General features: G+C 40.0%; 7 protein-coding genes across 7 annotated transcripts; 6 read left to right on the forward strand and 1 right to left on the reverse strand.

Moving 5' to 3' along the window:
* Positions 1-12961: 12961 nt before the first annotated feature.
* On the forward strand, positions 12962-17746 carry LOC119775630. The gene is made up of 6 exons (XM_038273682.1): positions 12962-12988; positions 13776-14321; positions 14398-14553; positions 14630-14844; positions 17056-17381; positions 17489-17746. The coding sequence occupies exons 2-6, from the start codon at positions 13807-13809 to the stop codon at positions 17705-17707; spliced, it is 1431 nt and encodes a 476-aa protein (XP_038129610.1). The 5' UTR covers positions 12962-12988; positions 13776-13806; the 3' UTR covers positions 17708-17746.
* Positions 17747-20441: 2695 nt separating this feature from the next.
* ei24 (EI24 autophagy associated transmembrane protein) lies at positions 20442-37527 on the forward strand. The gene is made up of 11 exons (XM_038273681.1): positions 20442-20577; positions 22418-22554; positions 26389-26534; positions 29681-29741; positions 29835-29901; positions 29977-30101; positions 30217-30336; positions 30582-30693; positions 32988-33099; positions 33292-33366; positions 36368-37527. The coding sequence occupies exons 2-11, from the start codon at positions 22513-22515 to the stop codon at positions 36528-36530; spliced, it is 1023 nt and encodes a 340-aa protein (XP_038129609.1). The 5' UTR covers positions 20442-20577; positions 22418-22512; the 3' UTR covers positions 36531-37527.
* Positions 37528-40088: 2561 nt separating this feature from the next.
* On the forward strand, positions 40089-62231 carry stt3a (STT3 oligosaccharyltransferase complex catalytic subunit A). The gene is made up of 18 exons (XM_038273676.1): positions 40089-40240; positions 42220-42340; positions 42428-42488; positions 42569-42690; positions 43242-43387; positions 44352-44442; positions 46055-46161; positions 46244-46408; positions 46493-46673; positions 49402-49557; positions 49645-49736; positions 53747-53902; positions 57601-57789; positions 57898-58014; positions 59381-59483; positions 59651-59839; positions 60180-60295; positions 61867-62231. The coding sequence occupies exons 2-18, from the start codon at positions 42253-42255 to the stop codon at positions 61903-61905; spliced, it is 2118 nt and encodes a 705-aa protein (XP_038129604.1). The 5' UTR covers positions 40089-40240; positions 42220-42252; the 3' UTR covers positions 61906-62231.
* Positions 61658-65773, reverse strand: si:ch211-266i6.3 (cytoskeleton-associated protein 2). Its single transcript, XM_038273677.1, has 7 exons — positions 65668-65773; positions 64428-64480; positions 63659-64329; positions 63264-63579; positions 63129-63189; positions 62851-63049; positions 61658-62763 (listed from the first exon to the last, which is right to left on the reverse strand). The coding sequence occupies exons 2-7, from the start codon at positions 64470-64472 to the stop codon at positions 62511-62513; spliced, it is 1545 nt and encodes a 514-aa protein (XP_038129605.1). The 5' UTR covers positions 64473-64480; positions 65668-65773; the 3' UTR covers positions 61658-62510.
* Positions 65774-69126: 3353 nt separating this feature from the next.
* LOC119775627 (52 kDa repressor of the inhibitor of the protein kinase-like) lies at positions 69127-79932 on the forward strand. The gene is made up of 5 exons (XM_038273679.1): positions 69127-69335; positions 69621-69738; positions 73008-73091; positions 77775-77811; positions 77893-79932. Exons 1-5 carry the CDS (start codon positions 69250-69252, stop codon positions 79704-79706), a joined length of 2139 nt encoding a protein of 712 aa, XP_038129607.1. The 5' UTR covers positions 69127-69249; the 3' UTR covers positions 79707-79932.
* A 5580-nt stretch (positions 79933-85512) lies between these two features.
* On the forward strand, positions 85513-111342 carry si:dkey-250d21.1. Its single transcript, XM_038273678.1, has 11 exons — positions 85513-85860; positions 88288-88408; positions 90362-90463; positions 90560-90596; positions 90687-92461; positions 96501-96531; positions 100057-101819; positions 101914-101962; positions 105106-106904; positions 109071-109107; positions 109205-111342. Exons 1-11 carry the CDS (start codon positions 85766-85768, stop codon positions 110737-110739), a joined length of 7344 nt encoding a protein of 2447 aa, XP_038129606.1. The 5' UTR covers positions 85513-85765; the 3' UTR covers positions 110740-111342.
* A 12366-nt stretch (positions 111343-123708) lies between these two features.
* Positions 123709-142854, forward strand: wnt11 (wingless-type MMTV integration site family, member 11). The gene is made up of 6 exons (XM_038273680.1): positions 123709-123961; positions 125776-125952; positions 128812-129056; positions 132702-132979; positions 133061-133353; positions 141865-142854. Exons 2-6 carry the CDS (start codon positions 125867-125869, stop codon positions 142037-142039), a joined length of 1077 nt encoding a protein of 358 aa, XP_038129608.1. The 5' UTR covers positions 123709-123961; positions 125776-125866; the 3' UTR covers positions 142040-142854.
* The last annotated feature ends 1325 nt before the right edge of the window (positions 142855-144179 follow it).

The raw sequence follows: 144179 nt of genomic DNA on the forward strand, positions 1-144179 counted from the left end.
TAGATGCTGCATATGTCTATAATGCATATGTCTATGTTGCATATGTAGATGCTGCATATGTCTATAATGCATATGTCTATGTTGCATATGTAGATGCTGCATATGTCTATAATGCATATGTCTATGTTGCATATGTAGATGCTGCATCGGTTAATGTCTTTGTTCTCAGCCGTTGGTCCATGTCGTTGGTCCTTGTCGTTGGTCTTTGATGCCTGTTCCCCTTTGCCATTACAAAAAATGGAAGTAGATTTTTTTTGTGTTTATTAGAAATTACTGAAAGGCTGTCCTTTCATTATCAATAGCTCCAAAATGTTTAGATTTCGGTGAATCTATTTTAATCTTATTTACTTCAGGCATTAATTTGGAAGGCAAAGGAGGAGGAGGGGTGGGGGGGGCGCAAGTTCAAAGAGCGACGGGATAATAATGGTGGGGGGAGGAGATAGGTAAATGTATAGGCTTAAAACTTTAAAATAACTCCAAGGGACCCTGCATCTATCCTGCGAATAAATGTGTGCTCACACTGGCAGAAGTCAAAGTGCTTTAGATGGTATCTAGTGTCTGGATCACCGGGGTTTTCAATCGCGGCTCATCCAACCGAACATTTTTTCCGACACTAGGGGGCGTAATAGGCCAATGGACGCTGATAATACATATCCTTTGAGGACATTTAAAATTATCAAAACGCCACCAGTAATTCATAAAAAGGTTAACTCAAATAATAGGCCTTCATAGTAATGCATTTTGATGTTTAAAGTGATCAAAATGCCATCCTTTTTTATTCAGAGGCCCTGGGGTATGGAGGACCAGTCCACTCAGCAGCCTTCCACTTCACTTTGATAGCTGATATTTTGATTGCTTGATAAAAATGTACTTTTAAATTTTAAGTTTTAAAAACAAGATAATAGGCAATTTCACTAAAGTTAACACGCAAATGTACTTCAATAAGTAAAATTATTTCAAAAAGAGAGGTTAGCTACTGCATATTATTCACATTTCCAACTCTCTACCTTTGTAATTTCAGGCTTGGCCAAACTAACTTGTTCACTAATGACACCCTGAACTTAAACATCTTGTGGAAACGGAATGCCTAAGATTGGGGGAGAACATGCGACTATTTTCTGTTGCTTTCTGCTTCGATGGTTTTATAGGAATTCCCACTTTGATCTTTTAGAAAACTGTGATACTATTGACCTAGAATACTCTGAAGCGACAATAACATAGGAACAATAATGTCAATGTAATATTGTTAGAATTTACCTTTCATGCCACTGTAGAAAAACTCAGAGCCTTATTTTCTGAACAAATATTTTAACTTTACTTGGGAACAAACAATGTATGTGGAAAACGATTGAGAAACAATTCAAAACTTCTTGTGTAATGATTGAAGCACAGAAACCAAGAGAAAACCAACACCCCCCCCCCCCACACACACACACACACACACATACACACACACTCACATTACACAAAACCAAAAGTTGGAGACTGCAGAATGCCTGACTCCATATATTCCACAAAGTTCTCGAATGTTGCATGAATCGGAAGCCTCAAAATAATACTGCATGTGTTGGCTTCAGGATAGCGCCGCCAGGTACTATCTTCCAGTGGGGTGTGCAGAAACTGTATTTGAGGCCTCTGGGGGAAGCCAAGTGGAGGGATTTGTTCCACTCCAGAAACAAAGATCAGTATCTTTTCAAGAGTGACTGCTCTCGAACCATCTAAAAAGTGGAGAAACAATGTTTGATTAGTTTTAAATTTGTATATAACCAAATAATTTTGTGCATCCCAACATACCGCCAACTTCAATAAGCCAGTCCCTCCAAAAGCTTATGGTCAAGTTTTCACTTCTCCGGGCATTGCTTCCAGGTGGAGAGAAGATGATCTCAAACAGGGTCATCATGTCCTGAACTGTCAACTTGGTATCTCCATAAACAAAGATGGGTCGAAGGATGTCAGGATGGGCCCTCATTGCCTCAGCCACCTTGAGGCAATCCAACCCCTCAATGAGCCTGTCAGGAAAGCACATTTTGACATAAAAGCTCTTAATATTTTGGCTTGCACAACCATGTATCTGTAAAGGCTTGCCCAAAACAAATTTTCACACCCCTGATAGATTTGGACATAAAAATTAACAATACTTCACTTTCCATTAAAAGACCCATGAAGTTAAGTACCAGGCATTGTTTTCTTAGGTTGAATCAAAGTCTCGGGCTTTTAAGCTTGATGCATGACAATTAACTGGGGGCCATTTATGTAAAGCAGCCCAATGACGTATAGGGAAGTTGTGAGGAAACATTTATTATCACTCCAGTCAGAAAAGGTCAAGAAAGCAAAGGTCAAAAAGACAAAGATGGACTGAGACCTGAATCAGTGTCCTGCTACTCATCCAGACATTAGAGAAAAAGAATGGAGAACTTTTACTTACACATCCTTAGCCCCTTTTACACTAGTCCTACCATATTCCTATCTGTTGGCACCATTCTGTTCGCCTCGTCTGTTCCTATTTGGCTGTGACACCATCCTGGGCAGAAATCTCAGCTGTGCTGCTGCCATGAACCCCTTTGTTTATATGATGTTGGAGATTGCTGTTTTTCCAGTGTGGTCCTGTTTCTCTGACTGTGACTGGCTGGATGTGCTCTCTTCATCCTCTGACATGGGACTTGGCTTAGAGCTCGTCTGCCTGGCTGTGTGTTTCCTGGACGGGGCCGCCTTTTGCAGCTGCTTTTTGTATCTCTGCTTCTGTCTCCTTAAACCCCAGTCGGCTTCAGCAAATGGCCGCTCACACTGAGCCTGTTTCTGCTGGACGTTGCTAACTGTTAAAACTGAGTTTTTCCTCTCCACTGTCGCTAAAAGCATGCTTATTGTGAGGGAAGGGTCAATAAGGTGATGCCTTCAACTGGTTTTCCTTAGAGAGAAAACTTTGAATCAATTTTGCCATATGATCTGGTGAACTGTAAACTGCCTTAAGATGACATTTGTTGTGAATTGGTGCTATATAAATAAACTGAAATGTAACTGAATTGAATTCTATTCTTCTGCTGTTGGTATAAATACATTAAAATAAAGCATCTTTGTAAAAGCAGGGACTCCAGTGGTGCGGCAGAGGCTGGGGCAAAGCCAACAGGCTAATCTTTATCCAAAGTTTTCCTCACAGAGCTGTATAGGTTTTTGGATCGCCCATGGCAAGACTGATCAGGGTTACTTTTTTTTCAGAGCAATAATACAGAATTTGCTGCCAGATGTTACTTTTATAGAATATACACACAGCACAGAATTTGCTTTCTCTACTCCTCCTGCTGCAGAAGCACAGCCAGCCTAGTTCTGATCTGATTTGTTCTATTAAATACTTTACAGGTGCTGGTCATAAAATTAGAATATCATGAAAAAGTAGATTGATTTCAGTAATTCCATTTAAAAAGTGAAACTTGTATATTATATTCATACATTACATACAAACTCATATATTTCAGATGTTTATTTTGTTTAATTTTGATGATTACAAATGACAACAAATGAAAATCTCAAATTCATCATATCAGAAAATTAGAATATTGTGAAAAGGTTCAAAATTGATGGCCCCTGGTGCAACCCTCTAATCAGCTAATTAACTCAAACCACCTGCAAAAGCCTTTAAATGGTCTTTCAGTCTAGTTCTATAGGCTACACAATCATGGGGAAGACTGCTGACTTGACGGTTGTCCAAAAGACGACCATCGACACCTTGCACAAGGAGGGCAAGACACAAAAGGTCATCGCTAAAGAGGCTGGCTGTTCACAGAGCTCAGTGTCCAAGCACATTAATAGAGAGGCGAAGGGAAGGAAAAGATGTGGTCGAAAAAAGTGTACAAGCAAGAGAGATAACCGCACCCTGGAGAGGATTGTGAAACAAAACCCATTCAAAAATGTGGGGGAGATTCACAAAGAGTGGACTGCAGCTGGAGTGAGTGCTTCAAGAACCACCACACACAGACGTATGAAAGACATGGGTTTCTGCTGTCGCATTCCTTGTGTCAAGCCACTCTTGAACCACAGACAGCGTCAGAAGCGTCTTGCCTGGGCTAAAGAGAAACAGGACTGGACTGCTGGTGAGTGGTCCAAAGTCATGTTCTCTGATGAAAGTAAATTTTGCATTTCCTTTGGAAATCAAGGTCCCAGAGTCTGGAGGAAAAGAAGAGAGGCACTTCATCCACGTTGCTTGAAGTCCAGTGTAAAGTTTCCACAGTCAGTGATGGTTTGGGGTGCCATGTCATCTGCTGGTGTTGGTCCATTGTGTTTTCTGAGGTCCAGGGTCAACGCAGCCACATACCAGGAAGTTTTAGAGCACTTCATGCTTCCTGCAGCTGACCAACTTTTTGGAGATGCAGATTTCATTTTCCAACAGGACTTGGCACCTGCACACAGTGCCAAAGCTACCAGTACCTGGTTGAAGGACCATGGTATCCCTGTTCTTAATTGGCCAGCAAACTCTCCTGACCTTAACCCCATAGAAAATCTATGGGGTATTGTGAAGAAGAAGATGCAATACACCAGACCCAACAATTCAGAAGAGCTAAAAGCCACTATTAGAGCAACCTGGGCTATCATAACACCTGAGCAGTGCCACAGACTGATCGACTCCATGCCACGCCGCATTGCTGCAGTAATACAGGCCAAAGGAGGCCCAACTAAATACTGAGTGCTGTACATGCTCATACTTTTCATGTTCATACTTTTCAGTTGGCCAACATTTCTATAAATCCTTTGTTTTTATTGGTCTTCAGTAATATTCTAATTTTCTGATATGATGAATTTGAGATTTTCATTTGTTGTCATTTGTAATCATCAAAATTAAACAAAATAAACATCTGAAATATATGAGTTTGTATGTAATGTATGAATATAATATACAAGTTTCACTTTTTAAATGGAATTACTGAAATCAATCTACTTTTTCATGATATTCTAATTTTATGACCAGCACCTGTATGCATATTGAAGACGCAATTTAACGGTGTAAGTCTAGAAAGCTGAAGCACCCTCCCCCCAGACATGGTTCACGGTTTGTAAATAACAGTTCATAGTCCACCAACTTAGGTTTAAATTAAGTCAATCTTCAGTAAATTTTCTTTGCACAAGGAAAGTGAAAAGTCAGTTTAATCTTTAGTGCCAACATATCAGCCAAATTACAGAACTGGCAAAATGAAGAGTGTAAGCTCTAGTTCCATGTAAAGCACGCGTAAATGCTACCATTAGTAAGTTCAATGTATTGTGTCCCTACCCAAACATTAAAAGACATTTGTATTACACAGTAGTTGTCTGTTGACAACCCAGTCTGTATGTCGCACTACTGTATAATGACTGTTAGATAAAAAATTCAAAACCCAAAAACAAACACAAGCCAATATTTTGTTAACAGTGAATTTCTGTTGACACCTAATATTCAGTACATGGGATTCTACTTACTGGTCCAGTGCAGGTTTAACGCGCCCCTCGACATGGGCCCTTGCTGCCTCCTCAATGAGAGCCTGACGGCTCTCCATGTTTTGGAGGGTCCTTGCACAGCCAAGGGTACATAGTGCCGGAAAAGCTTCACCAACAGCCAGCTGGGCTTCCTCCAGAGTTTCTGCAGTCTTTATCTGTAAATGAAAACACACACACATACTTATATATATATATATATATATATATATATATATATATATATATATATATATATATATATATATATATATATACACTATATTGCCAAAAGTATTTGCTCACCTGCCTTGACTCACATATGAGCTTAAGTGACATCCCGTTCCTAATCCATAGGGTTCAATATGACGTCGGTCCACCCTTTGCAGCTAGAACAGCTTCAACTCTTCTGGGAAGGCTGTCCACAAGGTTTAGGAGTGTGTTTATGGGAATTTTTGACCATTCTTCCAGAAGCGCATTTGTGAGGTCGCACACTGATGTTGGACGAGAAGGCCTGGCTCTCAGTCTCCGCTCTAATTCATCCCAAAGGTGTTCTATCGGGTTGAGGTCAGGACTCTGTGCAGGCCAGTCAAGTTCATCCACACCAGACTCTGTCATCCATGTCTTTATGGACCTTGCTTTGTGCACTGGTGCACAGTCATGTTGGAAGAGGAAGGGGCCAGCTCCAAACTGTTCCCACAAAGTTGGGAGCATGGAATTGTCCAAAATGTCTTGGTATGCTGAAGCATTCAGAGTTCCTTTCACTGGAACTAAGGGGCCAAGCCCAGCTCCTGAAAAACAACCCCACACCATAATCCCCCCTCCACCAAACTTTACACTTGGCACAATGCAGTCAGACAAGTACCGTTCTCCTGGCAACCGCCAAACCCAGACCCGTCCATCAGATTGCCAGATGGAGAAGCGCGATTCGTCACTCCAGAGAACGCGTCTCCACTGCTCTAGAGTCCAGTGGCGGCGTGCTTTACACCACCGCATCCGACGCTTTGCATTGCACTTGGTGATGTATGGCTTGGATGCAGCTGCTCGACCATGGAAACCCATTCCATGAAGCTCTCTGCGCACTGTTCTTGAGCTAATCTGAAGGCCACATGAAGTTTGGAGGTCTGTAGTGATTGACTCTGCAGAAAGTTGGCGACCTCTTCGCACTATGCGCTTCAGCATCCGCTGACCCCGCTCCGTCAGTTTACGTGGCCTACCACTTCGTGGCTGAGTTGCTGTCGTTCCCAAACACTTCCGTTTTCTTATAATACAGCTGACAGTTGACTGTGGAATATTTAGGAGCGAGGAAATTTCACGACTGGATTTGTTGCACAGGTGGCATCCTATCACAGTTCCACGCTGGAATTCACTGAGCTCCTGAGAGCGACCCATTCTTTCACAAATGTTTGTAAAAACAGTCTGCATGCCTAGGTGCTTGAATTTATACACCTGTGGCCATGGAAGTGATTGGAACACCTGATTCCAATAATTTGGATGGGTGAGCAAATACTTTTGGCAATATAGTGTATATATACGTATGTATACACACACATAAATATACATAAAGATATATGAAATTGTGCAACCCACTTTATCAAGGTGCTGGCGCAGTTCCCAATCGCCAACCTCCTCTACTGGTACTGGGCCTGTTTGTTGCTGACACAACAGGGTATACAGCCTTTCTGATAAAAAAGAGGGCCGTACTCCTCCTTGGAGAAGGGCCAGGGACAGCATTTGGCCAATGACTTTGTAGTCACCAAACTCTAGACCTGCAAAATAGACCGAAACCTCAGAATAAATTAAAAACTGAATGGCTCCTACAGCATAAGAACGTCATGTCTAAACAGGTATTATTGCTACCTACCCCGAGGTACCAGTGACAGATTTTTGCTGCCCTCTGGCCCCTCAAAGTAGCGGCTGTCTTTTAGTGATGCAACCAGGAGTCGCAGGAATTCGCGGCTGGGACCCCCGTCATCCACAGCCCCCTCAGTCTGTCCCTCACTATCCACAAACATTACACTTAAACGATGGAGGGGACTGAAGTGTGCTCTTCTAAAAGCTCTAAAAGAGCCTTCTAGCAGGAACTCGCGGCACACATTTATGCAGTTGTGGATGGGTGCTGACCCTCCCTGAACTCCTTGTTTTAAAGCTTCAAGAACAGTCTTTAAGTCGGGAGAGCTGTTGAAAAAAAGGGAAAACAAAGAAAAAGCAGTTTTCTTTTTATGTGTAAAGAATATACAATACAATGGTTGTCTTAGCAAAGGCATCTGATAAAAACTAAGGAGATGGTCAAGTCAATCAAAGAACATCTATTAATATTTGAAACTAATTCAAGTGTGCATAAAACTTACTCGCTTGTTCCTTCATTTATGGTGACAAGTTCTAAGGTTTCCACTGTTTCCTGCTCCAGGATGTGCTGCTGAGCACTACAATACCAAATATTTAAGCTTTAAGGATTTCAACATAATAATCGGATCATATTTGTGTCAAATTTCATACCTTGTAACACCCTGACGTGACGCAACAGCTTCAACCTCTAATACAAGGTGTTGCTCTTGGAACACACTGTGAGTACCAGAAAACACAATCTTATGAGGAACAGCTGGGGAGGAGCCATAACAGGGACGGAGACCAACATCTCTAGAACTGAGCAGAAATACTGACCTACGGGCTTACCAGAATGACTCAATGTATAGAGAACAAGAATAAAATGGAAAGTTAAATCCAAAGAAATGCACAAACAACACATCACATATTTGCACACTAAGAATGAAATAATAATAAAAAGGAAATATAGAAAGACTTAATCATAAACTTATAATTCAATTCAACACAAATTTAAAAGTACTTTTTTTATCCCAAAGGTAAATGAAATAATAACCAAGACACTTACTTCATCAAACCTGTGGCCAAAGTGGAAGCTGCTTCAACCTCATCAGCTGTAACAGTTATTGATTGCCTGCCAAACAAAAATAAAAAAAATTACATTTAAAAAAAGTATTTTTTCTTTGTGTCTGTTATTAAGGTGAACACGATATACACTTACTGTTGCACAGGTGACATTTCCTGTTGAAAAGGTAGGGGGGAAAAAATCATATAAGTATAATAGAAAAGTTTTGTTTACCAGAACAGTATTTACTTATTTAAATCTTTGTTTAAGAAACATTTACAGACCTGCAAAGACTGCTCAATAGCCATGGCTAGCTCCTCATCCATGTTCTCTCTGTGAACCCCCCAACAGCAAAACAGCATTCGTCACTATGAAAAATGTTTCACATGTATTTCTTGAAGATATTGATATGAGTATGGGCCGTACGTATCATTGCTTGCTTCGTCTTGTGTACTGTAAAAAGAAGAAAACCGAAGAGAGATGGAACCAGTCAGTTAAATTTTGTTACTCTAATAAACAGTTAATCATTTGCAAATACACAATTTGCACAGTAACCAGTTGTCTTCTATTTTCTAATATAATGCTCTATGTTTTTAAAAGATTAACAGTCATTTTTACCACTCCTGGATATGAGCAGCCAAGTCACAAAGGGGGATTAAGGATTGGCAGGTGAGACACCTTTCCATCACTTTCGGGGCCTATGCACATTGTACAAAAAAATAAAAATAAGTTGAACGTCCAGACAATATAAAGTACACACATGTTTCGGTAAAGATTGAAACCTACATCATCAACTGGCGGAGGCGTCAGAGTAAGGCTTTGTTGGAGGGGAATTATGTACAAGGGAGTCCTTGATGAAGCTGATCGTATATAGCTCAGGCTGTATCCCAATGGTGGTATGGGAAGCTCTTCTAAGTTCTTTCCCCTGCAGCCACGAGCCAAGACAAACCCACCAGCATCTCTAAGTTGGGGGAACGCAGAGAAGAGATGCTCGCTGAAGAATGAATGGTCTCCTTCATTGTGGGGGAAAAACACATTTTTTTTCCCCAATCCACAAGCTGCATAGAAGCAAGACTCCTCAGTTGTTGGAATAACACATGATTGTGTCTCAGGTAAACAAATAAAAATATGTGACCAAGGGGTCTCCCGCTTCCTCTTCCTAACCCCACTGGTTACTCCACCTTGATGAGGCCGAAACAGCCTTGACAAGTGGGCCTGAACATTGTCAGTACGGGGCTGATAGACAGTGTGCCGAGGTGGAAGAGCTTGGAAGGGAGAAGCTGGAGCAGGTGGGATATGGCAAGATGGACCAGGCATCGTGTGGCTTGATTCAGTAGGTGGGGTGTTACAGGATGATGCAGGCTGTAGCCGTGACAAAGGTGGCATTCGGGAGGATACTCTAGGGAAACAAGTGGGAGGATGCTGGACTGGTGTAGCTGGCAAACTGGGTTGTGGTGGAGCAGATGGAGCTTGTTCCACTCTGTCCAGCAGCAGAGCTGTAGTGCGCTGCATTTGCTGGAGCAATGCACGCATTTCTTCAGGACTGTTAAAAGGGCGGATATAGATTAAGTTAATTGATCTGTAGTAGATGTTGGAAGTCTGTCAACAATATGAAAACTGTATATTTGTTACATACAATGGTCTTTGACTTCCTCTGTCCATTTTGGGAATCTGTGACAAAAAATGAAACCAGAATTAGCAGAGATTTCACCAGTGCAACATAGTTATTAACATAATGGACAACCTTACCAAACCATTGGTCCTAGTCAAGGTAAAAAAATGATTTTACATGGGGTCTAATTTGTCACTTTTTAAAAAATGCTATTAACCAGGTTTGGTTGCAATAACAATGTTGGGTTGTGCACGTGCTTTTAGATATATTCCAACATCTGTAGCAATAAGCATTAATGGTCTACATTACAGGAAATAAATTGAAATATTTGAAGGTCTGTGCATATACAGATGTCCGTGTGACGATTTATGACTTCAAACGTCCCAGGTTACACAATGCGAAGCACTTATTTTTTTGCTAAAGTTCCCAATTGTATATAAATGATATATTGCCAAATTGAATAATGCTCTAGTGCAAAGCCAATGTTCTAACACTGTAATCTACTCAAAGCTTGCGAAACCACTGCATTATAAATTCATTTTTCAATTTAGCAATAAAAATTTAACATTACTTAACTTACTTTTTTTTTCTGAGTAATTTTTTTCATATATATATATATATATATATATATATATATATATATATATATATATATATATATATATATGCTACTATATGCTATACATATGTGAAGTTATAACATTATCTGCAAAACCAAATTACTGATATGACATGCTATTACAATGTTAAAATAACAGTAATATCAATTAAGATAAATACGACTATAAAAAATATTTTTTGTGTAACATTTTTAACTTATGAAATGTTCACTCTTACCTTTCTAGACAACGTCCCGCAAATAATGATTTTTTTTTTTTTGCGCCAATTTTGGTGTTGTTGAGGTACTTCCGTCCATTTACCCGCCACATTGAGTACTTCCGGTAGACCTTTGCTGATGTTCGTAGCAACAACAGTGGAAACGTTCGCCATCGATCAAAAGAAGAAGAAGTAAAACAGTGGTCGCAGTGAAAATGTCCACACGGTAAGTATATTCCAAATATTTTATATTAGTCGTGTCCTGGCATACCAAAAGTAGACTACTAAGGTCGCTGAATGCCGTGAACGCTACAATGGATGCATCGCGCTCAAAACCAGGGAATCACTTTTTTACGGGCGTGAACATATCCGTATCCTAAAGTGCTTTTATTTTCAAAACAGTATTTCTTTGACATTTACAGAGGACACAGGGCTGTTTCGCGATGCTAGATTTGTTTGTTCAGGTTTATTCAGCTGAGCAGTGTGCCAAGAGGAAGTTAACGTCTTGTTGAAATACTAAGCTGTAATGAAATTAAACTTATTGTGGAAAAATTAAACAACTCTCCAACGTTTCGCCGGAGTTATTTATTTATGTGTTTTTTTTTGTTTTTTTTTTTGATAAGTGAAAATTGTTTTCCAAACGTGCATTATCATTACCTGTCTCATTTGTTCATTTACTACTAGGAAGCTATCACAAAACATCTGTGCTCTGTTCGAAAACCTAGGAGGCGTCCTTAGAAGGCCAGATTCGAAGGCCGATTACGTCAGGTCTGGTCGGATTCCAAGAGTCCTCGTTATGCGGCCTTAAAATGCGTCCTTCTTTTTGCCTGACTTAAAGGACGGGTCCGACGTACCCTCGGTATCTTTGGATATCACAGGATTCATTGCGAGACCCAGCAAGCCGTGATCAGAGGAAAGGTTACTTGGCGCCGAACAGTGGTGAAAATTGGAAGTTCAGTTTAATATAATACAAGTCAGTGAACAATTCCGTCTGAAATGAATGAAAATAGTTGTTTTAATGGTTATTGAGTCAGATATGTGGCGGTAATGTTTGATTTATCTAAGGTTTTAATCTGTTACTGTGTAAATGGGTTTGGCTGTAATTTGAGGACAGATTCTAATATATCTGCAGTGTGGGGACTATAAATCTGATAGGATTTTTATCTTTTATTGCTGTTTTGCACAATATGCTTAACTCAGTATTTTTTGTTGTTGAATATAAGAGATTTTGCAGATATATTTTTTATACATACATTAGTTAGATTTACTTATATCTTTCTACTCCTTTTATAGAATAGAATAGAAAATCCCTTTATTGTTCCACAATGGGCAGATTTACAGCAGCAGAAAGATTATTGAAAATGGTCACACAAATGTGGACCTTAGAAAAATGTATAAGAATAACATAATAGGGAAGAGTTAAAATATAAACAATAACATACTGTAAAGCGTTTTAACAATATAAAACTGGGGAATAAATAACCAATATGCAGCTATGGACATTTTTACAGTGATGGATATTTGAAAATAGCAGCAACATCAGAGATGTGCAGAATGACAGCAGCAGGTTATTTAACTGACTAAGGTTTCTATCATTACATTTGATTTGATTTGTTCCTGATCCCGGTGGTTGGAACATTTATTCCACTCTGGATTCTTGTTAATGTAGTCTTTGTTCATTTTACAATAAAAAAGAAATACATAAACAAATAGTTTTGGAAAACTTCGGTTTTCATTCTTTTCCTGCTTTGTGTGTCAACTTTCACGGTTGCTAAGCAACAGAGCATACAGCGGTAAAACCCGCCGAAGGGTAGACCTGTTCGAATCCACAGCCAAAACTCTTCCGGTCTCCTCATTTTCAAGGACTTCCAAGGATCCAGTCTAGGTAGACCGCGTCCTTGGAGGATGCAGCCCAGGTTTTCGAACAGAGCCATGCACACATCACAACCTGGTCATGTATGATTTTCTTTTGAAAGGGAAAACCACAACAAGGACCTTAAACCAGACAGGAGCTTAATTCTTCTACATACTTCATCATTTAAATCAATTTTTTGTTAATGAACTTTTTAAAAACATTAAACTACGGTGTTCCCAAAAAGAGCCTCGTTAAAATTTTTGGACACTTTTCAGATTATTGTTCAGTTAATTGATAATTTATTTATATAATACAAAATTTAAAAAAATCGTGTCAGAGCATTAGGAAAAAAAAGTAAATTAGATTTAAGATGCTGAAGGTAGGGTAAAATTTATTGTAATCGGCCTTTATTCATTTCTGCAATTGGAAGCTAGAATCGGTATGTATGTATATATATATATATATATATATATATATATATATATATATATATATATATATATATATATATATGAAAAATCGTGATTAATCATTGATTAAAGTAGTCTTCAATTAATTTGATAATCAACCTAGAGCACTGGTAAGAACTCCAGAATATCCCTTTTGCTATAGAAAATCTAAGCAATAATGTAGTTACAGCCGTAATTAAGAGAAAACTGGAAATGTTTATTGCCATTCACAATTCAATTAAAATGTGCAGTGAATTTTTTTTGCTAAATTGCAAATGTTTGTTTATTGATAATTTCTTCACTGAAACGGAGTCTTTTTAGATTAATGGAAGAAATTATTGATACATTCATTGATTATTAAAAGGAGAGAAAACAATATATATATAAATTGATGTAACGCTTGACAAATGCAATTAGACTTATACAACTTTTATTGTAATTTTCTATACATACTGTACACAAATGAGATGTCGTTTTGTACAGCTTTCAAGAAATTTTTGCAGCAGTTATCAAATTTAAACTGGGAGAGAAAACATGGGGCAAAAAAAAAAAGAAATGTAAAATAATAAAGATGCACAACAATGACAATGTTACCAAGAAAAAAGTGGAAACTTACATTATTTTAACATAGAATTTGATAAGTTTTCACTATGAATCTTAGATTTTATTTTGCATGTGCTTCTTTCAACATTAACAATACCTGTATTTTCTTTATAGTTCTGAAGACGACCAGCGCAGCCATCAACTGATGCAGTACCTCTACGCTCAATGTCGACGGTTATCTGAAAATTTTGAGGCTAATGCATCACAATTTGATTTCGATTTCCTTCAGCAACGCTATGAGGACATCTATAACATCTTATTACGAGCTCAACAAACGGAAATATTCACTGATATCGATGACATCTTGGACAGCGTAAAGATAGTACTTTGCTTCCTAGAGGAAAAAAATAACCACACTGGTGGATTTAGACCTGCAATGATCACATCTGGTGGCCGAGGACGGCCATCGTGGGACATTTCAGAAGATCAACTAAAGTACTTGTTAGAGTACAATTTCACAGTCCGTGAAATTGGGGAACTGTTAGGTGTTAGCTACAGCACTGTACGAAGAAGGATGGCTGACAGCAATCTCTCTGTCAGAATGAATTACAGCAACATCAGCGATGAGGATCTCCAAAGATTGGTGTGCAGTTTTATCCAGGAGTGTCCTGATTCTGGAATCAAAACCGTCCTAGGATATCTTAATAGTGTTGGACTAAGGTAGGTGTTACATTAAATGTGTGAATGATTACGTTACAAAAGTGTATTAAATCCACATTTAATTAATGTTTTCTAGAGTGCAGAGATCCAGAGTAATGGAAACAATGAGGGTGGTGGATCCAGTGGGCACCATCTGTCGTGGCATTGGCATTAATATCATACAGAGAAGAGTTTACTCTGTACCATCACCCCTGGCACTGTGGCACATTGATGGCAATCACAAATTGATACGGTAAGCTATTTCTGGAAAATGCAAATGGATATGTCACAACAGTTTAATTTAAAAAATTTTTTTTTCCTTTTTGAAGGTGGAGAATTGTGATTCACGGTGGCATAGACGGATACAGTCGTAAGATAATGTTCCTCACTGCCAGCAGTAACAACCGATCTAGCACAGTTCTTCAAGCCTTCCTGGGAGCTGTGCAGAAGTTTGGCTTGCCCATCAGAGTCCGAAGTGACAAAGGAGGAGAAAATGTTGAAGTAGCTCGATATAGTATGTTAGAACATCCTGAACGAGGGGGAGGTACGTCCTTTAGCATCATGTCAGAGTTTTATTTAAGTACTGTGAGTACAGAAAGTATTCAGACCCCCTAAAATGTTTCACTCTTTGTTTCATTGCAGCCATTTGCAAAAATGAGTAAAGTTCATTTTATTTCTCATTAATGTACACTCAGCACCCCTTCTTTACAGAAACTTTATTTGAAACTTTTGCAAATTAAAACTGAAAAACAATATAACATCATAAGTATTTAGATACTTTGCTTAGTATTGAGTAGAAGCACCCTTTTGAGCTTGTACAGCCATGTGTCTTCTTGGGAATGATGCTACAATTTTTCCCCTCCTGGATTGGGGGTAGGGCTGGGTACCGAACTTCGGTTCTTTTATGGTGCCGACCGAAATGCTTCGGTTCTACAGAGTATCGAAACATGCCTCGTCTTTCGGTACCAAGTTTCGGTGATTGGCTGTAACACTTAACGTGATTGCGTCATCCAGGAAAAATACAAAGGTGGTCACGCCTACAGCAAGGGTTCATGTGTATCTGTTGTGAACTGGTTGCAGCGTCGTGGAACCCCTTTAAAATGCCCTCCAGGTCAAAAGTGTGGCTTCACTTTATTAAGACTGATGCCAATAGTGCGCAATGCAATACATCGTGCATAGAAACAATTTAAGAGCAGAAAGTTGCTCGGTGTTTGACTGCAAGAAGAGCGGACCGCAGCCAGCGCGACCATCCTCCTCTCAGCAGCCCGTGGGCGGAGCAAAGCCAGAGCGGAGGGAATCATGCTGCTTTCAAACTGGACGCAGCAGGAGCAGCAAAAGCACGTCTGCTGCTTCATTTTTCCTGCTTGTACCAGCTTCTGACGTGCAGCTGAAGCAGCTTTGCTGCTCTGGCTGCGCGGTCGAAAAGTGTGTCTGATGCGCGTTGGGCGGAGCTACTCTATCCTTTCTCTGCCTTGCAGCTATATTTGCTGTGATCAGTGGGAATAAAGTAGTTTTATTAAGTTTTTAAGTGGGAAAATCCACCTGAAAACTTAATCAGTGCAGTCAGTTCATCCTGCATTCCAATATTTCTGTCGGAGCCGCTCAGACCCCCACATAACAGCGGTGCGGTGTCAGTAGGATCCCATTCAACGGGCTTGTTTGTCAGACATGGTCATTTTTCTAAAGGAAAACTGCTAAGTAAAAAGGTCCTCATAATGTAACAGTGAATATTAGACTCAGAATTTTTTTTTTTTTTATGTAAGAGGAAAAATGTAAATGAAAAAATCAGAGCTTAAAATAAAACTCAAGATTTGTACTTTTTTATGTTGTGTAATTTTCTTTTTCTTCGAATTGATATTATAAAACTGGTATCGAAAAAAGTATAGTTCAGGAACCGGTATCGAAGTGAAGGTATCGGTATTGGTACCGGAACCGAAAATTTTTTAACGATACCCAGCCCTAATTGGGGGATCCTTTGCCATTATTCCTTGCTGATCCTCTCCAGTTCTGTCAGGTTGCATGCTGAGCATTGGTGGACGGCCATTTTCAGGTATCTCCGTAGATGCTCAATTGGGTTTAGGTCAGGGCTCTGGCTGCGCCTGTCAAGACTGATCACAGAGTTTTTCCCAAGCCACTCCCTTGTTATTTTAGCTGTGTGCTTAAGGTCATTGTCTTATTGGATGGTGAACCATTTGGCCCAGTCTAAGATCCTGAGCACTCTGGAAGAGGTTTTCTTCAGGATATCTCTGTACTTGACCACATTTTACCTTCAGTTGCAACCAGCCGTCCTTTCCTTGCAGCTGAAAAACACCCTTATAGCATGATGCTGCCACCACTATGTTTCACTGTATGGATTGTATTGGGCAGGTGATGAGTAGTGCCTGGTTTTCTCCACACATACTGCTGGGAATGAACACCAAAAAGTTAAATCTTTGTCTCATTTTGACCACATGATTCTCATTTGCTCTGACTGAACTGTGAGCTGTAAGGTCTTATATAGACAGGTATGTGCTTTTTCTAATCAAGTCCAATCAGTTTAATTAAACACAGCTGGAGGATGGAGCAGAACCGTCTGACGGAGGATCCGATGGGGTGCTGAGTGTACACTAATGAGAAACAAAATAAACTTTATTGATTTTAGCAAATGTCTGCAATAAACAAAGAGTGAAAACTATTAAAGGGGTCTGAATACTTCCCGTATATGAAAGAATATCATGTGGTTGTAGAAAATTACACCTTGCATTGCTCTTTACAGAAAGAAGAAGTTTTATAACGGGACGCAGTGTCCATAACCAAAGAATTGAGAGGCTGTGGAGAGACGTTTGGTGTGTTGTCACCGTGAACTACCGCTATGCCCTGGAGTATCTGGCTGACACTGCAGCTTTGAATCCTGATAGTGAACTGGATTTAGCATGTATTCATTTCATAATGCTGCCCAGACTAAATCGGCATTTAGAACTGTTTTCTGTGGCTTGGGACAGACATTCCCTATCCACGGAGCAAGGCAGATCACCTCAACAGTTGTGGATTAGGGGTCAGTTACTGGCAAACACCTCCATAACTGACCCTTCCAGCGAGCAGGTTTGGATTCTTAATTATACCATAACAAGTAAAAATGTTTACTATCTATTTGCTACTATTTTTCTACTTTTTTATTTATTTCATTTAAATGCTATTGTGTTTTGTAGATTGACGAAGATCGCTATGGGGTTGACTGGGAAGGACCAACCCCATTGGATACAGACGATTGTGTGATCATTCCAGACACACCAGAAATTATCAGAAGACAGGTTTCCATGCTCCTTCAGGAAAGAATTGACCCTCTGAGGGACAGCCACTGTTTTGGAATGGACATCTGTTTGGAAGCCTTGCAGTTGGCAAGGCAGACATTTCTACATTTTTCATAACTACATTTGGTTTTGTGTAGTGTGAGTGTGTGTGTGTGTGTGTGTGTGTGGGGGGGGTTGGTTTTCTCTTGGTTTCTGTGCTTCAATCATTACACAAGAAGTTTTGAATTGTTTCTCAATCGTTTTCCACATACATTGTTTGTTCCCAAGTAAAGTTAAAATATTTGTTCAGAAAATAAGGCTCTGAGTTTTTCTACAGTGGCATGAAAGGTAAATTCTAACAATATTACATTGACATTATTGTTCCTATGTTATTGTCGCTTCAGAGTATTCTAGGTCAATAGTATCACAGTTTTCTAAAAGATCAAAGTGGGAATTCCTATAAAACCATCGAAGCAGAAAGCAACAGAAAATAGTCGCATGTTCTCCCCCAATCTTAGGCATTCCGTTTCCACAAGATGTTTAAGTTCAGGGTGTCATTAGTGAACAAGTTAGTTTGGCCAAGCCTGAAATTACAAAGGTAGAGAGTTGGAAATGTGAATAATATGCAGTAGCTAACCTCTCTTTTTGAAATAATTTTACTTATTGAAGTACATTTGCGTGTTAACTTTAGTGAAATTGCCTATTATCTTGTTTTTAAAACTTAAAATTTAAAAGTACATTTTTATCAAGCAATCAAAATATCAGCTATCAAAGTGAAGTGGAAGGCTGCTGAGTGGACTGGTCCTCCATACCCCAGGGCCTCTGAATAAAAAAGGATGGCATTTTGATCACTTTAAACATCAAAATGCATTACTATGAAGGCCTATTATTTGAGTTAACCTTTTTATGAATTACTGGTGGCGTTTTGATAATTTTAAATGTCCTCAAAGGATATGTATTATCAGCGTCCATTGGCCTATTACGCCCCCTAGTGTCGGAAAAAATGTTCGGTTGGATGAGCCGCGATTGAAAACCCCGGTGATCCAGACACTAGATACCATCTAAAGCACTTTGACTTCTGCCAGTGTGAGCACACATTTATTCGCAGGATAGATGCAGGGTCCCTTGGAGTTATTTTAAAGTTTTAAGCCTATACATTTACCTATCTCCTCCCCCCACCATTATTATCCCGTCGCTCTTTGAACTTGCGCCCCCCCCACCCCTCCTCCTCCTTTGCCTTCCAAATTAATGCCTGAAGTAAATAAGATTAAAATAGATTCACCGAAATCTAAACATTTTGGAGCTATTGATAATGAAAGGACAGCCTTTCAGTAATTTCTAATAAACACAAAAAAAATCTACTTCCATTTTTTGTAATGGCAAAGGGGAACAGGCATCAAAGACCAACGACAAGGACCAACGACATGGACCAACGGCTGAGAACAAAGACATTAACCGATGCAGCATCTACATATGCAACATAGACATATGCATTATAGACATATGCAGCATCTACATATGCAACATAGACATATGCATTATAGACATATGCAGCATCTACATATGCAACATAGACATATGCATTATAGACATATGCAGCATCTACATATGCAACATAGACATATGCATTATAGACATATGCAGCATCTACATATGCAACATAGACATATGCATTATAGACATATGCAGCATCTACATATGCAACATAGACATATGCATTATAGACATATGCAGCATCTACATATGCAACATAGACATATGCATTATAGACATATGCAGCATCTACATATGCAACATAGACATATGCATTATAGACATATGCAGCATCTACATATGCAACATAGACATATGCATTATAGACATATGCAGCATCTACATATGCAACATAGACATATGCATTATAGACATATGCAGCATCTACATATGCAACATAGACATATGCATTATAGACATATGCAGCATCTACATATGCAACATAGACATATGCATTATAGACATATGCAGCATCTACATATGCAACATAGACATATGCATTATAGACATATGCAGCATCTACATATGCAACATAGACATATGCATTATAGACATATGCAGCATCTACATATGCAACATAGACATATGCAGCATCTACATATGCAACATAGACATATGCATTATAGACATATGCAGCATCTACATATGCATTATAGACATATGCAGCATCTACATATGCAACATAGACATATGCATTATAGACATATGCAGCATCTACATATGCAACATAGACATATGCATTATAGACATATGCAGCATCTACATATGCAGCATCTACATTTGCAGTGAACGCATGTGCAACATACACATATGCAACATCTACATATACATGCAACATAGACCAACGACATAGACCAACGACACATAGCAACGACACATCTGCACATATGACTTCTACTTATTTTTGACACAAATGGAACCCCATAGCATCTGGCTGTTTTTCTTAAAGGTTACTTTATACTTTTATACTTTAAGTAGTTTTTGGAGCACATACTTTTTCACTTTTACTTGAGAAAAGAGGTCAAGTTGATACTTTACCAGAGTGTTTTTAAACTGCAGCATCTATACTACTACTTAAGTAACAAATGTGTGTATTTTTGACACACCTTTAATGCTTGTATGGTTTTTTTAGTCTGTGTAATGGTGTTATGTTGTTTTACTGTACAGCACTTTGGTCCTTTTAGAAATTTCATTTTTTTAGTGCTTTAAAATAAATATGTATTGGATTGGACTTTATCTACAACTCTATAGTATTTTAGCCTTAACGGAAAGTGGGAAAGAGCACGAGCCAACGCGCCTCCAACTTTATGGAATGAGTACTACATTTCCCAGGATTCCTAGCGATCGGAGTTTGCGCAATGTGTTTTGCACGGCCCTGGGTCCTGGCAGTGTATGTTTGGTGTTTGTTGTTGTCAAATCAGGAGTGGTAAAGAGAAAACTCTACCTAGGCCATAACTGTGACCATATCGCATGAGGTAATGTTTTTAACAGCGCAGTTTGTGTACTCTGTGTTTGTCTCCGCTCTCCTCCTCAGATGTTGTCTTTAATAAAAGCCTTCACAGCGAGCTAACCAAGGAGACAAGCTAGCAGCTGCACTCAAACAACCCAGCGAAAGTCTAATATAAAGAGTTAGAGGGTTTCGGTTTAACAGTTTGCTCCAGGAAGTTGATTTCTGAACAGATTAAAGATGTTTTGGAAGGTGAGCAGGATCCACCGCTGACTGATAGTCCCCATTTAATCAAGCTAACTACCTGTGGTCAGCTGGCTAATAACCATAACTGGATTGGAAAGCTGTTGTTACTCGATATTTTGCTTGTTTAAGAAAAAATAAAGTGTCATTTTGGTTTTTAAAAGCTCCAAGAGAATAAATGTTTTATTTCTCTATTAAACAAGACAGAATGGGCAGGAAGGGATGAATCAAAGCTTTGTTTTCCTGAGTTCACAAACAGAAGTTCAGTCAGCTGAGAACAAAGGATCCACTCACTCTGACCTCCTTAGCTTCTTTCTACTTTATGTTTGCCTGCTCGTGGTTAACTATTGACCTTTGACAATCTTTAAACATGTCATCATTTATGTGACTCTATCTTAGAAACTCATAGAAATTTCAGTCAGATTTTGAAAGGGTTTTGTTTTTCATAAACATGTTACACCATTAGTGATTCAGCAAAAGATGGCTGCACGACATAATAGTCTCTAAGCTCTCTATTCTCATTTATTATTATTATTATAACATAAATCTGAAGAGAAATTTTTCAAACCTGTTTTCTTTTAAGCAAATTACAAACAAGTACAGAGAGTTGGTGTAAAATACAAATTGAGTCCCTCTGTGTTATTTTTATGTATTTAATTGCAGTTTTTTTTTTCTTTTTTTTAGTGCTGTAAAAACTCAAAAAGAAAAAAAAGAAACTGCAATTAAATACTATATTTTGGGGGAAAATGGCCACTCCTGGGCTCAGTGATCGAGACGAAAAAATCTTGTCCTTGTTTTTTTTACTGATTAAAGCTAAATTCATAAAATCATTGTGAACGTATTAGTTTCAGGTATAAATAATGTAGCCATTGATTATTCTTTGCTGACCGGACTTTTCTTTTAAAAGCCTCATGGTTTCAGTTTTAAACTACTGCCATAAAGGCTGCATATAACAAAACTTAACTAAGTATTTTGATCTTGCCTTGTTGAGAAAAACCTCCAATCAGTTTAACAAAGTCCCATTTGAAATGCTGCTGTTAAATACTGCAATTAAATACTATATTAAATACTATATTATTTAAACCTAAAACTAATATGTTCACAATGATTTAATGAATTTAGCTTTAATCAGTAAAAAAAACAAGGACAACATTTTTTCGTCTCGATCACTGAGCCCAGGAGTGGCCATTTTTTCCCAAAATATAGTATTTAATTGCTGTTTTTTTTTTTTTCTTTTTGAGTTTTTACAGCACTAGTGGCAAATTTTTCTTGAGCTTGAAGCTTTTTCTCTGAAACAGGTTGTTGCATGATGAATTAATTCTCAAAATATTACAACTTTATTCTCGTAATATTAATTTATTCTCATAAATATTACAATTTTATTCTCGAAATAAAAAAAAAATTAACAAATCTCTAGCCTGGCCCTAATCCTACGTCGTAGCTATGAGAGAAGGGGAGAGATATGCGGCAAAGGACCACAGCTCAGATTCGAACCCCGGTCGGCCGTGTCAAGGACTAAGTCCTCCGTACATGGGTCTTGCACGCTAACCACAGTGCCAACTGCACGCCCATTTAATTGCAATTAATGGCCAATCTGCTTTCTTTTGTTTGTTGGATTGTGGCAGGTTGCTACATGAGCCCCACCCTGCCATGAGAGCAGACCACCAGGTCAGCAGCCCCCCCTCCTTCTGCAGTTGATGGATCTGCAGCTGGTGCAGAGATGACAGACAGCGTCAGGGCCTTCCTCCAGAATGTTGCTACGGTAAGCCTGCATACACACAAATGATGAGTCAGGACACATCCGGACAGTCATCATGATGGGCTCCTCTGCTGTATTATTGAAACCGCAGCATTTCAAATGGGACTTTGTTGATCTGAGTGGAGGTTTGTCTCAACAAGACAAGATCAAAATACTTAGTTAAGTTTAGTTATATGCAGCCTTTATGGCAGTAGCTTAAAACTGAAACCATTAAGCTTTTAAAGGAAAAGTCCGGTCAGCAAGGAATAATCAATGGCTATATTATTTATACCTAAAACTAATACGTTCACAATGATTTAATGAATTTAGCTTTAATCAGTAAAAAAAACAAGGACAACATTTTTTCGTCTCGATCACTGAGCCCAGGAGCGGCCATTTTTGCCCAAAATATACAGTAGTAACATCTCACACCTGCCATCTATGTTCCCTTTTCCAAATCCTTGCTGCTTACAAATTTCTCTGTGAATTTCTTAATTATTTTTTTCTTGGATCAAGAGCTAAACACATGTATATGTGAGCTATGCAGAATTTAAATAACCATTTTTTTTATTTAACCTTTATTTATCCAGGAAGAAAAATCCCATTGAGATTAAAAACCTCTTTTTCAAGAGAGTCCTGACCAAGTATGGAAGCAAATCGTTACCATATTTCAAATAAAAAAGCATTTTCAGAAATGCTTTTTCATTTTAAGAATGTGGCTTCATTACTTGACTCATAAATAACTTTAGTAATCAATCATCCTATTTGCATTTTAATTTTCTTCTTCAACACTGCTCATCCTTTTACTTAATTAAAATGAAAAAGAAAGAGACATTTGAGATTTATTTTTCAAAAACATACCAAAATTCAATTTGAAATATAAAATTTGAAAATAAAAAAGCATTTCCAGAAATGCATTTTAAGAATTTTAAGAATAAATGAAATTAGTAATCAATCATCTGATTTGCATTTGCATTTTCTTCTTTAAGACTGCACATTTTATGCCATAAAGAGAAAAAACAGCTGACATTGCTTTTCGTTTTCATGGTCTGCCAGCAAAGTACTGTCCATAACTCCAAAACAAAAAGGCATTCTGAGCGGCGGGCGCAGCAAAATGAAGTCAGCAGGCGCTCTTCCTCAGGTCCTTGCTGACCGGGCTACCAATCTTTTTCGGTAGGGGGCGCTGTGCACGTCTGCCTTTCATTACACTGCAATGCATGCTAAAGCACACAGCCATGATCTGTGTGCTTTAGCATCACAGGTCACGGCACTCTTTCAAATTGTACAAACATTTTTAGAATTAGCTGAGCAAGTAGAATCCAATTCAACCAGTTTCCCGCACGCACAATTGCAATGTAATGCAATGCAATGCAGACGTGCACATGTGCACTATGGTAATGATTTGCTTCTGTAACGGGTACCGTAGCAACGGCACCTTGGCTGACAGATGTACTCCTGACAAACAGGAGAGAGATGAGGAGACGGCTTGTCAGTTTAGAATATCAAGCAGTAATTTATTCAAGTTTCATTTTTAAATACACTCATGTGTTAAATTTCTTTGTTTATGTTCAATGTCCTCTAAACATTCTCACTGAATTTCAGTATTCATCTCAACACATAACAAAATACATCTCTTCCAAAAATACATATTCACTTACTTTTCAGTTTAGTATTTTAACCTATTTACCACAAATGAAATACATAGACAATGGTATAATAACCAGCTTAATGTTAACGTTAATTTTTAACTCCTCATATATCTATTTTACTTAGTTTTGAATCAAGACATTACTGCATTTTAACCTAATAAACCTTCAGTGCTTAATATAAACAAATCTCATTTTAAACAGTCACCTTTTTCCCTTCATGAACTCATTTAACAAAACTAATGGTTGGGACCTTACAGCCGGCAAAATAAACAATAGACATGGACGTTGTGAGTTTCTTTAACATCACCGAGGCGCACATTACCCCAAGCTGGTCTCTACCAACGGGCAGGTCGCGCGCGCAACCGCCGCACCGCGGCCGCTGTACCGCCCAACGGCCAGACCCATCCTCGACACTCTAAACCCACTTCAAACCAAATCACACAAACTCCCCGTCTAAAACCACAACATAGACTGGTCAACCAGCATCCCTGACACATTTCAGCATGGGTCATCCCTAACTTCAAATCATATATGTACATTTACCCACCTGACAAACAGGAGAGAGATGAGGAGACGGCTTGTCAGTTTAGAATATCAAGCAGTAATGCAGGAAACCGCGATGCGAGACACTATAACGGGAACCTGCCCTCGCCCCCCCCTGCTGGCAGGGAGTAAACATTGCAACACACACATTGAATGTGAAATCAAATCACCATGTAAAGAAATGCAAACCAAAATAAAACATAACAGTTTGTATTCAAAATAAAATACAATTTTCTCTTTCTTTTTCAAAAACACAAAATGTGACACTTTTGTGGTTGTCACACTTCCATAGACCAAGAGGCACCAAAGTGAATTCCTTTGGCCACTAGGGGGCTGGAAAGAGCGTTCATCTTTTTATTTTTATTTTATTTTTATCAAGAATGAGCTTTCTCTTATACACACTGGGGTTGTCTCTTGAACAAATGTTTGTTTAGATATACTGAAAAGAAAAATATTTGAAATGGATGCAAAATACAAGACAAATACTGGTTAAAACTGTACAGAGAATCATCATTTCTTGATGGTTTCTTTAACAATAATATTTGGTTGTTGGCAGTTTAATCACTGCAGTTATCAAATAACAATTAGCCCCTTTTAAAAGCTTAAATCCTGACTTGACTGCCTTATCAAACATTCCTTAAACTGATGAAGTTCAAATAAGTCCAGCAAATTAAATTGCACTAAAAGCCTCATTGAACCGAGTCCAGCCAGTGGAAGGATCAACAATAAACTCTAGAGATTAACCTCTAGTGATCAGTAACTACTTTGGATGCACTGATGTATACAAATTTGGGACAAAATATGTTTTTTTTTTTTTTTTTTATTGCTATCATTGCCATTAATTAACAATATAATTTATTACAGCTTTCACTTCCTCCCTGCTTTATCTGAGCACCCACCTATCTGCATTGGATTGCAACCACATGACCAGTGGCTTCCAAAAACACAAACTCAAATAGAGAAATTATAGAAATTAGAGCTGAAACTAAGGATTATTTTGCAAATCAATTCATCTGTTGATTTCTTTTATTTATTTATCGATTAATAACCGGATAGCCAAAGGTTTTTTAAAGAATGTTTTTTAGCAAATTAAACCAGGAGAAACTAAAACCTTTCCACTTGGGGAATTCTGGAGAGAGCATATTAACAAAAAAGTTTTTTTTATTTTCTTAAATGCAAAATGTTTACGTATTTTTTTCAGTCTCGGTATAATTACTGCTCAAGTGGGTCGCTCTGTCAACTAAAGGCATGTTTAAGAGAAAAAATCAGATTATAGAGCGTTATTTTATTTTTTTTTTCAAAGTCAGATGTAGAGGGAAATGTTTGATTCATTTGACTGTAATTTGCAAACAGAAAGTAACTCAGACTGAATGATTAATAGGACATTTTACTATGAGAATGACATTAAAGCGCTCTTAACACTTTCTCTGTGAGCTTTAATCATCAGTATTATGATTAACACCCAAGATAAGAGCCTCAGGTTGTTCTTCCAGTTACTGTATTGATGCCTCATCTGGTTGAAATCTTCTTCTCTTCTAGCTTCTATCTGAGGCGTTAGTTCAGCAGCTGGGTGAACAAGTTGAATTATCTTCCACCAACTCTGAGAAAACTTTTGGGGGGGATTTAAATCTATGATTGTTTTTTGTGTTTTTTTTGGGTGTGGTAGGGGATTAAGGACTCCATATTGGGGATTGGAACCATCTCCAAGCTGGATGCCCGCATCCAGCAGAAGAGGGAAGAGCATCGGAGAAGGAGGGCGGCTGGAGCCCTCGCACAGAGACGGGCGCAGAGTGAGGAACGCAAACCGGACAAGTATGGACTGCTGTTGACTTTTGGTTTGCCTGCTTTTTCACATCTGCTTCTGTTATTAGAATAATAACACCACTGTTGATATTCAGGTTACATGCGTTTATCAGCCTGTCACCAGATGCAAACTCTCCTCTTTCATGGTTTTATTTACTGTTTTGGATTATATGTTTTAAACAGTGTTGGTTCTGATGTTTAAAACAAGTTTAGCATCCAGGTATTGACTATAAAGGCAAAACTTTTAACCTTTTTTATTGGTTTGGATGAAACTGTGGTTGTGAGGTTAGCCACCTTTGTCACATAGAGTTCCTTTCATCTTTAAGAGTCAACTTTCCTGCTTGTCTCTTGAACTCATTTCATCCAGCAGCCTCTGAAAGTTTGACCGTTTATAAGATTAACTCATTTAGCACAGTGTGCGCTAAAACAATGTCTATGTTGTGTTTTTATTTACTGTTATGTCAACAGTGAAGTTCATGCCCTGCCTGCTCTCTGAGCGGTCAGCTGATAATACGTCTTTATATTTTTCTTCCTGGTATTTAAACACTGAAACGTTCTGTGGAGTTAGCAAGCTGAGACAGAGACATTTCTTGCAAGAAAAAAAGGTTCAAATTATTTTAACACCCTCAGGCAGAGAGATAGAGCTCTGGCTGAGGCAAAGCTCAGTGCATACATTTATATCTTACCAAATCCCGAAACACACTTCCCCCGGGGGAACCAACCCATCCCCTGCATTAGGGGTGTGCAAAATAATCGTCATGATGATGCATCGTGATTCTAATTTTCGTGATCTACTGCATCGATTCTTGACGCCAAGTATCGATTATTAATAAAAAAAAATGAATAAATAAAATTGCATGAATGGTTGGCGAACATCAGCCAAAAACAAGTGTAATACAACTTCCAGTTCAGTAGATGTCGCTGCAAATGTGTCGACGCACGCTGCCTTGTGTCACAAGTATTTCCGGCCGTGGGATACTGTGCAGAGTCATTCAAAAACAAAACATGGAGGAGAAAATATTGCAATGCATCGCAATAATTCAAGTATCGTGATGCATCGTGATAGAATCGCATCGTGGCCTGTGAATCGGGATTCGAATCGAATCGTGACTTCTTTGGCAATACCCACCCCTACCCTGCATAAAGAACTTTCTCACACTTGAATATTTAGAGGAAAAACAACTTAAGTTCATCAAGGCCGTTCCCTGTTAGATTAATATTTCTTCCACTGGCCAGATGCATCTCCTCTAAACAATGTCCTCCCCTTCATGCCATGAAGGAGGCTGTGTGACTCATTCTTATCTCTCATGACCTTCGTTTGGAGCCTCTCAATATTTTTTACTCCACAGTTGCTTTTATCTTAACCTGCATTTCAACCTGGTGCAGATTTACTTAGATGAATGCATTGTTGCAACCATGCTGGTAGAAGGGTTATCGCAGTTTGGAATAATACTGAATTATGACTGAAGTGTTTTTAATGTTTTGGAAAGTATCAGAGCTTCACGGTATTTATTGAACTGCAGCTTTCTGGGCTGGATGTCAAATGGAAAAAACTAATTGATTACAACATTTTTTAGAATTTCATGTTTAATGCATTTAATTTATTTAAAATATTATGGCCTGTTTAATAGGCTTCCTCTGGCTTGATGAACGCATAGGTTGTTATTTAATGGCTCTGATGCTAAAGCTCACAAATTAGGGTGAAAATAAGGAAAGGGGGAAGAAAATGTGGTTCAATTGTAAGTTTATCATCAGCACAATATTCAGTTTTGCATTGACATGTGTTCTTTCCAGGCAGTTCTGATAAATATGGAAACAAACAACACTTTTTAATATGTATATATGTATTTCTGTTGTCAGGCTTTTTAATTCTACTTTTATAATATGAGAACAGCACAGTTTTAATTCCAGGTTTCCTGAAACAGAGAACAACGTTATTATTGCTGATCACAGACCTTATTACACTATAGTTCATGTTTAATTAAGCAAAGAAAAGCTTAAAGCGCAGCTTTCCTTTATTAAAGATTTGAAATATAGATTAATTTCTGAACCATGAATGATAATTTAACAGATCAGAAAATGGTACATTTTGCTGATTTTAAAGAATCCTATTAGGAGTTTTAAGAAAATCTACAGGAACCATGAGAGCTGAGCAGGAGAAAAAAATGCTGCTATTTTGTTGAGTTTTAGATTGAAACTCTCTGTCATAATTGATTTATTAGCTCCTTTCAAAAAACATTTTGATCCGAAACCAATGAAAAGCAGAGGGAGCACTGGTTTTTGTTCTGCACGTAAAAGCTGAATTGTAACGGCAAAACTGATATAGCTCTCAGACGAGCTATATCATTGTAATGAAACCTCACTTATTAGGGTTTAAAAACACCCAGAGCAGAATTTTAACTTAAAGGTATAGTGGAGGATTTTCAGTAATTTTTTTGAAAAGACCCGCCCTCTCCCCCCCTCAAAAAAAGGCACATTAAATGCGTACGAGAGCATGCACCAGCCCATTTCTCCTCTAGGATGTATCTTAAAAAAACGAGGATGAGGGACCAAGTGCAGGTTCTGATCCTGAGACCTCAGCCTCCGAGATATGACATAACAAGTCTCTAATATCGGAGGGAGCCTGACCGTGGAAGGCTGTGAAGGTCAGCACCAGGATTTTAAACTCGAACCAAAAAGAGACTGGGAGCCAATGAAGAGCTTTTAGAATCTGCGTAATATGAGTTATTCTGTTTGTTCTGTTTGTACAATAACCTCGCCACAGAGTTCTGAACCTGATGAAGACTCCTTTTTGTTTAGACATGAGGATAGACGGTTACAGTAGTCTAAACGGGAAGACACAAAGGTGTGGACAATCATCTCTGGACTCAATTGTTCCAAGTTTAGAGCTTTTTGTCAGTTGGTAAAAACAGTTCCTTTTCAGCAGTTTTGAGCGGTGCTCTGAGGACAACGTTTTGTCAAAGATGACGCCTAGGTTTCTAAGGCTAGGCGTTATCTTTGGATGTATCCTCTGGTGGTTGAAGCTTAGAGGCGACTTTATCTGAGCAGACACACCGTTCTACTTTTGTCCAACTAAGACACAAAAACATTCACTTTAGAGATATAGGCCTTTTTAAAGAACAACACATTCTGACGGTTGTTTTTGTCTCTTTCAGTGAGCCTAAAGTAGCCAGCAGGATATTCCAGTGTTGTGCCTGGAATGGAGGAGTGTTCTGGGTACGCCGCTCCTCAAGTTCAGATCTCAGCTCAGTTGTTTTTGCTCTCTCAACAAAACAGGATCCTTACAGATCTTTTATTCTTTCTCCTCAGCTCAGTCTGTTTCTCTTCTACCGGGTCTTTATCCCCCTGCTGCAGACCCTCACAGCAAAGATCATCGGTATGCATGGCTGCTAGTTAATGTCTAGTTTGTCGTGTAACAAGCAGACCACGATTAACTGCGTTTCTGCTGCAGGTGACCCCTCCCTCCATGGCAGCGTGTGGTCCTGGTTAGAATTCATTGTGACATCCGTCTTCAGCGCCCTCTGGGTTCTCCCCTTGTTCGTCCTGAGCAAGATAGTCAACGCCATCTGGTTCCAGGTTCGGGCTGCCTTCCTGCTTAAACTGCAGACTTAAATAAAACATTCATATCTGATTGAATCGGTGAAGTCATCCCTGTTGGTCCAGAAGTCTTAGAAGTGTTCTTTGTTTGCAGGATATAGCTGACCTTGCGTTTGAAGTGTCTGGCTGCAAAGCTCAGCCCTTCCCCAGCGTCAGTAAGATCATCGCAGACATGCTGTTTAACCTGCTGCTCCAGGCGCTCTTCCTCATCCAGGTGAAAACTTTCCCTAGATGCTTTCTTCGCTTTTAGAAACCTTTTCTAACGTTGTAAGGATCTAATCTTTCACCAGAAGTCAGTCAAGCAGGCTAATCATGCTGGTTAATCTTTGGAAAATACTTTTATAATGAAAACATAGTAGAAGTGAAGTTGTAATTTGAAAAAGTCAGATTTGGTATGTTTTTTATGCAGAATATTGTTTGAAAGGAATGTTTCTAACACTGTTATGTGTTTTACTTTAGGGTATGATTGTTAGCCTTTTCCCCATCGATGCGATCGGTCAGATGGTCAGCCTCCTCCACATGTCTCTGCTCTACTCCCTGTATTGCTTCGAGTATCGTTGGTTCAACCACGGTGAGATTGTCCTTCATTTTCAACTCCTGTAGTGAATCATGGGGACTTAACAATGGCACTCCCAAGGCAGTCATTTTGACGGTTCTGAGATTTTCAGCTGAAATGATTTTTTTTTACATTAATCTTATGTTTGTTGGTTTAACTGACTGTTCCTGTTTATACTTCTTCTTTATTTTCACATTGTTTTTTTTAGATGAAATAAAAACCCCAAAAAATAAATATGGTTAACTTAAGCTCGATCTCCCACATCCATCATTTTGACGGCTCTATTAGTTGCATTGTAATTTCTTCCTGCGGTCGATTGATGTTCTGTACAGTTGCCTAGCAACCAACATTCTACCTTGAAAACTCTGAAACTCTTTGTCCATTTTTTAAATTCACAAGAACGTGAGTTCAGACTGCTCTTGAGAAGAACACCGGAAAGTTTGGACTCAGGGAGAACGTGAGCACGCAGCATAAATATGGGTCAATTGGAACAGAAGCGTACTCGTGACGCCACCACATGCCCGGCTCGTCTGGAGCTGCATTTCACCTCCTGTTATTACTATTCTGTATATAATAATAAATTCTGACTGTTTTCATTTATTGGTGTAATAATAATGAACACAGTCAGATAAACACAAATCAAATGAACATTTTGCCAAATAAAACAAAAAAATCGCCATCAGAGCCAGCGGTACTTCACACACGGCTATGCAGAGAGAGGGCTGCTGCAGAGGGGCTGGCATTAGACCTGGCTGCCGTTACCCTCGGAGGTCCACTGGTTCCTGCGGTCCTCTTTAGAATTTTTTTTTTTATTACACATTAAAGAACGTTTAACTCAATACACTGAGCTCTGTGAGCGCTACATCAGGAGCTGCTGCTGCTGCAGTGCATGCTGGGACAGCCGTCAATCTCAAGAACGGACAAGTCTGCTCTGATGCATGCTGGGTAAATAGGGAGGGGCGAGAACAACATCCGGGGACTTTGTCCGTTCTCGGTCTGCTGTTCTTGTGAATTGGAACAGTACTAGGGCTGAGGATGATGAAGTTTCACGAGCACATGAGAACGCACAAGTACACATATTGAGAACGGCCTCGGCTTTCAGAAGAAATCTAAACGCGAAACAGGCTTTTGAAATGCTTCAAAATATGATAGCAATTCAGGTGGAAAGGCAGAGGCTGATGATGGCGACTGGTTGGTAAAAAGTGGCTGTCTTTTACAATGTTGAACATGGTAGCTATAAACGCGTTGGTTTTGTTCAGGGGCTGTTTAAACGTCACCGTTTAACGCAGAGATTTTATCCTTGAACCGGTAAAATAGTCACATGCCGAACTCATGCGCTCCAGAGAACCACAAGTTACCAACCACTCCCTCGCAGTAGAACCAGATTCGGCGAGGCAAAGAAAACAGCGCTAGGTGCGTCAGCGGGGCACAAAAAAACTCTCATATGTTTGTCATAAATGTAAAAAGGTGGTATGCGGGAAATGTTTACGGGGAATCAATCAATTTCTTTAAATAAAATTGTGGAGTAAAACAGTCTAATTTATCTAACTTTTTTTTTTCTTTTTTTACTTCCCTTTTTTTTTAACAACGGAGTATTAGGGCTAGGCTAGAGATTTTTTTCCCCGTCTATTTCGAGATTAAAGTCGTAACATTACGACAAAAAAGTCATAAAATTATAAGAATAATGTCGTAAAATTACGCAAATAAGGTCGCGAAATTATGAGAATAAATTTGTAAAATTACGTTAATAAAGTCGGAATTTACGAGAAACAACTTGTATTCTATGACAACTCTTACAAGAAGCACTTTCCTCAGTAAAATGAGGAATGTGGAGCATCATGTGAAGTTATCCTGCCTCTGGTTTGACAAATAAGGAAATCTTTTAGCACCAGCATCAAATTAGGCAGAATGTCAAAGTGGACTCAGGTTGCTGTTAAATGGAGCTGGCCGGCCGTCATCTGCTGGTCGGAGCTTAAGGCTTTCATTGTGAAATGTGTTGTTGTATGATGACTTAATTCTCGTAATATTACACCTTTATTCTCGTAATGTTATGACTTTATTCTCAAAATAAAGAATAAAAAAAAAATCTCTAACCTGACCCTTATATTCTGTCGTAATCTTTAATACAGACTTAAAATACAAATAATAACAGCATACAATATAGCCTTTAAAAACTATTGCAGTCGATGACATCATCACTACTCATGCGTTCCACTAGAGAAAATGCCACCAGACCCGTCAGTGGGAGTTCTAGTAGGATTTGAATTCTGGGAGTCTTGGTGTTAAAGGTTTATTTCTTGTTACTGAAGGCATCGAGATGCACCAGCGACTGTCCAACATCGAGAGGAACTGGCCCTACTACTTTGGCTTCGGTTTACCCATGGCTCTGCTGACTGCCATGCCCTCCTCATACATCATCAGGTCCGCGGCAAATGTTTAATGAATTTACAGGAAAAAGATGTTTATATTATATTTTGAAGCTTGATTCTTACAACAAGAGTTGTTATTTCCAGTGTCTACCTTTAGGATATTACTGCAGCAAGCAGGAAAGTGTTAATTCATTAAAATGGATTACCTGGTTCTGATTTTATCTGCTTTTCTTTTCCTTTCCAGTGGCTGCTTGTTCTCCATCCTCTTCCCTCTGTTCATCATCAGCGCTAATGAGGCAAAGACGCCAACAAAACTATAGTGAGTCTGTCGGTTTTTGGCTCCGTTGAAATAGATGTAGCCATGATGGAAAGTCACACTGATGTGTTTTGCTGCCAAAGAACCAGATGTCTCTATATAGAGCCTCTTTTCACGTTAAAAAAATCCCTCAGATGGAGAAAGATGAAGAGAAGTTTAAAGTAAGGCTGAGCCATTGTCCCAAAAATGAAAATTGCGATTATTTTAAACCAATAGTGTGATTTTATTAAATTTTTCCCTTGGACTAACCCCAACCATGTTAATGTTTTTACTCAAGGTTTTAGAGTTTTTTATGACCTTGCAAGCTTGCTTGTCCAAAATCAAATTTTACAGGACTTGGTGCATCTCTCGCTTCTCTTCTGTGTGGTTCAAACCTGCTTTAAAGCCCTTGTCACACCTTGACTATTTAGACCAGCATATGCCTGACGTACAAAAAAATCTGGCGAAAACGACGGCAGACGTTTGATCCATTATGGGTACAATGCAATATTTTTCAGACCATAAGTGGCCACTTTTTTTTTCATGGTTTGGCTGGCCATGCGACTTATCTTTGGTGCGACATATATACATTTTTTTCACCACGAGAGAGCGCTGTGTAGCTCTTCATGCAACACGTATTCTATTACCGGTAATACGACTGAAAGAAAAAAACGTCACAACTTAAATACCTAATATTATTGTTGCGCCGATGCCATTTTTTGGCCCCAATACCTGGCTGTGGAGTATCGGCCGATACCATACCAATACCCTCTGTTTGAAATTGATGTGTGTGTGTATATATGAAGAACTGCATACTACTTGGGTATAAAATAATTGCCATCATGTCTTTGTCAAGCTGCTGCCTTCCTTTGTGAAGCAGGAAAAAGACTAATACAAACCGAATCCAGTAGAACTTTTTATTGCCTACCTGGAATGGGTGACAATAGTTGAATAAACTTTTGGCTCTCTAAATGGTATCAGTGCCCTATTTGTTGGTACTCACCGATGCAGATACCACCATTTTACTGCTGGATCGGGCCCCTGCCCGATACTGGTATCCGTATCGGTGCAACACTACTTAATATTAACTATATTATATGATTAAATAAATTCGAACAAAAATAAAGAATGACACTCCTCGATGGCGACTGCAGTTTTGTTGACAAAGAGCCGCGGGGCAATAAACCTGACCAGTAAAATGTTCTAAAAGCAAACTGATTAAAAGTGTAAATTAGGCAATAAAATAGGCCTGTGGACTAGGCCTTTTACATTAACTCCTATAACGGTACGGATAGTATTAATGACAGTAGTGGTGATATTTAAAACAACCAGAGTAGGCAACAGGGCAACTGGTGCGTTATCACTGCTTCTCAGATGCTCGTTCATGAAATAAATCCAGTTATCAGAACATGGATTCCATGGATAGAATAACTTTTCTAAAGGGTTCAAGTTTTAGTCCAGTGTGATGTATTTATGTTTTTCCGTTTTCATACTGCATTTTTTGGCCTATGCGACTTAAACTCAGGAGCGAAAAATCCAGTAACTTATGAGCACGCTGAAGTACGCTGAAACACGTCAACATACGGCAAGTACGTCTGTTTACATATACCAGTGTATGCTCATAAGTGGGCCATAAGTTATCTCATAGTTGAAATACGTTAAGTGTAAGTTACTCATAAGTCGTGCGTCTAAGCAATGGGGTATGCGTAACTTATAAGGAACTTATCTCAAATCCAATTATATAAACTTATCTGCAGTGTTTTCTAACTTACAGCTACTGTATAATGGCGTATTGGCAGCGTTTTGGTATAAAAGGGGTTCACAGGAGGAAGCCGTCAGTTCTCCTCCAGACTTCTTCACCATCTTAGGGTGAGCGAGAAGGTGAGAGCGATGGATCCTCCGTGTGTTCACTCCCACAGCCAACAAACTTCCTGGCAGACATGACGCTGAATCTGCTGCGACTGCAAACCTTCTTTTTATCTTTTCTGTTTGGCAGTCGGTAAACAGCTGCTAGGTTAATACATTGATCAAAGACACCTTTTTATGCAGGCTGGGTGCCTCCTAGCGCATCGCTGCCTCCCTCAGGACTCGTGACATTTTCGTGACATGCTTGTGCCATTTCATGGGCATTATGCTGCCGTGCTTTATGCATAAGCTAGGCTGTTGTCGGCCATAAGTTCTGGACTCGTTATGAATGCTTTTTATTAGAAACCCTATGGTTTAAAAAAAAGGTTGCTTTTTATAATAAAAAAAAGAATTACAGATGCACAACTTTTAAATTTTTACTATCGTAAAAAAACAACTTACCAGATTTTAGGTTTTTTGAGATTTTAAATCAATTCAGTTTATTTCTATAGCGCCAATTCACAACACACGTCATCTCAAGGCACTTTACAGTTCACCAGATTGTCCAGTCAGATTGATTCAAAGTTTTCTATCCAAGAAAAACCAGTTTATGCATTGACTCATTGACTCTTCAGCAATCCCTCACGCTAAGCATGCTTGTAGCGACAGTGGAGAGGAAAAACTCCCTTTTAACAGGAAGAAACCTCCATCAGAACCAAGATCAGTGTGAGCGGCCATCTGCTGAGGCTGACTGGGGTTCAAGGAGACAGAAGCAGAGATACAAAAAGGAGCTGTAAAAGGCGGCCCCGTCCAGGAAACACACAGCCAGGCAGACGAGCTCCAAGGCAGCTCCCTTTTCAGAGGATGAAGAGAGCACATCCAGCCAGTCATTTTTAAAACTTTATTTTTATCATCCCCCTTAAACATCATAATTTAACCCTTCTTTTGGTCTAGTAAGTGAAAACCTTATGAATAACTGGTTAGAAAATGGCAAAAAGGTTGATTAACAAATATGATCGTATTCTTTTAGTTTATCTTTAGCAGCTTCTGCACTCCTTGTCGACCTGTTTAGTCGCATCTTTGCTGCGTAACTTAGAGCTCTGACTCTTTGTGGTTAAAAAGCAAATAAAACTTTCCTTCTTGATGAATCTGTGTCACTGATCACACGTCTCCCTCCCAGTCACTTCCAGCTGCGGCTCTTCTCCTTGGTCGTGCTGATCAGCAACAAGTTTTTCCACAAGACTGTCCACCTGCAGTCCTCTCTGACGCCGTCCGCCTCATCGGAGAAGCTGTCCTCGCCCCAAACCTCCCCGAACCGCCACAGACTGCTGCACAGCCAGTGATGGATCCACACCATGATGCCAAACAAAATTTGGCGTCAGACAGCGTGGTGGGGGGGGGGGAGAAAAGTGACTCTTCCCTGAAGATGATGATGATGATACGCAATGTAAAATGAAGGGTTTATGTAGAATATTGTATCTAAGTCCAAACCAGGCACATTTTGACTCACCCCACAGTCTGAACACCTTATAGAAACATTTTAACAGCTGCAACTTTGTTTGTTTGGTCTTCTCTTTCAGTTGAATTGTTTTATTTGTATAATGTGCCATTTAAATGACTCAATTTCAGATTACAGCACAAGAAACCGTTTTATCTTGAGCAGATGTACCCAAGTAGACCTTTTTTCTTTCTTTCTCTCTGTAAAGGACCTTAGAAGGAGCAGCAGTAGGTTTTACCTGCAGGATTTTCAAACACAAATGTGTGAATTCTTTCCCTGCTACCTTTCAGTCTCACATGAGGTCAGGCAGGTTTATGTTGCTGTTTATAAGCGGTAAGAAAGCCGCTCCTGTTTGGTGTCTCATCCAACCAGCAGGGGAGAGTTTACCGTATCCCCTGCTGGTTATTGGCTGCTCACAGTGCCGACGCTGCCAAACCACTGCAGTTTTTCTTTTGTTTTTTCCCACTTCACCTACAAACATGCAAAGCTCTGTGATGAAAAGGGGAGTCAAACACTTTCTTTTTATAAATTAGGTGATCCGCCTCTTTTAGCGAAACCTGTGCCGTCCCCAGAGAGCTGTCCTTATATCTAACTCTCAAAGACCATTTGTTTTCTTCTGTGCTGTATCTCATACCTCTTAAACCTTCCTCCAGACACCTCGGCCCTCTCGCTAATGTTTCCTCCTTCACTGACCGAGCTCATGGCTGTGCATAGAGGGCAGTGATTCTCAAAATGTGTGCAATTCTAAAAGGAGCATAGTGTTAGTGGTTTTATTGTTTTTCTTTTTGTAAAAGTAATTCACCTAATTTGAATAAAATTTGGTCAGTATTCAATATTTGAAATGTGTATGGAGATTATTTCAGCTTTTTATTTGATTTGAAGAGGAAAAAGTCTAATCTGCTGTTTTCGCTCTGGTGTCATTTAAATGTGTTAACATGAAATCAGACTGTATAACCAATCAGGTAAAGATGTGTCCTCCATGAAAACGTCACGAGATATATATATATATATATATATATATATATATATATATATATATATATATATATATATACTGCCTGACCAAAAAAAAGTCACCACCTGGATTCAACTAAGCAAATGGGTACGAGCCTCGAGCCTCCTAGTGGATAATTACTGCATGGGCGATTATCTTTCAGCTGGCAACAAGTTATTTAACTCCAACTGGTGCAATGACTTGCATCTTATTTCCTAAACAGCCATGTGGAAAGACACATTCCGTGGTCGTGGAAAAAATGTTTGACAACTTTCACTTTTATTTCACTACACTTATGAACTTAATTGCATACTTTTACTCCGATACATTTTCAATGTTTAGTTTAGTTACTAAGAAAAAAAACCACAAAAAAAACGAGCGAGAGCGAGAGAAACGCAGGTGTTTTGACCTCACCTACTGACTACAAAGTCGGGTCTTGCCTGGGCTTGTTCATCAACACCAATAGGATACGCCTGTTTCGCAAAGTCACTCTAAATTTATCCTACACTTGGTTGTGTATATTTTAAGTGAATTTAACCTTCAAAGTTTACCAAAATGTAAAAAAAGGGCATGCAAACCACACTTACTTTTCACTACATTACTTGAGTACGTCTATTTTTACAGTAATTCTTATAGTAAGTACAAGTGCTTATTAAGTACAAGCCATTTCAGTTACTTTAAGAGTTTTACTCAAGTAACATTTCAGTCAGTGACTTGGACTTTTACCAAAGTCATGTTTTGGAGAGGTACTTATACTTTTACTTGACTCAGAGATTTCAGTACTTTATACAACACTGGATATGTTGATAAAAGGAGAAGATGATTCACTTTGAAAAAAGATTTTCAAAAATTTAAAAAAGTTGGACCGGAAACTTTAATGGATTGATAGGTAAAGCATTAGAACTAAAAGCTGCTTCTCTATGTTTGGTTCTGGTTCTGCAGAATAAATCCTATCCGGTCGACCTGAGAGGTCTGGGTGTTTGATCCGCTGAGTCTGTAATTACAAGTCAGTAAATACCTTGGAGCAAATTGATTCAGACTGACTGAAGTATTTAAAATCTATTATCTGAGCTACGGAGAGCCAATGGAAGGACTTTAGAACTGGGCGAATGTGCTCTATTAGTTCTAGTGAGGACGCAGTCAGCACCATTCTGATCTGCTTTTCAGGCAGACCTGTGAAGACACTGCTGCAGTAATCAATGCTACTAAAGATGAATGAGGTCAAGTCTGCTGAGACATTAGTCCCTTTGAAAGCAATCATGTCCTTTCCAGGAAAATTATTGCTTCACACTATATGATCTGGCTGATAAGCTGTAATAATTAGAATTGCTCAATGTGCTGCATCACCTGCTACTTCTGCTAACAATGTTTTTTTAGTTTGAGCGTTCTGATGAATCCAGTTTATCCAGGCATGCATCCATCTGCAGCGCAGCTTTTGGCCTGCCTTCATTTCATTTAACACCAGAGAATAAAGAAGAAAAAACTATCATAGAGCAGGTAGAAAAACGATTATTCAGAAAAGCTGCAAAGCCGCACGTACAAATTTCAAAGAACATATGAAAAGACACCAATCAACAGCTATATAAACACATAGTTTAATAGTTAAAGTTCTCAAAACATAATTTGTTTCAGCTTTGCCTTAGAGGGTCATTTCTATCAGACCAACTTTAACACTTTAGTTGTTTTTTTTTAATTACTTCATTACAAATGTAAATACTTACTTCAACTATCTATTTTCTGCTGCAATATCTCAAATTTATATCTACCAGCCTTTTAAGCCCAGTGGGAGGGGTTTATCTGTTAAAGTGAAGATTAATATCAACTATATTAATCTAAGATGGACTTAATGGGAAAATAAATGTTGCACTTTAATGTGATTACATTTTAAATTCATGATGCACTGCAAAAAAAGGAACCATAATCTACTTAATTCTGAAATATTTATAAATGAAATAAACATATATTGATTTTATATTTGAATGCATTTCTTTTTTTTAAATGATTTTCGGTAGAATACAATTCAGCTTTATTTTATTCTATTCCATCATAAAAAGATCAATCAATGTTATATTTGAATTAATTTCTGTTTTTCATGATAGAATAGATTTCAACTTTATTCTATCTTTTCTTTAATAAAATAATTTCTTGTATGTAATTTCATGTATAAATATGTGTAAATATAGTCATATAAGAAATTATTGACACATTCATTATTTATATATGTATGCCCTTTTATTATATGTAACTGTTTCGTGTTTATCTTTATACATTTAATACCTTTTTGACTCCATGATGATTAATTGTAGTTTAGGTAATATAATTTTCCAACAGCAGGGGGAGACACGTTTCCACATCAACTCAAAGGACACGTCACTACACCGCAGCGTCAACGTAGACAGTAACAACTGATTGACAACCAAAGAACCAATCACATTCATGTTGGCTAATATTTACCCGACAGTTAACCAATAAACGTGCACGTCAATGTAAAAGGAGGCGGGATTACGTTGGAGTAAAGGTTGTGTGTGAAAAGTGTATGAGTAGCAGGAGCGGCGGAGCGGGTAAGTGTCTGCTTTTAATCATTTAATATTTACATGCTATTCTGATCAGAATCTGATACTTTCTCTCCCAAATTTGCAATATATGTATCATTTAAAAGAAATGTTAAAAAAAGAGTATCGTGGGTTTTTTCTTTACTAAAAGGGAGCTAATATGTTAGCTTGTGAGGCTTCGCCTCTACATTTACATGAACCAAAAACTGCATCAGAGCTAATTTAGGAGATGCTGAAAAGCTTTCATTGTTTAATTTTCATGTATTCCTTCACCCAGTCATGCATGCACACTGTCTAAATGCAGCGAGTATTTCAGTGTTTAAACACATTTGCCGTGGAGGCTGGTTAATGTCTGTCATTTTAAGGCTAGTTTGACTGATTTCTCTGCTAACTGGACAGATAGCCTTTCAAACAGAAGCTCTCTGTGATTTCAGCTCCAGGTTTAAATCAGATGTTTGAGCGCAGACCTCTGCATGGGGTGAAGAGTGGCTGCTTCCTGGTTTCTGACGCCATACCTATTGCGTGTCCTTAGCTGGTTGGGCTGAAAATGGAAGCTCAGATCCTGACTCTGGCTGCCATTCTATGGGGTTTTCAATTCTATTCAGTTTATTTCTATAGCGCCAATTCACATCACATGCCATCACAGGGCACTTTATAGTTCACCAGATCATCCAGTTCAAAGTTTTCTATCCAAGAAAAAAACAGTTGCTTGCATTGACTCAATTCAAATGAAATCCCTCACACTAAGCATGCTTGTAGCGACAGTGGAGAGGAAAAACTCCCTTTTAACAGGAAGAAACCTCCAGCAAAACCAGGCTCAGTGTGAGTAACCATCTGCTGAGGCTGCTGGGGTTCAAGGAGACAGAAGCAGACATACAGAAAGAAGCAGAGATACGAAAAGCAGCTATAAAACGCGGCCCCATCCAGGAAACACACAGCCAGGCAGACGAGCTCCGAGCCAGCTCCCATGCCAGAGGATGAAGAGAGCACATCCAGTTGGTCACAGTCAGAGAAACAGGGCTACACTGGAAAAACAGGCAGGTCTCCAACATCTAGAAACAAAGGTGTTGATGTCAGCAGCACAGCTGATATTTCTCTCCAGGATGGAGTCACAGCCAAACAGGAACAGACGAGGAAAAGCTACTCTGAGGAAAAGCAGAGAGAGGATAATGTTAGAGATTGAACTAACAGATTCTGCAGAATGGGAGAATAGAGATATAATGAAGCAGAATGATGAAATAGGGGTCCCTATGTCCTCCAGCAGCCTAAGCCTATAGCAGCATAACTATAGAGATAGCTCAGGATAACCTGAGCCACTCTAACTATAAGCGTTATCAAAAAGGAAAGTTTTAAGTCTAGCCTTAAAAGTAGACAGGGTGTCTGCCTCACAGACTAAAACTGGTAGTTGGTTCCACAGGAGAGGAGCCTGAGAACTAAAAGATCTGCCTCCCATTCTACTTTTAGAAATTCTAGGAACCACTAGTAAACCTGCAGATTGAGAGCGAAGTGCTCTGTTAGGAACATAAGGAACAATCAGATCTCTGATATCAGATGGAGCTTGGCCATTTAAGGCTTTATATGTGAGAAGGAGGATTTTAAATTCTATTCTGGATTTAACAGGAAGCCAATGAAGAGAAGCCAGGATAGGCGAGATATGATCTCTCTTTTTCATTTTCATCAGGACTCTGGCTGCAGCATTTTGGATCAGCGTTTTTTTTTTTTTTACTACAGTTTGTGGACTTCCTGATAGTAAAAAATTACAATAGTCCAGCCTTGAAGTAACAAATGCATGGACTAGTTTCTCAGCATCACCCCTGGACAGGAGATTTCTAATTTTTGCAATGTTCCTCAGATGAAAGAAGGAAATTCTAGAAACCTGTTTGATGTGGGACACCAAAAATTTCATTTTATTATTTGAAATCAGTTAAATAAATTTTCATTTGCTGGATCTGATCATTGTGTGTCACTGCTTTTTATTCCCTGAGCAGGTAGTACGGTGAGCTGTCCCTAATCTCGCCACAATGACCAAACTGGGCTTCCTGCGTTTGTCCTATGAGAAGCAGGACACACTGCTGAAGCTGCTCATCCTGTCTATGGCCGCTGTCCTCTGTGAGCCCTCAGCATCCTTTAACTCGACATTATTGCTGAATGAATGAAAGCAGAGCAGGCTAGATCTTTGTTTCTTGTCCTCCCCAGCATTCTCCACCAGGCTCTTTTCTGTGTTGAGGTTTGAAAGCGTCATCCATGAGTTTGATCCGTAAGTGTTGTTTGATGATTCTCAGTGAAATGCTGTCCTTATGGTGGCTTGTCTCATCTTAACTTAGTTCTCCTCATCAGTTACTTCAACTACCGTACCACCCGCTTCCTGGCAGAAGAAGGATTTTATAAGTTTCACAACTGGTTTGATGACAGAGCCTGGTATCCCCTGGGAAGGATCATCGGGGGAACCATTTATCCAGGTGGAGATTTTTTTTAGCTTACATTGATTATTCTTTTCTTCTGTAGCTCACAGACAAGAACAGTTGATTCTGCAATAATATGCAAACTAGGATATTCGTAAAGATGATCAAAAAGCTGTAGATTATACCCATCTTTTGCTGCAGTTGAAGGGTCGCAAACTGAAAACAAATAGGGAAACTTAAGCATTTAATTCCATGTGACAAAATTCTATGTCAAGATTTAGTTTTTGAACAAATTTTACACAAGTTTACACATTTGCGTTCACTGCGACACACACAGACCTCCTGGTTTCTGAGTATAAACCAGCCTTTAACAAATGCCAGTTATATCGATCTCAGTCCATTATAATGGTTCTGGTTCTAAAAGAAATGGACCTATTTTCATATCATAGTTTGCCTCTGAGGAAACGCGAATGGATCAGATGTAAAATGTTCCTAGAAACGTTCATCATTTTAAAGAAATTAGTTTGTGTCCATAAATTCACCAGGAAGCCAGTGGATGATGGCAGCGCTGCTTGACTAAATGGTCTTCCTCTCATTTCTTTCTTCAGGGCTCATGGTGACGTCCGCCGTCCTCTACCACGTTCTCCACTTTTTCCACATCACCATCGACATCCGGAACGTCTGCGTCTTTCTCGCTCCCCTCTTCTCCTCCTTCACCGCTATCGTCACCTACCACCTCACCAAGGAGCTGAAGGTAAAAACCTGAACCTGTTCTCAGGGAAGAAACCAGGCCACACTTTCCTTTTAGATTCAAAAAGACTCATAATCTCTGGGTTTTATGCAGGAAAAGTAATAAAATGACTCAGTTTTTTTGTTGCACTTTTTAGAAAACGATCTGTTACATACTGTAATTCTTTTGATGAATTGATTCTAGGGGAGATTCTGAATTGCCTGCTGACCTTTTCAGGCTTTCCCTTCTTGTTAAAGATGTAATTAATTTTTTTGGACAAAGAATGGAGCAAATTTTGTTCCATCATGTTGCGAGCAAATAATATGTTTTGTAAATAGACATTTGATAAAACATATTTTGTAGATGATTTTTAAAAAAGCCCAGAAATGAAACTTTAAAATTTTAAAAACATGAATGAATGAATGACTTTTCTGTTTTATCAGATTTCTTTTCCCCATAATTAGTTTTCTTACATTTTAGTTTAAAAAAAAACAAACTACGTTTTGTGTTCTTTGATGTTATACTTTCAGTTTTTATTTAATTGTTTTTCAGAAATCTTTTTCCCAATTGAATTATTTTCAAATTTGCATTTGCTGGACATTAAAAACAGCAGTTTTATCGATTAATTTGCGCATCAAGACTCAGAATTTGTGTTTGGCTTGAATTAAAGGATGTAATTTGTTAAACTCAATCTGAAAAAGATGAATAAAAAATATAAATCTGTTAAAAACGGACAGAAATAAGAGCTGAAAAATATAAGAAATATAAAATTTGAAATAAAATCTTAGAAAATGACAAAGTTACTCTCAAAGTAACACCAACAGCAGAGAGTGAGGCTAAATATTTTCTGTAAAGTGTGTGGAGTCTAACTTTTTTTTTATTTTGTTGTTGTTGACACATTGAAGTAATCTCTGGGATTAAAGTTATATAAAGGCTCCTTTGTTAACCTGTAACGGTGTTTGTTTCTCCTGCGTCTGTTTGATTGTAGGATGCAGGTGCTGGGCTCCTGGCGGCGGCCATGATTGCAGTGGTTCCGGGTTACATCTCCCGTTCAGTTGCTGGCTCTTATGATAATGAAGGTACATGATCATATCTGGGTCTCAGTTCACAGGTTGTCACTGGAACATTTTCAGATTCTTTCAAATCGAATCTTTATTCTGAGCAGAGCATGTGAGCGTAACGAAGCGTGTAGCGAAATATGGAGGACCAGAGCGAGGATTTCGCTTCGCTCCGATGCTCTCATGTCAATTAAAAATGTTAGATTAAAACATTTGTAAGTCTATGTTTCAACTTTACCACAAAATCGCTAAGATGATGATTGCATATTATGTGATTAAAAAGTGGAATAAAATATCATAAAAACATACGCTAACTATACTTAACAATAGAGAGTGGGTTTACTGTTACTGAAAATGGAACGCATACATGCATTATACGCTATTATCTCATTTGCAATGGGATGTGAAGTGACCTTTTTTAATGTAGTCTGGTAAAATAAATGAATAATTAATTGGGAAATGCAGGGCAACATGAACGGAGTGAGGTGTTATGTTCACAGCTGGGAAACAGTGTGGTAATTTAACAGCCAGTTAAATAAGACAATACACACGCGTATCGGTCACATCATTAAATCAAACGCCGTGTGTCCCAGGGCCCTGGCAGAATTGGGAAGGAAAAATGTCAGAAAGTTATCCTAGTAAACTAGCCCCACCCGCCAGCGAACAAAATAATTTTTCCCTGCGAGTGGTCTAGCCTCGATCAATGCCCAGGCCCTAGAACTGGCGGGCCAATCAGAACGCAGAGATGTGTTTCTGGATGCAAAGCGGGCAGGGTTTTGCGGGCGTGACGACAAAGCTGCGTGACGCTGGAGAAAGCACAACAAGGAAGGTAACAACTATTGAACAGTTTGACTCAGCTTTGGAATCAGTTTTGGAAGGATTAGACTTGGGGTTTTCGTTGAAACATCAGCAGGAAGAGGCTCTACGCTCATTCATTTTTAAGAATGACTGTTCGCCGTTTTACCGACAGGCTGTTTGTTTACACTCCCCCACCAGCTTTCTGTCGCGCTTACTACGTCACTGTCAGTTGTTCTCATTGGTCAGAGCGTTGGCCAATAAGCGCAGACATGGTTTGAAAAACAGCGGGTTGTTCTCATCAACCATCTTCCGATGTCTCATTCATCGGGGCCAGACTAAATTACACATTTAATCTCACATTTAGTCTGGCTAATCTGGCTATCAGAAAATGTCTTCTAATGAAAATTTGAGCGAGCGTGGAGCGACTTCGCCGGAACGGCAGCAAAAATGAAGCTGAGCTCTGGGCAAATTTTAAGCGGAGTGTCCTGGAGCAACTTTGAGCGGTGGATCGAATAAGCGAACATCCTCCTGAGCGGGAATTACGCTCCGCTCTGTTCACATGCTCTGATTCTGAGAGGGTTTTTTGTGGAACTCATCTCCTTATTTTAATCTGCCTAAAATATTTTTCCTACATGCATAATTACTGTTATTTATATATTGTATTTTCCCTTTCTGTTAAAAGTATTTATGCTGCTGTTTTGGTTATTTTTCTCCATGTAAAATTGTGAGGCAATCTAGTGATTGTTGCTGTTGTAATGTGACAGAATGTGGGTAAGTTTGCAGTAGGGCTGTTAAATGGAGCAAAGCTGAAGTCTTGATCCTCTCTCCCCTTCAGGCATCGCCATCTTCTGCATGCTGCTCACCTACTACATGTGGATCAAAGCTGTAAAGACGGGCTCCGTTTATTGGTCGTCCATGTGTGCTCTGGCCTACTTCTACATGGTGAGCCGGCTCAGGCGTTTGCATCACATGTGTTGTAGCTTCAGAGCGAGCAGCGGTGCATGTGAGCTGTTTGTGTGTTTAGGTGTCGTCGTGGGGAGGCTACGTGTTCCTGATCAACCTCATCCCCCTCCATGTGTTGGTGCTGATGCTCACAGGAAGGTTCTCTCACCGTATTTACGTGGCTTACTGCACGGTGTACTGCCTGGGCACCATCCTCTCCATGCAGATCTCTTTTGTCGGCTTTCAGGTACGCAGCAGTTTTTCTAGTAAGAGAAGAAAGTTTGCATATTTGTGACTATCTTCCCTTTGCCTGTGTTTCCTCTTCCTGCAGCCAGTGCAGTCATCGGAACACATGGCCGCCTTCGGAGTGTTTGGCCTGTGCCAGATTCATGCCTTTGTGGATTATCTGCGCAGCAAACTCAATGCACAGCAATTTGAGATCCTGTTCAAGAGCGTGATTTCACTGGTGGGCTTCATCCTGCTGTCTGTGGGAGCTGTTCTCATGCTCACAGGTACGGTTGTTAGATTAATGCTTAATGCTGGGTTTTTTTTTTTAAATGTAGACTGACTGAAGTAGCCGAATATTTTTGGCTGCTTCTGATGACCATCTGGTCAGAAACTAAACTAGTGAGCACAACATTTTAACCTGCCTGGGTTTACCTGGTATTTGGGATTATTTGCATTCTAGGCATAATGTGTCCAAATTCTTATACAGCTTTTTTATTTTTTATTTTAATGTATGTACTCGGAGGGAAAGTGAAAAGAAATATGAAGAGTCCTTGCAGAAAAAAAAAAAAACTAAAATCAAACTAGAGCTCTATCAATTATCAAGACCCAATGTTGGTAAAGAAAATTGTCACAATAAGCAAGTGTTGGAATTCGGTTATAAAGATTCAAAGGATTTTTTTTTATCTTAATATTTTTTATAACTTTTTTTTCCTTCATTTTTTGCACTGTTTTTTGCTGAACTTTTATTTGTCCATTCTGCTAACCCCGTCTTTTCGTCAGTTTGTAAGGAGAGCTGTTTCATTTAATTCAGTTTATTTATATAGCGCCAATTCACAGCACATGTCATCTTAAGGCACTTTACAGTTCAACCAGATCATACAGTCAAATTCATTGAAAGTTTTCAACCAAGGAAAACGCGACTCGAAGGCTATCCCTCACATTAAGCATGCTTGTAGCGACAGTGGAGAGAAAAAACTCCCTTTTAACAGGAACAAACCTCCAGCAGAACCAGGCTCAGTGTGAGCGGCCATCTGCCGAGGCTGACTGGGGTTCAAGGAGACAGAAGCAGGCTAACAAAAACAGGCTAATCTCCAACATGTATAAACAAAAGTGTTGATGGCAGCAGCACAGCTGATATTTCTCTCCAGGATTGGTGTCACTAACCTGACAACAGCCAGATGCATGTCTCGCTCCGCCCAGCTCTACTCACATACATCTGGGAACCCGCTCATTGAAAGGGATTTCCCCAACCGAATTTATGGTCTGTCCAATCAGGACGCAGGGCGGGTGTGTCCTGGAGTGGAGAAGCGACCGTGAGATTCCAACAACAATGGCGGCTCGCATTGAGGAAGCAAGCGTTAGCATTGATGCTGCTATTTCTTCTGTGTTGTCCAATCTATCTGATATTGTTTCATTAAAAGAACATCAGAGAACGGCTTTGAAGGCTTTTGTTGGTGGAAACGATGTTTTGGCCCTTCTCCCGACCGGATTTGGCAAGAGCTTGATCTACCAAATGGCTCCTCCTCTCACAGCGTCACGGGTTAGCTTCGGTGTGAGTGGTTGAAATAGCACGTCAATAAAGATGACAGACAAGTGGCTTATCCAATCATATGCAAGGAGTTTTGATAAGGCCCAGCCTTCAGTAAAGGCAATTCCTATGGCGGGTTCCCAGATGTATGTGAGTGGAGCTAGGCGGAGTGAGACATGCATCTGGCTGTTGTCAGGTTATGGTGTCACAGCATTCATTCAAAATTATTAAATATTATATTATTAAATAAATGCATCCCTATAATGCGTCCTGAGGTTTTATTCTTCGAATGTGCAAATAATCTCAGAAATCTAAAGTTACCAGAATCTAAACTTTTTATCACTAATCTTTGGCATCGCTTAATTGGTTTTATATCCAGATTCAGTTTGATTATCAGTACTTTGAAAAGTATTCATACTTCAAACATCAGTATTTTGACTCATAACCATCTGAATAAAACTATTATTCAGGACTCAAAGGTCAGAAACTTTGCATTTGACAAAGGAAGATGCAAGGAAGATGGTTTGGTTCAATTCATCTTCCTCATTCAGACTCTTGTTGTAAAGAGCACATCTAACGTCCTAACGTCGGTAGGAAGGCGAGAAAAAGAAAAGTTTCAATTTTTAAATGGAAATTTAAATTGATAGCATTTTTGACAGGCAAAATTCAACTTAAAATAAATCTTTGATCTGAAATTCCTACAGCATTCTCTCAGTTCATCTATGCATCCTTGTATTATGAAATTTAGGCAGGATCGGGATGAGTCGGCAATAAAGATGAACACACAAACTGTTTCTGCTAGAATTAAAATGTGTCGTTTTATTCTGCCACAGAAAACAGCAAAGCAAGCATATCAATCAAGGCACGGTGCTGAATACAAATTATATTGTCTCAATACAATTTATATTGTCCCCCTACCGTGACTCAAGGATCGGAGGGCCGGTCGATCCCGGCAGGGTAGCAACCTGCGCAGCTAGGCGTCCGTACGCAACCCTAGCAGACCCCACCGGTGTCAACAAGCCCCTGCCATTTATGCCACACTTCAAAGTAAAATCTTTCACCCAATCAGGAAAAGTAACCGCTCCCTCTCACGCCTGGAGCGCATGATTATAGAAACCAAAATATGGAACCGGCATCCCCCAAACCCACCCAGGGCTCGTGGACAGCCGAAACCAAAAACAAAATTACATAATGATCAGATACAAAAACAAGTTACATCATGCCCAGTACCTGGTACCAATCACTGCTTCATCTGTGTTACATCCCCAGAGCTACTGACCCTCCCCAGAGCTCATTATGCCCAGTATCTGTTCCCCAGAGCTCATGGACACAGTGTAAAAAAACATGTTCCTGCTTCGATACAAACTTGTATAAAAAAAGTACTTCATTTGTGATACAAAACTTGTATGATTGTCGAAAAACATAAAATATAAAACCCATATGTATCAATCCTTTAATTACCTGCCTCATTATTTTCCTTTTAGGTAAAATCTCTCCATGGACCGGCCGGTTCTACTCTCTGCTGGACCCCTCCTACGCTAAAAACAACATCCCCATCATCGCCTCGGTCTCAGAGCACCAGCCCACCACCTGGTCCTCGTATTACTTTGACCTCCAGCTGCTGGTCTTCATGTTTCCAGGCAAGTCAGCAGAATCCCTGGACCGCGTCTTTGGGACATGATCTCTGTGGGTTTACCTGCAGGTTACCTTTCCTTCCTTTCTTCCAGTTGGTCTGTACTACTGCTTTAACAACCTGTCAGATGCCAGGATCTTCATCATCATGTATGGAGTGACCAGCATGTACTTCTCGGCTGTCATGGTACGTCTGTTTTTAACAAACTGGGTTCTAAAATGCCAAGATGCTCCATGTGCTTTCAGGAAGGTTGAAGAAATAAAAGCTTTTTAAGGATTTGTGTGAGAGAGAGATGCTGATTTCTGAATACGGTTTAAATCTGCTCCCTCAGCAACTTTCCAACCAGATACTAACCAATCAGATGCACAGAATGATTCAAAGTTGGAGGTCTGGATAAGGTCTGGTTGTAGTTTTGGGGAAAAAAAGGTTGTTTAAGCCAGGCATACTCTGTATGATTATTATTATTTTTTTTTCTTTTAAATCATTGCACGCAGCTACAGCTTAAGCTGCACGACAAAACCGCAGGGTTTAAAAGTTCACAGCTCACGATGGATGTTCTCACACTGTGCGACCCGACGCTCTGATGCGATCTACCTGCTCACACTGTACGTCTAGAAACCACGTCGAACTCTGCTCCGCAGTGAGATGGAGCTGCTCTGAAGCGTCTATCCGGAAGCCAATAGAATAGAATAGAAGGGGAATATGAAGCTCACTAGAGTGATAATTTGTGCTGAAAGCCCTAAAAAGAAAAGGTGACAACATATTTGGACAAAGACATAGCTGACCAAATGTGGCTACTACTGTCTGTCAATTTTACAGGAAAAACTCCATTTCCCTGCACCCCTGCCATGCTTCTTTGTTTTCATCTGACAGGAAGAAGAAGAAGAAGAATCCTTGTTTGCGCACTGAGTGATTTGCCCACAACGGCTGAATTTCAAAAATCAAACGTTTGATTTTCTCCTGACCTTACGATTCCTGATCGGGAGGGGGTAGTGAGAGGCTGATTGCCCCCTCGTTACCTTCCGTAAACTACACATTGTACAATCAGGCTGAAAGTCGGCCCGAAAAGGGGAAAAAAACCTACATTGTATGGCCGGCTTTAACTATCCGGTTTTAGAAGATCCAATTTTCTAAATGTCTCATCGTTCTGTCCTTAAACTGGTCTTCAGTTGATTGTTAATTGTCTCCCTTCCAATCTGTATGATTTTTAGGGATGAATCTTTCTTAAAGGTACACTATGCAACCAGTGTTGATTTTCCAGCGAGGCTCCCCACAGAGGGCGAAAGTAAAAGTGCAATGTCGTAAATATGCACAGCTGTTCTCCTGGTTTCTCCGTCAAGCCAGGCGCGGTTGTTTTGAGCTTAGCAGACAGGCGAACGCAACGAATGACTAATGCTGCGTTCACACCGCAGCTGGCGCGACAGAAGCAGCGAGTTTACATGCAAAGTCAATGGTTGACGCGCGTCAAGGCGCAGCAAAAGGTCCCGCGGCGCGTTTTGAGCAGCAGGCCCAGTGCGTTTTGAGCAGCTGAAAGGCGCGTTTAATCATCTGACGCAGGGAGAGAGACACAGCGCTGATGATCAGAGGCTATGATCTCTCCTCTTAAACAGTTTATTGACGCCTAAATTAACTTAAAATGCAGAAATCTGCCGGCAGAATATGCAGTTTGGATTATTTAGATGAAAAACACCTACCAGCTGCCGTGGTGAACCGCGAGGAGGTGACCCGGCCAGAGGCTGCTGATGAAGGGATCCCTTCTGTCGGCGCACCGCTGGTATGTGGGGGTCTGAGCGGCTCCGACAGAAAAAATATTGAAGGCAGGATAATAATCTGAATGAACTGACTGCACTGATTACGTTTTCAGGTGTATTTTCTCATTTAAACACATATTAAAACTACTTTATTCCAAATGATCACAGCAAATATAGCTGCAAGGCAGAGAAAGGATAGTGAAGCTCCGCCCAAGGCGCGTCAGACACACTTTTGCACCGTGCAGCCAGAGCAGCAAAGCTGCTTCAGCCTCACGTCAGAACTAACTGGTACAAGCAGCAAAAATGAAGCAGCAGACGCGATTTTGCTGCTTTTGCTGCGTGAACGTAGCATAACTGCACAAGGATCGCCACTGTGCTAGCAACGAGCATGCTTTTCACTGGGGGCGTGTAGCAGTTCTCGCCGTAAAGCAAGACTGACTCTCACAAGACTTCTGAGCCTGTGGGTGCGGGTCGGTGCTCCTGCAGTTGCAAGTGCAGTATTTCCCCCACAGACCACCAGGGCGGCCGAGAAAACCTTTGTTCAACCTGAAATGACTCATTTAATCATCCATAACGTTATGGAACACATTAATTAACTGAAAAATGTTGCATAGTGTGCCTTTAAAGCCTCAGCTTTCTCTTTAATCAAGAGCATATTTCTATAATATGAAGGGCTAAATAATTGTTTACAATATGCTAAGTTAAAAAAGTAGAAACTCATTATGTACTCACAATTTCTGGTGTCATCTGTATGAAGTGCTAAATGAATAAACAAAATAAATTATTTTCTTACGCATTAATGCCCTTATTTATAAGACTTATCGAGCCAGAAAGCTTTAAGGTTGATCAATAAATAGCTATGATAGACTAGCTTGATAAACTAGACTAAATGTGTAATTTAGTCAAACCATGTCTGCGCCTATTGGCCAACGCTCTGACCAATGAGAGCAACTGACTCTGACGTAGTAAGCGCGACAGAAAGCTGGTGGGGGAGTGTAAACATACAGCCTGTCGGTAAAACGGCGAATATGTCCGTCTTAAAAATGAATGAGCGTAGAGCCTCTTCCTTTCAACGAAAACCCCAATTATAATCCTTCCTAAACTGATTCCAAAGCTGAGTCAAACGAGAACTGTTCAGTAGTTGTTGCCATCTTCCTTGTTCTTTCTCGTTATGCAGCTTTGTCGTCACGCCCTATAAACCCCGCCCGCTTTGCATCCAGAAATTCAAAACATCCCTGCATTCTGATTTGCCCGCCAGTTCTAGGGCCTGGGGCATTGATTGAGGCTAGACCACTATGATTTTGTCCGCTGTCGGGTGGGGCTAGTTTACTAGGCTAGTACAAGACTTAGATGAGAAGCGGCAGGGTATGTCGCTCTCATATGCTGTCAGACTTTGGTCCTTGGCTTCAATAAGGTGGGCGCTAACGGTCGAGTTGTGTTTGTAGGTACGATCCCTATAGAAAATGAGCCGCCTGTCAAAACGCTGCAGCTTTTCCCTTATTCGGGTTGGCTCTTGGGGGGCGTGTATGGAACAAACTGTAAGCTTATAGCACCACACTACACGAGGAAGTAAAGAACACTGCCGTTCACAACTATTTACTGCCATCGAAGGCTGACAGTCATTTCTCTCCAAGAATGTTTCATGATCTGTTAAAAGTGGTGAGGTTTATGCACTAAATAACAGGATTTCTCTAGACATTTGTGAAGACTCGCCGGTAGGAGCTGCTGCCCGCTCTCCTAGAGGAGCTGTCTGCGTTACTACAAATCTTGCTAGGTGCATGATGTGAAATTTCTTTGTGCAAGGAACAGCGTGGCGGCAAAAAACGATGTAGCTAGGCTGCGCAGACCTTGCAGATGCGTTGCGTATAAATCGAGCTGAACTGTCATAGCTCTCTGTTATTAGTGTAATCCAGCAATCAGGGTTGGGAGAGACTTTGTTGTGTTAGCAATGTTTATAGATTGGGGGGATCTGGTTGAACTCAGTAGTTAAAATTTGTCTCTTTCCAGTGAATTATTTCCCAAAAGGCTAGTTCATTGCTAACATGACCTTTTCTATCCAATACTTTGCAGTTTAAAATAGAGAATTGATCAGAAAAGCAGAGAAACTATGCTCTTCTGTAATGCAGTACAACTAAATGGGAACGATTTAGGTAAAATCTTAAACGAGAGTTTATATTTACAAACAGAACCACATCAAGTTCATTCTGCATCATTGAGGCCTTTAAACGGTGTAAATAATCTGGACCGGACTCTGGATCCATTCAAGTTTCTGCTTTAGCATGTTTCCAGTATGGATTTACTTCTCTGAACTAGTGGGACTTAAGAACAAACAGCAGTGCCCTCTAGTGGGAAACAATGAAAGCGTCTCAATTATTGGAAGGAACAAATTTTAATGTCTTAAAATTTAAACCGACAAATGACTCCCTCTGTTTTTCCTCTCCTCAGGTGCGTCTGATGTTGGTTCTGGCTCCAGTCATGTGCATTCTGTCGGGTATCGGTGTGTCCCAGGTGTTAACCACCTACATGAAAAATCTGGATGTCAGCCGGCCGGATAAGAAGGCCAAGAAGCAGCAGGACTCCACCTACCCCATCAAAAATGAGGTACTTAAAAATGTACTTAAAAATTAAGCCTGGCTTTGTATGTGGGGAATGGCTCCGTACATCCGAGTTGAAGTTTAAACGTTTGTTGCTGTTATATAATCATCTGTATAGAAACTGCAAGGTTTTTCCAAACTATTTTACCACACGGTTACATTTATGTGTTGGCCAGGTGTCTTCATCCTGCTGCTCTCTAGATCTTCAAAGGTTCATAAAAACTTTACCTGTAATTCAACATTTTGTTGTTTTTGTTTTTAATTTCATATAGAAACAAGTTCAGGTTGAAGCTGGAGTATTTATTGTGTGTTTGAACTTAGTTACAGTTTCAAACATTTTGTTTTTACCCCAGTTTCCCATGAATACCAATCCCATCCTAACAGGGATGATGGTTCCTTACAAAGGATAAAAAATGTCTAGGGCTGCAACAACTAATCAATAAAATCGATAAAAATCGACTTTTAAAAGCTTTGGCAACGAATTTCATCATCAATTAGTTGTGTTGCGCGATTAATGCGTCATCCGCCGCCGCCGTCATCACTGCCACTTGACTGAAACGGGGGAAGAAAAAAAAAAATACGAGTCAGCGCCGCAGGTGCAGTGTTGCCAACTCAGCGACTTTTCAGACCCCTCCAGCGACTATTTTTCAAAAAAAGCGACTAGCGACAAATCTGGCGACTTTTTACAGTGTCACTGGCGGCTTTTGGAGACTCTTGCGTGAAAGCATGCATCGTTCCTACTCTGCCGTGGGGCGCCTCCCCCATCCCAACCCCGTTCTCCCGCATGAGTCCCTCTCAGTGCTGCTGTCAGAGCCGCAGGATGTTTACACTCAGCGTCCAGACTGCAAATGAAGCGCGCATGCACCGGGATTGGCGGCGCAAATTGATCACAATATTTAAAATAGCCTGCGCTTTGTAAAGTGAAAAAAGTCGTAACGTGCAACTTTTGTCAAAACAAATTAACATGGCACCGAACCACCATGTTTGTTTTGTTTTAAAGTGGGGAAACGTAACGTTAGTTTCTCAGGTAGCTCATCTGATGCTTTCCTTACCGTGTTAGTAGGTTACAGACAGTGATAAGGTTGGCTACTTATTTTACTTTTAATTTCATTTGAATTAGCTTAAGCAGCGTTTATATTTTCTTTATAAATAAATTAACTTGCAAATTATGAGGGCAAGGCTTTTAAAATTTAAATCTTCTGGCAAAGATAAAGTAAAGAAGATCCTGCAATTTATGGAAGTAAAGCAGAATAAAATCCAGCAAGATCAGTAATATGTCAATTAATGATATGCCACATTCCCATGTAAATATCTATCTTTGGAGGATGTGTTTTTTAGCACCCCTAGTTCTCTCATTTTTATTCCAAATACAATTTATAATTTGAATCACAGGGCTATTTTTATCTCTATGGTTCAGTTTTTTCTCAAGCAGCAACTTTAACTGCTATACTTTCCTGTCTTAAAAGGCAGAACTCTTCTAGTCTAAAAAAAACTCATTTGTTGAAATGGGTGGCCTATTGTTTGAACCCCTTAGGGGCTTTAAAAACAAAAATGTCTTTTTTTGCGCTTTATGAAACAAAGTACCCTATATTTTGTGGATGTACAGCTACATTTCTCATGTAAGTTTGCGTAGTTTTAACACAAACATTTATTTTTCATATTGCACCAGTGCAGTTAATGAGCAACCTGTACTTGTGTGCTTGTTTGTTCTGTCTAAAATGTTTATTTTGGAATAAAGAGGTTAATATAAAAAATATTTTTTGTCCGATTCATCGATTAATCGAAAAAATAATCGTCCGATTCATCGATTTTTAAGATAATCGTTAGTTGCAGCCCTAAAAATGTCCCTTTTTCCCAAAACGTCTTTTTTTTTTTTTTTTTTCGGGTGCAGCTTTGGGAAGAAAAACCTCAGTCTGACGACTTTAGCTGCCTCATAGGTTTTCTCCCATGATTGTATCATATTTATCTTAATCCAGCTTCATCTTTGTCCAACTAAGCCAGATCGAAGAGTAGATTAGATGTCTTATGGTTTACCATCGTAACAGATTTCCCCCCTAATCGGGGATCTTAACAGCTCCAAGCGGCATGAGCCTCTTGGCTGCTTCTGATTCCTTTCCTTTTCCAGCCTGGATGACCTTTTAGATGGATGCTCATGTCTTGGTAGCTTTGAAGTGGATCCATATTGGCTCCATGTCCACATTAGGGGTCCACTTTTTTTTATTTTTTTTATGACATCTAGCCAGTGCCCACACTGCAAAAACTAGAAATCTCAATAAGTTATTTTTTCTTAAAATAAGTGCGTTTTTCCTTGATTTGAGGAGGTAAGTAAGACACTTTGCCAATGGAACAAGACAATTTCCTTTTAAAATAAGAAAAAACAATTTTATTGTCTTATTTCAAGTAAATATTATCTAACTATCTTATTTTAAGAGTGAAAATACTCATTCCATTGGCAAATCATCTTATTTACCTGCTCAAATTAAGGCTAAATATACTTAATTTAAGCCATTTTTTACTTATTTCTGGACTGTTTTTGCAGTGCAATATGTGCTCCTAATGTTTTTAATTGCTTTCTTTTCCTCTGTTTAAATAAAAAAGCAACAGAATGATGATTGTTTTCAGTTTAAACACAAACATTTCCAAACAAAACAAAACACTAACAGTTGATGTCAGATGGAGGGAGCGGCGATATATTTGCTTCATGTGACCTAGAGGCGCGGCTGCTGAATGAACTAATTAATCCATAAACACTTGCTTGTTTTTCAGCTGATATACGTACAAGAAAACTGATCAGCCTGCTGATGCATCAGTCTACTGTGCTGCTGAAACTCAAGACTTTAGGGCAAAATGGTCTAAATAGTAATTCTAACCAACTTTTGATGTTTATATTAGGGATGGAACGGTTTATGAAAACCGTCCGAACTGTTTGGTTCGACTGTCTCTGTTCGGTTCGCGTGTGTTGCGTCCGGTTCATGCGCTGCTCCTTTTTCTCATAGGGGAAGCGATTACACTCCAGAGCAGAAGGTGGCGGTACTGTGACCAAAGCCAACCACCAGTAGTAAACAAGAAGAAGAAGCGAAGCAGCTTAGCCGGGTGTAGCAGGGGAAAATATCAGTTGTTTTGGAGAATTGTGTGGGTATGGCGAGTGGGAAAGAACAGGAGTTGGAAGACGCGCCAGCAGCACTTTATAGGTCTGCTGTATGGGAGCACTTTGCATTTAGAGTGACCTACGATGACGACAGAAAGAAAGTTGTGGATAAAAGTGCAACAGTGCAAGCATTGTGCAACACGTTTTGTTTATGCTAACAGCAACACGACCAACGTCAGGCTAACAATCAACATATACCGAACCCAACCGAAAACCATGACCACGAAACCGTGAACCGAACCGTGGATTTTGTGAACCGTTCCACCCCTAGTTTATATATCCATTAAAACAGATTTAACACTTAACTTCCTCTCAAATTATGCAATTTTTTGGTATAATAATTTAACTCAGAGAGTTGCCACGGTAACTGACCTTATTAAATGCTGTGATTTTTATATGCTTCTTTTTTGTATCTGTTTTAAGATGAATTATAAATGATTAATTCAATGAGCCTCATGTGGTTCTAGGAAGCGTAGCTCCTGGACTTCCTGATTTCTGTCAGTCTCATCGGGTAACTGATTCCTCTTGGTTCCATCATGTGTTGCTGCACCCTACAGGTAGCCAGTGGGATGATTCTGGTCATGGCTTTCTTCCTCATCACCTACACCTTCCATTCCACCTGGGTGACCAGCGAAGCCTACTCGTCTCCCTCCATCGTTCTGTCGGCCCGCGGAGGTGACGGCAGCCGCATCATCTTCGACGACTTCAGAGAGGCCTACTACTGGCTGCGACACAACACCCCCGAGGTCTGACGCCCCAAAGGAAATTTAGGGAGGGAGCAGAAGCAGCTTCAGTGCTGGAATCGTTTTGAGACGTTCTGCCATTTTTATAAAAGCAACTTTGATCTCTTTCAGGATGCCAAGGTCATGTCGTGGTGGGATTACGGCTATCAGATCACCGCCATGGCTAATCGGACCATTCTAGTGGACAACAACACCTGGAACAACACGCACATCTCCAGGGTTGGACAGGTGAGTTTTTCTGCATTTTAAAAAAAGTCTTATTTAAATGTCAAATCATTCTGGCTTAAACATGTATATAAATGTACACTTTATTAGACAGAAAATTTGTATTTTCAAAAACATCCTGTCTTAAAATCTGTTACCTTATGCAGGCCAGTTAGTTATACGTCAGCCCAAACACACAAATTCAGCCAATCGTATATCAAGGGTCATCTGTCAATCAATTTTTTTCTGGTCATAGCATCTTGATTCATATGTCATAGCAAATATACGCAGTGGTTGAAATAAGAATCTTTGCAGAGTAGTGGTGACCTTTACAGGTGTATAGTTAGAGAGCGAATTGTTGGCTGTTCGGACTCGTGTCCTCGCCGAGTATGTTCTTGAGAAGAACACAGGAAAGTGTGGACTCTGGGAGAATGGGAGCAGCAGCATAAATATGGGTCCATTGGAACACGACGTCACCACCCGCTCGTCTCGTCTGGAGCTGCATTTTCCCCTCCTGTTTAATAGTCTCTAGATAATAATAAATTCTTACTTTTTTCATGTATTGAGGTAATAAAAGTTAACAGTCAGATAAACGCAAATCAAATAATTATTTTTGCCAAATAAAACAAAAATATCGCCATTAGAGCCAGCGGTCCTTCACACACGGCTATGCAGAGAGAGGGCTGCTGCAGACGGGCTAATGTTAGCCCTGGCTGCCGTTAGCCTCGGAGGTCTGGCTGGTTGCCGCCGTCCTCTCAACATCGGAAATTTTTTTTTTTTAATTATGCATTAAATCGGTAATTGGGCCATATAGTGACACTTAGAAGTATAATGTTCTCGCCTCCATTGACATACGTCAGCCCGAACACTTTGAAAAGTACATTTTGTTTAAAATGTACTTTTATTGAACAAAAGCGACAGAAAAGAGAACTTTTAACTTAATACTCTGAGCTCTGTGGGTGCTCCATTGAAAGGAGACGGAGGACATTCATCAACGACCTCCGACACTAAACTCTCCTCCTCTTGCATGTTTCCTGTCCATAGCGTTCCTTGACAGTGTTGTTTCTAAGTCACCAATTTAGTTCTACTTGGTCCCAATTCAATTTCCCATTGGGAACCTACTAGCACTAAGTTGCTAACTGGTTAGCAAGATGCTTCAAAGAAAGCGGCCACAACCAAACTTGCTTGCAAACCTTCCACCACAACAATCCCGCCCCCTTGATAAACAACCATTCGCGTTCACTTTATTCACTCGTGTAAAGTCGGGCACCATTCGGGAGAATTCAGAACGTCAACTGTTGGAACAGCCGTTTCTCTACGACTTTAACTTCAGGTTGTTCCTGTTTGAAAAGCTTTCAGTGCCGAATACAGGAGTCTCTGTTTTCTGCAGGCCATGGCGTCCACCGAGGAGAAAGCCTATGAGATCATGAGGGAGCTGGACGTAAGCTACGTCTTGGTCATCTTCGGAGGACTGACGGGTTATTCCTCAGACGGTACGCTTCCATAAGTGCTGCTCTTTAACACCATGCACCTTAAATCCAGTCTTATACTGCACTGAAATGAATTTACCTGCTAGGAAATGTTGCTCCGCTAAATAAACAGTTTTTCTTTCTTCTTTTTTTTTTGAGTCTTTGTATAATTGTTGTTCTCTGCAATACAGACATCAATAAGTTCCTGTGGATGGTTCGCATCGGAGGGAGCACAGAGACTGGCAAACACATCAAGGAGCACGACTACTACACTCCCACCGGAGAGTTCAGAGTGGACCGCGAGGGCTCCCCCGTCCTGCTCAACTGCCTCATGTACAAGATGTGCTACTACCGCTTCGGACAGGTCTACACAGAGGGCAGTAAGTGAGGGCAGCAGCATACTGGGTCGACGTTTGACAGGATGAATCGCTCCGCCTTAGATAATGATGGAAAATGACCCCATCGCCATCATTAGATCAATTAGGATAAACCTTGTAGAGGGGTAATGATAACAGAGCTGATGAGTTATTGGCCACGCCCCTTTATTTTGCAAATGCAGACTAGCTGTAATCAGGCCTGACTAAAAAAACAAGGCCGCTCATTGTTCTGTTTTAGGGCCTAAAATGGACCCGTTTATTTAAAGTACTTTGTCTGAACAGCTAAATGTGGATAGGAGCGTGTGCATCAATGGTTTTCCACTCAGACTGATGTTCTCTGCAGAGAGGCCTCCTGGTTACGACAGAGTGAGAAATGCTGAAATTGGGAACAAGGACTTTGAACTGGACGTACTGGAGGAGGCCTACACAACAGAACACTGGCTGGTCAGGATATACAAGGTAAGCCAGTAGGCTGCTGCAGAGGTGTTAACTAAAATAAATAAAATTAATATCTTATTTCTTTTAATTAAGGCCTTAATTGGCATTAAAATTTATTAAATGTGGTCATTGTGGCATTTAAAATGCTTTATTAAAAAAAAGGGTTGAGGTGGAGAAAAGGCTAGAGAACGGGCAGCGCTCAATGTTAACCATTGCCCGATCGCCCGGGGCAAGTAGTTTTTATTGTCGGGAGAGTACAAATTTCATTGCATTTGCCCGCCGGGCAAGTGCAATGATCGCAAAAAAAATTATCACTTAAAATTACTTTAAAATCACCGACATTCGTTGAAAACGACCCACAAGCGTTGCCGGCGCCATTTTTGTTGTTTTGTACACATTCTCGCGTGATTTGAAAAAGCTGCATGATTTTCCACTAGATGGCGTGATTCAGCTCTTGGGGAGAGAGTTCTGCAGAGCAGCAGCTGGATGATGAATTTAATCTATACTATAATACACGCTAGATTAAAAATGATCAGTCAGGGATAAGGAAAATAATAATAATGCGAAGTATGCGATCAGTGTAAATATTTCTATCATATGGCAGTCTTCTGTACAGTGGTCATACATTAAAAAATGTTCATTAAATTTTATTCTCTTAGACATTGGAGTGGTGCATTTAAATGTTATAGAGCTAAACATGTTAAATTGGTGAGTAGTAGTAGTGTAAGTTTTTAACCTGTGAAGTTTTTTTTTTTAGATTTTTAACATTACAATTTATCTTTTTCCAAGCACACAACAGTTTAAAGCAAAGTTTAGTTTGAAAAGAATGTGCAGGAAGGATTGAAAAGCATGTTAACACGGTAATGTAGGCTTGAGTTCATTATCTGATGCATGCAGATACACACCAGGAACCTGGAAACTTACTGAATTACAAAAAAACATTTAAAAAACAAACATGTTTCATTGATATATATATGTACAAAAATGAATTTTAGGAACTATATTTATCAAACATTATACTGGGCAAGTAAAAATTGTTTCTGGGCAAATGAAATGTGAAGGTCACTTGTCCTTCGGGCAAGTGGTAAAAATCCTTAACATCAACCCCGATGGGAGAATTAAAATACAAACAAAAGTGGCTTGAAAACGAGGAATTTGGGACATGGCTGCAGCCTGTCGACGGTGAAGATGACAAAGGATTTTGCCATGTTTTATTTATATAAAGATATAAATAATGGTTGGAACAGTTTCCCTCTGACTTTAAGTAAGATCTCTATTTTGTGAATTTCCATCTACAAAACATTTTGTCAGGAATAATTATGGTAGGACAGACAGAACTCCACAATGATTTTTTTCTTCTTTAAAAAAAGAAACAAATCAAGGTGCAATGGGAAAATGCATTTATTTAAAACTTCAACATACTGGTGCAATAGCAGCTTAGAATTCTTTCAGGTTCTCATGCAAAGAACATGTTGCATTAGAGCGACTCCTTCGATAATCGTATTACAGCTCTGATGGTTTTACTTCTGAAATCGACTCTTTGTGGGACTTATCCTAAACAAACACTCAGGACCTTCTTATTTCTGTTTTAGGTGAAAGATCTGGACAACCGGGGCCTTTCCAGGACATAAAGTCTCCAGACGCCAACGTTACCCATGAGCCTACAGCACTGAACACCTTCCCATGTGGTCAGAGTCCTGACTGCAAACAGTACTTTTTATACTTTAGGGGAGGAAACTGCAGTAAAGTGATTTGGGTTTTTTTTCCGTTTGTTTTGGGGGTTAATTTGTTTCTAAATGTCCATCTTCAGAGGAAGCTGGTGTCACAACATCCAGGCTGATACCAGGAAGTCTAATTTTCCAGTGGGTTTGTAACTGAAAGCAGTGTTCAATAAAGAGTGCTTTGGATTTTTTTTTACTGTGTAATCAATTAAACTGGGATTGATTGAACTGTTTAACTGATGCTGGTTTTTATTTCAGAGTCTGAGCAGGACCCACCCCCTGACAGGTTTAGCTTAGTGTGCATTAAAGTCATCTTAGAGTCTTCCTAAAACATTTAATCATGAACACAGGAGTTGTGTTTTACATTTAAAGATTGCATCATGCTTAAACTCAAAGTCCCATAACAATAAAATAAAGTTTCTTATTGAAACTTGAGGTTAGTAAAATAACGTCCATGTTTAGTGTGCAAAAGCGGAAGTCCTTTACATTTAGGTTGGAAATCCGGTACATTTGATTTAATCCTGGTCTGGCAGCTCCTGCAGCAGAGCCGGGTTCTTCCTGTAGATGTAGGCGTTGGGATCTTCGTCCAGCTTCACCAGCTCGGCCAGAGACGACACGCAGGGGTCGTGGTCTGTGAGCATGGAGGGCAGGTGGGAGGAGATTCGCTGGATGCGGTTGGAGCGGCGCACGGGTGTCAGAAACTTCAGGTCTTTGATGTTGCCCTTTCTCCGCGACGTGCTGGCCTCGCCTTCAATGGTTTTTTTAACACTAAAAATGTTAAAGAGTGGGGCGGTTAAAAAACAAAAAGATTTAAGTTAGTAAAAAAGCTAAAAACATTAAAGTTCAGAGATTCACCTTTGCAGATATGGAGTCGTTTTCACGCTGTATTTGATGATTGAAGCATCAGCTGGTGGCGTGGTCTCCATCACATCCTCATCACTTTCCTCATCTTCCTGCTTCACTCTCAGGTCTCCGATTTCCGCCTCTTCGACCGGCTCAGCCTTAATCTCTTCACTTCCAGGTCCCTCTGTTTGGTCGCTCTTTAGCTCAGCATCTGAAGATGGGATGAGATCGGTTTAAAGCGGTTCAGCATGTAATGAGTTGAAAACCTCAGTAGTAAGCCAATATTTTACCATCGCTGCTTCTGGATGGAGTCACCATGGCCTCCAGGGCGTCACAGAGGTTCAGAACAATCTGTGAACGTGAAAATGTGTTATTTTCCCTTTAGGTTAACATGTTTTTGTCTGCTGGGGTGGAAATCTGCTCACATCATCTACTCTGCCCTGAGACTCTGTCTGATCCGAGTCGTCCAGCAGATCCAGCGTGGTGTTCATGATCCCTGGAGACGCTGCTCTGATAACTTCCTCAGAGGGAGCTTCGATGTCAGGCGCCCGATCCTGCGTCTTCAGGCTTGGATCAGGTTCAGCTTTACACGGTGCGGCGAGCTGCAGCTCAACGCCGCCCAGAACCTTTGGACCCACTGTAGCTTTGGTGGAAAGCTTGGTTCTTGGAGGAACTACGGTTGTCATGGCAGGTCTTTTTAGGGTCTTGCCCTTGGAAGCCAGCCACTTGGCCAGCTTTGCTCTGCAGAAACAGGAAGTTTTATTTTACTAACAGTTAATCAAAGAAGTGTTTATTTTTCTTAGCATTATTAATACTTTACCTTTTTTCCTCGGCCGTCTCCATGGTGGCTCTGTACTGACTCAGCGTGCTGGAGACTGCAGGTTTGAAGGCTTTCTTCTCAGTCGCCGGAACCTTTGGCTTCGTGTTCTGATTCCCTCCCGGTTTGGTGGAAGCCACAGCAGGGATGGTTCTAGTAGGAAGCCGTGTGGAGCAGAATCCAGCAGGACGGAGGGCGCCGACAGCAGGCCTGCTCACCTGATGGGGTTTATCAGTAACAGACTTGGACCTCATTGGCACCTGCCTGTTGGGGACTTGCCTTGGAGCCTCAGCTACAGATCTAGAGCGGTTCTTTTTGGCTGTGTCTCTGACCTTTTCGCTTTCTGGTTTGGGTGCAGCTGCTGCATTCAGAGTATCACTGGACTTCCAAATGGATCCGATTTTTGACTGAACGATCCTGCCTTTGTACATCCCTGGAGCAGGTTTTGATGGCGGCTTCGGAGCTTCAGTGGGTCTGAGTGTTTGTGCTTTAGTTGGAACCACTGCAGACGCTGCCTTCCTATCCATCGGTTTACTCTTTCCTTTGAGAAGATCATTCTGATTCAATGCATCCTCTTTCTTGTTGCCTCTGGGCTGGAATGGCACAACTGATGATTTGCCCGTTTTAATGAATGACTTGGCTCCAGTTGGAGGCTCAGTGTTCTCCTTGTTTCCCTGATAAATAAAAATAGTTCAAACCAAAGTGAAATGACAGTTGGGAACTCGGTGTAGCTTCTTTTAACGTTTTAAGTAATGATTTAATCCAAACTTACTTTCTTACTGGATTGGTTTCGCCGTGAAATCGTAACAGGTTCCATTATGTGGCCTAAAAAACACAATCACAGAAGAATTAAACAATAACCTTAATAAGGATAAAGGTAAAATCATATCGGTATAGATGGATTCACAGTAATGATGGGTTAATGAGGCGTCTTGAAGCCAAACTGTATTGATACTGCATGGATTCTGTCAGAATACTGACACCTGCTGGACATTTAAAGACACTACAGGCAGCTTATTGGACAGAATAAACTGAACTGATATCATTTAAGTTATATTGTATTATTTAATATCTATATTTGAATTGAAAATATCTTTGATATTTCTAGATGCAGCCAATAATTAATATAAACCACAGGCATAACATTCTGAAGGACTGGTGTGGACATGTCCCCACTGATAATTTTCACATTTTCCCCCCCTTTTTGCTCATTTACTTTAGCCAAAGATAACAGAGGGTGCAGAGTCGCTATGTGGTTGGAGGAGAGACGCACAGCAGCACAAAGTGAATATTACCCAGCAGTTATTTTGATGTTTAAGTAAAAGTTAGGAGACGGGTTGGTTAAAAAAATTAGAGATGCCACCAAAAAATAAAATAAAATCAGTTACACATACGGAGCATTTACAGCTAAAAATGGCAACAGATTTTAAGTTTATGCAAGTTAGTAATATAATGCAAGAAGCTTGAGAAAACATAGTTTGTTCTTCTTTACTAGTTGGACTCCATAAACTTTCATCACAAAGTTACACCCTTGATAGTTCATATTTCATAAGGTGAAAATTTAGAGGATAATGTGAATTAAGACGCATGTGGACTAGGATTTTAAATCATATTTTTATAAGAATAAGTACAGTAAAAACTGTAAGTAAACTAAAAGTCCATTTGATATTAACTTTAATACAGATAATTTTAATAAAAACGTTGAAACGTTCCACTTCCTTTTAGGCTGCTCCAAAATTCTTCATAATTTTAATAATAAACCGCAGAAGATGTGACTTTTTTAATTTTTTTTTTTTTTTAGCAGATGCATCATGCTGACAGTTTTTAAACACAGTTTAGTGATTCAGTCAGTTAGAAACAACCATAACTAATTTACAGCTGGGATAAAAATAAACGGTAATTTAACAGTCGGCTCATTCGCCCTCATTAACTCTAAAAAAAAAAAAAATGTGATTATTATAACTCATTGTTTTTTAGATAAATTGGAAAGCGGCAGATAAAACTTCGCTTACCTTCCAGTGGTTGTTTAGCGCAGCTGTTCACCACCAGGATCTGAGCAAAACACGCCGCTCTTCCTCCTCAGGAGAAAGTATTTGATTTGAGTTGGCGCTTACTGCTGCATGATTGGTTGGGTAATATCGCGAGAACATAGCGCTAACCAATCATTTGTCCCCAAACGATAAAAAACGCGACAGCTGACAGTTACTTTAAGAGCTGCTTTCATAGATCAGTTTGAATGTTTGAACCCAAATAGAATTCCTGAGGTACCGGTCGGAACACACCCAGTCCCAGTGTGACCCGGTTCTGGTAGAATCAAGTGGAAGAGGAGCCTAATGGCGGACTGGTTTATACAGATTCACAAGAACCGCTAAATGCTGCACATTTCTTACAACGTTCACAATCAGTTATCTTCATAACTCTATAAACTCGGCATTATTACTGTCACTGACTGTCAGAGAAATATGGTTGGATTTTATGTATTTGTTTATTTTTCACACAACTCCGGTAGGAAGTTGAGGTCAGCTTCGGAACATGCCGAGACATGTTTCTGCTGTGTGGGAAAGAGGCAAACCAGAAACGGCTCTGAGGAAAACAAATCTCGCGCTAAATTTAACGTCACATAATCTTACTTTTTTTTAATGTCCAAGACAATCGGAAGTCAATTGGCCTTCAAAATAAAACGATAATTGCCCCCCCCCCCCCCCCCCCCCATTCATTATACGGAAACTGATAAGGGCCACACAAAAAAAAGTTAACAGATTAGAAGTCAGAATTCTGATTTTTCTCAGAATTCTGACTGGATTCTGACAGTTTACAAACATGTTAGCATCAAGCTGTTGTCTAGAGACTAAACTAGCTCTCTTGTTTTAATGACCTTCTGCTCTTACATTAATGAAATAACATCACCAGGGACCCCTCGGGCACGTAAGAAGTCGCCTAATTCTGTCATTTTCCACCAATGTGTTACTGGCCTTCCTTCACATGTTTGACAGCGGGCCAGTGGATCCAAGATTTTGAGATTAAAGTCAGAATTCTGAGAAAAAAGTCAGAATTCTGACCTTTTTCCCTTATTATACTGAAATAAAATAAAAAAAAATCTGTTAACTTTTTTATTTTCTAGTGCCCCTGATCCTCATCTGTCTCATTACACTGTCACAAGTACAGAGAAACGAAATTAACTCTCTGCATTTAAACTCATCCCCATGGGAAGCAGTGGGCTGCCATTGTGCGGCGCCCGGGGAGCAGTGCGGGGTTAAGGTTCTTTGCTCAGGGACCCAGAGAGGCAGTCTGTGGAAGTGGGGCTCAAACTCAGAACCTCAGGATTCCAAGCACAATGAATTCAATACACTGTAGTAAACAGATAAATGGAGGCAGAAGATGTCTTTCAGTCATCAATGCACACATTCAGCGACACACAGGAGCTCTTTCAAGCTGGGCACCGTTTCACTCACAACACCTGTCCCATCAACCAGGAATCAGAAATACTTAATAATCCCAGTGAGAAATTACTTTCATTACATGACTCTAAAAGTAATAGAGTGATTATAGGAACAGTTTGACATATCACAGTTTCATACAATATATATAATTAGGGGGTCGCCACTCCATCTCACTATCAGTTTGGGGGTCCTTGGCCTGGAAAAACGTTGAAGACACCTGACCACTAGGCCGCCAATTCTGTTTGCAGGATGGATGACTTACCACTTGAGCTAACCAGCCCTTTGGGATTTATACAGTATTTTTGAGTTGAATGAAAGCGAGCAAGTGAAGGATAAAAAAAAACTATTTTAAAGAAAGCTTGGGCGTGCAGGTTGTGCAGTGGTTAGCTGGGTTCAAATCCAGCTTTTGGTCCTTTGCTGCATGCCTCTCCCTGTCTCTCATACTCCCCTTTCCTGTCAGCCTACTGTGAAAAAAAACAAGCCACTAGTACTGTAAAAACTTAAAAAAAGAAAAAAAAAAAAAAGAAAGCTAGGTGAGAAAAAGAATAGTAAGAAAGGGCTCTGAAATTAAGATTATATGTGCATGTCAGTCATTTAGAATTATCATTTAAACCTTGATTTAACTTAATACTTGATAAAGACATAGATTAAGACATGCAGACTGACATTTGATTCTCATACTTTAAAAGGAATTTCCCAATTTATAAAATGCATAAACTGTTCATCTAAGAATCAACTAACAGGAAACTCCTGACGTGTGAAAATTTGAGTCACAGTCAGCAATGAGCATATAATTAATTATACCATTTCAATATGATTACCTGGGACAGATTTTCACAATATTAATGAAAAAAACAAAAGAAATTAAACATTGCAACCGACCCCATTTGCAAAAAAATCCATTGAGTTTGACATATTCCTCATTTCTACTTAATGAGTGTTATTATTTCGTAGGAATTATTATTCTTTACGAAACTTAACTAAACTGCAACTTGTGGCTCATGAAGAATATACATCAACAGACATCGTAAATTAAAATGAAACCAAGACATTTTGAAATTTTTTAATGCAGTTATTAAACATCCAAAATTAACACAGCAACTAAATTTTGCATAATTATAACATCCCAAAAGCCAGTTTTATACTAAAAAAAAGTTTGTCCTGCACATTGTAGTTAAGACAAAGAATGTTTCAACATCTAGCATTAGCATACATTAAGTTAGCTTTCTAGGCGCAAAAACTTAAAATTATTACATCCCTAATTTACTAGAAATATATTTGCTCAAAATTTATTGAATTCAACTAGAATACTGTATTTCTAAAAGCAACTACATTGAACTACATTGGATTCAAAAAATGCGTTTTTCAGGGGCTCTTATTTCGAAGCTGAAAATCGGAAGTGCAGTTCTAGCTCCACCCACTGATTTGTATTGGATATCCGATAGACCGAAAAAACTGAAGCCACTTGCCGCCATCTTTGTACTCTCTTACGGAGTCGCGCCATAAACATGCCAACGAGTGTGTATCATATATATATATATATATATATATATATATATATATATATATATATATATATATATGTATCTTCCAATTATATGTAATATATAATTGCCATAACAATGGAATAAACATTTGTATATTACATGCACAGAATGTATCACTTTTCTCGCATCATTAGATAGTGTGTGTGTGTGTAATACTGTTAATATCTAAGTACAACATTCTTATGCTGCATTAACAAACTAATGTTATTGTGATAGATTGTTAAAATATGTTATATTACATGATTTATAGACTTCATACTTAACATAAAATGTGATGTGCCTATTTTTTCCCCCATTAAATTACAGTAATCTACTGATGCTATGAAATAGAAAGTGTGTGACAAAGTTATCTTTATTTTAAAAGTCTTAAGCCCCCCTGAAAATGAGATGCTGTAGCGCACATAGTTCACATTCAGACCGGTCTGACTAGGGAGTACCAATATGGCGGCCGGTGGCTTCACAGCACCGTCTACTACCAGCAGCCAATCAGCAATCCATTGAATAAAGAGATCAGTGGGCCGCCTAGCTTAGCAGCTAACGTTAGCATCTGTTCCTTTCTTCCGAAGCGCTGCTCAGAAAAACGCATTTTTATTCCCTCAGAGTCGTGATGCAGCATGGTTGCGTGGTGCAGGGCTGCCCCAGCGGCACCTCCGACTTTCAGGCGCTCTTCCGGTTTCCACGAGATCCAAACAGGTAAGTAATGGTGAAGCAAACGTGTAGCTTCCTGTAGATGCAGTGTTTGCTGCACCTTCATTACATCATTAATACATATGAGCTGAACACTAACCTGTTAGACCATCATGATGACCCAGGGTCCTGTCAGCTCCAGGTACATCTGAAGGTTGCTACAGATTTCTGTCATAAACTTATAATGATTTGTTGTTTATGCAGTTTAAACTGTAAAATGAGGAAGTTACTTGTTGTGTTTTGTAAAGCATCCCTATAGGAAGGTGATTGTAAAGATGTTTTCCTTCACAGATCCCAGAAGTGGGTGGAACAGTGCCAGAGGACCGACCTGAAGGACAAACCAGCCCAGCAGCTCTTCAGATACTACAGACTTTGTGGGAAACACTTTGAAGCATCTGCCTTTAATACTGTGAGTCTGGATGATGAACATGCTGGTTTGATCCTCAGTGATTCTGTCCACCGTTTTGTTATTGATTAATTGACTTTAATATAGAGAAACAGGTATTGCACAGGGTGTTTACACGGGTATTTATATGGATGGATATTTATATTTATATACAGTTATTACACTGCGTGTCAAATATAGAGAAGCAGGTTATTGCATAGGGTATAAAATTGTGAATTGCACATTATACATTGCACGTTATTGCTGTTTTAGTGTCGCATTGTAGAGTCTGGTTGCAGCAGGGATGAATGACCTGCTGTGGCGCTCCTTTTTATAAACAGGGTGTAAAAGTCTTTAACTAAAGGAGCTGATCAGCTCCTCTACAGTCTGGTGCAGAGGGTGGAAGCTGTTATCCAGGATGGATGGAAGCTTGGACACCACCCTCCTCTCAGCCACTTCCTGTCCGCGGTGCAGCCTAGGACAGAGACGGTGTTCTGTCAGATGAGCATACCCATAGTCAATACCTGTTTTTCCCTTTAGTGCAGGGTAACCAATTAAAATCAGCGGGGTCTGAATAAAGAAAATCATCAACCAGTAAAGGTTCAAAAACATTTTTGATTATAATCTGTTACGTTAAACAGACTTTAACACTGCAATAAAATTTGGTGTTTATGCATCCATGTTATACATTGAATTTTTGAACAAAAAAAGATAAAAAAAAAAACAAATTTCCATTTTAAAATCTAAAGTGTTTTTTGAAGTAGAGAACAAAAATCTTTCAGTGTGGCATGCAGACAATTACCTGATTCACATATTTTGTAAAACACCTCAAGTGAGCATTAGTCTTTGTTTTCTTTTTCTATTTTTTCTGTCTTAATGTTCGCAGTGGGCTTTATGCTGCCCTGCAAGGCTTTAAACCTGGGTTTAATGGAGACTAAGCCATTCTAAAGCACATATGAAGAAGCTCATTTTGAACCTGGATTCATACACTATATTGCCAAAAGTATTTGCTCACCCATCCAAATTATTGGAATCAGGTGTTCCAATCACTTCCATGGCCACAGGTGTATAAATTCAAGCACCTAGGCATGCAGACTGTTTTTACAAACATTTGTGAAAGAATGGGTCGCTCTCAGGAGCTCAGTGAATTCCAGCGTGGAACTGTGATAGGATGCCACCTGTGCAACAAATCCAGTCGTGAAATTTCCTCGCTCCTAAATATTCCACAGTCAACTGTCAGCTGTATTATAAGAAAATGGAAGTGTTTGGGAACGACAGCAACTCAGCCACGAAGAGGTAGGCCACGTAAACTGACGGAGCGGGGTCAGCGGATGCTGACGCGCATAGTGCGAAGAGGTCGCCAACTTTCTGCAGAGTCAATCACTACAGACCTCCAAACTTCATGTGGCCTTCAGATTAGCTCAAGAACAGTGCGCAGAGAGCTTCATGGAATGGGTTTCCATGGTCGAGCAGCTGCATCCAAGCCATACATCACCAAGTGCAATGCAAAGCGTCGGATGCGGTGGTGTAAAGCACGCCGCCACTGGACTCTAGAGCAGTGGAGACGCGTTCTCTGGAGTGACGAATCGCGCTTCTCCATCTGGCAATCTGATGGACGGGTCTGGGTTTGGCGGTTGCCAGGAGAACGGTACTTGTCTGACTGCATTGTGCCAAGTGTAAAGTTTGGTGGAGGGGGGATTATGGTGTGAGGTTGTTTTTCAGGAGCTGGGCTTGGCCCCTTAGTTCCAGTGAAAGGAACTCTGAATGCTTCAGCATACCAAGACATTTTGGACAATTCCATGCTCCCAACTTTGTGGGAACAGTTTGGAGCTGGCCCCTTCCTCTTCCAACATGACTGTGCACCAGTGCACAAAGCAAGGTCCATAAAGACATGGATGACAGAGTCTGGTGTGGATGAACTTGACTGGCCTGCACAGAGTCCTGACCTCAACCCGATAGAACACCTTTGGGATGAATTAGAGCGGAGACTGAGAGCCAGGCCTTCTCGTCCAACATCAGTGTGCGACCTCACAAATGCGCTTCTGGAAGAATGGTCAAAAATTCCCATAAACACACTCCTAAACCTTGTGGACAGCCTTCCCAGAAGAGTTGAAGCTGTTCTAGCTGCAAAGGGTGGACCGACGTCATATTGAACCCTATGGATTAGGAACGGGATGTCACTTAAGCTCATATGTGAGTCAAGGCAGGTGAGCAAATACTTTTGGCAATATAGTGTATTTATTTTTGATTCTGTTCATGGTGGAGAATCCTGCTTCACAGCAGCAGGTTGAGCCAAACATCCTCTAAATGTGCAGGGTCATCTTTGAGCACGCCATTTCACTTTTCTTTCACCAGTTCACCACAGTTCTTCCAGCAGTCCACACTTTCTCTGCTCTCTTTTTCTCATCATCTTCTCCTTCTTTCCCATCGCCCGGCTTGCCACAGGTTTGCCTGCTGTGTCTAAAAGTAGCAAGCAGCAGCAACCCAGACTGACAGCAGCTCATTGGCTCATTGGGATCACATGCAGCCTGGTCCCGGACGCTCAAGGGGGCTTTACCGTATTAACAGGAGAAGTTAGACACTGCTGTCGGACAAGATGCGGTAATTTATAAATGTTTTAAATCAGGTTGGGTCCAGATCCATACCGCGGTCTGATAATCTGTGACCTCTGATTTAGTTTTTCCCTTTAGTTTTGCACGGAAAATAAACTATAAACTTTAGTCATGTGCAAAAAAACAATGTAATGATTTACTTTTTGGTGTTTTTTGAAGCATATGGCGATCTGACCCTAAATTGTTATCTTTTTTATTTTATTTTTTTATGTCTAAAGGGATTCGTGTCCATTGAGGTAGTTTAAAGTACAAAACTAAAGGAATAAATGCAAATCTGACGTCTTGCGCATAGGTTTGACTATGGGTATGCTGGTCTGATGAGGTATGCTCATCTGACAGAACAGCGGCCTTTCTCCCTCAGTTTGTTCAGTCTCTTTCTGTCCCTTTAAACATATCGCACTGTTCCTCATCCTCTACAACATTAACTTTCTCTCCATATTAGTCGTTCAGTGTTGTCAGTGTAATTAGTTGTTTTATTTAGAATCTTTTTACTTTATTTGATCATTTAGTGATTAAATGTCTAACCTTCTGTTTTTTAACTTTTTGTCCACACCTGCCTGTAGGATAATGGATCTTTGACGTAATTCAAAGATGGCTGAATCATGTAGAGCTTTGTTAATCTGTATGATGTTAAAGTCCCAAAGAAAAGCTCAGAATGCCATCTGTCTGCCTTTGTTTCAGGACGCTCCTGGTTCTGTGTTGAAACCTGATGCCATCCCATCGGTTTTTGACGTTCCAGCCCAGCCTCAGACTGGCAAAGCGGCGGTAAGCAGGCCGCATCCTGTTTAATGTGATCAGTGTCCCGCCTCCTGAAGATTATCAGACTCCTTCTAACCAGACTTTATGTGACTGGACTAGATTTCAGGGAAACATCCTTTAACTCTGTGCCTGTTGATCTCCCTCTTTAACCATTTTCAGAAAGGATTGGTATAAAAGGAAATATCTGATGGTGCAGAGAAGTAAAGACAGAATTTAATGAATCCATAGTGATTTATTTAAAACATTGTTTTAATAATAAAGACCTAGATGTGACAGAGTGCAGGTCCTTTCATTCTACTTTAACCATTCGGAACATCTCCACTAGCATTAAGGCTGGTTTATGCTCAGAAACCAGGTCGTCTGCATGTGTCGCAGTTAACGCAGATATTCAATCAATTCAGTTTATTTCTATAGCGCCAAATTCACAACACATGTCATCTCAAGGCACTTTCCAGTTCACCAGATCATCCAGTCAGATTGATTCAAAGTTTTCTATCTAAGGAAAACCAGTTGATTGCATCGACTCATTGATTCGAATGCAATCCCTCACACTGAGCACGCTTGTAGCGACAGTGGAGAGGAAAAACTCCCTATTAACAGGAAGAAACCTCCAGCAGAACCAGGCTCAGTGTGAGCGGCCATCTGCTGAGGCCGACTGGGGTTCAAGGAGACAATATATAATAAGCCAAGAGGGCGCCATGAATCAGAAAGCCACACTGGAAAAAATCTAAATCTAGATAATCATTTTTTTTTTAAATATGTGCATTTGTTCTTGGATTGAGGAGATAAAAGAGACATTGTGCCAATGGAACAAGGCAATTTAGATTTAAAGTAAGGAAACACAATTGAATTGTCTTATTTCAAGTGCATATTATCGGATTATCTTATTTGAAGAGTTAAAAATACTCATTCCATTGGCAAACTCATTTACCTACTCAAATTAAGGATAAATACACTTAAATTAAGAATCTTTTAATTATTTCTAGATCATTTTCCACCCAGATCGTTTGCACCCAGCAGGGCAGTATCACCGGGCACTGTGTTGGGTTTCTAAAGTTACTAGCCACAGTTTTATCGTTGGGAAATAATGTTTGATTTGGTTTAAGCCGACTATGATGAAATAGATCTAAATGAAACTTTAGATCTACAACTTTTCAAAAGGTCAATGTTTAAAGGTACACAATGCAACCGGTGTTGATTTTCCAGCGAGGCTCCCCCCAGAGGACGAAAGTAAAAGTGCACTGTCGTAAATATGCACAGCTGTTCTCCTGGTTTCTCCGTCAAGCCAGGCGCGGTTGTTTTGAGGTTAGCAGACAGGCGAACGCAACGAATGACATGACTAAGCATCTGACGCGCCGCAAACGCGCTGCTGCTCGAGATGGAAAAATTGAATTTTTGCTGCTCGACGCGCCGCGTCAACCAATCAGAGAAGCTGATCTGGGAGCTGGCAGGGAGAGAGACACAGCACTGATGATCAGAGCACTATAATCACTCCTCTTAAACAGTTTATTGACGCCTAAATTAACTTAAAATGCAGAAATCTGTTGGCTTTTATTATACTGCTGCCTGCAGTTTGGATTATTTAGATGAAAAACACCTACCAGCTGCCGCGGTGAACCGCGAGGAGGCGACCAGGCCAGATGATGAAGGGATTCCTTCTGTCGGCGCACCGCTGGTATGTGGGGGTCTGAGCGGCTCCGACAGAAAAAATATTGTAAGGCAGGATAATAATCTGAATGAACTGACTGCACTGATTACGTTTTCAGGTGTATTTTCTCACTTAAAAACATATTAAAACTACTTTATTCCCACTGATCACAGCAAATATAGCTGCAAGGCAGAGAAAGGATAGTGAAGCTCCGCCCAACGCGCCTCAGACACACTTTTGCACCGCGCAGCCAGAGCAGCAAAGCTGCTTCAGCCGCGCGTCAGAACTAACTGGTACAGCAGCAAAAATGAAGCAGCAGACGCGATTTTGCTGCTTTTGCTGCGTCCGATGTGAAAGCAGCACTGCACAAAGATCGCCACTGTGCTAGCAACCAGCATGCTTTTAACTGGGGGCGTGTAGCAGTTCTCGCAGTAAAGCAAGACCGACTCTCGCGAGACTTCTGAGCCTGTGGGTGCGGGTCGGTGCTCCTGCAATTGCAAGTGCAGTATTTCCCCCACAGACCACCAGAGAATACCTTTGTTCAACCTGAAATGACTCATTTAATCATCCATAACATTATGGAACACATTAATTAACTGAAAAATGTTGCATGGTGTGCCTTTAACAGTTCAGGTCATTATTAAGTGTTCAGCCCAGATAAGGTTCTGTGTAAAGCTCTTTTTATATGTAGCCGAAATATGTAGTTTAAGAAGTAATAAATAGTGTGGTTTCTTATTGCCTTTTTAAAGTGGTGCAGGGAGGAAGAAGATTAATTTAAAAGAGGGAAAATAGCAGATTTGTTGGGTAATTCCAGCAGATCTATGGAGTGGATGTGATTCCATTATAGATGCAAATTATAAAGCATATCTGCAAATTAAATTCGGGGAAAAATGCATTTCGTAAATTGAAGTTGGACAAAAATACTAGGGATGCACGATATAATCGGCCCCCTATCGGTATCGGCAGTGTTGTGCCTGAACGCGTTCATTGAACGAAAGTTCATGAACTCGTTCATATTTTGGGCGAACGTGAACTGAACGTACTGCATTACTGCCTGATGAACGTTATTGTGAACTCGTTCATTCTGGTGTCTGTGAACGGCACGCTCTCTCAGTTCAGCTCCGTTTAATAGGTTGCCAGATTTCTATAGAGTCCTCCAGGCGAAACCCCGGCTAAATCACACCGTAAACAGGCCTTAATATGTAGCGGGAAAAACACCCAATCTGGCAACAGCAGCTACCAGCGTCGTAGCCTACAGCCGCGTGCGTCATCAAAACAAAATGCAGTGTTGAAGCTGCAGCAGCATGGAGGCTACCGTGGAGGCGACAAAGCAGCAGTATGATCACTTAAAACAGTTTTATGACCAGGTGGTCGGTGAGGATGATGGCAACAAGTTTGCCCGCCGGCTTTCAGTAAAAAAATCCGCACTTCAGTAACCTTAAATTCCTACCTCAGCCTGGTCCCTCAGTTTGTGTTAGTAAAATCTTCTTGAGCGGTCTTCAACAGGGGATCCGCGACCCCTAGGGGGTCTACGGAGGTACTGCATGAGGGTCTGCATGGTTAGTTGATATTTTTATATTCCCCCCCTGCAATTTTTCCCCCCACTAATTGAAATGTCTTTAAATAATCATTAACATGAAATCAACACACTGTAGTAAACAGATAAATGGAGGCAGAAGATGTCTTTCAGTCATCAATGCTCACATTCAGAGACACACAGGAGCTCTTTCAAGCTGGGCACCGTTTCCTTCACAACACCTGTCCCATCAACCAGGAATCAGAATCAGAAAAACTTTAATAATCCCAGGGAGAAATTCATTTCTTTACATTACTCCACCTGTAATAGAGTGACTATAGGACACAATTTCATACAATATATATAGTTAGGGGGTCCCCGCTCCATCTCGCCATCAGTTTGGGGGTCCTTGGTCTGGAAAACATAGAAGACCCCTGTTCTTGAGGGTTTTACTATCCATGTAACTTGTTTGTTAAACCTGCCTGGTATCATTTTCCAGGATTCCTTTTTAGTATGTATTGAAATGGAATTTCAAATGAAAAAAATTATTAAAATAATAAAAAAAAACATTTGCACCTTAAAAACTACTTTCCTATTTTTCTTTTAATAATTACTCATAAAAAAGACCATTCAAGCAGCACATTTTTCCTGATGTTTTTGAGAATATACTGTAGGGGTGAAAGCTGCAGCTGCTACTAGTGTGAAGTGAATGGACAGCAACAAAGCATTAAAGCAACAATGGGGAAATGCTGTCCCCTCAATGCTAATGTAAACCCTGGTTGGATAAGGATTCAAAACTGGATATGAAGATGAAATCTGACGCACAGTTTCAGTGTTACAACTGATAAAATAATTGCTGTCTGGTTCTACAGTAGGCTATGGTGTAATTGAGCAATATATGAAAAAAAAAAAAAAAGAACTATGAACTAGTTCATTTTTTGGAATTGTGAACTATGAACTGAACTAGTTCATTTTAAAATGTGTGAACTGAACTTTGAACTAGTTCACGTAGAAAGAGAACTTTCCCAACACTGGGTATCGGCCTGTATCGGCCTTAAAACTGAATTTCGGACATCGGCCACCCCACCGATATTTAACCCAATATTTGATCAGCTTCTGAGTTTCTAAAGTCTAAAAAAAAAAAAAATACTACTTCTTCTTCTTCCTCAAAAACTTCTTTTTTACAGACTTAAAAACTTCTAAAGACGAGGGAAAAAATATTGATACATTAAAATATCTTCATATGCTGATATATTGCCATTTAAAACACCATATCAATCTCTTTTACTAATGAAATAATGCTATATGTATTGTTATTTGAATGTAAATTGTCTTGTTCTATTGGCAAAGTGTCTCATTTAAATCATTTCAAGAAGAAATTCACTTATTTTAAGAAAATTGATGAAAAAGAAAATATGTCTATTTTCCAGTGTAGAATGCTTTGTCATTATTTAATGTAACTGGAAATAATGTGGACCTATCCGGCTTTCAACTCATCCAACTTTTAATTTGATTATTTCTGCAGACGAACGATGATGAAACGGAAAGAAGGGGAAGAAAAAGTAAGTAGAAGTTAAACGTTTTTTTTTTCTATTTCTTCTTTTTTTTTATATTTCCTCCATCTAACCTGATTTCTTTGTCAGGATTTAAAAAAGCCCCAGCAGAGCCGGTTACCGAGACCGCCCCTGCTGTGCCGGAGGAAGATGACGAGAAAACGTACCTCAAAACTTTATTCGAGGTCCTTGTTCTGCTCGGAGAGCAAAGCATTCCTCCCTCTGCGCCCTCGAATGGGAACAATGACGACTCCAAGATGTGCAACTTCCAGGCGTTGCTGGAATACCGCCTGAGATGGGGAGACGAAGTCCTGAAGAAGAAGATAGATCCTGCGAAGCAGAACAGCCTTTTACAGAAGATGGATGCGCTGTTTGCGGTCTGTGAGCAGTATGTCCGCTCTAAGGTGATCGAGGAGGTCAAACAAAACGGCTTTTTCTCGCTGATCACAGACGAGCCGCTGAAGATCTCTGGAGAATGGTGCCTCCCGGTGTTTCTGCGTTACGTGGATCAGTCTAAAAACCGCCAGGAGAGGTTTGTGGGGTTCTTGCCCTTCGAAGGAAACGCGGATGATCTTCCTGAGAAGCTGCTGGAGGAAATGACCGAGCAGTGGGGTCTAGATATGAGCCAGTGCAGAGCACAAGCCCACTCCTGCTCTGGCACACATTCTAGAAAAATCAAAGCTTTTGCTTCCAAGTTGGTTGAGAAATACCCAAAGGCCGTTCTCACGTTTCGGTCTGCTCACCCCTTAAACCTGTCACTGGCCAACAGCATGAGCGTTTCTGGCGTTCAGCTCGTCCTGTCCACCTTTAAGAAGATCGAAGCGTTCTTCTCTCAGTCGCCTCTGCTGCAGGTGGAATTTGAGCACGCCATTTCCATCTTCTACCCAGACAGAGAGGACAAAGCGGAGGAGCTGAAGAAGATCTGCCAGACCCGCTGGACCCAAAGGAATGACGGCTTTGAGGTGGCGCTGGAGGTCATAGAAGCCCTGCTGCTCTGTGTGGACAGCGTCCACGACAACGAAGAGATGAGGTGGAATGACCAGGTCACTCACAGCGCCTTGGAAATCTCCAAAGCAATAACTGATTTTGAGTTCATCATAGCGTTAATCGTGCTGAAGAACATCATGGCCCTCATCCAGGCGTTTGGGAAAAACCTCCAAGGGAAAGCGGCAGACATCCACGCCGCGGCGGCCAGTCTGAACGCCGTGCTGCTGTCCCTGAAGGAAGTCCAGGACAACATTGACGTGTATTGCGACTTTTTCTACGACGATGCCGTAAACCTAGCCACAGCCATGGAGATCCCCGTCAAGGTTCCACGGTCGTTCTTACGGAAATGTCGGGAAGAAGCTGGAACCGTTCAAACAGACGTTTACTACAAGGAGCGCCTGTGCGTTCCCGCGGTCCATCACGTGGTCGGCGAAATGAATGACCTCTTCTGTCAGAACCACCGCAGGGCTTTAGGGTGTCTGTCTCTGATCCCAGACATCATAGAGGCGAACAAGTCTGGTCAGCCGGACGAGGAGAACCTCCAGCTGTTCAACGACGACATCCCAAACGCAGGCAGCCTCTCCGCCGAGCTGAAATGCTGGTGGGTGAAATGGGGCAAAAAAGCCAAAGGCGAGACGTTTCCCTCCAGCCTCCACGATACGCTGCAGCTGGCCGACGTCAAGTTCTTCCCCAACGTCTTTACGGCCCTCAGGCTGATCGGCATCCTGCCCACGTTGGCTATGGAGGATGGCGCCGACGTGGCGTTCAAGCGTTTCCAGATGTACACGGAGAATATGGCCGACAGTGCCGCATCTAAAAGCCTGGCGCTTCTAAACGTAAACTACAATGTTGGGTTCGATCTGGATTCATTGGTGGAGATCTACCAGAAGATGTACCCTGAAAGGACGGAGGTCTGATGAGCTTCCAGACTCATTCAGTGCTTCGTCTTCTGTCCTTAAGATAAAATGAAACGTTTCTATTCTGTTTTTATGATGAATTGTAGAAGTTAAACCTTTTTTTGACATACTCACTCAGAGCCTTTGGAAATGTCGGCTTTCAGAATCACTCAGATCCGAACCGCTCCAGTCTGCAGGAGCTATAATGCCCAGGATTGAATTTGCAATAAAAAAAAATCTGAATTCATTGTTTATTGTTGTCATTTTACTTTTATTTCAGGTTTCCCTCAACTTAAAAAGGATCATTTCTGGATAGGACTGTAAAATCCTAGAGTTGATACAAATAATTTTCCTGAGAACAGATTTTTATATCATAATTAAACATGCTGCATCGGCTACTTTGGTTTTCCTCTTTCGACGGTTTAAAGTTAAAGGGAAGCGGCTGCTCTAATGCTTGCATTTCTGAATTCTCCCGACTGGTGCACAACTTTACACAAGTGAATAAAGTGAATGTGATTGGTCGATTATCAAGGCGGCGGATTGTTGTGGCAGAAGGTTCGCAAACAGTTTGGTTAAGGCCGCTTTTTTGGAAGCATCTTGCTAAGCCGTTAGCAACTTAGTGCTAGTAGGTTCCCAATGGGAAATTCCATTGGGACCAAGTAGCACTAAATTGGTGACTTAGAAACGACGCTGTCAAGGAACGCTATGGACAGAGGAAACATGCAAGAGGAGAGTTTTGTGTCGGAGGTCGTGGATGAGTCTCCTCCGTCATAAACTTTTTATTCAGAGGAGGAAAGCGGTGATGAAGATGTTGTGGAAGAGGACGCCAGGGCGGCAGAAGCTTGGTTTGGTGTAGAAGGCTTCCAGCCGTACATGTTTGAGCCCTTGCCTCGCAACGCTGCCAGTTCTGTTAGCTCTACACCTGCCGAAGACACAGACGTCCATCCCCGTGAACACTGGGACGCAACTCAATGGGAAAGGAAATTATTCTGATTTCAACCGTTGTGTATATTAGCTGCGACATATGAATCAAGATGGTATGACCGAAAAAATTTAATTGACAGATGACCGTTGATATATGATTGGCCAAATTTAGATAAGATAATAAAAAAAAAAAAAAACAGATTTTAAAGACAGGATTTTTTTTTAAATAGATATTTTTTTAACCTTCGGGACAATATAATCTGATAAAGAGTACATTTATATACATGTTTAAGCCAGAATGATTTGACATCTAAATATGATTTCCCTACGACTTTAAAAATGGTTCACAATACTTGACATTTTTCACATTTTATCAAATAAACAACTGTTTCATTAGCAATATAGGCAATGGGCTAATCTAAAGCACAATGATTGGGGAAACAAATGTGCAAATGATCACATTACCTGTAAATAGAAATCTAGAAAATGTGGCGTGTGTTTCTAACAAATCCCCATTGCTTTATAGTTCTTAGAGCATGAATGATAATAATTGAACATTATTGATCTCACATTGGAGAAAATTACCTCTGCATTTAACCCATCCCCTTGGGGAGCAGTGGGTTGCCATTGTGCGGCGCCTTGGGAGCAGCGTGGGGTTAAGGGTCTTGCTCAGGGACCCAGGGTCCAGGCTGTGGGGATCGAACCGGGTATTTTCAACCTTCTCAGAGCACAAGTGCACTGCTCTCACCAGGCCAACACTCCCCCAATCTGTCAGTTTCCACACATAGGGACTAAAATCTTAGACAGTTCTGGTTTGGTGAATTTTGCTGGAAAAGCCTAAGAGTTTTCATAACTCCAGATCAAAAAAGATATGAGGGAAATGGTGACACCTGCTGGAGGTGTTGCAGTGATGGTGCCAATCACTTCCATATTTTTACTGAGCTGTCAAACCATCCAGCAATATCGATCTCAAACTCATGAACATTTACAGAACATTTTTGCTTTTAATTTTCCTTTAACCTTTGAATGCATATTTCTGTGTAACATACCGGTCGAAAAACTGAACTATAAGGATCAGAAACTGCTGCACATTTTGCTGGCAGGGAGCAAAAAGCCCCTCACAGGAAAATGGTTTAAACTGGAACCTCCAACAATTGAGGACTGGATTAACGTAGTGAAAGAGATATAGGTATTAGAGAGACTGTCTTTTTCTGATCTTAACTGAATGTTTGCAAAGGGTGTGATTTTTAATGATTCCAAATATGCAGCGTTAAATTGGACGCACAAAGAAATGATTTGTACCTGCAAAATTATTGCCCTCCAAGGGGCCATAATGTGCACTAAAGTGTGAAAAACCAGCTATATATTCAATAAATTTTGTTCCTTATGGTTTAGTTGAGTAAAGACTTTGTGTCAGTCTGCTGCTTTAATTTGTACTGGCTTGTTCAAACATTTTTTTCTCCACTAGTAGTTATTTATTCTAATATTTTTATTCTTTACAGTCAAAATATGTTTAAAAAAAAAAACTGCAGAGGGACACTTTCTACAAGATATGGTCAAAGTGGACAGAATATGTCAAACCTGTTATGAGTGATTATTTTTGTAAATCTTGCTTTTATTCAGTTTGGTTGTTGATACTCAGGCTTCCCCGACAATTTTTGTGTTTTTTTGTTTGTTTGTTTTTTTGTTTGTTTGTGTTTCTGTTAAGGAAAAAAGTGTAAAAACAGAGTGTAAAATTACATTGAAATTGATACAATTATATCATTGTATGTAATGTGTTTTCTCAATGAAAATATTAATATAAAAAATTTTCTTTGAAAGTTCTATACAAAGTATGCTGGTGGGGATTAATCTGATGTCCGGATCACGCTCAATGCAAATGAATTTGAATTTGTACTGTAGCAACCATCAAATTGCGCTTAATTTTGGTCGCTTCTTGGTGCAGAAAATCCAGATCCTAATGAGCTCAAAAGGCAATGACCAGACTGGGAGATAAGTTTGGGAAACGCTCCCATTTATTATGCACATACTGAATGCTGGCTGTCTGAGCAACACCCTTAACCCCCGATGGCGCCCCACCATGGCAGCCCACTGCTCTCCAAGGGGATGGGTTAAAGGCAGAAAATAAATTTCTCCAATGTGAGATCAATAAAGTTGTGAGATCAATTTTTATTATTAATATTGATCAATATGTAGATATAATGAAGCAAACCAGTATATAACAGAGTGGTAAAAAAAAAACAAAAACATGACCTTCCCACACTGCCCTTACCTTGACACTTCTATAGATTCCTCCCACAGTGACACCAGTGTAAGAGCAAAATAAAGATCAGAGAGACAATTCACATCCAAACCAAATACCACAACCAAACCATCCATTTTCAAACACGCTTAATTCCAAGTGGGGTCATGAGGGGTGCCGGTGCCTATCTCCAGCTGTCAATGGGCAAGAGGCAGTGTGTTTTAGAGAAGCCAATTAACCTAAAAGTCATGTTTTTGGACTGTGGGAGGAAGCCGGAGTACCTGGAGAGAACCAATGCATGTTCAGGGAGAACGTGCAAACTCCATGCAAAAAAAGACCCTGGGCTGGGAGTCGAACCCGCAACCTTCTTGCTGCAGTCCAACGATGCTACCAAATGGCTCCTATAAGAAAAACTAGACTTAAGTATTTATAGTTTAAGAGCTCTAAAATATGATTTAAAAAACTTTCACAATTTTAATCTAGAGAAGAAGAAATTCCATTTAGGCTGTGAAAAACCCTGAAAACTAAACCTGCATGCAGATTACAGCCCACTTATAATCATTATTACAATCATTTGTGCTGTTTTTGGCCTGGATTTCTCCGATTATTTTTGGTTAAATGCATGTAGGCGTGAATTAAGGGTGATATTATTATAGTTGTGCTGAAAAGTCTCTGTAGCCTCAAACAAAAAAAGAAATCAGCTGCCAGTGAAATAAGTTGAAATTGAAAAAAGTACTAAATAAAAATGATCAAAAATGGAAATCATGACATGATTTTGGATATATATAGATCTATATTTTACATTACATTTGTTTTTATTTATTATAACTTATTTTTCAGTTGTGTGTTTTGTGAATTAGTACACTGGAAAAATGATCTAGAAATAAGTAAAAATGTTTTAAATGAAGTGTATTTACCCTTAATTTGAGTAGGTAAATGAGATAGTTTGCCAATGGAATGAGTATTTTTACTCTTAAAACAAGAAAATAAGATAAAATGCACTTGAAATAAGACAATGCAATTGTGTTTTTTTATTTTAAATGTAAGTTGTCTTGTTCCATTGGCAAAATGTATCCTTTACCTCCTCAATCCAAGAACAAATGCACTTATTTTAAGAAAAAAACGACTTACATAGATTTTGATTTTTCCAGTGTAGTGTAAAAGTGGGAGAGGGTGTGTAAACTTTCAAGCACAACCATGTAAAGAAATCCTAGTATTTGACTTTCCAGGAGAGATTGAATTTAGGCCACAGGTGGAACTTCCAAAACTTTAGTCAGAGTTTAAATTATTACTCAGGACAAAAAAAAAAAAGGTTTGTAATATCAGTCAGTGTGTGCAGAAAATGGGCTTATTAAAAAGCTTCATTGGTTAAATGGGAATAATCTAGATTTTTTTTTTTTATTAATAAAAAAAATCAGTAGACAATCTTTTGCTTTTTATTTTCCAACAACAACAAATGCAATTTGCACAGCTGGTAGGGATGGAGTCAGGGTCATTACCCTTTATAGGGCAACTTACCGTTTCTGATCTCTTGCATACCCCGAATAAATAGAGTCTCCCGTCCCTCAGTGAGGTCTAGAAGCACAAGATCTATATCCATCCATTCAGCAAAGATACTGCTAAATGGCTCTACATCTTATTTTGGCATTTGACAATTAGATGAGACCTTTAATAATATATTACCTGCTGTAAATTTAGCTGTAAAATAAGCTATTAAGTGAAGCAAAAAGGTAAAGCAGTGGAGCAGTGGGTAGCACTATTGCCTTGCAGCAAGAAGGTTTAGGTTTGATTCCCGGCCTTTGTTCTCCCTGTGCATGGGTGTGTTCTCTCCGGGTACTCCGACTTCCTCCCACAGTCCAAAAATATGACTGTTTGGTTAAATTAAGTTGAAAAATAAGGTAACAGTTAAGAAAAAAGGTAAAAAACTAATTGAAAAGTTAATAAACCTAGTTAACAATTATATTTAGGTTTATAAACTAAAAAAAATTAAGAAACAGTATCAGCATTAATGCCTCTAAGGTTATGTTATACCAAAAAAATGTGTTTCTTTCATGAATTTCTTATAGAAGCACTTTTGTTTTTTTTTCTTAATATATTTGGGCAAGTTGATCTTCTTATTACATTGACATTATTTTTTGCCATCAAAATATCCATATTTTTTTTATGTTACAAAGGTAATAAGGTCTTGTCCTGGATTCCAATAACACTATTGGCTTGAAATATTGATTTTCAAAATATTTCACCGAGTTTCCTCTAAAAGGGATAAGAAAGTGAGCAGATTTTGTGTAGTATTAAAAGCAAATATTTAGTTTTTGTTGATGAACAATTTGATTTTTTTAAATATAAAATAAGGTTTTGTTATATATCTACCTAATCACTAATCAAAAAGCAGTTGGTGAGCCAATGAAAAAAATAATAATATTAGAACCGTAAATATACAGTCATATGTTTATATAACTAATTTTTTTCTGTATTTATTGCTGTTTTCAAGGCTGAATTTAAAAAAATTAAATTGTCTGGAGCTGTTTTAAACGAAATGTCATTTTGTTTACACTCGTACAAAAAGACAAAATAAATCTAAGTCTAAGAAAACCAAACCAAGCAGATTTTCTTTGCTTTTGCGCCCTCTGCTGGTGTACCTGTGCTACTGCATAGACTAGTTCCTGGTTAGTAGGACAACACGCTTTCGGCCGCTGTTAGCTCAGCTCGCAGCTTCAACTTCGGAAAGCATGGAACTAGTCGGATCTTAGTTTGCCAAAGAGATACTAAAAGACAATATATGACAAAACTGTGACATATTGGTTTGTAGTTTGTGTCCAGGTTATGATTGTAGACAGAGTTTGGTTTTAGTGAGCTCAGCAGCTTGCAGCCGCCAGCTAAGCTAGCTTAGTAGCTAGCCACACTACAGTCCAAAATGACTGACTGCTGCGCTGCAGCAAACTGTGATTACCGGCAGCAAGAGTCAGAAAACAGCACTCCACTGTTCAGCTTCCCTCTGGACCCACATCGGTAAGAATCTCCCTCGTTTTGTGCAAAAGTTGGTGAGAAGAAGCCTTTTGCACAGCTCGCGAAATGAATGTGTTAGCCGCGGACTGTTAGCATTGGCGGTTAGCTTAGCATTGGTGGTTAGCTTAGCATCATGTTAGCTAACTGTGACACAAGTCGGTGGAAAATGGCGCAGACTCACGTTACTCTTCAAAGAAAAGCCCATGAGAAACAGTCAGAGATCCCATCATCTGTCACACATCGGAACTAGTCTGACTTTGAATAGTTTATAAACAATAAAAATAGTAAATTTAAAGGAGACTTTTTCCTCCACATATGTAGATAGCCACCAGATCAACAGTCCTCAGCCATCAGGGGCAGTTTGGTAACAACATTTATTCCTTTGCACTGCCCTGGTTGTGAAGGTTTAATCATATTTTAAGTTTCTTAAAATAATTTTTTTACTTTTCAAAGTCAGATGTTTTCAATTTAAGTTGTGCAGTTAAGATCAAAGGTCATTAATAACTATAATAACTAATGATTATTTGTTCTGCAACAGAAGTGCTTAAATAATCGTTAATTGTAGTGTTTTTCTATTTGTTTTCATTATACTTTCAGGTATTTCTTTCCAGATCACAGAACAAATCTATAATCAATGATTAGATATTTAGGTCTGTGATTTTCTGATAATGGGTCTGTTGTGTGTCTAAAGTAGAGCTGTAATTAATAATCGTTTTATATCGATGCATCGATCAAACAGACGGCGATTCGATGCATCGACACGTTCGCAAGAGTATCGATTCATGGTTTCATCTTTTTATCTATTTGCTCCTGGAACAACTTTGCTACTTCTGTTGTTTGCTGTTTTATCTCAAATGAAATGCAAAACAATATTAAAGCTTTCATTGATGTATTTAAAAATTTGAAACATTGTCTAGCCTGTAAGGTAAAAAAAAAACAATCAAACTGTATCGTGATTTATTCCTGAGTATCGAAAATAATCGAATCGTTGGGTCAGGAAATTGATACTGAATCGAATCACCATGATGGAAGTGATTTACAGCCCTGGTCTAAAGTACAGAATTCATCTTTTTTACTCTAAATTTACAAAAACTCTCTGCTGAGGAATCTGTTCTGTGTTCAGTTCAGGTTGGACCAGATTTAAGTCATTCAGGATTTAAATCGGGTTGATCAAATGCTGCAGATTGTGTGTAAATTAAACCTGGTTCATTTGGAAACGTTTTCCTGCTCTGTCAGAATCATTTGATGTCAAAGAAGATCCTTGTTAGGAGGTTAAACTTGTTTTTATTTTCACCACACACCCAGTCATGGTCTCCTGCTGCACGTATATCAGGATGACATGACCTGGATGAAGTCATCCCCGCATCGGCACAGAAACAAAAATCATGTTCTTGTTTCTGTTTTTAAATGACAGTTCTGCTAATTAGTTTTTTTTTGCATCTACAGGCTGTTTGAGGAGAAAGAAGACATTGTAAAGCAAACAGATTTCACTTTTATAATATCTATCTTATATAATATCTACTACATACCACAGAGTATTATGGCCAGGAGATTTATTTTTCCTATATTTCGATAATAAAGTCTTAACATTATGAGAAGAAAGTCGCAAAATTACAAAAATAAAATAGTAAAATTCCGAGAATAAAGTTGCAACGAAAAGAGTCATAAAATTACGAGAATAAAGCCGCAATGAAATTAGTCATACAATTCCGAAAATAAATTCGTAAAATTACGAGAATTAAGTTGTAAAATTACGAAGATAAAGCCGCAATGAAATTAGTCATACAATTACGAAAATAAATGCGTTAAATTAAGATAATAAAGTTACATCGGGAATAAAGTCGTAATATTAAGAGAATAAAGTCTTAAAATTACGAGAAACAAGTTGCACCAGCATCAAATTGGGCAGGAGTCGAACGTTTCTTTCTGAAACGGTTTGTTGCATGATGACTTTATTATTGTAATATTACAACTTTATTCTCGTAATGTTACAACTTTTTTCTCATAATGTTATGACTTTATTCTCAAAATAAAAAAAAATCTCTAACCTGGCCCTAATACAAGTTGTAATTTTAAAAGTCGTCTGCCTGGAGTCTAAACCGTTTTTAGGTCATTCATACGTCTTTAAACTCAGTGGGTTCAGTTGGTCCGTTTGTCCAGTCAGATGCATTTTATCTTTAATTAAAAGCAGACAGCTTATTTAAATAGTTTCATAACAAAGACCACGTTGGTGCAGCTATAATGGCTGCATCAAGTTCCTGTTGTTTCACACAATGAAATCAACTACAGGTCGTTCGCTTGGAGATTTTTTATTTAACTTCTCATTAATCAGTTGTGCATATTTGAATATGGTGTCATTGTTCATATTTTCATTGAGTCTTTATATACCAGTTTATCTCAAGTAAATGTTTACCTTTTTTTATTCTTCAGTTGCCAGCAATGGTTAAACAACTGCCGTCGCCAGGATTTGGTCTCCCAGCCTCCAGAGCAGCTGCACAAGCTGTACAAAGTTTGTGCAAAACACTTTGAGCCGTCTATGATTGATCAGCAGGTAAGAACCAAACCTGAGCCCAAAGGAAAACATTTAAATAGATAATGGGAAGCAGAAGTAGCTGAACACCCACCTAAGTTAGCCACCAGGGGGCAGCACAGCACCAGAAATTGAACTAGAGGAGAGAATTAGGGAGAAGCTTGTTTTGTTTTTGGTTTGTAGATAGTTATCTGGATAGATGAGATTTATGTACAGCAAAACCTGGAGCTTTGCCCCCTAATGAACCAGATTTAAATGTTTTTTTTTTCTTCATATTTTTAGGTTATTTTTTTTATAGGTATGTAGCATTTACATTGATCATCTTGCTGATAAATGTAAACAAACTGGAGGGACAGATGTTTAACAGGGATCCTTTAGTGGATCTCTGAGCAGTAAAGTGGAAGTGGAGGCTTCTTCTATAGCAGCAGGATGTGTGACAAATACTCACATGAGGATGTTTGTTCATGCTAGTTAAGGTTTTTAAAAATAAGCTTTTTTCACCATTTTTTTCAACAATAAGAAAGAACTTGTTTGCCGTCCCATCAGTTATTTGTTTTTTTTTTTTATAGGTGAATGAAAATAATTACAAGCCCACCGTCCATCTTACAGTAGGTGTAACTTTGGGAGAAAATGTGTTTTTGTTTTTGCTCATCTTTGTCCTTTAGATGTGAGTTCATGTGATCCAGTCCTGCTTCATGTGGATAAAAGCAGTTTATTAAAGATCATTGAAGTTCTAATAGCTTTGGGTTCTGATGTAATTAAAGAGTTGGTTATCCTCCCGCAGCAGTGAGTCGCAGTGAGCTTGTCGCAGATATTTCTTATTTATGCCCAATATTGAAGCGTGGTCTGCGCTGTTATTCCAAAAAGTGTTTGCCCCCTTCCTCATTTCCTGTTTTTTTGCATGTTTGTCACACTTAAGTGTTTCGGAACATCAAACCAATTAAAACAATAGTCAAGGACAAACAAAGTAAACACAAAATGCAATTTGTAAATGAAGGTGTTTATTAGTAAAGGAGAAATAAAATCCAAACCATCACGGCCCTGTGTGAAAATGTGCTTTCTGCGCTCACTGCTACACACGCAGATGACCTGGTTTCTGAGCATAAATCAGCCTGAACAGCATTTAAACAGCATATATAGGCAGAATACTTCAGACTGGTTTATCTTGAAATGCAACAGGATAGATGGGAATAAATAAATGTGATTCTCAGCTTTTAGGCTTCCTGATGTGAAGCAGTCAGTGGGAATACTGGTCGTTCTGGAGACACATCTTGGTTGGTTCATTTTTTATATTCTCAGGGACATTTTGTGCAACTGGAGGATAAAATGGGGCGGTCCTCTATGTCAGCCCATTAAGGCCCGAGGCACTGAGAACAGAAATACCTACATGTTGGTTAAAGGGATTTTTGCAGGATTTTTGCAAATTAAAAAAAAAAGACTCTCTCCACTTTTAAAAAAAAAACAAAAAAAAAAAACGCATGTGTGAGAGAATGCACAATCCCATTCCTTGTGCACGCTCTGTTTAAAAGTTGCTGTTCTCATAGCTCATACAAGCTCACTGTGCTTTAACGTCCGCCCTAAATGCCTCAATCACTATATAGAGCGGGGACTATATAGTGGACTTTATAGTGAGTCAGTTAACTGACCGTTTGGACAGATGATCACTATTTTTTCCTCAGTTGGTCATGTAACTCCTCCTCCACTGTGCCGTGTCAGCGCCATCTTTGAAATTAACGAATGCATAAACACCTCATTTTATTTCAGTGTTAAATTCTGTCTAAAGTAAAAGATTAGAATTAAAAATGCCTCTGGATCTTTACTGGTTGATTTTCTTTATTCAGACCTCGCTGATTTTTAATTTCCCACCCCTGTACTAATGGGTTACTAGCTTGAAATACACAGAACCTAAAAAAGAGAGCTGATCTATGTGACAAAGCCTTTAAATGTATGATTGTGTTTTTTTTTTTTTTCCAGAGCCCATCAACCGCTGTGTTAAAGGAAGATGCTGTTCCTACAATATTTGACTTTGCTGTGAATCAACAGGAGACGTGTAACAGAAAGAGAGCCAGAGATCCAGTAAGTATTTATTTCAGCATTAATAACAACTCCTTGGATTTTGACAAAAAGTCAATAAAATAAAAGCCTTAATTCTCCAATTTTCTCCTCATCCAGTCGGAGGAGGAAGCTGCTGTTGTAAAGAAATCAAAAGGTAGAGTGACTCTTTTGTTTCCTTGAAAATAAATCCTTCATTTCCGTTTCTCGGTTACTCTATTAACGTTCTGTCGTTAATCCATTTCAGAAAATGCACCAGAAGCTACAGAAGACGGGATAAACGCAGAGGAACCACAGAAAGAACCTGAAGTCCAGGAGGACAGCTCCACCTCTAAAGCAAAAGAGATTCTGAAAATTTACTTTAAGGAAACCCTGGCCGTGACAGGCTTCAGCATCAATGGGGCGAACGCGAGCTCAGACGAACCGATGGGAGGCGTGCGCGGTCAGCGCGCCCACAATCGCATCTGTGTTGAGAAAATAGACAAGAAGGAGATCCTGCAGTTCGGCGAACGCTTCATGCAGGAGGAGATCCAGAACAGTCTGCGGCTGTCCAGGTTCTTCTCCATCCTGCTTCAGGATGTGACTAACATAGAGGGGAAGGAGCAGATTCCGGTTTTCATCCGCTCTGTAACCATCGCAGGTTTCCCCCAGAAGCACCTGATCGGCTTCCTGCCCTGTGACCTGGACGCAGAGAATCTCTTCTACATGCTTCTCTCCGAGCTCCGAAACAAATGGGGTTTACGGATGGAGCACTGCAGAGGACTCAGTTATCTCATCACCGGAAACCTCTGTCAGAAAATGCGAGATCTCACCTGCAGGATCCTGAAGGAGTTCCCCCAAGTAGTTCTGTCCCCGAGCGACCCGTACGCGTTCAACATCTGGATCATCCGCTGCATGCCGATGCCCCCCATCCAAAAGGTCGCCGACACCGTAGAGGAGGTGGCCACGTTGATCCGGCGAATCCCAGAGCTGAGCAAACGATTGGACGGAAAGATCCTGGCCACATACGGCCACATTAAGGGCGAGGTGGACCGGATCAAAACGGCTCTCAGCGAGAACTGGGAATACGGCACCGACGCCTTCCAGACCATGCTGGAGATCCTGGAGCCTTTCCTCACCTGCATCAGCGAGATCATTTCCAAGGTGGACGAGGAAACGTCCGAACAAATGGCCCGCCTCGTGCCGGTCCTGAAGAACTTTAACTTCATCATCACGCTGGTCGTTCTAAAGAACACGCTCTGCTGTGTGAGCATACTGAACGCCAGTCTCAGGGGAATAATAAGCATCAGCAGTACCTTACAGTACACCATCTCCAACGCCTTAAAGCTGGTTAGCAAATACCAACAGGAGCTCGCAATATTTCACAGGAAGTGGTTTTCTGACGCAGTCGGCCGAGCGAAGAAACTTGGCGTGGAGATCACCAAACCGGAGATAGCCCAAGCAGACGCCAGCGAGACGCCGCTGGAGGACTTTTACAGGGAGACCATGAGTCGGCCCATCCTGCAGTATCTGGTGGCGGAGGTGAAGAGAGTGTTTAGCACAGAGATGGTGAGGATCCTCCGATGGCTCTCCTTGGTGCCGTCCTACATGGCGGACCACAACTTCAGCATCCGCAGGGATAAAGTGGCCGACGCCAACTTGAACAACCTGGCGCGCCCCGACACGTTCTACGAAGAGCTGGGCTGCTGGGAGGTGAAGTGGAAGCACGCGAGCAAGCGTAGAATCCTCCCCACCACCGTGTTCGCTACTCTCAAGATTCCAGATATCGGCTTTTACCCGAACGTGCAGAGCCTGCTGAGGGTGCTGGGAACGGTACCGTGTGTGAACGCGGAGGCCGACGTGTACGGACAGTACCACATGGTCCTGGAGCGCTGCCATTTCTACCTGAAAGCCACCGCGCCCGACCAGAGGCAGTGCAACATGGCGTTCGTGTACGTGAATCAGGATGTGCACTTCAGTGTGGAAAAAATGGTGGAGTCGTACATCGAGAAGCACTCAGACATCCTGCAGCTGCTGCAGATGGTGAGCAGAAAAACACCAGCAGATTACAACCCGGCGCCCTGCACTGGAAAATATCCACACCTAGATACATTATTTTTTCTTAAAAATTAGTGTATTTGATCCTGGATTGAGGAGGTAAAAGATACATTTTGCCAATGGAACAAGACAATTTATATTTAAAATAAAATAACACAATTGCATTGTATTATTTCAAGTGCATATTATCGAATTATCTTATTTAGTAAAACACTCCATCCATACTTCCATTGGCAAACTATCTCATTTACCTACTCAAATTAAAGGTAAATACACTTAATTTAAGACATTTTTTATCTCTAGATGGTTTTTCCAGTGTGTTAATTGCAGAGGTGTCAAGTAACTAAGTACAAATACTTTGTTACTGTACTTAAGAACACTTTTTAGATATCTATACTTTACTCCATTACTTATTTTTCTTCCTACTTCCTACTTCTACTCATTACATTTAAACACAAGTATCTGTACTTTCTATTCCTAACATTTTTAAAACAAACGTTACTCTTGGATTCGGTTTAATGCAGAAGTCACGGGTTAGCGGACCGCGGTCCGGATCCGGACCCACCTGCTGGCTAATTCAGACCCATCCTGATTTAAAACATTTATAAATTACCGCATGTTGTCTAACGACAGTGTCTAAACATCACTTGCGTCGCTTCTCCTGTTACCCTGAAATCCCACATTCTCCTCCTCTGCTCCAGACAGCCTGCGCAAAGCAAAGCCTACAGACTTCCTCTGAGCTTTAGGAGAGCATGCGCGATATTATCATTAAATCCGTAGGAGCAAAATATACAGAAATTAATGCTTAATTTAATATGACATATTAAAAAAATCCCCATCAGCATCCAGCATATGTGCGGTTTCTGATGGAGATGAGAAATCTGCTTCCTGATCTGTTAAAGTACCAATAGTTTGCATCCAATCTTTTAAATAAACAGTGTTTAGTTTTTTTGAAATATGTAAGAATTATTCTCTAATTTGTAGTTACCAATCTGTTGTTACTATATTTTAATTTGACGAACCAGATCTTCTCGCCGTTCTTTTTCCTGTTTGATGCGAGTGCAGTAGCAGATCTTGACCTGGCCGGGCCGGGCCGGAGCGGAGCCTGATATTTAGAGGATGTTTGGCTCAACCTGCTGCTGTTAAGCAGGATTCTCCACCATGAACAGAATCAAAAATAAATATGGATCCAGGCTCAAAATGAGCTCCTTGATATGTGCTTTAGAATGACTTTGTCTCCATTAAACCCAGGTTTAAAGCCTTGCAGGGCAGCATAAAGCCCACTGCGAACATTAGGACAGAAAAAGAAGAAGAAACAAATGGTCAGTTCACAGTTCAGGTGTTTTATAAAATACGGGAATCAGGAAATGGTCTGTATACCAAACTGAAAGATTGTTGCTTTCTACTTAAAGGTATACTATGCAACCGGTGTTGATTTTCCAGCGAGGCTCCCCCCAGAAAGTAAAAGTGCACTGTTGTAAATATGCACAGCTGTTCTCCTGGTTTCTCCGTCAAGCCAGGCGCGGGTTGTTTTGAGCTTAGCAGACAGGCGAACGCAACGAATGACTAATGCTGCGTTCACACCGCAGCTGGCGCGACAGAAGCAGCGAGTTTACATGCAAAGTCAATGGTTGACGCGCGTCAAGGCACAGCAAAAGGTCCCGCGGCGCGTTTTGAGCAGCAGGCGCAGCACGTCTTAGCAGCTGAAGCAGCGTGTCAGGCGCGTTTAAGCATCTGACGCAGGGAGAGAGACACAGCGCTGATGATCACTCCTCTTAAACAGTTTATTGACGCCTAAATTAACTTAAAGGAATAGTACACCCAAAACATGATTAGCCTTCATTTTCTACTCGCCCCCATGCTGAACAACACTCTGGAGTACTTTTTTGATATCTCAAATGCATCTGGAGATCTGGGAGGCTTCTTGCTGTCTGCTGACATTCAAATAATGGAGGTCTATGGTGCCCGAGGCAGAAAGGTCCATAAAAGTCCACAAAAAACGTGTCAATATTCCTCCATACTGCTCGTCCAATGTATTCCAAGTGTCCTGAGTGGGTAGCATCCAGAATTTACTCAAAACGAAGTCATTTAGAATGTTTTTAGAGCATAAACAGTAGTGTATAGGATTTCCTGAAAGCGCGCACCTGCGCGTTCACGACGCTACGGAAGCCGGCAGACCAAACCAGCGCATTCAGCTCGGCAAAGAACTCATGCTCTTCCTCAACACTGAAGTCCTCAGACATTTTTCTTTCGTTGTTTCTTTCTTTGCACAGGTAAACAGCACATTTCTTCTTCTACGCTTGCATTATTGGCAGAGCAGACGCTGAATGCGCACTTTCATCTGGTTTGGTCTGCCGGCTTCCGTAGCGTCGTGAACGCGCATGTGCGCGCTTTCAGGAAATCCTATACACTACTGTTTATGCTCTAAAAACATTCTAAATGACCTCGTTTCGAGTAAATTCTGGATGCTACCCACTCAGGACACTTGGAATACATTGGACGAGCAGTATGGAGGAATATTGACACGTTTTTTGTGGACTTTTATGGACCTTTCTGTCTCGGGCGCCATAGACCTCCATTATTTGAATGTCAGCAGACAGCAAGAAGCCTCCCAGATCTCCAGATGCATTTGAGATATCAAAAAAGTACTCCAGAGTGTTGTTCAGCATGGAGGTGAGTAGAAAAGGAAGGCTAATCATGTTTTGGGTGTACTATTCCTTTAAAATGCAGAAATCTGCCGGCAGAATATGCAGTTTGGATTATTTAGATGAAAAACACCTACCAGCTGCCGTGGTGAACCGCGAGGAGGCGACCCGGCCAGAGGCTGCTGATGAAGGGATTCCTTCTGTCGGCGCACCGCTGGTATGTGGGGGTCTGAGCGGCTCCGACAGAAAAAATATTGTAAGGCAGGATAATAATCTGAATGAACTGACTGCACTGATTACGTTTTCAGGTGTATTTTCTCACTTAAAAACATATTAAAACTACTTTATTCCCACTGATCACAGCAAATATAGCTGCAAGGCAGAGAAAGGATAGTGAAGCTCCGCCCAACGCGCGTCAGACACACTTTTGCACCGCGCAGCCAGAGCAGCAAAGCTGCTTCAGCCGCGCGTCAGAACTAACTGGTACAAGCAGCAAAAAGGAAGCAGCAGACACGATTTTGCTGCTTTTGCTGCGTGAACGTAGCATAACTGCACAAAGATCGCAACTGTGCTAGCAACGAGCATGCTTTTCACTGGGGGCGTGTAGCAGTTCTCGCCGTAAAGCAAGACTGACTCTCGCGAGACTTCTGAGCCTGTGGGTGCAGGCCGAAGGCTCCTTCAATTGCAAGTGCGGTATTTCCCCCACAGACCACCAGGGCGGCCGAGAAAACCTTTGTTCAACCTGAAATGACTCATTTAATCATCCAAAACGTTATGGAACACATTAATTAACTGAAAAATGTTGCATAGTGTGCCTTTAAAAAACACTTTAGATTTTAAAATAGAAGAATTTTCAATTTTTTAAATATTTTTTTATTTAAAAATGTAATATATAACATGGATGCATAAACGCCTGGTTTTATTTCAGTGTTTTTTGTTTAAAGTAACAGATCATGATGATTCTTCATTGGTTACCCCTGATCTATGCCATGCGACAATGTCAGATTCAGAAAAAGATGTTGAAATGTCTGAAAGGTCGGACACAGGCGAGAGCGTATCTGGAGATGGAGACCAACAAGACCTTTCTCATCCTCTGCCCTATCTCAAAGAATTTTTCGAAAGAGTCGAAAAATTGAGTTTTAAATTCATTCAAATTCATCTGGCTGTTTTTTTTTAAAAGGTTACTTTATACTTTTATACTTTAAGTAGTTTTTGGAGCACATACTTTTCACTTTTACTTCAGTAGAGGTCAAGTTGATACTTGAACTTTTACCAGAGTGTTTTTAAACTGCAGTATCTATACTTCTACTTAAGTAACAAATGTGTGTACTTTTGACACCACTGGTTAATTGTTAACTAATGTTCGTGTGTGTTCACAGGATGACGACGTGACGGAGAACCCTTCACAAGGTGAGATCATACTCAAAATACTCATCGCATTGACCTGGTTACAATAAAACCTAAAATTTAACTAACTGGTAATAAATTTAAAGCAAACAGACCTAGAGTGCAGAATGTTGAAAAATAAATAACCGCTGGATTTGGTTTCCAAGTTTGAAGATGTTTCTCTTCCCATCCAGGAAGCTTTTTTCAATTAAAAATGTTAGAAATAGCGTTGAGTTTGAGGATTTATACCAGGGTTTCCACGGGTAATTAAAAATCATTAGAAGTCATTAAATTTTTTAAATTAAGGCCCTAATGGGCATTAAAATTAATTATATGTGATTATTGGGGCGTAAAATGCCTTTTTTTTCTCTTATTTTTCATACATTATTAAAACAATTTCATCAGATATATTATATCAGATATAACTGGTTCCGCATGTTTGCGCAGAACTGCTTCCAGTTGATCGTAAAGCCGTATGTTTATCGACGGTAAAGATGACGAAGGATTTTACTGTGATTTTTATTCACATATATATATATATATATATATATATATATGTATATATATATATATATCATGTACATTGTTGATGATATTAAAATTATTTCCAAGATTATTAAAATAGCATTAAGAAGCATTAAATTACAGTTACTCATTCCTGTAAACAGTAGCCCAACAAAGCCTTGTTTTTGCTTAGTAAACATGCTAATTGAGACGGACGAACACGGGTCCATTTGGAATGGGCGTCGTTTGGCTTCTTTGTTCGCTCACATTTTGAACTGAAAAAGCATCCTGGATGGGAAACGAAACGTCTTCAAACTTGCAAACCAAATTCAGTGGATTGTTTTTTTTTTGTTTGGAATGACCTGGATGACTGAGAAACTTCACCAAAAACATATATGATGCATAAATTATATTTCAATACTGAACTTTTAACAGGAAGTTTGTCTGTCGGCCGTTTTTTTGCAATAAAATGCAACTTTTTGGTACTTCTAGTATGACTTAAAGGACAACTAACCTCCAAATCGCTCCTTATCCCAAGTCGTTTCCATGGTTAGCCTACAGCGCTTGTCCTTTATTTTGACAGTTTGCTGAATGTTTCTTACAGTCATGTCTAAAACCGTCTCTTTGGGGCTGTCCTCGTGTTTAATGAGGGCACCGCATCTAATTTTGACTTAGTATCGGTGTTGGCTTCAAATATTATGTCACGGTGGGGGGGTTCAAAATGCCTCTGTAACAATGAGTGAATCCAGATATACCGCTTTCACATTGGCCTAAAAACCAGTTTAAAACAGGGAACAATCAGCTTTTAATGGCAGTGGGAGCAGTTTACTGACTGATCAATACTCAGAAACTGCAGATATGCCCCTTCCCTTTTTCCACCTGGATCTCCGCTCTTTTTCGCCCTCATGTCCCTCCATTGTCTCACAAACTTGCCCCCACTTCCTCACCGCCTCAGCCGTATCTAGACCCACAGCTAGTTCCTGATTGTCCCTCTTGCGTTGTGGCGTGGAATAACATAGCGGACCACGCTTCAAAATTGGGAATAAATCAAAATATTTGCCACAATCTCACTGCGACACACTGCTGCGGGAGGATAACTATGGAGCGATATTTGTGCCTTGGGTTTGAGTATGCAGGAACCAATCCAAGTGTGCGCTGAGACAACACGCGCGCACTCAAAACCGGTCAGGCCCGCGTTCAACTCTGGAAAAACTCTTCTCAACACACGGTCGTCGCTCTCATTTCCATCTCTGCTCGGATCAGTCTCTGCTCGCGTTTGACCTGCTCTCTCCGTGCTGAACACCAGCTGTGCGCTTGACTCTGTCTCTGCACTTGCAAATTCATAAATGTATGTAAATAAACCACACCATCAGCCAATCACGCCCAGCTTTTTTTCATCCAATCAAAGTATTTGTTCCAAATACTACATCCGGTTAAATGAAAGAAAACACAATTGCGAAATCAACCAACTTTTTTAGTTATGAGGACAACACTCAATTTGATGGACAGCAGATATTACTATAAAATATCTTGAATTATCTCAAATAAAGATTAGATTAGATTAGATTAGATTAGCTTTATTGATCTCACAGTGGAGAAATTCAGTCGTTACATATTGGAATAGTAATTAAAGAAGGTGCAAACGAGGAAAAAGGTGCATTAAGAAGAATAAACAATATATATAAATACAGTATATCCAGGTATATACAGTATATCAATATAAATAAGGATTAGTGTGCAAGTGTACATGTATTGCACACAATGAAAAACAAAATAAAAATAAGACATAAAAAAAAAAAAAATACAAGGTAGTAGCACAGAGGTTTTGGGTGACATATGTACAATCCGGGTGGCTTATATACAGGTGGATTTACTTTAACGTTAAAGTGTAGTAGGTAGGGAGCAACGGTGAGGTAGTGGTATGACTATTCTATTCACAAATATTGCACATTCAGAATATTGCACAGTCAATAAATAAAAAAAACTATAATATAGCTGCATAGTGGTTTTTACAGGAGTTATTGTGGTTATAGTGCATTATAAAAGTGAGTAAAACAGTTATTAGATCATCACCTCATCCATCTCGTTTTGCCTGCTATTGATATGGATTTAATTTTGCTGTTTAAAAACATAAATTAAGAGGACATATCAGATTCAAGTAAGGTTCAACAGTATTTAGATAAAAATATTTTAGATATGAGAACATTTTCAGGGATCCTTCAATATATTCCAATATTAGGAATGGGGTATCGTTTTAGTTACAGAATTTAATTTTAAATCGGGTAAAATAATCAGTGATGGAATTCAGCCTCCAAAGGAGAAATGTTTGTGATCGTATTGGCCTTACAATGGATTGAAGAAATTGTTCCATTAAGAAGTTTTAATTTGCTAATTCTAGTTCAGTGTTTTATTCATTTAAACACAATCATTCAGTAGGCAGACAGTTGGAAAGTTGTTTGCCAACCACAATATTTACATACATTTATGAATTCGCGAGCACAGAGACAGAGTCGAGCGGGCGGAGAGACAGTCGAGCGCACAGCTGGTGTTGAGCGTCGAGAGAGCAGGTTGAGCGCGAGCAGAGACGGATCCGAGCAGAGATGGAACTGAGCGCGACAACAGTGTGTTTAGAAGAGTTTTTCAGAGTTCAGTGCGCGTGTGTTTTCTCACTGCACGCTCGGATTGGTTCCTGGGAGCTCAAAATGAAGGCACAAATATCTCTCCATAGATAACCAGCACTTAAGTTTGTGTTTCTGTGGAATCACAGAAGAACAAATTTGCAAATGTTGGTATCTAAATAACATTTATTGTTGTCCAGGCAGGTGCTGGCAGTGATATCACCATAGCTGCGGCATGTAGTGTGCAGCCCTAAAATACATCCTGTTATTTAATTCATGTCTGCATTGAATGAAATTGCTTTCACATTGATTATAAAATATATTTGGACTCCACTTGATATCATTTTTATATTACTTTGTAAAAGATTTCTTTATCATTTCTACTGTCTGTATTCTCACCAAAGTCCTCTCTCGACTCTTATTTTAGTGGCAGCCCATGGAAACCATGCTGAGAAGGATGCAGAAGAAGAGCTGAAGCAGATCAATCTGGAGATGGATGCTGATCGGCTCGTGGAGATGAAATGTGCAGAAACTGACAGAGAAGCTCTTAAATCTGCTTTGCAAGCGGCGGTGGTGGCTGCTTACAGCAGCAAGCCGCACGGCGACGCATGTCCGGCTCAGGACGGGGAGGTGGAGTACGTGACCAAGTCGGAGATGAAGGAAGTCCTGTCCGTGTGCGAGAGCGCCGTCAGGGAGGGGATCCTCACCGAGGTGGGGACTTCCTTTTTCTCCCTCATCATCGACCGGGTTGTGAAACTGGGAGAAAAGGAGTACCTGCCTATCTTCATTAGGTTTGTGGACAGCTTCGATGTCATGCGCTTAGAGTTGCTGGGATTCCTTGAGTCAGATCTGGAATGCGACGTTATGGTACAAAGTCTTTTAGAAAAAATAACGGCGGAGTGGCGTCTCGATCTGGGAAACTGCAGAGGTCAAGCTTACCTCGGCTCCGGTGACGTTTCCTACAAGCTTAAAGCCTTCGCCTGCAAAGTCCAGGAGAAGTATCCACTTGCTATAAGCACTCATTGTTCTGCTTATTCTTTCAACACCTGGTGGTCCAAATCGATCCCTGTGCCTGCAGTTAAGAGAGCCCTGGATACATTTGAAGAAATCCTGGCCTTTTTTGGCAGCAGTGCCGCCCTAGAAAAACAACTTGACCATGTGATTGCATACGGCCTTAGAGAGAGCTATGAAAAAGTCCAAGAGCTACAAGGGATGTTCTGCAGCCTTTGGCAGGAGAAGCACGATTCCTACGAGGTGTTCGTCCAGATCCTCGAGCCCCTCGTCGAATGCTTGGAGAAGATCAAGAACAACCCGCAGAGGTGGAAGCCCTCCGTTTCCGAACAGGCTGCAGCTCATCTGCAGAAAGTCCTGGAGTTTGATTTCCTCATCACCATGGTGGTCCTGAAGAACGCCGCCTGTTTTACCAGAGAGCTCAGTGCAGGTATCCAGAAGGACCAGTTCAGCGCTGCATCCCAGCTCTGCCAAATCACCGGTATTGTGGCCACTCTGAACAGAGTGAAAACCAACATGAAGTTGTTCCACCAGAACTGGTTTGATGAGGCGTGTGCAATAGCGCAGAGCCTTCGCGTGCAGATCGAAGTGCCCGACAACTCCGTTCCAAAAGACGGCATGATAAAGCCAGTCAACTACTACAAAGACTGCTTGAGCGTGCCCCTAGTAGACAACCTCATCAACGCTGTCAAGGATCATTTTTCAGACGACCACAAAGAAGCTCTCAACTTCCTGTCCCTGATCCCGCGCTCAGTCACAGTGAGCTACATGTTTGAGAACCTGAAGTCGAAGCAGCCTCTCTACAGCAGCGACCTGCCCGATGCCGAGAACTTCTTCACTGAGCTCTGCTGTTGGAGAGTAACGTGGAAGACTAAGGTGGCCTCCGTTACCATCCCCAGCTCCATCTTCCACACACTCCGCCTGCCGCTCATGCAGTACTTCGGGAACATCAACACCCTGCTGAGGATCATGTCTGTGCTTCCCAGCACCATGCTGGAGGACTGCGGCGTCGTGATGCGACACAAGAGGTTCCAGGACTACCTGAGGACCACCGACCCCAAGGACAGGTCTGTGTGTTTGGCCATGCTCAACGTCAGCACCGACTTCCGCAGGGATCTGGACCGCATGGTCAGCCAGTGTTTGAAGGTTACTCCTCAGGCCTTGGAAGGCATCTGTTTGGTATGTACCTAAAAGTGATATTTAATCGCCTTCATCTTTAGGTAAAGCCCTCTTTAATTTAATTATTAACAAACTTGTCTCGTTGTTCTTGCAGGATAAGGAATCCAAGAGTCTGATCAGGAACTCTGAAAACAATATGGAAGGTAAACTGTAAAGATAAAAGGCCGTTTCTCAATATGTGTACTTGTGCGTTCCCGTGTGCTCGTATACTTACTTGTGCAACAGCATCAGCCCTAGTACTGTTCCAATTCACAAGAACAGCAGACCAAGAACGGACAAAGTCCCCGGATGTTGTTCTCGCCCCTCCCTATTAACCCAGCATGCATTAGAGCAGACTTGTCCGTCCTTGAGATTGACAGCTGTCCCAGCATGCACTGCGTTGCCGTTGTTCAATGAAAGTACGTTTTAAGATCATTTAAGGCGAGAACATTATACTTTTAGGCATCACTAAATGGCCCATTTACTGATTAATTCCGAAGTTGAGAGTATGTGGCAACCAGCGGACCTCCAGGGCTAACCTCAGCCAGGCCTAACCGTAGCCCGTCTGCAGCCGCCCTCTCTCTGCTTAACTGTTTGTGAAGTTCTGATGGTGATTTTTTTCTGTTTTATTTGGCAGACTTTTCATCTGTGTTCTTTATTGAAGACGCTACAAATGAGTCTCAATAAGATCTCATTTTAAATGAATTTATGTGTATGTTTACTGCGCCAAAATACAACTATTTTCTCCATATAAATGCATTTTAATATGTCCTTAAAGGGATAGTTCGGTATTTTTGACATGAATCTGTATGGCATCCCCATCACCAGTGTCATGCAATCACACTGACTTACCCCTGGCAGCGTCCTATGAGCAGAGTTCTCGTCCAGTTTTGGTCAAGCCGAAAGTAGTCCGGCAGGTTTTTAGACCCAGCGAAATAAAACGTTTCTCTTCCCAAAACATTATGTGTTCAAAAGAGCGATATTTTTGCATCCCAAAAACGTAGTGGAAAAAGTCACACGTCGTTATCAATTGGTCCTATTTTCTCTCTGTTCGTATCAGTGCGCGCCGTCATTCAGACAGCGAGCTCAACAACAGCCAGATGCATGTCTCCCTCCGCCTAGCTCCTAGCTGGGCGGAGGGAGACATGCATCTGGCTGTTGTCAGGTTAGTAGGCCCTAGCTGTCAGAATGACGGCGCGCACTGATACGAACAGAGAGAAAATAGGACCAATTGATAACGACGTGTGACTTTTTCCACTACAACGTTTTTGGGATGCAAAAATATCACTCTTTTGAACACATAATGTTTTGGGAAGAGAAACGTTTTATTTCGCTGGCTCTAGCAAACCTGCCGGACTACTTTCGGCTTGACCAAAACTGGACGAGAACTCTGCTCACAGGACGCTGCCAGGGGTAAGTCAGTGTGATTGCATGACACTGGTGATGGGGATGCCATACAGATTCATGTCAAAAATACCGAACTATCCCTTTAAGCACAAGACGAACCGTTTGCTTAAAAATGCGTGCAAAAAGGAATTTGAACTCCTTCATATCAAAGAACAAAAGGTTTGCCTAAAGAACTGAAAAAAAAAACTGATTGCAAATAGCTCATATTCAATAATAGAATAAAACTAGAGCACAGAGGCCCAACATTAATTTACGCTAAAGAGAGAGCTGTGGTTTGGCCTGATGGCTCACAATGGATTGGATGTCTTTTCAATTTTTGTGTTCCCAATGTGCATCAAGTGAAACAGTGTTTCATCGTTGAGTCTGTTTCTCTTTGGATTTTATGTGCTTCATGATGGAAAAACTGCTCTTGCAAATGTAAGTGCTCCCAACCATGCTGGCCATTGAGAGGGCAAAATCTCAGGGACGTGGAAACTGGGTCTGCCTTAGGGGTGTAAATCACATCCATCATGGTGATTCGATTCAGTATCGATTTCCTGACCCAACGATTCGATTATTTTCGATACTCAAGAATACACCACGATTCGATTAAATCGGTTAATTTTCTTCTTTTTTTTTTCTTTTTTTTTTACACCTTACAGGCTAAACAACGTTTTAAGTTTGAAATAAATCAATAAAAGTTGTAATATCGTTATGCATTTTTTTTTTTTTTTTTTTTAGAAACAACAGCAAATAACAGAAGTAGAAAAGTTGCATCAAAAAATTCTGCAAAAATACTGCACTAAATTAGTGCAATGAGTGCAATGCAATACCTCGGCTCCAGACGTCCCGCCCCCTCCACAGACGCTCCGCAGCACCTCTCCCAAATTGTAGCTGACCGCAAACAGTGCCGCAGACAGGAGGCGGGCTTGTTTTGTTTTTATGACCGAAAATGCGGAAAACAACTCATGAAGTTTGACCCGCTAGAAGAGCGAGGTGCGCGAGAACGCTGGGACCCTTTTTCCACCTGGATCTCCGCTCTTTTTGGCCCTCATGTCCCTCCGTCATCGGACTAAACTCGCCCCCACTTCCTCACCGCCTCGGCCGTATCTAGACCCACAGTGTGTAGCACAGACCACGCTTCAATATTGAGCATAAATCAAAAATGTCTGTGTCAAGCTTACTGAAACACACTGCTGTAAGAGTATAACCAGGAAGCGAGGTAGGAGGGCAAAATAGGTTTCGCGCCACCGCAGCACGGGAGGGAGAATTACGCCCAAATGGATAAAAATAGACCAGAGGAGAAAAAAACACATGAATCGATTCTCTTGCGGACGTGTCGATGCATCGGATCGTCGGCTGTTGGATCGATGCATCGATACAAAACGATTATTATTTACTAGTCTGCCTGCAGGTCGCAGAGTTCGAGCTGCAGCTCCGATTGTTGCCCGCTGACCACAGCAGAAAGGGGGTCTGTGAATTGTCCGCTATTGTTTGCGTACAGTGCGCCCTCTATCGGTAAAAAATATCATATTTTTTAAAATTAAGTTGTTAAATTATTATTGATCTATTCGCAGGCCGCACTGAGTGATGATGAGGGCCGTATCTGGCTGCCAGTTGCCCATCCCTGATCTAGAGACTATTAGTAACAGAAGGTGAAATGCAGCTCCAGATGAGCTGAGCGTGTGGTGACGTCACGAGTACGCTTCTGTGTTCCAATTGACCCATAATTATGCTGCGTTCTCCCAGAGTCCGCACTTTCATGTGTTCTTCTCAAGAACATACTTGGGGAGGACATGAGTCCGTAGTCGCGCTCTAGTGAATTGAGAAACAGCCAGAGGGTTTTATATATTTTTTTAATGATGATTTTCAAGTAATTCCAATTGTTTTTTTGTTTTTGTTTTTCCCTTGATCCATTTAGTTGACAACGTTAAGGCTGAAGCTGAAGAGCCGAGTATTACAGAGCCTGCTGAGAAGTTGCAGGACCAAGAAATGAAAGCGGCAGACGAGAATGGGGTCACAGGAGATAATCGTCAGAGCCTGGCTACAGTCTTTAGGCTGGCTGCGCTCCTGGGAAAAACCAACTGCAGTCTCTGCGACCTTAAGGAGGAAGACCAGGAGCCTCTTGTTCAGGAGCTGAAGATGTGCCACTGGTTTGGAAGTCAAAGCCAAAGCATACCATGGATTAGTGACGATGAAATGCTCAACCTGCTCATCAGTGGAATCAGAGATACGATACTTAAAGAGATGCAGGAATCTCCGTTTTTCTCCCTGATAACAGACAGACCTGTTAAAATTGCAAACAAGACTTACTTACCAGTCTTTGTTCGTTATGTTGGGGAATCGACTCCAAAAGTGGAACTTATAGGGTTCTTACCGTTTAATGAAAACAGAGATGTTGACTGGCAAGCGGGCCACCTGGCAAAGATCATCACTGAGGACTGGGGTTTGCCCATGTCTCAGTGCCGAGGCCAGGCTTTCATGCATTGGGGGCCGGGGTTTCAAAGCCTGAAGAAAATGTCTTTAGAGTTCCTCAGCAGCTACCCGCTGTGCGTCGTAACGCCCAGTGAGTCTTGTGGTCTGGCTCAGTGGCTGGCCAGTAGTGTGCCTTGCCCTTCTGTGGCCAAACTGCTGGACATCACTGAAGATCTGCTGCTGTTCTTTGACCAGTCTCCTCATCTGGAGGAACAGTTAGCCCAGGCTGTGGACGGGCTTCTGAATATGCCAAGAGAGGCTTTAGAGGAAATTCCAGAAACATTCTGCTCCAAGTGGAAAAAACGAGAGGACTTTTTCGACATCCTTGCTGACACCTTAGAGGGCGTCCTCAGCTGCCTGGATGCGGTGAGCTCTGGCACGGCGGGTGCAAAGTCCATGCATGCACAGGTTCTGTCCGCTGCTCTGAAAAACGTGGATTTCATCATCACTCTCGTGATTTTGAAGAACGCCTGTGCGCCGCTTCGTAACTGCAGCACAGTCTTCCGCTGCGGAAACCCGGCTGACATCCTTTGCGAGGTGGAGAAAATCCCTTCAATTATCGAAACTCTGGAGAAAATGTTAACGAATGCGAACGCTCTGCACAATTCTTGGTTCGAACAGGCGTTCCAGTTAGCGACCAGGGTGGCTCCTGAACAAGTGTGCTTTTCAGAAGAAGCCAACAGTTACGATTCTCCAGAGATTTACTATAGAGATAATCTGAGCATTCCTCTCCTCCACAGTCTGATGGAGGAAATGAAATATTGCTTCTCAGGCAACCATTTAAAAGCTCTGTCTGTCCTGTCACTGCTGCCTTCTTGCAACCCTCAGCCCATACTGTCGGAGTCGACGGACAAGCCTTTCAGCCTTTACCTTACGGATCTCCCGGAGCCCGAGGCGGCCGAGCAAGAGCTTAACGCCTGGGCTGCCGTCTGGACGGAGAAATACCAGGATGTTGCTCTTCCGACATCTATTGCCGAAACACTTGCTCATCCAGAGTCCAAAAGCCACCCGACCGTGGCCCTACTGCTCCGACTGGTTGCCGTCCTGCCGAGCGTCAGCATGGAGTGCGACCTGATGAAGACCACGCTGAACTCCATGAGGGATCTGTTCAAAAACACTGCATGTAGAGCCAGCAGAATCAGTCAAGTGATGCTCCGCTCGCACGCCACAACACTACAAAGACTGCCAGAAGTCATCGAGAAGTGCATGGAAGTCGATCCGGAGAGCACGCCGTGTCTGTCACAGGTTTGTTCATTTTAGCTTGTTTCATCACGGCGTTCCATGGTTTCACTCGCTAAATCATAACCTTAAAACATTTAATAATTATGATTGATTAGTCTTAGGATTTTGATGCTAAACTGGACTTCTTGACTTACACAGCAAAAAAATGAAATCTCAATCAGTAATTTTTTCCTAAAATAAATGCAGTTTTTCTTGAATTGAGGAGGTAAGTGAGACATTTTGCTAATGGAATAAGACAATTTACACAATTAAGAAAAAGTAATTGTATCGTCTTATTTCAAGTGAATATTATCTAATTTTCTTATTTAAAGAATAAAAATACTCATTCTATTGGAAAATCATCTGATGTACCAAATAAACTTAAGGCAAAATACACTTAATTTAAATTTTTTTTTACTTCTTTCTAGACTGTTTTTGCAGTGTACAGTTGCAGCCATTGAAAATGGCCCTTCCCGTCAAAAGCCAGCTGAATGGCAGCCAAATCCCCTCTTTCTTCCAGCCTTCTCATGGGCGTCCATATATACTTTACTCTGACTTCACCCGTTCACTGAATTACAGGGTCTGACCAGGAGATAACGCTTGTGATTAGATCTTAGTGTCCACAAATCATGACAGAATATTTTAGATGTTTACACTGGAAAAACAATCTAGAAATAAGTTTTAAAAATTCTTAAATTAAGTTTATTTATCCTTAATTTGAGTAGGTAAATGATAGTTTGACAATGGAATGAGTGTTTTTACTCTTAAAATATAATGGTTGGATAATATGCACTTGAAATAAGACAAAGCAATTGTGTTTTTTCTTATTTTAAGTGTAAATTGTCATGTTCCATTGGCAAAGTGTCTATTTTACCTCCTCAATCCAAGAACAAATAAACACTTATTTGAAGAAAAAATGACTTATCAAGATTTAGATTTTTTTCCAGTGTAGGGGACAAGCCAAGGAGCAGCCAAGGAAAGTGGGGAAATTTTGAATTTTTTGAAAGTGACACTTTACTTAATATTTACTATTGTTAATGTTCTTACAATTATCTCTACTCCCTGGCTAATGTTGGAAAGTTAGAAGACAATCTGCACTAGAAAACAAAAATCAAAATGTAGATAAGTAATTTTTTTCTTAAAAAAATTGCATTTGTTCTTGGATTGAGGAGGTAAAAGAGACATTTTGCCAATGGAACAAGTTAATTTACATTTAAAATAAGAAAACTGAATTGCATCGTCTTATTTCAAGTGCATTTTATCTAAATATCTTGTTTTAAGAGTGAAAATACTCATCATCTCTTAATTTTACCTACTCAAATTAAGGGTAAAGACACTTAATTTAAGAAATGTTTAGTTATTTCTAGATTGTTTTCTAGAGCATGTGTTTAATGCCATTGAACTATGGAAAAACGATCTAGAAACAAGTAAAAATGTCTGGAATCAGGTGTATTTACCCTTAATATTAGTTGGTAAATAAGATATTTTTCCAATTGAATTAGTATTTTTACTCTTAAAATATGATAATTATGTAATATCTGCTTTTAATGAGACCATGCAGTTGCTTTTTATTATTTTCTTTTGATTTTTCTTAAAATTTGATTATTCCCTTCCAGTTGTTGGCCTCAAGAACTTCTTAGAAACCCATGGTTCTTAAACGTGCTTTGATTTAAGTAACAAAATAAGCATCAATCCTAACCAATCCTAATTCTAAAAGTTTAGTCTATTTTTTTGAAATAGTTTAGATTTAACATAATATACTTTCCAAAAAAAAACAGCAAACAGAATATTTGAATAAGTCTAATATCACGTCAGAAATGTTCAGCTCGGGTCAGAAGTTGAGTTTTTAATCAGCGTCTGCTGTTTTGGTGTTGGAGTCCTGCAAAGCTGCAGTAGGTAGAGGCAAAATACCTGATATTGGAGGCCTGAGGGCCTGACATCTTTGTTGCCCCCCTTCATGACAGGCTCTGGAAGCTGAAATAATCATTATGCTGCCTGAAGGAGAAAGTTCAGAGTACCATCAGGTGTATCTGCTTTGCAACATCAGTTTTTCTTGGTTTGGTTTTGAATCCTTAATGGGTGATAATCCTCGTTTTGGCCAAAAGATGGCAGTGTTGCTTTACATTTTGTTAAGCAGTGTGTTAAAGTTGCAACTATGATGTGTAACTAAAGTCTCTTTACTTGTTTTAGGTAACAAAGGTTCTCCAAAGATTGAAGTTGGACAGAAGTAAGTTAGAAAAAAAGCATGTTTTGTTGAAAAGTGTTTGTTTTTTGTCTTTTTCAATTCAAGATTCTAGTGCAACTTTTTTGTTACTTAAATCTAGGAAACCTTGGAGTGAAACCGGCGGAAGCTGCAGAGTTGGGGGAATCCGCTATGGCAGAGAAACTCGCAGAAAACGAGGCGGAAACACCAAATAAGGAAGTTCCTCAAGAGGCCGCGGAAGGACCTAGAACGACCGTGTCTTTCTATGAGCCGCAGCTACGTGAACACATCCTAAAGGAACTCTGGGACTCTCAGTTCTTCACGATTATAACCGAGCAAACGGTTGAAATTGACGGGGAGCTCTATATCCCGCTGTGTATCAGGTACTTGAACAAAGAGGACATCCAGTGTGAAGAAACGCTGGCCTTCATCCCGTTCGTTGAAGACTCAGTTGTCCTTTCTGAGGCCATTCAGACTGCCCTGTCTGAGAAGTGGGGACTAAACATGGAGTATTGCAGAGGACAGGCCTTACTAAGCGTCGGTGAAGTAGGAGCTCAGATGAGAGCTGTAAGTTTAGCCATTGCTACAAAATACCCTCAGGCTATTAGAACAGTTAGCTCTGCTTTGTCCCTCAACGTTTGGTTGGCTAGATCCTCTCCTGCTGAAGAAGCGGCCAATGGAGCCGTCATCATTGATAGATTGTTACACTGGCTGACAGAGGACGTAGAACGCCAGAACGCGCTGGAGGACATAATCACTTTGGTTTTCCAGCAGGATGAGGCGAAGGCCAGCGAGTTAAGGGACAAACTCATCAAGAACTGGGAGAAGAGTCACGACATGCATGAGGTTATGATAGAGCTTTTGGAAGCAGCTGTTCTCTGTCTGAACGAGCTGAAAGAAGAGGGGAGCACCTCAGACCAGCTCCAGGCGTCGCAGTTCTTTGATTCAATTCGAAATTTTGAGTTTATCTTTTCGAGCGTAGTGCTGAAGAACGTCCTGGCAGTGACAAAAAAGCTCAGTCAGTCTCTTCAAGGAAAACCTTTAGATATGCTGCTGGCCGTGAACACCTTGCCTGACATCAAAGCGTCCCTCGGCACACTAAAGAGCGAGATTGACATCCATCACAAGTCCTGGTTTGAGGAAGCCGTCTCCCTGGCTTCGAAACTCAACGTCCAGATGTTGCATTCAGTGCTTCTAGAGCCACTGAGTGACTTTTATAAAGAATCCGTCAGCATGAAGGTCGTGGATCACTCGATAGCGGAAATAAATGACCTCTTTGCGGACAAGGTGTTGGATACCTTAAGATGTCTGGAGATTGTGCCTTATGCAATGTTCAAAGTGGAAACCAGCATTCTTAGTGGTCTCGTGTTTCGCCTGTACAAGGAGGACCTGCCAGACCAGCTCTCCCTGCACTCCGAGATGAAGGCGTGGAAGGAGAAGTGGCTGGATCCCATGGCGGGTTACCTTCCTGCCACTGTCCTCGATACACTCAAGACGTCGCAGATCCGAAGTTTTAGTAACATTGAAACGCTCCTCAGACTTCAGGTCATTTTACCTTTTTCAAGGCGGGAGAGCAACTTCAGGCAGGGGAGGAGGAGTCTGCAGGAGTTCATTCAGCAGAAGAAGAGGTCCCTCTCTGAGCTCCATCCTCTGTAGCGGTTGGTCTTCTGTTTGCAGTGTTGACAGGAAGTGGATGGCAGTACCGCCAGACTAAAGAACTGAGTAGCCTTCATGGAGAATTGTCCCTGTATATTATTGAATTTTTCTGTTGGTTGGCATTCTGCAAATCCCTATCCTAAGCTCTGCTGTTTCCTTTCTTTAATTTTTGTAGTTTGTACAGTCGTACCTCCCAATGGGACCAATGTCATGAAAAAAAACCATGAAGCGCAGCGATGGCTCTCGGTGCTTGTGCCTTGATGAGAAACTAATGATTTTTAGCCCGTTTCATAATGAATCAGATGGTCAGCATTGTCCCATTGGTTTTATTTCAGAAAAAAAAAAAAAAAGGTTTTCTTTCCCCTCAATTTTCCAAAACAAACCATGTTATCATTCTTTTTGAAAACGCACCCTTCTACTTCCTGGGCACAACTAGAAACGGTTAGTTCGTTCATCTCTGTTGATTTTTCTTTTCCTGTGTTCGCCACCTCCCCGCCAGAATGGATTTGCTGTAAAACGTATCTTTGAGAATAATGTTTCCTTTATAGGAAAATCTTCATATATATTTGTCAAAAAAACTGTAATAAAATGATCCAAAAAACATGTTTCGACTTGTTGGATTTGAAGCATCTTTTAGCACAAGGTGGCGCTGTGGAGCTATATTTAAAAAAATGTTGATTCATCACATACCAAACTACAGTTCTATCACTTTTCTTTAGTTATTGAACACTATTAGATCAGATTTTCACTCTAAAAAAAGTCGTCAAACCTTTGAGGACTGATCCTTCACCTATAAATAGTGGGTTTACAGTTGCTAATTATTTTCCAGACCTTTCTGGTTCTGGGAAGAAAGGAGGGACGAGTTCAACCTGTATTTGTGGGAGATGCAAATCATCTCGTCTGATCCTTTGTTGCCTTTGTCTGTTGGGTTAATATGTAATTCAAAGGAATAAGCGTATTCTGCCGGCCTCCTGTTAATAATTTGCTGTGAATTCCAGCAGTCCTTTATGTAGAAAACAAAACACAGACCTGCACTGGAAAAAAATCGAAATCTAGATAAGTCATTTTTTCTTAAAGTTAGTGCGTTTGTTCTTGAATTGAGATAAAACAGACAATGGAATAAGATAATTTGGATTTAAAATAAGAAAACACAATTGGATTGTCTTATTTCTAGTGCATATTGTTGAATTAACTTTTTTAAGAGTAAAAATACTCATTTCATTGGCAAACTACCTCGTTTACTTATTCAAATCAAGGGTAAATACAGTTAATTTAAGAAATTTCTACTTGTTTCTAGATCATTTTTCCAGTGCGCTGGTTGAAGTGAAAAGCACTGCAAAAACAATCTAGAAATTAGTCAAAATGTCTTAAATTTAGTGTATTTACCATTAATTTGAGTAGGTATTAAGATGATTTGCCAATGAAATGAGGATTTTTACTCTTAAAATAAGGTAAATGGATAATATGCACTTGAAACAAGACTATGTAATAGTTTTTATCTTAATTTAAATTGCTTGATCCATTGGCAAAGTGTCTCACTTACCTCCTCAATTCAAGAAAAATGCTCTTATTTAAAAAAATATATATTAATCTAGACTTCGATTTTTTCCAGTGAGTGATTTTTATCCTATTAGTTTTGTAAGTGTAGCTCCAGTAAAAATTATATAAATTAATTAGGCAATAAAGTTCAGTTTCTGCAGATTTATAAATGCAAATAGTTTTTAATGGAAAACGCAGATTTAATTTAGACGGTTAGACTTCTAGTGTGTTTGATGTTTTTATATAAAAAAGGTCAGTAGTGTTGAGGAACTGGGAATGTTACTGTTGCTTTAACCTCTGCTGGGTCCTTCCTCATACAAGAGTGCATGTTTAACAAAGGTTGGTCGAAAACTGCTGTTTCAGTGCTTGGATGAATTAAACGCTTATGAGCTTTAATATATATAGTTAATAAAGGTTTAATAGGCAGATTTAAATGGAAAGGCACTATATACTGTTGCCAGACTTCAAAAAGTCAAACATGCATTCACAGAGTGGTTTTACTTAATGGGTAAAACTGCTGAATTAGACTAATTGAAATGAGTTAAAAAGATGAAAGACTTTATTTAAAGGCCTTAAAGTGTGTGTCAACCAGCAGCTAAACATCTGCAGGCTGTGCAGTATTTGTTTACCTTTTTAAACGTCCATGCTGAGGCCGCTGCAGGTACAAATCTCAGGTGTGGCCTGTGCTTTTGAGCGTGAAGAAACACATCCTCTCTTTTCTAAGCAAAACGAGGCATTCCCATAATTGACCCACGCAGCAGGCTTCCTGTTTAATGTCAAGGTCCTGCGCTGATATAAGAGCCGTGACGGTCTGTAATCATGTCCATACACCACCAGGATTTAAATACACTTCCAAGGAAGACAGGAGGCTTAAGTGGATTTCATTTCAAGGTTCGCTTTCAGGGAGATTTGGCAGCACGGGTCACGATGCAAGACTTTTGGTCTGAATTACTCAGATGTCAGCTTGTTGATTGTACTTTTAAGAAACACTTCATTTTTATTTGCGGCTGTAAAACTGTAGGATTTGAAACAGTAGGTGGAATGTGAAGGACTGTCGAGGTCCTGTTAGTGGAATGGAGAATCATAAGTTATCTTCTCAGACAATCATTTTTTTGTTTTATTACAAATTTTATCTAATCGAAACTATTTCTTTAATAGAGAATCCGGAAAATTATCCATTAGTGCTCATTTTTTCACTGCTGCAATGCCCATACCATTAAGAAATCCATTTCTTTTGTAATCTGTAAAAAAAAATACTTTATAAAACCTCAAACTCAACACTATTCCGGACATTTTGAATTGAAAAAGCTTCCTGGATGGGAAGTGAAACGTCTTCAAACTTGGAATCAAAGTCCATTGGATTGTTTTTCATTTTCTTTTTTCGGAATAATCTAAAAACTTTCACCCGTACCAGATGGATCTTCGCCGCTTAGATGTGTGATCCTGCTGTCAGGCTCCTCATGTTTACCAGGAGGCGTGGGAGCAGAGACGGGTGTGAACGGATGAAGTGTCCGTGGATCCTGGGAGTCTCCCCACCCGCCTGGCTGGCCCTGACCCCCACTGAACTTGACACCTTTTGCTCCTCTTCAGAAACACCTCTTTAGGGTGTCGTCATGCGTCCTGATGAAGGACCTGTCTGACTGCTTTGAAAATGACATCAGGGAGATACTGATACCGATCCACATAAGCAGGATCAGATGATTTAATGTGATATAATCCAACAGAACACGAACATAAGAAGTTCTGACTTGAGTATTGAATCATATAGTAGCAGCACAATGAGTGTATTTGTTTACATTTCCAGTTTTTAGTGATTATAGTGTTCAGAAAAGAGCCCTGGCCAAAGGTTATACCACAGGCAGGGAATGATTTACCATTAGACAAAACTAGGCAGTTGCAAAGGGCCTCAAGTTCCTGGGGGCCCACATAAAACTCCTTTTACATGTAGGGTTGATACAGCTATTATTTATTTATGCACATGTTTTTGATAAAATGCCATCAGAACGCTTATAATAAGTGTGTCTCAGGGGCCTTCTCTTCACTGTCCACCATATTGGATCAGTCCATTTGCTGCACTTTTGCAGAAAGGTCCAAGAAAGCCGCAGCAAATCATTTGAAAACAAAGTGAGAAGAGCAGTGTTGCCAACTTAGCACTTTTGTTGCTATATTTAGCGACTTATCAAACACCTCTAGCGCCTTTATTTCAAAAAAGCACCTAGCACCAAATCTAGTGACATTTTTTGTTCTTCTACTGGAGACTTTGGCGACAACATCTTAAAGCAGCGAACTCTGCTCTCCAGAGCGAGTAGATTTATAACCCCGCCTCCTGATCTCCTCTATCTTGTCTGCTGTCATGATTCATGCAGCTATTATTTCATCCAAATGAAAAATGGAGAACAGAGAAGCAGATCATGGCTTGTCTACAGTGAAAAGAAGGATTGGGTTATTTACTTTTAGGAAACACTGGAAGGAGCAATCGGCTAAGTTAGAATGGGCTTAGTGATTGGAAAAATCTTTCATTCCTTTTGAGACAGCATGAAAAGACAGCTGAGAGCGTGGCCGATATTAAAAGGAAACAGACAAAAGAAAACGGGAAAAAGCGAGAAAGGGGATAAAAAGAGATGAACAAAAGGTAGAAAAAATAATGTATGTTTATTGTATAAACATTTCTGTATCTGTACAATGGGTCCTTGCCTAGGGCCCCACATTTCCTAAATCCACCCCTGACCACAGGCTACTCTTGAATGACCACGAGTCCAAACGTCTATTACTTAAAAGGCTTAAATCCTCAAAGCTAAAAAAGAGACGCAGGATTCAAACAATCTGATTGGACGACAGTTTTTGTCTCAGGGACCCTGGCGGATGTGACGTTCTTCTCATCTTCGAACCTCAACTCTGACCCATAATGTTCCATTTATTTGTCAGTAACAAGCTGGCAGCACATCCATGTAGAGATGCTAAATGAAAGCTAGCCGTTACAGCTACAGTTGCCTGATTGTTTCCATTTGAAATTCTCCTTTTAAGTTCCTCCTTCAATCCAAAAATGACGGCTGTTAAGAAAAGACCTGCTTTTGATTCGAAGGAAAGATTTTCTACGGTTTTATTGGGTTTTAGCTGATGATGAAGAACAGGCAGCGATGTTACGTCGACAGAAAGTGGAATCTGTGGCTTTATTAGTTTATCATTGTGGTTTTCTTCTATCTGACATTAAAGTGGAAGTTATTCTCTTCTTTCTGAACCATTGTTTTTCCCAACATGTTTTGATTGATTTGAACTTTAACCCCGTCACAGTCGGCCTCGGGTAAATCCTGTTGGCTCCTTCCGCCTTGGGGCCCCTGTCATTTAATCTAGATTTTTCTTTTTCTTTCACTGATGGGTAAAATCTACTTTGATTTGCAAAAAAAAAAAAAAAAAAAAATGCTTTTAAGTATTACATGCAACATTTCTTGTACATATGTTTTCTTCCACAGGCAGTTATATAATTTACAAGTGTTGCTAATTTTCTTTCTTTCTTCTGGTTGTGTTTTGAGAATCTCCTGTAACATGAAGCTGTTCGTTCAAAATAATGACTCACTGTAAACTATATAAAGTTATTGATATGAACAAAATTTTGGATTTCTCCCATTATGTATAAATTCATTAATGACTACCAGTTAATTTTTTTGTTTGGGTCACATGTGACATTCGCTTTGAACGAAGATCACGAGATCAAGTCCCAGACTTTGAAAGAGCGCCATTTTCGTCATCCACCCAGGATCTACATCGATTTCGCCCATAAATAAACGCAGGTAGCAAAGCAGTTGCATATAATCAATGTTATAGCTGGTTAGTTAACTAGTTAATACTAGCTAGCTGACGTCTGAGAAGGTTTACGCATTTACTAATTGCGTTATGACAATGAATCGCTAACGTTAGCTTGCCAAAAGCCCTCGCTCGTTCTCCAGAGCTAAACAAACATTGCTTGAAGGAACAGAGTGGAGTTTTGTACGTGTTTTATTTTATTTATTTTTGTTACAGTGTTCTGTCTGGCAATGTGGCAATAACAAAAGAGAGCCCAATAGATTTTACTTTCAAAAGTGGAGCAGTATGGCTATCGCCATAGTGTTCTGCTTGATTTATGCATATAAATAACTTTATTATAATTCATGCAGGGAGTATTACAGATTATATGGACACTGCAATTTAAATAGAACAGGAAGGAAAAACAGGAAAAGGGAGAAAATATGAAAGAAAGAGGAGGTGAATGGGAGAAAGTTATAAAACGTCTTCCGTCTGCTTCCTCACCTGCAAAGAGAGATGTAATAAAGAACAGCACAACCAACGGATATAGTATAAGAGATACGATAAAGTGGCAGCTTGATACTATCGCTGAAGTATAAGTAGTATTATTAAATCTGACATGTATACTGTGGTAGCTGGTGGGCTTTCTGTATGGAAGTGAATCTCTAAGTACCTGGAGCCTAGCACCTGTAGTTGTTTGTGAGAGTGCACTTGTGCATGTAAAGTTTATTCCAAGGAAAAATGCTCAATAGTGGTTGTGAAGAGCCAAAGACCTGCCCCCCCAGAGCACTGAGGGGAGCGCCAGGGGGCCCAAAACCCCAGATGCCCAAACGGATCCCCAAAGCAAAGGCGCCCTGGAGGGGCCAACCCAGGAAATCAGACCCCGTACCAAGGGAAGAGGAGAGACGACCCCGAGGAATTAAATGCTGGATACCCGGCCGTCACTGGCAGCGGGAGCCTCCAGTGTTATGTTATAAAGAGCTGGAGGGCTGTTGTGGTGCACGTGTTGGCGACGGATGCTAACTGCTACCGGGCTATATTAACAATGAATAAATACATTTAAACTAATCTGTTGGCCAAGTGTTTTTCTTATAGAGTTTGTAAGATGGGAAATGGAAAATATTTGAATTAAAATCAAATGAAATGTGAAAGTTATAATTTGGTTATATTTAAATTAACTAACGGGTGTCAATAAAAACAATAATTCATGTTAGTTTAGTTAAAGGTAATGACATTAGGTTGGTTCAATTTCAATATATTAGTTTGGTTCATCAACTGAAAATGTTCATAAAATAATTTGGAACAAGGCAAAGATTTAAGGTTGGGCCAAGTGCAGTATTATTGTTTACATCAACATAAAATACTTTTAGATGTGATATATGGACATCATACTTTTTCCAGTGTAAGGATGTTTATTTTTTGTTTACTGAAAGCATCTTGAACTCTTGTCTGCATGTTGGATTCTGAGCCGGCGTCTCAACAAAATGTCATTAAGTTTAAATAAAGACGGCAAAGACTCTTTATTCTCTCCACCAGCAGCCATGAGAGTAAAACTGCGCGCCCATTCAGGCTCTGATCCTCCTGGGTGAAAGCAGAGTGTCCTTCCTCCCCTCTCCCCAGCTCTGGATTCATAATACCAGCCTGATCCTCCAGGGATTACAGCGACAATGGCCTGGAGCTGTGAGACAAACTCACTTCTGACTCAACACGGAAAATCTTCTACAACTCTTACAAAATTCTACGGAAGAGCATTAGGGCCACTGAAAAAAATAACAAAAAGTTAACCTATTTTTAGATATTTAAGTTTAATATGGGAAACATACATACATACATTTTCACATACATTAAGATCGAACATTCTGAGATTAAAGTCATAATTCTCTGAAAAAAGTCAGAATTCTGAGATTTAAGTCAGAATTCTGACTTTTTTCTGAGAATTATGACTTTAATCTCAGAATTTTCGATCTTAATGTAGATGTGTACCGTAAAGGAAGAGATGTGGGAGCATTCAGCTTCACTGACAAAGATGTGAGTTGTTTGGGAGGGCCAGTAACACATTGGTGGAAAATGACGCAATTAGGCGACTTTTTACGTGCCAGAGGGGTCCGCAGTTATGCTGTTTCACTAATGGAAGAGCAGAAGGTGATTAAAAGAATGGAGCTAGTTTAGTCTCCAAAACGGACATGGCTACGGTTTGATGCCAACATGTTTGTTAGCTGTCAGAATTCAGACAGAATTCTTAGATTAAAGTCAAAATTCTGAAATTAATCTCAGAATTTTAAGGAAAAAAAGCCAGAATTCTGACTTTTTTCTCCTATTATACTGAAATAAAATTTAAAAATCAGTTAACCTTCTCTAATTTTTCAGTGGCCCTAATCGTCTTCCGTAAAATACAAACAATCTTGCAGCACAAAAAACCCCAAAGTCTAGTAAAAAACAGTTTCTTATATTTTCAACCACTTCTCTGGTGGTTTTAATAACATCCAAACGTCTGAAAGAATTTGTCTCAATTACTTGACGTCCCAGATGTAAAATAAACTTGAAGCTCAGGATCAAACCGCATCTGATTAAAAGTGTATTTCAAAAAAAAAAATTTTAAAAACCCTGGAACAGTAACTGAAGTCGTAACTTTAAGAGACACTGATTCATGTTCACCAATAATAATCCCCTCATTTTAAACCCGACTACAGTTACACTCAAAAACTACAAATGTAACCGTATCTCCATAAAGCTGGTTTTCATCCTCGGTGTGAATTATCGATCATAGCTCCATTCTGGCTGCCTTCTTCCACGACATGACTTATTATTTCATCATGATAAAGCTGGGTGCCTCACCCTTCACCCCCCCTCCTCTGGCTTGGAAGGTGAGATGTGGAGATCAAGGGGCTGCGTGTTGATCCCAGCTCAGGAATGGAGAGCCTGTGTGTAAAAAGCCCGTCTGTAGACAGGCCCGGTCCTGCTGGAAGCTGCACAACTCCCACACACACTCTCTGACCCCGTGGCCCATTCACAGCCCACCGTCATGCAAAACACATCAAGCCTCTTGACACCAGGACCCCGGCCCAGCGTATTGTAAATAAGCTTCATGCATATGGAGCTATCGTAAAGCTGTTTGGCAAACACCGGGGCGGGTTCCCAAAGGAAGAGGGCTTCTTGTTTTGGTCTGCCTCGGAGGCAGCGTGACAACACCTGGCCGTATTAGCTGAGCCAGCCCCAAGGTCAAGGTCTGGACAAAAGCTCAACTCTAGTCGCATACCGAGCAAAAAAGAAAATAAAAAAAGTAGATTTTGCTTTTCCCACAGCCGCTCCGGCAGCGTATCACTTACAGCGTGGTTAATACTGGAGGAAAACAGGCCGCGCAGGAAAGCTATGTAACATTAGGAAGCTTTTCTCTTCTTTTTTTTCTTTTTAAATGATCTTTAAACAGAACATATGTTGGAGAGTGTTTGTGTGTCTAAATGTGGAATAACCACAATATCCCGTCACACTGTATTACAGCGTCTATACTGTAACTGTTATATGGTGTCCGGAATGATTAAAGAAAGATGTGGTTCGTCTCCAAAGAACCCAAGAGCTGCATTTTCTCTTTAAGTCGCCTTGAATAACTACAAAAATGGAGTGGAGGGATTTCTGTTGGCTTCTTCTATATCTAAAGATAAACTATTGACTTGAACAATTAAAAGTGATGAATCTGAAGAGAGTTCCTGATTTCATTTGTTTATAGGAGCATAAAAACTAAAATCACATAAAGCTTGAATGTTAATGATATCATTAGACAATTTCAGTAACCTTGTAAGGCTCTGCTCTGGTTTTCTACCCTCTGATCAGGGCAAATCGATTGCAAATCCATTAATCTCTTGATTATTTTTTTGATTAACCCTTTATAGGGCACTTAGTAAAATACTTTGAAAATCTAAATTTCAAGCCAATAGTGTTATTGGAATCCAGGACAAGACCTTATTGCCTTTATAATATTTAAAAAAATATGGATATTTTGATGGCAAAAATGAACGTCAAGAAACGCCAACTTACCCTTTCTATAAGAAATTCATGAAAAACACACATTTTGTTGGTCCAACATAACCTTAGAGGCCTTAATGCTGATACTGGCACTTACATTTTGTTAGTTTAGAAACCTAAATATAATTGTTAAATAGGCTTATTGACTTTTTAACTTTACTTTTTAACTTTTCAGGTAGCTTTTTACCTTTTTTTCTTGACTTGTTAACTTTTTTCCCAACTTAATTTACAGTCATTCAAGAGCTCGTCAAAATAAGATGTACAGCCATGTAGCAGTATCCTTCCTGAATGGCTTTATATAGATCTTGTGCTTCTAGACCTCACTGAGGGATGGGGGGTACTCCCACTTGCAAGGGGTATGCAAGGGATCAAAAACGCTAACTTGCCCTATAAAGCGTTAATCGATTAATAATCAAATAGCCAAAGATTCCTTAAAGATTGTTTTTGTTTACAAAATCAAACCAACTAAAACTTGAGGAGTTCTGGCTAGAGCATATTGACAGACGAAAAAGTTTTTTTTAATGTTAAAAGCGAAATATTTATATATTTTCTTACAATTTAGTTTTAGAGTCGCTATACTCTAGTTAACGATTAATCAATTACTAAACTAGTTGACGATTGTTTCAATAACCAATGTATAATGATTAATCCGATTAAAGGTTTCAGGCCTTGATCTGACTACGTTTTTCATCTTTTTTTTAGCTCTTTCCTTTCACTAAATATGCTCCTTTAAGGTATTCAACAAAGACATTCTCAGAGTAGCCAAAGAGTTTTCTGACTGTATAGAACAAAGAGTGCACTGCTGATCAGCTGGCTGAAAGATAAGCATCTTTATCGTGTCTGCAAAACAGAAATGATTTGGATCTATCTGTTGATAAAGAACTTAAATACTGTGAAATACAGACATTTTTCTGTCTTTGTAATAAAATAAAACATCTGTGAATAATTACAACTTGATAGAATATATATATATATTTATGTTCAAAATATAAGCTTTTACATATGGGGGACTGAATGTGGCACATACCACCCCCAATGAGCAGAACATTAGAGATGAGAAAATGAATATAAACACTTCTTTATTTATGTTATAACAGATAGAAAATGTGGCTTGTAGCTCATTTTACTGTCATTTTATCGCATCATTTTTTCATAAGCAGAATCTTTTGAAATGTTCGACCGCTTCTCGGCGTAAGGAAGCTTCTATGCCTCTGTTTGCAGAACAGTTGGAGAACGACTGATCAGTGCATCTGCTGAGGATGAGAATGAGAAAGAGAAGTTTGAATCAGTGCTCCCATCTATCTGGACAATTATAGAATAAAATAACAAATAAAACTCTTCACTTTTTAAGCCCTACCTGCTAATACACAGTTTTATGTTAGCTGGTACCTGGTAACATATTTTATCTGTGTGAAATTTAAAAGTTAGCCTTCTGAGAAAATGTACAAGTAAAATCAAAGCTTATCTTAGCATCATGACTTTATAACAGAATAAAAATGTTAGACGCAAATTCTGCATTTCAAAGACTAAAATAATCACAAGAAATAAAAGATATTCTTCTCCAAACCTCTTTTTTTCAACATATTACCAATGAAACCAAAACTTCCAATGTGTAATGCCTTCAGCTCAGCAGACAGAAACATTAAAACAACAAAAGCTTGTCTACAAAAGAGAATACGCTAAAACTTTGAATATCTGTCTGCATTTTTAAGGTAAAACAGGTTTGTTCTTCAATCAGTGAAGTTTATTCAAACGTAGCGACTCTTCATTATAATAGGTATTTTTACTATGTGAATCCCAAGCTTAGAAATTAAGATGCAGCTGCAGCGGCAAGACAAGGAAATCACAGATAAGATAAGCATAAAAACCCATGAAGTCACTTATTTACAGGAAAGTATTCGTATCCACATCAGCATAACAAGTAAGAGCAGTAAAATATGTATAAAACAAATAGGACTAGATATAAACTCATGTTATGAACCAGAGTTTAAACATCACTCAGAGGTCTTATTAAACAAAGCAATGTTATCAGAAGTAGACAGTAGTCTATGTAAAAAAAAAAAGACAGGGGGATGGTGGAATTTTATTTTATTTTCGATGTATACATAGCCCAATTAATATATTCTATTAACCTAGAGCAAAATGCATGTTCTGGTTGTTACATGTCAGGTACGCCAGTCATTGACCTTGACCAAGGCACCTTACAGTTTTTGATCTTATTTATTATGCTCAGGCTGCTCATAAGCCCACTTAAAAAACGAATTTAACCGTTTTTGGCATTTACTCAATCATATTTAGTTACTTGAATAAAATTTTTTCATGTTAGTAGGGTGGGTCATAAAACAATTGTGTTAAAAAAACAATAATAATATGATTAAGCGAATGCCAAAAGCGATTGCATTATTGTTTTCTGTGACACAGCCCGCAAAATGTTGAAAGGGTAATATTACTGCCTTTACTGTTAATATATTGTAGAAATTTTACATGTTCAGTAATAAAATGATGCAACAGGTTGCTTAAGAACTCATTTTATTTGGCTGAGGAACATGGGCGGTTCTAGACGGGGGGCCAATGGGGGCCAGAGCCCCTGTAGATATGTCCTGGCCCCTGTAATGGCTCCTGTACTGAAGACTAAATACTCAAAGAAGTTCTAATGATGATATGCGCTGGAACAGACTTTGTTACTGATAGGTCATTTGAATCTATTTCTTTTTTTTTTTCTTTACAAATTCTGTTTTTCTAATTATTTAAAAACAATAAGATTATAGCTTCAGCGGTATTGAGATAGGATCCCAGTTTTCATCTGCTAAATGTTTTTTTTTTAAACAAACAAAAAAAAAAAAAACGAATATTTTTACTTCTGAATGTATCCGTTTTTCTTGAGTTCAAATTCTGATTTTTTTTTTTTTTTTTTTACAGTATCCTGTCTGGCAATGTGGCAAAAAGAATAATTGTCTTGATGCCAAAAAACAGATTTTACTTTCACAAGTGGAGCAGTATGGCTATGGCCATAGTGTTCCGCTTCATTTATGCATGTGGGTGTGCAAAAACAACTACAGGTGCTTATAAAATCAAATTCTGATTTTATAGAAAACGGTTATTGTAACTTAAATTAAGTCAAAATTCTGTATAATTCCTAAATTCTGAATGTATATTGACCTAAAAGACATATAATGTTAATTAAACCTAGTTGAATAGAAATTTCACGTCATGCAGCTGTATTAATATATCTGAATCCATTTCTCTAATTTTTTTTCATGTTTTTCTGGTCCCCCATGAAAACACACTGGCCCCCTCCTGGCCCCCGGGTACATTTGTTCTAGAACCGCCACTGCTGAGAAATACCTTCTGATCTGAACCATGAGACACAGGGAACATTTAAAACCATTAAAGCAAGAAGTTATCTAAGTAGTGACATAATGCTTGTTTATGCAGCACTAAATATGCTTTCAGAGATGTGCACTGGACCTTTGCTGCAGTTTGTTTCAGAAAGCAGAGAAACCATAAAGATGTGAGCAGGAAGTCAGAGCCCTGAGGGAATAATGAAGGTGTTAAAGCCGCTGCTTCTTATGCTAATGCTGCTCTGACATCATCAGTGAGATCAAAGCGGGGCCGGGGTACTTTAGAGCTCAGTCTGCCCCCACTCAGCCCACTTCCACAGCAGCCACGGCGCGTCACACCGCCTGCTGACCGACACCAGCTCACACACAATGCGGACCTGCCCGGAGCTCAGGATTTTACTAAAGCTGACAGGGACAGCTAACCTGGAGGATAACGACACCCACTGACATTTTACTGCTTTTTATTCACTTTTTGGATTTTTTTTTTTGGTTTTGTGTGCGTGGAGTGGAGTGGAGTGGAGTGGAGGAGCGCCGCGGTAAAGGTGAGCTGCGGAGATTTTTCTGCTGGAGGAAAATCACAATCCGCCTAAAAAATCATTTCACTTTGTTTGGTGCATTTAAAGGGCGACAATGATCCGCCATTCCTTTAAAAAAGTGTCTCTTCCCACATAATTCATTTTCTTTTATGGCCAAAACTTTATTGTAACTTTTGGGAACTTTTAAACAGAGACTGAAAAGAAAAGCTTGTGTTTGCTGTGTGTCTGGAGAGGCTCCATTTAATCTAAAGCCTCACATTTACTCGCATTTAAATGTTTTAAAGTCATTTCAACACCTTTCCAAGGCCTCCAATAAGTTTGAAGCTAATTTATCCAGTTTTTAATATCGATAATGATCGATTAGCTGATTATTGGATGGTTTTTAGTCACGCTGAGAGCATTTAGAGTCGCTGGAAAAACGCGCACCTTGACTGAGTTGTTTCTGTTTAATTGTTATAATGATTAATATCAGTTAATAGAGTTTAAAAAGGCGCCGCGGACCAATCAGCGGCCGAGCTGCGGAGCTCGCGCTCGGAGTTCGCCTTTCACGCGCTCGGTGTTGAATAAGGCCTCAGAGGATCTGCTCTCTACCTTTTCTCCCTGTTTTGAGCCGCTGTCCTGTGATGCAGGTCCTCACATTTCCCCTTGTGACGACAAATTCAATTAAAGGGACAAAAATAATCAGACAAACACATCATGTTTGAATGAGCGGAACCTCAATTCATCTAAAATACTAGGAGAATATTTCTGTTATATATATGTATATATGTTTTTGTGATAATTTTAAATGGTTCATTATTTGGCTGCGCCCTTTTAGGGTGTTTACGGTTAAAGAAAAAAGATTTTATGAAAATTCTACTAAACTAACTAAAATGTCCCTGCTGTTTTTTTTTGTTGTTGTTTTGTTTATTGGCTGGAAGCAGCTCCTACAGAGGATTTTCCCTGCAGTATGATTGAATACTTGGCGTTCTGCACTGCTGGTGAAGTGCCTCTAGAAGTTTTCCAATTTTTTTATTTATGTGTTTCTAACTCCTCTGTCTATCATCCCCCTTACCTTAACCCTTTATAGCAAACTCAGTAAAATACTTTGAAAATCTAAATTTCAAGCCAACACTGTTATTGGAATCCAGGACTAGACCTTATTAGCTTTGTAGCTTTAAAAATATTATAGATATTTTAATAATGTAATAACAACAAACGCCAACTTGCACGAATATATATTAAGAAAAATATATTCTATAAGAAAATCATGAAAAACACTCTGAGAGTGAAAGAAACACATTTTTTTTTTTGGTCAACATAACCTTAGAGGCATTAATGCTGATACTGGCACTTACATTTTTTAGTTTATAAACCTAAATATAATTGTTCACCAGGCTTATTCACTTTTTAACTTTTCCCTTTTTTTCTTGACTTGTTAACTTTTTTTTTCCCCAACTTAATTTACAGTAGGTAATATATCATTAAAGGGCTCGTCTAATTGGTCAAATGCCTAAATAAGATGCACAGCCATGTAGCAGGATCTTTGCTGAATGGCTGGATATAGATTTTGTGATTCTAGACCTCACTCCATTTGTAAAGGGTATGCAAGTGATCAAAAATACTTTCCCTATAAAGTCTTAAAAAATATATTTTTTCTCTGAGTAAAAATAGCCCTAAATAATTCTAAAAAGAAAATCCAGTGAATCAAAAATAAAATTTCCACTGCATTAAAGTGTATTTTATGGTCTTATTGTATTCTATATAAATGTGTGTGTTTTTTACATTGTTTTTTAATGTTTTATAGCCACTATCATTGATATTGTCCTGATTTGTTGCAGGATTTGAAGTCGGGGCGCCGTGCCATGAGCGTTGACCTCTGAGTGGGAGCCCTTTGTGTTTGTTTCCTTTTGTGAGCTGGAACCAGAGGCCATGATGAGGAGCAGCTCTCACATCCTGCCTCTTGGTGTTCTCACTGCTCTGCTGCTGTCTCAGGTCTGCTCAGGCATTAAATGGCTGTAAGTATCCTCCGCAGTCCTCCTCGTCCAGCTCAGAATGTTTTCATTTACTCTTCTTTTTTCTTTTATGCAAACCCTGGTTTAGTCGAAGATCCAGAACTTTGTTTGCTGGATGTTTCAACAAAGTGGAGCCGCTTGGAAAACAGACAGCGGCGTTCCATGAAGCTCCACTGTCTGTGTGTGTGTGTGTGTGGGGCGGTGGGATCCGATGACAGGGAGAGCAAATAAGCCGCTGTTTTTTTTATTGTTGCATTTGTCCAAATTGCGAAGGAATTTTTCCATTTTGTTAGACATTGCTGCACATTTAACGTCGAAGATGGAGAATGAAACGAGTCCCCACTGGAGAAGAAGAAGAGCTGAGGATTGAAATGAGGTGGCGCCGCGGTGGATGTTGTCACTGCTTTCTGTGTGTAGTCTAGTTAGGCCTCAGATTATAAAAATAGTTTGCTGTAGAAGCGGGACACGGCGGCGATGTCAGGTTTTATTTAATTCACTCGAGAATAGAAGCAAAACAATCATTTTCGCATGAGGTTTTGGAAAGTCTGTAAAGTTCCAGGGTTACTGTTTGGATTTATATGTTTACTGTTTTAAATTTGTGCAGCGTTTTCACTGATGAACCAATCAGGCTTTTCCTGGCTGGTGTGATGTCTGACCAACCCGATCATTTCGGTTCGGTTTCTCTACACAACTAGAAACACATCTGTGTTAACTGTTAAATCATAATCTGGAGTAAAAATTCCTCAGCTTCAAAAAGTTTACACCAAACTTTCAAATAAACCTCTACAGCATGATGCTGTCAGTTTTATCTCTACAGTAGCCCCTCCATTATACATACCGCTGCTCAAAGAACACCTTATGTTAACTATTAAGGGTAATTGTAATATATATTTGGTTTTATTCTCATTTTAATACAAAGATTTAAGTACAGGTATGCAGTCATTTTTTAAACTGCTAATTCTGGGATGATATCAGCGAGTTCATCAGTCAGACTTTCTGCTTTCGTAGCTTAAAACAGCATTACTTTACTTACGCTGGTTGGTTGGTGTCGTTCCAAACTAGAAAAACTTCCAAACATCTAAATGTGTCTGTCAAGGAGAAGCTAGGCGTAGCAACGGGTAGGGGAGGGGAGCCCCACACTGCACCGTGCAGGCTGAGCATTATGATAGCTCAGTGAACAGGCTTAAAACTGCTGATACAACATTTCTAGCAAGTTTCCGAATTTATGGATTTAAAGTTTCTCTCTGCAAAAACTGATCTAAAAATAATCAAATTTCTTAGAATTAGTGTATTTGTTTTTTATTTGAGCCGATAAATTAGATGGTCTGTCGATGGGATTAGTATTTTTCCGTTTAAGATAAGATAATTAGAAGTAAGAACATTTATATTTATTTTAAACATAAATCAGGGAAGGTATAATGATGTAATGAAAAATGTACTTATATTTTTACTTTTGTACTCTTTTATTTTTGCCGTTCTGTTCAGTTTAATTTAATTTAATGATTAAAAACTATAAATCCTCAAATTTAATCCATATCATTTCACAAAAGTAGTTTTAAATCCAAAAGGGAAAAGGAAATGATCAGAGATTGTCCTTTTTTAAATATTAACGCATTCATCATTCACATTTATCTTCATTGAAACCACAATAAAACTGATATGAACGCTGCAAAAAGTGTCCAGAAAAAGTCTTTTTGAACTTGTTTAGAGATTAATATACTGAGATTCTGTTAGATTATTATTTTCTTCTTTCAAGAAGATCAGTGCAAAGATGTTCCAGCGCAGTGAGAGAATTACAGGTGGTAGGACTTCTTAAAAATCATGATATATATTCTTAAAACAAGAAGTCTTACTGGGTCGGCAGATTATTGGATTTATGTTGAGTACAATCTACCAGAATTGGCTCTTGCTTAGTATCATAATCTCTAATAGAGATAAGAAAAAGATCTGTTGGGTAGATTTTAGATTGTAAGTCTTGGTTAAATTGACACTTTGGCAGTGAAACGATGAAGGAACTTTGTTTAAACATCCGCTTCAGAACAAACATGAAGAACACATTAAAAACCCATAATCCTCAGAGGCGACCCTTAAAGAATAGGAGAAGAAAAACACAAATCGTTGAAATATTGATTCAAAGTTTTGATCTGATGAAAAAGATCCCGCTGATCACCCGACTCATGCATTGCTCTGATTTTGTGAATCCAGGCCAGGAGCATTAGTGGCTGCTTGGCGGAGGACCCGCTGGGAACACCTCAGCAGATGTTCCAGCTGTGCGCCCTGATGTCCTGTATAAATCTAACAGAGAAAGCCGTCCGCTCGCGATCGGGCTCAGCGGTGAAACACAAAACAGATGCGGCTTCGAACACCTGCCGCCTCAGCCCGTCGTACCTGATCGCCGGGCGTGTCTTGGCGGCCCCTCTCTCCTAATGCACAACAGGCCGAGGGCTGGGAGGCGCTGCTGCACGTCTCTCACGGACTCTTAACAGAGAGCAGGAGTTAAACCTGAGCTCTTCTCTCCATGAGGCAATTTGCTCAAGAATTAAGGAACTTCTAAACTAGATTAGTATTTAAAAATAAACTTTAAAGCTTTAACAAAAGGGAAGGCCTCTGCCAAGAGCGAGTCACTTGTATTTTATAAATATGCATCTGATTTTACTTTGCTGGGGTGTGAGAAAAGCGCTCATCGCCGCGGTGCGAGCCAAAAGAGGGTTAGAAATCAAACGGCTGGCGCAGTTCTGTCTTCTCCATAAAAGTGATGCTTTCCCAAATGAATCAACCAGATTGTAACCATCAGCAATAATTAAAAAGGATTGGAGCAGGACAAGTAAACAAGCGGGCTGACCGAGGTTTGTTGTTTTGCAGAGCGCTGTCCCACACGCCGGCGTCCTTACCTGTCAACCAGACGCAGCACTGCAAGCTCCTCCCGGGCCTGGTGTCCTCCCAGGCACAGCTTTGCCGCAACAACCTGGAGCTCATGCAGACCATCATCCAAGCCGCCCGCGAGGTCAAGAAAACGTGCCAGAAGACCTTCGCCGACATGCGATGGAACTGCTCGTCCATCGACATCCCCAGCAACGCCACAAAGTACCGGCCGGACCTGGAGAGAGGTAACGCTCCGCATGTAGAGGAAGATTGGCTTTCAGTTAAAGATTTAGAGCTACAAGAGTCTGGATTAAAGACACGCTTTCCTTACAGTTTGGTTGCCAGTAATACATTTCCAAACACTTTAACAGGAAGAGCCCCAGAAGGGAACTGAAGCGTTATTCGGTGTAGACATTTGGTTTGGCGTGTTCAAAATCCACAGTTTTCTCAGGCTGCGTGCTTGCATCTCGCTGCAGTTTAATCCAGCTGCTTCTAGGGCCGGCGGTGGTTTCAAGGATCGGGTGTTGGGAATAGGAAGGGGGGTTAGCAGTCATTCAGGAGGACATGTCTGCCTGGGGCTAAATGAGCAGTCTGCACCGGACAGGAAATGGCTCATCGCTGTCCGAGCCTGGCTTTGATCTAACCAGCCCGCGGGCCAATACATGATTTCTTCCAGTACCTCCGATTGCTGCCATGCTTGGACGTATGCGCTGCCTGCGTATCCGCATCACCATCAATCACATCAGCGCTCACTCTGCATTAGAGCAGGAAAGATGATGGTTAAAGGTCATTTCTTTTATGTCTGCAGCTTTCACTTTATTAACAGGAATACGCTGCAAAAACAGCATATAAATACGGCAAAATATCTTAAAATAAGCGTATTTGCTCCTAATTTAAGCAGGTAAATATAAGTATCGACAAATAAAGTTAGTATATTTGCCTTTAAAATAAAGATAATTTGATAATATGCACCTAAAATAACAGAGTGAGTTTTTTTTTCTTAATTTAATTAGAAATCATCCTATTTGATAGCCTAATTGTTTTACTTCCTTGTTTATAACAAGGGGAAATACATTTATTCCAGGAAATAAAGAAAGGGAAGGAAATAAATTGTTACTTTAAACTAGTGTTGAAAATAAGTTGAGTTTTTCTCCTTGTTTATGGTAATAAATCAGTAATTTATTGCTTTCCTACAGATAATTTCTAAAATATCCCGAGTAAAATAACTTTTTTTATGAATAAAACACGAAAAAATGTGGAGTACGTTTAATTTATGCATCCTTTTGCTGCAACAAAAGCTTCAAGTAAGTCGAGGCAGGTGAAGTAAAAGTAGAACCAATTCATCCTATTTTTACTAAAGTAAAAGGTAAAAGTTTGCCTCAAAGTAATGACTGAAATCAGAGTTAAAAAGTATTTGGTAATCAGAGCACTGAAGAACTGAATAACTGGCCTATTTATGATCACAGCAGCTGATTTAATATTTTTCAAAAGGATGTGAAGTTAGGCAAAATTTAGTTTTACCCAAATTCAGATGTTTTAAAGAATTAGACAGAAAAATAACCATATGAAAAACTGTAATTACACAGTAACAAATTAAGCTAAGTTAATTAAAAGTTTGTTACCGAATGTTAGAATAGGCTAAATTACAGAAAACCGTTTACTGTAATTTTACTCTAAATGTCACAGCAGACTCAGCAGCTGGAAAAGAACATCAAACCAATAAGCCTTGAATACAAAGGAGAGAAAAGTGTCTCTTTCTCTATTTGCTTTAAACAAGCTTGATTTCATTAAGGGATGTTTTCCACAACCAGTGGAGTTGCCAAAAATTTAACTGAACAAGGAGTAAAAAGAACAACGCTATAATACTAACACTAGAAGTGCATTTTCCTTTTCAAGAAGTGACTCAAGGAAAGTAAGTAAGTAAATGTAATGAGTTACTGCGCAGCTTTGGGTATATCCGCTTCTGTGCAACAAAACTCCAGCTCCGTCAGGTCGTCTGTGGAGGAAGGATTGTTTCTCTGGCTGTGGATTTTCTCTTTACCGAGACACATGGATGTTATTTTTTGGGGGGGACGTGGGGGACATATCGTCTTTTCCATTCTTATTTTACTGTCTAAAAAACAATGTTACGCTACAGTACACAGACACCCGTCGAGCACTAGGACCAAGCAGAAAACCGCAGCTCAAGCTGAAGCCCGCTTCCCTGAGTTTGGACCGCATACAAGCTGCTGATTGGCTGCCACTCCTGGGAAGCTCACTTTCCAAACATCTGATGCGCCACTGAATCTGGTCTGTGATTGGATGGTCTAAAACGCTGAAGTTAGTTATATTAAGGAATACTTGAGTCGCCTCCGCTTTTAAAATCTAAATTTCGTTCATGCTGTGACACATGAAGATGCTTTGATTCAATTCAAAATGAAATGATCAGTCCCAAAGGGAAATTAAATAACGTCAGCAGCTCTCGCCGTATGTTTGGTGTTGTTCTGCTGAAAGCTGAACCTCCAACCGTCCAGCAGGTTTTCCTCAGCAGCTCCTCCTAACAAACTTTGATCATCGTTTCTCTCTCTGCTGAAGCTCAGATCTCTCTGCTGAGCTTCCTGGTCCTCCTGATGCCATTTACAAACTGGATTTAGGTTCAGTTTAGCAGAAGTGGGATATATTTAGAAAAATCAGCTGAAGTCCAAATGAAAATGTGCACCACGCTTTTCAGATTTTCATTTGTTTAAAAAAAGTTTAATTTTTCTTTATTACATTTGAATGACCACAAAATTGGAAATGAAGCGAAATGTATAAAAAACAGTGCAAAAAAGTCATTTTTTCTTAAAATAAGTGCATTTATTTCTGGAATTGAGGAGGTAAGTAAGAGACTTTGCCAATGGAGTAAGACAATTTACATTTAAAATAAGTGAATATTATCTAATTTTCTTATTTAAAGAGTAGAAATACTCATTCCATTGGCAAATCATCTGATTTACCTACTAGAATTAAAGTCGTAGGGAAGTCATATTTAAATGTCAAATCATTCTGGCTTAAACGTGTATATAAATGTACTCTTTATCAGACGATATTGTCCCACAAGTTAGAAAATTTCTATCTGTTTGTTTTCATTATCTTATGCAGGCCAGTTAGTTATTCATCAGCCTGAACACCTAAATTCAGCCAATCATATATCAACGATCATCTGTCAATCAAATTTTTTTGGTCATAGCATCTTGATTTATATGTCGCAGCTAATATAAGCAACAGTTGAAATAAGAATTATTTCCTTTCCCATTGAGTTGCGTCCCAGTGTTCACGGGGATGGACGTCTGTGTCTTCAGCAGGCGTAGAGCTAACAGAACTGGCAGCGTTGCGAGGCAAGGGCTCAAACATGTACGGCTGGAAGCCTTCTACACCAAACCAAGCTTCTGCCGCCCTGGCGTCCTCTTCCACAGCATCTTCCTCCCCGCTTTCCTCCTCTAAATAAAAAGTTTATGATGGAGGAGACTCATCCACGACCTCCAACACTAAACTCTCCTCCTCTTGCATGTCCATAGAGTTCCTTGACAGTGTCGTTTCTAAGTCACCAATTTAAGTTGCTAACTGCTTAGCAAGATGCTTCCGACAAACCGGCCACAATGAAACGTGCTTGTGAACCTTCTGCCACAACAATCTCGCCCCCTTGATAAACGACCAATCACATTCACTTTATTCACTCGTGTAAAGTCGGGCACCACTCGGGAGAATTTGGAACTGCAACCGTTGGAACCGCCGCTTCCCTACGACTTTCAGGCTGAATACACTTAATTTAAGAATTTTTTACTTCTTTCTAGGTGTTTTTTGCAGTGAAGGAAATAAACTGTTCAGTGTTCTTCTGCATGTTGTCCCTAAATACCTGCTCTCCCTGTCAGGAACACGGGAGGCGGCGTTCGTGTACGCTCTGTCGGCGGCGACCATCAGCCACACCATCGCCCAAGCCTGCACCTCGGGGGATCTACGACTGTGCTCATGCGGCCCCATCCCTGCAGAAATCCCAGAGCCCGGCTACCGCTGGGGCGGCTGTGCTGACAACCTCAACTACGGCTTATTCATGGGCTCCAAGTTCTCAGACGCTCCCATGAAGGTGAAGCGCTCTGGATCCAGCGCCAACAAACTGATGCAGCTGCACAACAGCGAAGTCGGGAGACAGGTACATGCTTCTGTTAGAGGACGGGTTCTGAAAACATTCCTCCTGTAGGAACTGGGCTGATCCAAACATATTGATGTTTAGGTGCTGAAAGGGGCGCTGGTGATGAAGTGTAAATGCCACGGGGTTTCCGGATCCTGCTCCATACGGACCTGCTGGAAGGGCCTCCAAGACCTCAGGGAGATCGCCATGGACCTGAAGTCCAAGTACCTTTCTGCTACCAAGGTGGTCAACCGGGTCATGGGAACACGCAAGATCCTGGTTCCCAAAGACATTGACATCAGGCCGCTGCGGGAGAATGAGATGATCTATTTGCACAGCTCCCCAGACTTCTGCACCAAGAATGAAAGGCTGGGATCAGTTGGCACACAGGACAGGTAGGAGCAGCAACTCAGCTCTGTGGCAAAGAGAGCTTCATCTCTCTGAGCAACACCAGCACTGCAGAAACTGATTAGATGATGAAATGTACCTCACTGTGAAAACTGCTCTAAAAAAAAATAAAATCATTGCATTTTTCCTTAATTTAAGCAGCAAAATAAGATGATTGGCCAATAGAACGAGCATCTTTTACTCTTTTAAATAAGACAATTTAATTTTATACATCCCAAATAAGATAATTGAGTTTTCTTTGTATTTGAAACATTAATCACCTCATATCATTGGTAGATTGTCTCAATTACCTCTTCAAAAATATTAAATTAATTAAATATTTTAGGAAAAAGGATTTAAATTTTATATTTTTCAGTATATACCAGAGGTCACGGATTAGCGGACCACCTGCTGGCTAATCTGGACCCAACCTGATTTAAAACATTTATAAATTACCGCATGTTGTCCGACGACAGTGTCTAACTTCACTTGTGCTGCTTCTCCTGTTAATACGGTAAAGCCACAATCTTAATTATCTCGCCCCTTTATCTGTCTGAATCCCTCTCACCAGTGCTGCATAATGTTTATCGAATGTAAACTGAGTTATTTTGGCTTTTTAGATCAGAAGTGACTGGTGCGATGTGTTGATAGCCGTACGTTCAATTGAATTCAGTTTATTTCTATAGCATCAATTCACAACGCCTTACACTAAACATGCTTGTAGCAACAGTGGATTTAGCTATGTTTTACAGTCTCTATACTCCAGTTAATGATTAATCAAAACTAAACTAGTTGATGATTATTTTAATAATCGATTAATCATGATTCATCTGATTTATTGTTTCACCTGTACACCGTTCTAATATATCTGAGGAAATGTTTAAATCATGATGCTATGCTTGATGTTTTTTGTTTTTTTTTAGTTTATGGCGAAAATACTCATTCCATTAGCAGATTTTCTTATCTATTTGCTTTTGGTTATGCAAAAAACTTATTTTAAATGTTTTTGCGTAGTGCAGCATAATCAATTCAATCCAGTTTATTTCTATAGCGCCAATTTACAACACACGTCATCTGAAGGCACTTTACAGTTCAACCAGATCATACAGTCAGATTGATTCAAAGTTTTTTATCTAAGGAAAACCAGTTGATTGCATCGACTCCTTGACTCAAAGGCAATCCCTCACACTAAGCATGCTTGTAGTGACAGTGGAGAGGAAAAACTTCCTTTTAACAGGAAGAGCGGCCATCTGCCGAGGCCGACTGGGGTTCAAGCAGACGGAAGCAGAGATACAAAAAGCAGCTGTAAAACGCGGCCCCGTCCAGGAAACACACAGCCAGGCAGACGAGCTCCGAGCCAGCTCCCATGTCTGAGGATGAAGAGAGCTCATCCAGCCAGTCACAGTCAGAGAAACAGGACTACACTGGAAAACAGGCCGATCTCCAACATCTATAAACAAAGGTGTTGATGGAAGCAGCACAGCTGATATTTTTCTCCAGGATGGAGTCACAGCCAAACAGGAAGAGACCAGATGAAGCTACTATGAGAAAAGCAGAGAGAGCAGAACGTTAGAGATTGAACTAACGGATTCTGCAGAATAGGAGAATAGAGATAGAATGAAGCAGAATGATTAAAAAGGGATTCTGATGTCCTTTAGAAGTCTAAGCCTGTAGCAGCATAACTATAGAGATAGCTCACAAGCCTATAGATGAATGCATACAAGTTGCTTAATGCCTTAATCGAGTTTGTAACTTGCGGCTCTGCAGCCTTAAGAGCGTCTTTGGACCTCCCACAGTACCCCTTATATTTTTTTTAAATAAAGCAGACCCAATTAGTGTTTTTAAATATAGATACAATACATTCCGCATATTTTAAGCAAATTAAAAGAAAATGTTTTCATTGAACATCTGCTGTGATTCCTGCATGAAAAGGATCCTAAACGTACCAGTAATGTAGTTTTAGCGGGTTTTAGGGGTGCACTGATTGTTTTCTGGCCGATCACTGATCTTTAAAAACTCTGACAGCCTGACTTTGACTTTTTTACTAACAAATACATATAATAATATAAATAATACAAATTATAAAATCACAATAGACATTTAATGTTTTAATCTTATTTTATTGAAAAAATAATTAACAATACCTGCAAAACAATACAAAGTAATTATACCCAAACATATGTTGATCTCAAACTTCAATTTTTTGACTTTGGAGCAGTACGAGTGGCTGATTTTCAGACCTTTTGTAGAGGTTAGGAGATCGGAGATTAGTCTCATATCTGAGTATCGGACGATCATCAATTTTGTAAGAGTAAGGAAACTGGGGCCAATTGTCGACCAGCTGATTAATCAGTGAATCCCAGTGTTATAGAATCCATTTCGCTTGTCATTAAATTTACATCACTGAAGATATAATCCGTCTTTTTAAGTAATTTTAGTTTTTTCTTACCTAAAAAAAGAGTAAAATGTTACTTCTTTAAAAAGAAAAACTAATTTTATTTTAAATATATTTATATATTTTATCCAAGAGCTTATATATGTCGTTTACAACTCTAAATAATTGTTATTTTCTGGATGGGTTCATTTCACCTCATTTCAAACAGCAAACTGTTTCACCGCCTGTTTGACTGAAGAGTGAAGCTGTCACCCATTAGTCCAAGAAAATACTATAACCAGTTCTGAATGGTCTGACCGTCCTCAATCTCCTCTCAAAAAAAGATTTCTTTCATCGTTTGAGTAGAAACATCAGAGCCCTGACGGTAGATCTGGTTTAGATTTGTAAGCGTGACTCATATCAGCACCAGAGCAAAGAGGAAATGACCAACCCTGAGCGTCTGCTCATCCAGGAAGTTCGCTCCAGGGAACGCCACAGTGCCTTTTGGCTACGTTTATTTTCCAGACTGGCTGATAAAAAAAAAGAAGAAAGTGTGGCCCCTGAGAGCGTGCCGTCTGTGGCCCCTGTCTGACTGTGCAGCTGAAAAGGCCACACTGAATGGAGTCCTTGTGTTGTTATCTAAAACAATTACTAATGCAGTTATTCTTAGCAGCGAGGGGCCTCCAGCTGATATGGCTCTGAGTGGGTCACAGAATATAGTCGGTGGTGGTCCGTGATAAACGAGGGGCCCACACTGTTCTATTTTAGAAGAGATAACAGAACCCATGAAGGGCTCCAACTTGCATTGAAATCGTGAAATTGAAACATCTGTGTTGCAGAGAGAATCACAGACGGAGCCATAACTTCCTGTTTAGGCCTTCATCGCTGATTCCTTTGCTCATTTAATGCATCGGATTGAAGCTCAGTATAGCATCTTCACCTTAAGAAGCCCGTCTGCGCCGTTACATATCGGTGTTTTGTTATAAATGTCATGGATCACATGGCGGTTGAATCATGTGTCCTTCGGTCTTGTGCCACTGATCACAGATAAGCAGAGGGCAGGCTTGATGCGAGGACGCTTTGGCTGCTCAGTGGCTGCTGATAGCAACACAAATCCAGCATCTACAGGCTGGCATGACGCTCCGATTGTCTTTAGCTAAAATATCATGTTTTATCATACTAAACTGAAAAGAAGGAAGCTGTAACAAAATCTACTTGTTTCCCTTTAAAAGCTGAAAATGAAACATGATCACGTCTGTTTTTAAATCATTTCACATAGTTTTAATTCTTTTCTTCCATTTCTCTTTTTTCTACTTTCTTCATTTTAATGTTCATTATGCTCCTCAATATACTTCAAATATATCATTATTGTGTGCAATAATTAATTATATTTATCCTATATTTTTGCATTTAACATTCTGATGTGGTTCCATAGGGTGTCATGGCAACAGATGTTGACACTGGACACAAATCAGTTTGCCTGAGATGCTAAAGGTCACAGAGGCGTGGCAGCCCAGATGAGAAAAAGACAAAAGAAAAGAAAACTGCAATTTTAAAATTGCAGCTTAAATCAACAGCATTATATTCAACGATATTATCTCCTTTAAAAGATGTTCTAATATCATGTGGCCATAATGTTGAAAGTTGCATAGAGGGAGAAAGCAGAGGATGAAATGAAGGATCATGAGATTTATTTAATATCGTACTCACCGTCCTACATGAGCTCAGGTTGGAGTGTCGCCTTCTCAGCAGAGACTTCCTCTTCCCAGACACCCCCTCCTGCTCCTTCACAGCCTGGTCAGAAAGGCTCAGTACTCTCACTGATCACAGTGTGTTACTGTAACCATTACAGTGAAGATTACAGCTACAATAGAACAATGGCTGTTTCTCAATTCACAAGAATGTGAGTATGGACTCGTGTCCTGGCCCAGTATGTTCATGAGCACGCGGAATAAATATGGGTCTATTGGAATAGAAGCGTACTCGTGATGTCACCAGACGCTCGGCTCGTCTGCAGCTGCATTTCACCTCCTGTTATTAATGATCTCTAGATAAAAATACATTCTTCTTTTATTTATTGCAAGAATAATAATGAACAGTCGGATAAACATAAATCAAATGAACATTTTGCCAAATAAAAGAAAATAAACACCTTCAGAGTCAGCTGTACTTCATACACGACTATGCCGAGAGAGGGCTGCTGCAGACGGGCAGCTGTTACCCTCTGAGCTGGTTGCTGCGGTCCTCTCACCTTTTTTTAAATTACGCATTAAATCGATATAATGTTCTCGCCTCAAATGATCTTAAAATGTACTTTTACTGAACAACAGCAATAGAAGAGAGAACTTTTAACTTAATACTCTGAGCTCTGTTGGCACTCCACTGGAAGCTGCTGCTGCCGCAGTGCATGCTGGGACAAGAACGGACAAGTCTGCTCTAATGCATGCTGGGTGAATAGGGAGAGGTGAGAACAATATCCGGGGACTTTGCCCGTTCTCGGTCTGCTGTTGCTGCTGCGGTTAGCCTTGGCAGCTGTTACCCTCTGAGCACCGCTGGTTGCTGAAAATAAGCAGTGTCAGCATTTAAATTACTCTGTTCGTCCCCCATACTGCTCTGTTGTCTCCCGCTATCTTCTCCGTGAGCAACACTTGGCTCGACCAATGGGATGAGAGTATTCTGGATCGTTACGTATATGTTGTCAGCTAATTCGTCACAACACAGGACAGGGCCCGGGAACAAGTTTACTGTAAGTTTTGTATCTAACTTGCCCTTGGTCTTTATTTTCCATTAGCTTTTTACTGAATACTTTTTTACTCTCACCGTAATACGGGACAAAGTGCGTTCCTTTTCCACTAGATACAGGACAGGTACTTCTATTTCTAAATATGTTATGATTGTTTTTTTTCAAGGGACGTTGGCAACCCTCTGTCAGGCAAATATGTGAAATAAAGGCTCAAGATGAAACATTTTATGTACTTTCACATCAGAAACTTTCTGACATCTGATTGCTGATTTAATGGCTGCTTGTGCTCATCTCTTTATTTTTTCTTTAAGTTAATAGTTGACCTAGTTCCTTCTTTGCTTTAGAGTAAAAATATGCTGCTTTAGTTAAAAATTCAAGTGAGGTTCTACTGCCGTTTCTAAATAGATGAAATCTGATCTTGGTTATTTTGGCTGTTAGTGTCCTAGGAAGACCTTGTATGCTAAATGGTGCCGTTTGCTCCTAATCCTGCAGATATGAACAATCGGATGGGCTGTTCTGTCCCCATGACCCTGCGGTGGTCTGCTAGCTCTCACCGATGTAATAAACTAGACACTCTCACCCCCTCCCTTTCTTGCAGTGGTCATTAGTTTCCAGGGTCTTTCACCCCACTGGTCATTAACACCTCGCCATCATAAAACCAAACAGTTACGTTTGGAAGGGCACGCCAAAGAAAAGGGAGGGCCGCCTGGTGTATTCAGTTTGATTTATGACAGGACTATTCTTTGCTCATTCAGGATGCCCCGGGCCTCTGGAATGAGAGGCGCCAAAGCGGCCAATACTCAAAGACAACAAAATGGTAGAAAAAATGTTTGGAATAGAGAGTGCACGAAAGGTTAAAGCCTGACAGTCGGTCACAACCTTTCAGAAGATAATTGAAGACTCTGGAGAGGCTGCAGAAGGTTTTAATTCCGTTATTTATTTCATCCTTATTTGACCATAAATATATATCTATATATAATCTCTTGTACAAGAGCATCCTGACAAATATTAAACTTAAAGGCATAAAGGTAAAGTAAAAACATATTTTAGAACAATCTACAAGATGTTTTCTCCAAATCCTTTAAAACCCCTTTAAAGGGTTCAGAGACCTGCTCCTGTAGGATGAAGACATTCGGTAATTGATTCCAGACATAGGAGCAGTATGTAGCAAAGACCTCTTCCCCAGTTCAGGCTGGACCCTCGGGACCATTAGAAGGTTCTGGGAACAAAGAGAGTAATATCCTGCAGTCTGTTGGTTTATATAGCTTAGCGGGTATGTAGGTAGAATTCCCAGAATTGATTTATAGATCCAAATATACTAGTAATTCAGTCTGTTGGTGGACGGGAGGACCCACCCAACCCCTCTTAGAAAAACCTGTGCAAAGAGATTTGTTAAAGTCGCTGAAACTGAGAGAAATCATTGACTTGGACACCATCTACATCCTTATAAAAGCTGAAACTAAAAATATGTGCTTGTCAGCACCTGGCGATCCTAAATTCATAAATAATGAAGGTTTGGGTTTGTCTCGATTCGAAATATATTTGAATGCAGAGGTGGGTAGAACTAGGCTTGCCCGATCCGATCCACGTATCGGATCGGGACGCCGATATTGGCAAAAAAATGCGTATCGGCAAAGCATGTAAAATGCCGATCCAGACTGCCGATCCAGTTTTTAAAAAAAAATCCGGTCCGTATTTTCCAGTTTCGCCGATTGAAACGATCCATTCCACTATTTTGCGCCAGTGTTCCCCTGTTTTGCATTTTTATTAAAACTTACAGTAATACTTGCACCTTTAACTGTTTACGGTTTTACTGCTCACTGTGCAATTTCAGATTGCTATTCGCAATTTTGTCCAGTTTGTGTTTATCTCTTAATAAACAGGTAAGTTTGTTGTTACCAAGCATTGTGTTTTATTCATTCTCACCTAATTCAGGTGGCTAGATGTTATCAAGAGTACTAAAACCCTTTTCAACATGAGTCTTACAACTAAGGCTAAATACTTTAACTTAAACTTAAATACATGCTCGGATAGGCTGGTATCGGCCAGTATCAGTATCGGATCGGAAGTGCAAAAACCTGGATCGGGACATCTCTAGGTAGAACACCCAAACATTTTACTGATTTAAAATAAGAAAGTAGTCATCTAAAAAAATACTCAATAGGGAGTAAAAAGTTCTTAAACAGAAAATCATGTGTGGAAAAAAAATACAACCAGGTATAATTACAAAATAGCCAATGTGGACAGAATTTTTTTTTTTTCAAAACGTTACTCGCATATATTTCACTAAGTATATAACTAGTTAGTCCCACCTCTATCCTAACAGCACTGAAAGAAATGTTCGAATAGAACATAAGATGACTGTATCATCTGCATAGAGGTGAACATTGGAGCGTTTGAGCAAACTGGAACATGCAAAGCAATGATCCATATTCTGATCCATTAGGAGTACCGATTAAATGTTTAGCTCCCTTTGAAGTAGAACTCTATGCCTAATAAAAAATAATTTGTCCTGTTGGATAGTTTCTGCAATCATAAGTTTCTGTATCATTGGGTTTGAGCAAGGTCTCAAACTCGACCATGTTAACATCTTATAAAGCTGCTGTTATTTTTCCCTAAAACCAGACCTTTGTCCAGGACTCTTTTCGTTTAATTTAACGACGGCTGCTTGTTGAATGTTTAGGGATTTTTGCTATTTTAGATCATTTTCAAGGCAAAACAAGTTTATTTCTGAAGCAGAACACATTCTGTCCTCATTTTGGTTCTATTCAAGTTTTATTTTTAGTTTTCAATTGTCTTATTTCCATTTTTGTGTTGTAGTTATTTCTTGTTTGATCTCTTCTGTCATTCTCCATTTCCCTAGCTCCCTTCTTGCCTCCTCTGTTCACACCTGCTCCCAATCTGCTAATTAGCCTGTTCTTTGTTTCTCTCTCCCATATATTCTCCTCCTGTTAACTCATTCTTTGCTGGTTTGTTGTAATTTCTTTGCCCCCTTGTTTTGAGTATTCCTGGTTTTCAGTATTTTTGGATTTTTGCTCCAGTTACCCTTTTTTTATTAAATCTTTAAGAAACCACTTCAGCTTTTGTGTCCGCATTTGGGTCCTCCTTCAAACCTCCACTTGACAGTACAAATCAGCCAACAATGGACCCAGCAGGCTTTGTCTCAGTTTTGGGCTCTCAAGAGAAGCAGATGGAAATAAGACCAATGAAAACTAAGAGATAAAACTTGAACAGAACCAAAACCATGATGCATGCGTTTTTTTTTTTTTTTTTTAGCTTTGTAGTGTCTTTTTTTTTGTTTTTCGTTTTTTTACTAAATTTTTTATTTTTTCCAGATGAGGTGTGTTTTGACCTGTTTTATCATAAAATAGAGACTGATGTGATGTCTCCTTTGTTTTGCAGGCAGTGCAACAAAACATCTGTCGGCAGCGACAGCTGCGACCTGATGTGCTGCGGCCGTGGCTACAACCCCTACACAGAGAAGCTGGTCGAACGCTGCCACTGCAAGTACCACTGGTGCTGCTATGTAACCTGCAAAAAGTGTGAGCGGATCGTAGAGCGATACGTCTGCAAATGATTCACCGGCAGCCGCTGGGCTTCGTACCAAGCCCCTCAGAGGCTACAGATTAACCAAAGCACTACAGTACCGAGAAGGTTTTCTTCTGTCGTCGGCATTAGCACGCATATCTCAACAATTGGCATGTTCTTGTGCAGTATCCCTATCATAATACGTCTCCAAACATCCAGCTGGGCTTCGAGGTTTCTTCCTGCACAAGCGATGGTTGGAAATTGTGGCAACGGGACAAACCAATTCATGTGACGACCACCATCTTTCTGGGTATTACCTTCTTCTATGTTAATGAATATAAGCCCCTACTCCCAACAGGGATACAACAACCAGTTTAAACATATCTCTACTAAAAAAGAAACAATATTGATTTTTATGCTGGAGGGTTAATGTTTGGCATCCTTCTCTGGATATTGAAGGGGCTCTCATGGATCCTCATCGTTTTCGGTACGATTGAAACTTTTTTTTTTCCTCTGGAGCAGTGGAGCACAGAGGTTGGGGAAAACGCAAAGGGAAATCCTCATGTGCTTTTGAATCACAGAGCATTTCTGTGGCTGATGCCTGGGACTCATCACGTGCCCTTCTTGGACCACGACAAGCCTGATTCCCTGTGGAATGAGAGGAGAAATCAAGAACTTTGTAAAACGATGTATTATCTCAGTTTTGTCTGACAAGCAGGCAGATCAAAAATATATTCTATTTTTCAGAGCATATGAGCTTAACTCATGGATTTTGTAAACCACTTTTGTGTGGGTGTATATACTGTATTTTGTATACTGAAATAAAGAAATAAGTATTTATAAAATATTCCAAAACCTCACAAACACTTTGCATTTGTTTTTAATAACCTTTAAATGTTTATAATGTCTTGTAAAGCAATAGAAGTTGGAAATATGTTAAAAAGTGAACACGCCTGAGCAGTTTTACTTAAAAACACACATATATGTACTACTTTCCGTGCCCATTTTGATGCATCCTAAACGTACTGAGTTAATATTCTTGAGACTGTACCGTTTTCTTCCTGGTTGTGGCAACTAACGTTAGTAAAGCATCATCAGGCTAATACAGTAGCTGCTCTTTTCCAGAGTTGTAGCAGCAAACTGTCAATGTTAATGTCTGTGTTCAACTATAAATGAGAATTCTTTCAAGCCTCACTTTAATCAATATGAACAGTGAAGCTAACATTAGCTTAGCATGTTTATAGCGACAGTGGAGAGGAAAAAGTCCCTTTTAACAGGAAGAAACCTCCAGAAGAACCAGGCTCAGTGTGAGCGGCCATCTGCGGAGGCCGACTGGGGTTCAAGGTACACATCCATGACCGAATGATGACTTAATTTAAACAACTTTTAACATAGATTAGCCTGAGGATGCTCTGCTAACGTAACTAACCGCAACCGGGTAGAAAATGGTTCTACATCAAGAGGAGGGACTTCTTGAAAAGTAGCCAATTGCAGGTGGTAAACTTTCTCAGGTCAAAGTGATATTAGCTGAAATGTGTGAACATTTCAGCCGTCGTACTGTTTATTTTGCATAAGGTAGAATACGTTAGCATGAAGCGCCTCAAAAACGTATTTATACTGCTTTAACTTCTATTTTGCTGCACTTCTTTGCAACAGACCAGCACAAAGTACTTGATTCATTAAAATAAAGGATCCCTGATTTAAAACTTTGTAAAATCAGCTTTGACTAAAATTACAGCAGAGTATTTTTGGGGTATCTCTACCGTCTACTAGGGATGGAACGGTTTTTGAAAACCGTCCGAACTGTTCGGTTCGACTGTCTCGGTTCGATTCGCGTGTGTTGCGTTCAGTTCATGCGCTGCTCCTTTTTCTCATAGGGGAAGCGATTACACTCCAGAGCAGGAGGTGGCGGTACTGCGACCAAAGCCAACCACCAGTAGTAAACAAGACGAAGAAGAAGCGAAGCAGCGTAGCCGGGTGTAGCAGAAAAAAATCAGTTGTTGTGGAGAATTGTGTGGGTATGGCGAGTGGGAAAGAACAGGAGTTGGAAGACGCGCCAGCAGCACTTTATAGGTCTGCTCTATGGGAGCGCTTTGCATTTAGAGTGACCTACGATGACTGCGGAAAGAAAGTTGTGGATAAAAGTGCAACAGTGTGCAAGCATTGTGCAACACGTTTTGTTTATGCTA

The sequence above is a fragment of the Cyprinodon tularosa genome, unplaced genomic scaffold (genome assembly GCF_016077235.1).
Source record: "Cyprinodon tularosa strain WSP-4 unplaced genomic scaffold, ASM1607723v1 ctg883, whole genome shotgun sequence".
Taxonomy (NCBI): Eukaryota; Metazoa; Chordata; class Actinopteri; order Cyprinodontiformes; family Cyprinodontidae; genus Cyprinodon; species Cyprinodon tularosa.

Bases quoted from the DNA above. Each gene is read 5' to 3' on its own strand.
- LOC119775630 (XM_038273682.1), top strand. From the start codon at position 13,807: ATGCAGTACCTCTACGCTCAATGTCGACGGTTATCTGAAAATTTTGAG. The intron at 14,554-14,629 runs GTAAGCTATTTC...TCCTTTTTGAAG, and splicing joins GGCAATCACAAATTGATACG to GTGGAGAATTGTGATTCACG. The intron at 14,845-17,055 runs GTACGTCCTTTA...TGCTCTTTACAG, and splicing joins ACATCCTGAACGAGGGGGAG to AAAGAAGAAGTTTTATAACG.
- ei24 (XM_038273681.1), top strand. From the start codon at position 22,513: ATGACAGACAGCGTCAGGGCCTTCCTCCAGAATGTTGCTACG. The intron at 22,555-26,388 runs GTAAGCCTGCAT...TGGGTGTGGTAG, and splicing joins TCCTCCAGAATGTTGCTACG to GGGATTAAGGACTCCATATT. The intron at 26,535-29,680 runs GTATGGACTGCT...TGTCTCTTTCAG, and splicing joins GAGGAACGCAAACCGGACAA to TGAGCCTAAAGTAGCCAGCA.
- stt3a (XM_038273676.1), top strand. From the start codon at position 42,253: ATGACCAAACTGGGCTTCCTGCGTTTGTCCTATGAGAAGCAGGACACA. The intron at 42,489-42,568 runs GTAAGTGTTGTT...TCTCCTCATCAG, and splicing joins GTCATCCATGAGTTTGATCC to TTACTTCAACTACCGTACCA. The intron at 49,558-49,644 runs GCAAGTCAGCAG...CCTTTCTTCCAG, and splicing joins GCTGGTCTTCATGTTTCCAG to TTGGTCTGTACTACTGCTTT.
- si:ch211-266i6.3 (XM_038273677.1), bottom strand. From the start codon at position 64,472: ATGGAACCTGTTACGATTTCACGGCGAAACCAATCCAGTAAGAAA. The intron at 63,580-63,658 runs GTAAAGTATTAA...CTGTTTCTGCAG, and splicing joins GAGACGGCCGAGGAAAAAAG to AGCAAAGCTGGCCAAGTGGC. The intron at 62,764-62,850 runs GTGAATCTCTGA...TAACATTTTTAG, and splicing joins ACGACTCCATATCTGCAAAG to TGTTAAAAAAACCATTGAAG.
- LOC119775627 (XM_038273679.1), top strand. From the start codon at position 69,250: ATGCAGCATGGTTGCGTGGTGCAGGGCTGCCCCAGCGGCACCTCCGAC. The intron at 69,739-73,007 runs GTGAGTCTGGAT...CCTTTGTTTCAG, and splicing joins AAGCATCTGCCTTTAATACT to GACGCTCCTGGTTCTGTGTT. The intron at 77,812-77,892 runs GTAAGTAGAAGT...TTTCTTTGTCAG, and splicing joins GGAAAGAAGGGGAAGAAAAA to GATTTAAAAAAGCCCCAGCA.
- si:dkey-250d21.1 (XM_038273678.1), top strand. From the start codon at position 85,766: ATGACTGACTGCTGCGCTGCAGCAAACTGTGATTACCGGCAGCAAGAG. The intron at 85,861-88,287 runs GTAAGAATCTCC...TTTATTCTTCAG, and splicing joins TTCCCTCTGGACCCACATCG to TTGCCAGCAATGGTTAAACA. The intron at 90,464-90,559 runs GTAAGTATTTAT...CTCCTCATCCAG, and splicing joins GAAAGAGAGCCAGAGATCCA to TCGGAGGAGGAAGCTGCTGT.
- wnt11 (XM_038273680.1), top strand. From the start codon at position 125,867: ATGATGAGGAGCAGCTCTCACATCCTGCCTCTTGGTGTTCTCACTGCT. The intron at 125,953-128,811 runs GTAAGTATCCTC...GTTGTTTTGCAG, and splicing joins TGCTCAGGCATTAAATGGCT to AGCGCTGTCCCACACGCCGG. The intron at 132,980-133,060 runs GTACATGCTTCT...ATTGATGTTTAG, and splicing joins ACAGCGAAGTCGGGAGACAG to GTGCTGAAAGGGGCGCTGGT.